This window comes from Aquarana catesbeiana, linkage group LG07 (genome assembly GCF_042186555.1).
Source record: "Aquarana catesbeiana isolate 2022-GZ linkage group LG07, ASM4218655v1, whole genome shotgun sequence".
NCBI lineage: Eukaryota > Metazoa > Chordata > Amphibia > Anura > Ranidae > Aquarana > Aquarana catesbeiana.
Window position 1 is genome coordinate 285,445,586 of NC_133330.1, and position 144,179 is coordinate 285,589,764.

Below are 144,179 nucleotides of genomic sequence, written 5' to 3' on the forward strand. Positions count from 1 at the left end.
ATAAAGTAAACCTGCTCACCCAACTGGACCAATGCGACCAGCAACAGGACCCGAAAAAATTCCCCCCCATGGCGGCAAAGGGGGATTGTAGTGACAGTCTCTGGTATAATATTGTATAAAGTAATGAATTACAATGGTTGGTGAGTGAAACCAGGTAGTGTAGCAATGTGACCGACTGGGAAGGGGATGGGGAGGGAAAGACGGAGAGGGTAAAGGGGAGGGGGGGGGAAGGAGGGAAACGGGAAGAAAGGGGGAAAGGATAAGGAGGGGGGAGAAGGAGGAGAAAGAGGTGGGGAGGGGGGAAGGGGTGGGGGGGAAACGGGGGAAGTTGACAAGAAGGAATGTAAAGGGGAAGGGAATAGGAGAGGGGGGAAAAAAGAGGGAAAAATTAAGGAAAGGAGAGTAAAAAGGGGAGGGGGGAGAGGGGAGGGAGAGGGAAAAAGGAAGGGGGGGACACACGGGTGTGAGGAAATAGGTGTGAAGGGCAGAAGGGAGGGTAATGGGGGGAGGGGGGGAGGGGAAAAGGGGGAGTTGGGGGGGGAGGAAGGGGGGAAGGGTAAGTGTGGCGGACAATGTGAAAGAAAAGCCTTAACCACCAGAGTATTATAAGTTAAACATTAAATAAACTCACCAAGCTGAAAGCATAACCATGGGATAATAATGGCATGGGCTGGATGTAGTATAGGGAGGTGCTGAGTACAGGTAAATGAAAGCACAAACAAGGTAACTCCAAACCAAACAGAAGCCACTAAAACTGTGTAGGCACAGATGACTATTCAGTCTATGGGACCCAAAGTGGCAGGTAAATCTGCAATAAAAACACAAAAATAAATCGAGAAAGTCCAAAGAGGAAAGGGGAAATTAGGGAGGGGGGAGAAGAGGGATAAAAGAACAGGGTGAAAGAGAGTGGACACTAGGGGAACCCATAACCCCCGCACTGCTCTCCGCTGGAGACATTTACCTGAAAACAGCAACCGCCCATCACAACAGCCCAGCCTGGAGAGTCACTGCTGCTCGAATCATGGTCCCACATGATGGACACTCTACGGGGGGACCCGTTAGTTGCTAGTTTGTTTTGTGGTGTATTATTTTTAATAATGAATAATTTGTATGTTTCATATGTATTAAAATCTTCACTTTTATCATATTCATATGTTATTGTATCAGTACCGAGATAGTCCACTAAACTACTTTAGGTGGTTTTATATGTTGGTCAGCATCAGCAACTGCCCGCATACTTCCACCTCCCCAATTTCACATATTAATTTGGATGATGGTACTTCTGTATCTTATTTTATGAACCAGTTCAGATCCGCGCTATAGCCAACTGCCCGTATACTTCCACCTCCCCAATTTCCACATGCTTTGTAAGTAGGAAAACCTGCAAAATCGTCAGTGTATCAAATACTGTACTGTGACCTCTCTACACCCCAGATATCCCCCAAGCACTCTGACCCCTCTACACCCTAGATATCCCCCAAGCACTCTGACCCTTCTACACCCCAGATATCCCCCCAGCACTCTGACCACTCTACATCCCAGATATCCCCCCAGCACTCTGACCCGTCCACACCCCAGATATCGCCCAAGCACTCTGACCCGTTTACATCCCAGATATCCCCCAGCACTCTGACCCCTTCACACCATAGAAATCACCCCAGCACTCTGACCCCTCTACACCCCAGATATCCCCCCAGCACTCTGACCCCTCTACACCCCAGATATCCCCCAAGCACTCTGACCCCTCTTCACCCCAGATATCCCCCAAGCACTCTGACCCCTCTACACCCCAGATATCCCCCAAGCACTCTGACCCCTCTACACCCTAGATATCCCCCAAGTACTCTGACCCCTCTACACCCTAGATATCCCCCCAGCACTCTGACTCCTCTACACCCCAGATATCCCCCAAGCACTCTGACCCGTCTACATCCCAGATATCCCCCAAGCACTCTGACCCCTCTACAACCTAGATATCCCCCAAGTACTCTGACCCCTCTACACCCTAGATATCCCCCCAGCACTCTGACTCCTCTACACCCCAGATATACCTCAGCACTCTGATCCCTCTACACCCTAGATATCCCCCCAGCACTCTGATCCCTCTACACCCTAGATATCCCCCCAGCACTCTGACCCCTCTATACCTCAGTTATCCCCCTAGCACTCTGAACCCTCTACACCCTACATATACCCCTAGCACTCTGACCCCTCTACACCCCAGATATGCCCCCAGCACTCAGATCCCTGTACACCCCAGATATCCCCCAAGCACTCTGACCCCTCTTCACCCCAGGTATCCCCCAAGCACTCTGACCCCTCTACACCTCAGATATCCCCCAAGCACTCTGACCCCTCTACACCCTAGATACTACCCAAGTACTCTGACCCCTCTACACTCTAGATATCCCCCCAGCACTCTGACTCCTCTACACCCCAGATATCCCCCAAGCACTCTGACCCGTCTACACCCCAGATATCCCCCAAACACTCTGACCCCTCTACACCCTAGATATCCCCCAAGTACTCTGACCCCTCTACACCCTAGATATCCCCCCAGCACTCTGATCCCTCTACACCCTAGATATCCCCCCAGCACTCTGACCCCTCTATACCTCAGTTATCCCCCTAGCACTCTGAACCCTTTACACCCTACATATACCCCTAGCACTCTGACCCCTCTACACCCCAGATATGCCCCCAGCACTCAGATCCCTGTACACCCCAGATATCCCCCCAGCACTCTGACCCCTCTACATCCCAGATATCCCCCCAGCACTCTGACCCCTCTACACCCCAGATATCCCCTCCACACTCTGACCCCTCTACACCCCAGATATCCCCCAAGCACTCTGACCCATCTACACCCCAGATATCCCCCAGCACTCTGACCCCTCCACACCCCAGATATCCCCCAAGCACTCTGACCCCTCTACACCATAGAAATCACCCCAGCACTCTGACCCCTCTACACCCCAGATATCCCCCCAGCACTCTGACCCCTCTACACCCCAGATATCCCCTAAGCACTCTGACCCCTCTACACCCCAGATATCCCCCAAGCACTCTGACCCCTCTACACCCCAGATATCCCCCAAGCACTCTGACCCCTCTACACCCCAGATATCCCGCCACCACTGTGACCCCTCTACACCCTAGATATCTCCCCAGCACTCTGACCCCTCTATACCCCAGTTATCCCCCTAGCACTCGGACCCCTCTACACCCTAGATATACCCCTAGCACTCTGACCCCTCTACACCCCAGATATGCCCCCAGCACTCAGACCCCTCTACACCCCAGATATCCCCCCAGCACTCTGACCCCTCTACATCCCAGATATCTCCTCCACAGTCTGACCCCTCTACACCCCAGATATCCCCCAAGCACTCTGACCCTACTACACCTTAGATATCCCCCCAGTACTCTGACCCCTCTACACCCCAGATATCCCCCAGCACTCTGACCCCTCTACACCCTAGATATCTCCTAGCACTCAGACCCCTCTACACCCCACATACCATAAGATACCCCTTGTATTGTGACCCCACTACATCCCTGATACCCCCTACACTGTGGCCTCTTTATACACCCCCTATACACCCCAGATCCCCCCCTCAGCCATTTTTCCCCCCATACACCCTTGATATCCCCCAGCACCATTATTCCATCCATGTAGTACTCCCTTTTCCAGTGGAGATGCAGTGCATGTGAACTTTTGGCTATGTGCCCACCTCCAGCACTGTGACAAGGACTCACCTATACCAATCAAGTCATGCAGGCAGAAGGAGGGGTGGAGGGAGAGCAGCCCTCCAGGCATTCCAAGTCCTTTGGTGCAAACAGTGCTGGACAGCTGGGCTCACCATGACACCATCTACAATTACACTTCCGCAGGTGGGCTCCCAGTGCTGCCAACTCAGCAGCTCTCACTCCAGCTCCTACCCCACGGCCTCTGAGTCCCGAGCATTCAAGCTGCATGGGGCTGGGTCAGAGCATCACTGGCGATCTGGCCCTGCCCCTCCCTGCTGGCTGTGAAATAGGTATCGTTCTGCACAGCACGATGCACCGCTGCCAGCCTGTCTCCCCTGTGTATCCATCACTCTCAGTGCCATTATGGGGCCCCCAATTTCTGGGCAGCGTGGGCTCAAGGAGAAGCTTCTTTGGGGAAAGTGCAGGGCCCCCCCCCCATGCAGCTGGGGCCCCTGGGCAGTGCCCAGATGTGCCCTCTCATAAAGATAGCCCTGAGTACAGGCAGCAGGTAGAGATATAGTCAGTACAGCCAAAGTATTGGTCCAGGCAGCAGGCCTGAACATGGTCCATAAAAAGTCCTGGGTCATTACAGGCAGCAAGCAGAGATATGGCCAGCACAGCCAAAGCATTGGTCCAAGCAGCAGGAAGGAACATCAAGCTTAGGGCCTCTGTCAGGAAAGAATGGGGAAAGCAGTAGAGGCTTCATCCCACTCAAATCTCTTTGAAGCTTCCAGTTTCCAGACCCTGATCTGGGAATTACAAAACCCAGAGAAAACCAAAAATTGTTTTTCTCTACTCAGAACACTATTCTGAAGCCCCTCACATATGTGAGTCCCCTGTGTTATCTTGAATCCCACCACTACAGTAGTAGGCGAAAGATCAGTTCAAGCTGCAGGCAAAAAAGATGGTTGATTAACAGGCTGAGGTCAGTGCAGATAGAAGGCACAAGCGTGGTTGATAATCCAGACGGCAGGCAGAGGCATAGTCGATAAACAGGCCAGGTTCAGTTCACATAGAAGGCAGTGACATAGTTGGTTGAGGCAGCAGGCAAATAATCAGCACAGACGTTGGAATGGGGAAATGGCAGGCTGTTAGAAATATGGGCTAATATTTTGGGAAAGCTTGATAATGTCTGAAGCATTCTCTGATGCATAGGTCTGATTGGGAGGGACATTGGGCACAATGAAATCTGGTGTCTCTCCTAACTCCTCCTCTGCCGTACACCCAACATTTTGTTTGGCGTTTTCTTCCGGTTTCTGTTGGTAATTGTGGATACATCCAGGCTTTTGAAGGGGGCTGCGTCTTCCATGAAGTTCCACTGAGGTGTCTCTCCTATCTCTCCTATCCTCCTTTGTAGCCTTGTGGTGACTAGACGTTTTGGGAAGCCCTTTCTGTTTGTTCTTATTGTACCGCAGGCCAAGGTTTTCTCATGGTACAGGTGGCAGAAAAGGGGCAAACTGGTATAATAATTGTCTAGGTATATGTGATACCCCTTTTGGAACAGTGGGAATGCCAGGTCCCAGACAATTTTTACGCTTGTTCCGATGTAGGTTGGGCACTCGAGGCTGGAGCTGGGAGTCTTCGCCTTCATACACGCAGAAAGCATGCACATATCCAGTGGCATTTCACAGAGCTTGTTGAGCTTCAGTCCATACCTGGCCCTCTTACTGGGAATGTATTGCTTGAATCCCAGCTGACCAGTGAAGTGGACAAGGGATTGGTCCACATAGATCTTCTGGTCAGGGACATAAAGTTCAGCGTATCTCTTCTAAAAAAATCAATTAGGGGGCGAATTTAATATAGTTTATCATAGTTGGGATGATATCAGGAAGGGCACAGTGAATTCAAATGCAGGAAGCGCATGATCATGTCATAACAGGACCTGGACATGACAGCTGAAAAAATTGCCATGTGATGGATGGGGTTGGTAGAGCAATAAGCATGCAATTTTTTTTTGTAGGCCCAATGTTGTTCTTAAGGCCCAAAAACAAATTAAACTCCTCCACTGTTAGACATTTTCATTCAAAAGGATGGGCATAGCATGAGTTGGGGTTGTTAACAATATACTGTCAGGCAAAAGGGTTAGTTTGGTCCACAATGCATTGCAGTAAATCTTCAAGGAAAAATACTTTTAAAAAATCAATTTTGGAAAAATTGTCAGTGTTGGCAGAGTGTGCAGGTGTGCAACCTGGCTGTGCGGTGAAAGGGGGAATTGTAGCTGACCCTGAGCTGGAAGGCAGCCATAATGGGTTTACTAAGGTATCTGGAAGATGGGTTTGGGCCCTAATTTTTTGGGTCTGGCGTGAAAATCCAGTTCTGGTACTGGGCCTTTCTTCCTGGGGTCAGCGCCGTAGGCGTTTGCCAATTGACCATTGGGGTGTATAGCGATGCTGGTGGCTGCCTTGTCTTCAGAGCATCTTCTTTTAGGATGGACTGCTTCCTCCTCCAATTCGGTCACTGATCCACTGCTTCCGACGGCTCATATTCCGAATCGGAATCGGACGGTGAGAGCTCCCCGCTGCTCTCATCAGTCATGCTTAGGATTTTATATGGCTCCTCAGTAGTAAAATATTTTTTGGACATGGTGGCTGTATGACTGGTAACACTGATGGGCTTCAGGACAGGTACACTGTTGGGCTGCACATCAGGTAGAGATGGGCTGCACAACAGGTACTGATGGGCTGCATGTCAGGCACTGATGGGCTGCATATCAGGTACTGATGGGCTTCATGACCGACAGGTACAGATTAACTGCACGAAAAGGAATAATGGGCTGCATGACAGGTACTAATGGGCTGCACAACAGGTACTGATGGGCTGCACACAACCGACAAGTACCAATGGGCTGCACAACCGACAGGTACCGATGGGCTGCACAAGCGACAGGTACTGATGGGCTGCACAACCGACAGGTACCGATGGGCTGCACAAGCGACAGGTACTGATGGGCTGCACAAGCGACAGGTACTGATGGGCTGCACAGTCGACAAGTACCGATGAGCTGCACAACCAACAGGTACTGATGGGCTGCACAACCATCAAGTACCGATGGGCTGCATAACTGACAGGTACCGATGGGCTGCACAACCGACAGGTACCAATGGGCTGCACAACCGACAGGTACCGATGGGACGCACAACCGTCGGGTACTGATGGGCTGCACAACCAAAAGGTACTGATGGGCTGCACGTCAGGTACTGATAAGCTGCATAACAGATACCGATGAGCTGCACAACCGACAGGTACTGATGGGCTGCACAACAGGTACTTTGATGGGCTGCACGACAGGTACTCAGGTACTGATTGCCGCACTGCGCTCCCCCGGAGGGATAAGAGGCCTGCCCATCATCTTCCCATTGGCCAGGCGGGAACCGGTTAAAGCAGGGTCCATAGCCCTGCATTGGTCATGATGATGCAGAGAGACAGACCACTGCCATAGCATGAGGGGGGCCCTTGCTGGAGGAGTGGAGGATCAGATTTAAAAAAAAGCATTTTTACTCTCCCCTAGTGTAAATGAGCACTTCAGCCTTGCAGTGTGGGTGCAGCCTCATTGCGAGGGATCATTTTCAAGTTTCTTAGATTTGGGTTTTAAGCTGATTTACTAAAGGAGTGGCGAATATGCACACAGTAAAATTTGTGAGGTTCTACTTCAGTTATCCAGACAAGTGCAGACAAATTGCATAAACAGAATTTAGCTTTTTGCACGATTGGTTAGTGAATATTCACACAATTCATTGCGTAAAGATTCTGGACTCCTTTAGTAAATTAGCCTCATTGTGTACAAGGCCCTATGTATACTGTCACACTAAAAATGCTGTTAATTATTCACCAGCTCTGTAAACCAAACTAGGGTTGTTATGCCACTAGAAAACTTCACTGGATAGTTCCCATGTGTTTTCACCCAGCCAAGTCCCGTAAATCCAGCCTTGTTACATCAGTTTAACTATCTTGGCTAGCCGCCATCCCCAGATATGTAGCGGCATGCACAAGCCTGAGGACTACACAGCAGGAAAAGCAAAGTGAAGCCTCAGACAGGGCTGAGTGACTCACAAGAACCTTCAGGTACCAGTGAAGAGAAGGGAGGGGATTCTGGGGAGGAGATCTACATAGGGAGAGGCAGGGGAGGCGAGCAGAGCAAACCTATGACAGCAACATGTAGAAAAAAAAAAAAAAAAACAACCTCATACTAGTTCCTGATGTATCTAAGGATGGAGCTACGGGGCAAGAAAAGTCAGCTTTGTAAATGAAGTTTATGGATCTAGCCTTCAGCAGTAAGGTAAGACGCAGCTGTTATTCTAGAAGACTAAATTTAGAGTTTGTTGTATATATTAGATGGAAGGGTTCAGTGCACAGAGGGGACCTGGAACTTTGTAGCTGTCAGTGAATAATAAGCCTTCCTAGCTACAATCTGTCTACATGTTTCCATGTGAGTGCAGCCAAGTAACATGAAAGTCTGACAGCCTTCTCTTAAAAGTTTTTAAAGGTAACTTTCTTTTGTAACTGTTGAAGGGTTGACACACACACGGATGACTTATATATTTGAGTTCCTGATTTGACTCGCCGCTACTGTACTATTTATTACAGATATTTATAAAGTGCCAACAACTTACGCAGTACTTTGATTATTGTACGTTCACATAAGTCTCTGTCCTCCCCCACATGGAAGAGAATTATACTTCCAATATATTTAGAAAAAAAAAAAAAAAAAAATATATATATATATATATATATATATATAGTAAATATATGTCACATATATAATTTTTTTTCTAAATATATTGGAAATATTTTTCTCTTCCATGTGGACCAGGGGCTTACAATCTAAGGTCCCTAAAGCCGGGTTTCACATATGTGCGAATTGGATGCGGTTTCCTTGCATCCAATTCGCATGACATGCGTGCGTGCCTGGCTCACAATAGAGCTGGCTTACACAGGTCCGGTGTGGCCGCGGTCCATATTCCAAAAGGGTCCTGTGTGTCTTTGGGACCTGTTCAGGTGCAAATTCAGGCAAAAATTCAGACCCAATTCATACCTGAACCGGTGAACAGGGATGCACCAGACCCCATGCTGGGAACCGTGGCCGCACATATGTGAACCCGGCTTTACATACATTCTAGCAGGACCGGTGCTACTACTAGGCAAACTAGGCATGCGCCTAGGGCGCAATGATGTCTAGGGCGCTGGTGTTCCTATTCTCTTCTCTCTGCGGCAAGCAACTAAGTCTCAGCATCAGCAGGCAGCCGCTGCTCCGTTCGCACATAGTGTCAGAGGTGCAGCGGCACCAGAGGACTGAGTCTGTGTCACGACTCCCGAATGAATGGAAGCAAGCAAGCATTCATTGATGGGTGCTGGTAGGCTGAATTTGATGGGCGCTGGTGAGGCTGCATTGATAGGCGCTGGTGAGGCTGCATTTGCCGGGCGCAGGATTAAAAAGGTGGGATATACATGGGCAGGACAAAGGGGGTGGAGTCAGCGGTGGAGCCAAGGGGGGCAGCAAAATGAGGTTTCGCCTAGGGTGTCAAAAAACCTTGCACCAGCCCTGCATTCTATTGTCAGTTAAACTACCAGCATGTCTTTAGAGGGTGGGAGGAAACCCCCACGAGCACAGGTAGAACATGCAAACTCTATGCAGGTAGAGTCCTGTTTGGGATTTGAAACAAAGCAGGGTGGATTTGATTTAAATCAACTTGATTTAAAGTGATATTAAAGTCTTGTTTTTTTTTTTTTCTTTAAAGATAGCAAACATGTTACAATGGTTTTGCACAGAGCAGCCCAGATCCTCCTCTTCTCTGGTCCCTCAATGGCGCTCCTGGCCACTCCCTCCTGTTGAGTGTCCCCACACCAAGCAGCTTGCTATGGGGGCACCTAAGCCAAGCCACTGCTTTGTGTGTCTATTCAGACACAGAGCCCTGCACCCCGGCTCCACCCCCTCTCTCTCCTGATTGGCTGAGTAGGGCTTCTGCACACTGAAGGTTTTTTTTATCCTAATGTATAGAATGCATTAACAATGCCTTTACAACTCCTTTAAATCATAATTTTTAAAGAGCAACTGTCACCTCTGTCCCACAGTGGCTCCTCCTCTGACCCGCTGTTGACCCAATGACAGTCCTATTCACTTTCACTTTAATGGGACGGCTGGTGATGCGGCAGTGAGACAACAAGGTGAGGGACGTGGCGGCAGCAGGTAAATGGATGCTGCTAACAGGCGCTGCCATGATGGATCTGAAATGACAGGTGCTCTTTAAATGTAAGGACTTATTCTTGCTGGTAGTTAGAATCTTTAATATTTGCAAACAAAATGAATGTTTCCTACCTAGAATAAGCTGTCATGTTGGTAAAACAGCGATATCAGAACCAATTCAATCATACAGTTTGTAGTGTACATAGTTTTGCAAAACAATGGGATAAAGGAATATTCCTGAACTTTGTTTTATCTCATGGTTACTATGAAATTGTGTGAATGCATCAATGCAGTGCATGTTATCTCAGCTTGCATAGCTTGGATTCATTGAATGAGTTTACCAAAAATGTATATATTGCAGAATATACAGCCTCATGCTACATAACTAAGCTCCATTTCATGCTGAATAAACTAAATTATTAATGTATCTTAAATAGAAAACTATCTTTGGATAGATTTGTGCTCCAAAAACATTTTATCAAAATAAATTTCATTTAAACTAAAATCAGATTTATATTTTTTTAAAAATCTGATTTTTTAGAATTTTTTTTTTTTTTTAAATCATTGATTTTTATCCACCCTGAACCAAAAATGTTAGTGCTGCAAGACAGGAATGCTAACCACTAAAGCTGGCCATAGATGGATCAAAATGTGCCTGGTTCAGCAGGAACTGGACGAATTTTGATCCATCTATAGCTATTCCCGCTAGAGAGAAGTCGATCTAAAGATCAGCCTCTCTTGATGGGGTATGTTGGAAACTTTTAATTTGACCAGCGTATGCAGCCAATCGACTGAAGTACTAATCAGTGTTTTCTAATAGCTGAGGAGTCCTGCTGTCAAAATACAAAGGCACAGTGGAGAGGATTCCTTCATCCACCCCTCAATTGTGTTGGTAGGGGAATCCGTTCAATTGCTTTTTTTTGGTTTTTTGAACAACTGGCTTTTTTGAACAAAAAAAAAAAGAGATTCATCTACAGCCAGTTTAAAGTGATACTAAAGTCTCGATTTTTTTTTTTTTTTTTGTAAAAATAACAAAAATATTATACTTACCTGCTCCGTGTAGTCGTTTTACATAGAGCAGCCCAGATTCTCCTCTTCTTGGGTCCCTCTTCAGGGCTCTTGGCCCCTCCCTCCTCTTGAGTACCCCCACAGCAAGCAGCTTGCTATGGGGGCACCCGAGCCGAGCCACAGCTCTCTGTGTCCATACAGACACGGAGCTAAGGCCTGGCCCCGCCCCCTCTCTGTCCTCACTGGCTCATTAACTTTGATTGACAGCAGGGGTAGCCAATGGCGCTTTGATTCTGTCTCAATGAGAGAGAATCCCGAACAGCCGAGTCTCTCATGCAACGATGCTGAATCGAGATGGGGCTCAGGTAAGTATTAGGGGGGTGCTGGGGGGGGGCTGCTGCACACACAGAAGAAGGCTTTTTATCTTAATGCATAGATAAATGCAAGATACAAAAAAACCTTCTGCCTTTAGAACCACTTTAAGCCTCTGTGCTGCCCCAGGTCTTATGTAATAATTCCAAACAATGAGGACTGCAGCCAGAGAAGTGAGACTCCCCAAGGGATAGACTTTGTAAAAGTGAGATATATAGTTAGTGGATGATGCGTTGCACCAACATGTGTTAATCACTCGAGGATGGGGGGGGGATTACATTCTGCCACCATACTATAACCACAAATTCGTGTGCATATGCAGTAGATAGACAGACAGACAGACAGACAGACAGACAGACAGACAGACAGACAGACAGATAGAGATAGATAGATAGATAGATAGATAGATAGATAGATAGATAGATAGATAGATAGATAGATAGATAGATAGATAGATAGATAGATAGATAGATATAGATATAGATATAGATATAATTTTCTCAGCGATCCTTGTTGACAGGTTTGAGATTTGAAGTTCCAGCTCAGGTGGAGCGATTTTATGCACATGGATGGAAGAGACAGAAAACTTTTACTGCAATCTCTGACTTCACAACAGGTGGGGAGCTGCAGGTTGCTGGATCATTTGTAAGGGGCAATTTACAAATATGTGTTGTAGCAACAAAGGTGTTACCACAATGCACATTACAAGCATTGACACATTGCGGCGCCATTCATTTTAAATGCACTGCAACATGTAACAACACATCATTATGGCAAGCATTTTGTGATATGTCCGATTTTTGGGACATTGTGGGGCATCAGTCTTCATTTGGTGCATTGATTTCAGTGGACTGCCTTGATGCGACGCATGTTCATGTGTGACGCACAAATTTAAATGGGCTCTTAATGTCTGGCCAATGTAATGCAGTAGCATGCTCTTTAATACAGGATGATAATAGAATATACATATCACGTGGCGGGAGGGAAATGTTTACACAGTAAAATCTGCAGGCGTGTCTCAAGACTTGTGCAGCACATGTACATTGAGAATTAAAGCAGTCAAACACCAGCAATAGAGGTTTTAAAAGGACTCTTTGTTAGTAGTATCTTTGCATTTTAGCATCCATATATGTTATTGTGTTTACATCTTGCTTGTACATGACTAATGGATTCGTCAACCTGGTCCTAAAACCTGCCCTAAAAGAAAGACACAGACTGAGCGACATGCATTTTAATACGGCCACAGCAGCCAATTTATTAACAATGAATAAATAACATAACACGAAAAGTACCATTCAATGATGTATTTCTAACAATGTAAACAAGGGGTCTTTGGGTGTCCATAAGGCATAATTTTACTGAAATCATCCATGTCCTCAGCCGCACCCCAACTGACTCAAGGACGTTATGACCTCACCATACTTCCATTCTCCCCCCCAGGGGACCTAGCTCCTGGGGGGTGGGTACCACTAACCAATCACGTGGGTGCGCCATACCTTAGATGGACCCCACAATTTAGCGACAATGTCAATAATCACTGACCCCCCAAGGACCCCCTGACCCGCCAAGCTGCCGTCACAAAAATCCCCACCAACATAAGTGCACACTGGGTTTTAGTTGTTTATTTTTTTTTTATTGCAAACAGAAACACAAAAATAAGACATATACACCCTAAACTTGAAACCTCAAAAAAAACTTTGACATAAGGGTGGGTGGGAGGGAAGTTTCTTCTCTGCCTAAAAATCCCAGAATGCCTGGACTTCCTGTCTGCCAACCACCCCCTACAGCAGTACCCCACACCCCTCTGGCCTGCTGCCTCCCATCAGGTAAGTCTACACGCCCCCCCCCCCCCAACTGACCTAGCTGACCCTTCCCTGACCCAGTTCCTTCCCTAGTCATGCAGACCCTTCAGCCATTTTTCTTCTCCGGGTCTCACTTTTTTTACCTAAAGTGTATGTTCAACTTAATTCATTTTTTTTGCGCAATTTACACACATTACATCATTCACCTGAATGGGCTGTCTTATGCATGTTTGTTGTACCAAAAAAGCTCATGTACCACATTTTGGGCATTTTGTCTTGCAACAATTACTGCAAAATCACACTGCGTTTGGGGTGCAATTAAAGGGGTTGTAAATCCTCTGCATTTTTCACCTTAATGTATTCTATGCATTAAGGTGAAAAACCTTCTTTAGTGCAGCAGCGCCCCCAAGCCCCCCTTATACTTACCTGAGCCCTGTAATTCCCGCAACGGGAACGAGCACACCAGCTCCAGCCTGTGTCTCGTGTCCTGATTGGATAGATTGATAGCAGTGAAGCCATTGGCTCCCGCTGCTGTCATTGGCTCCCGCTGCTGTCAATCAAATCCAATGAGGCGGGCGCTGAGGGGAGGAGGCGAATCCTGCTGTCTGTGTCAACAGACGCAGCAGCAGGACATGGGAGCGTGCCAGCATGGGTGTCCCAAAGGAGAGCGCTTCTCCGACGGGGCACTCGAGAAGAGGAGGAGCCACCAGCGCCACTGAGGGACCCCAGAAGAGGAGGATCGGGGCCACTCTGTGCAAAATTAACTGCAAAGCGGAGGTAAGTATGACATGTTTGTTTTTTATTTTTAAAAGGAACCTTTACATTACAACCCCTTTAAGAACGAATGGCATTGCAACATGTGTCGAGCATTTTGACGTTATTGTGGAGCAATTGGGAAACATGAGCAGAATCACGTCAATTCTACCTGCGATTCCAATTCGCTCAGATGTGAATAGTGCCTTACAGAAATGTACCCTCACTGGGAAAGAAGGACACATTATAGTACAAGAATTTTAGGAAAAGGGTTCAGCCCTGCCATGTTTCCAGTTACACTGACCAAGAAGAATTAAAGTATAACTAAAGGCAAAACTTTTTTTTTAGTTTTGGACAGAGTGGAGAGAGATTAGAACACCTGTCAGGCAGTGTTAATCCCGTCGACTTATGCTGTGTACACACGGGCGGACTTTTCAGCATCAAACGTCCGACGGTCTTTCCGACGGACTTTCGATGGAGTTACGACGGACTTGCGAACGACCGGACTTGCGCACATATGAACGGACTAAAGTCAGTTCAAAAGTCCTAAAGTCCATTCAAAAGTCCGGTCGTTTGAACGTGATGACGTACGACCAGACTAGAATAAGGAAGTTTATAGCCAGTAGCCAATAGCTGCCCTTGTGTCATTTTTTTGTCTGTCGGACTAGCATACAGACGAATTTATTTTTCGACCGGACTCAAGTCCGTCGGAAAGATTTGAAACATGTTCTATATCTAAAGTTCGTCTGATTTCCAACAGAAAAAGTCCGCTGGAGGTCCGATGAAGCCCACACACGATCAGATTGTCCGATGGATTTGTTCCGTCTGACCAGTCCGATCGAAAAGTCCGCCCGTGTGTACACGGCATAAAATGACTAAAACATTTTAGTCGACTAAATGAATACTATTTTAGTCTACGAAAATATGACTAAAACTAAAACAATTGAGATGACTAAAATACGACTAAAACTAAAATGCCATTTTAGTCAAAAGACTAAGACTAAAACTACATTGAAATTTGACTTCAAAATTAACACTGGTCTGTAGTGCATGTTCATACCTCAATACCTTATTAATAACATATGAGATTTTTCACTCCAGCAGTATATAATGAGTTTGGAAATTGTAGAGAAATGTTAACTAATGCATTACAATTTAATTACACCCATTCGATTTTAGACAACTAAAATATACTAGAGATTTAGTCGACTAAATATGACTAAAACTAAAACAATTGCAGAAGACTAAAATGGGACTAAAACTAAAATGCCATTTTAGTCTTAAGACTAAGACTAAAACTGAATCGAAATTTGCTGCCAAAATGAACACTGCTGTCAGGTTTTTATTGCGGCCTGTTCCCCCGTTAGGGAGAGTCACCTCTCTATTTGTCCTGTTTACCATTTAATCGAAAGTGAAAGTAAAGAAAACCCCAGATTTTGGGTTGTCCCCAGTAATGTAATACTGGGGACATTTTCCAATGGGGACACCAGTTTTGGTGACCTGGGGGTCCCCAAGGAATTCCCTTAATTTTTGGGGAATATCTGTCACTTCTTGTTTTGGCTATGGGACAGGAAGTGAAGGTAAATCTCCTCAATGGGACACATATGGCAAACAATAAACTGATACAAATTATAACCCTCCCTTACTCTATCCAAAATGAAAAGAAAAAGTTTTGCCTATAGTGCTATTTTTTTTTTTTTTAATTGTTATTTTAACTTTATCAAGGCTTTTAGTAGTGCAGGGAAAGACTGTAACCACTACCAGATTTTTAATGCTGTATGTGTCCCTGTCATAGAGTTTCTCTCACTTCCTGTCTGGTTAACCCATTGTCATAAGGACGGGAAGTAAGGTCAATCTCTTTAATGGAATCTTAAAACTAAAAATGTTTTAGCCTGACACTTCAAAATAATAAGGTAATGTTCTGTATTCATTTATGTGAAGCATGAATTCCAGTGATAGGCACACGGTAAAACTAACTAGAAGTGCAGGTACACTTACTGCCCATTGCATCATATAGCATGCACTCCGTGGTGCCTACCTATACCATCAGCTTAATTCTAGAGAACCCCAGAATCGCGAAACCCAAGAGCTCTGTGGACCTCTGTAGAATTATTGACTTCATCTAGAAAGCCAGGCCTATGGCTTGCTCCTTCCTGCACTCTCTCTTGGCCCATCACTATGATCTGTGGCCTTACTGATTAATAATGAGGCACGTGAATAGGAGGGATAAAGTACCAATTTTCTAGCTCAGGTTAGCATTTACATAATAGAGTTCACCAAGTTTTGGGATTTTTTTGGCACTGTAGAAGCTACATCTGCTATAGCATACAAGCAGTAGATAATATGAATAACAATTTGATTAGTAGTTCACATCTAGTTGGGTCTAGCCTAAATGAACATTTTAAGAAATAACTTTAAAGTAATTGCTAAACATAGCATGAATTAGCCTTCATGTCCTTTATGCTTACGGTATGTAGCCATGAGGATTTATCTGTGAACAATGGAAAATGTCCAGATTGTACCAAGTGTCAGGAAAGAATGTAAACATATCGGGTGTTGTATCTATCCAAATATTCTACAGACAAAAGGGATGCAATCTGCAAATCCTTTGATTAGATAAGATGTTTGTATATTGGTTATTAGGCACGACACATTAGGGTCCTGGAACAGAGGAAAGCTAATATTTAATCCAGGCAGTAAGTTGTACAGCTAAGTCATTCATTGCAGTAAACCTACCCTAATTTTGAGTCTTTCCAGATCCAGGAGGATCTAAAGGGTGCTTCTGGGGAACTGCAACCTCTTGTCAAACACAGAGGGCAGTTCAACGATATCCACAAAATAAAGATACTGATAATTGAAATGGATCTAGTGAGTCGGCAGTCAGCTGTACAAGGTGCATTTTATAAGACATTAGAACCAACATAAAAGCTCTTAGAATAAGTCCACCCAAAGCTATTGTTACATTTTTGGTCAGTACTAATGAGTTGAATCACTTACTATCTTCTTCCATCACTTGGAGACTTTGGGGGCAAAATTTCCAGGGCTAGATCTGTGCCACCCTTGAGCATTTAGGTGTGACCAAGGCGGCAGCTTTACGGTTAGGAGCACCCCTTACATATCCAGGCTCTGCTGCTGGTTGTGTTTCTTTGCTGTGGGAAGTTCAAACTATGGCTTCTTAGAAGACTTGAAATATTAAATGTCACATCAGGGTCTATTTACTGAATTCTCTTTCTTGTAGTACTGTATGTACTCAATTTATTAAGAAAAAAATGTAAACTAAAAAAATGCAATGTGTCATCAGTTTGCATGCCAAAACAGTTGGCCTGGTATTGCCAAAATTATAATCCTAAAGATTACCTATAATTGCGAGCTATGAGTGTCATACCATCTTACCTACTGCTGTAGCAGAGGTAGTTTCAGTTCCTCTTCTGCATTCTAATAGAAAGTAGATGAAAACAAACATGGGAACAATGAAATCCCCCATCTTAAGGGCTTTCACAGGTAGACACTAGTATAACTAAAGGCAAAACTTTTATTTTAGGTTTGGATAGAGTGCAGAGAGATTAGAACACTTGTCATTTGGTATGGCTGTCTGTGTCCTGGTTAGGGAGATTCATTCTATTTGTCCTGTTTACCATTATCCCTGAAAGTGAAAGTTAAAAAAATCCCAAATTTTGGGTTGTCCCCAGAAAAGTAATAGAGGGGAAATCTTCCAATGGAGACACTGGTTTCTGGTGACCTGGGGGTCCCCAAGAAATTCCTTTAATTTGCAGGGATTTCCTCTTACTTCCTGTTTGGCTATGGGACAGGAAGTGAAGGGAAATCTCAGCAATGGGACACAGATGGCGGAAAAAAATCTGACAGGGGTTATACCGTAACCCTCCCTTGCTCTATCCAAAATAAAAAAAAAAGTTTTGCCCATAGTTCTACTTTAATCAATTCAGCCCCGAAAGGATTTGCCCCCTCAATGACCAGGCCATTTTTTGCGATACGGCACTGCGTCGCTTTAACTGACAATTGCGCGGTCGTGTAAAGCTGTACCCAAACAAAATTGACATCCTTTTTTTTCCCACAAATAGAGCTTTCTTTTGGTTGTATTTGATCACCTATGCGGTTTTTATTTTTTGCGCAATAAACAAAAAAAGAGTGACAATTTTGAAAAAAACACATTTTTTTTACTTTGCTATAAAACATATCCAAAAAAATATATATAAATAATATAAATAATTTATTCATCAGTTTAGGCCAATATATATTCTTCTACGTATAATGACAGCTGCTGGTCGGTAAGTTGTTAAAGTGTTACTAAACCCAGGACACTGCATTTACTATATCTGGTCTCCCACAGTACACAGAACATGGAAATTTAATTATTTTAGTAAATATAAACTGCTAAATACCTTTTCTCATCTACAGTATATAGGAGTCTTGTGACTTCTATCAGTGTCTGGTTAAAGCTTGTAGGAGGAGTTTTCATTTTACTCTGACTGTTCTATGAGACTGACCCTCTGTCTGGGCAATGCTGCTTGATCCTGTGCTGATCACATGCACCCTCCCAAAAAAAAAAAAACTCTAGCAATACACACCAAACTGAGCATGTGCAGAGTGCCCCCAAGGCTATGTTCTATCAGCAGATGGATTTGGGACAGTGGAAGAAGGGGAGGATCAGAAAAAAACTGCATTAAACAGCCTTTTTTACACAATGTGGAATATTAACCACTTAGGTTCCACAGTGAGTATAACAAGCATGCTTTATTGCATACACAGATTGATTTTACTGTTGTGGGTTTTAGTAACACTTTAATCTTCTGATTAAAGTTTCGCTTAAAACAAAAAAAAAACACAATTTTCCGTCAATCTCTATCTCAGTTTTTTAGCACTTGCCGGCAAGTGTTTATGGTTGAAAGCTGATTGGATGCAATGAAATTGCCAAGTGCATGGCCAGAATAATAGAAGATTTAGATAAAGCAGGTTGTCACTTCCATGAGCCTTGACATTGGCCACTGATGAACTGCCATCATTTTACAGCAGCTACCATGGTAATGTAAAGAACTGGGTGGACATTTCCATATTACATAGTCACATTGCCCTGTTTATGGATGACAGCAGAAATTCCCATGGATCAGGCTGTGGAGGAGGTGGAGGATCCCTCTTGTTTGGATGTTATTTTCCGTGAGAGGTTCTCTCAGTATGGTCTAATCCTCCTTGTATACAATGGCTGTGTATGTGGAGGAAAAGCAGGCGTCTGTGTTTGTTTCACTAACATCTTGCATGATAAACAACTCCTGCTTCCCCTCCTCGCTAGAAAAGACACTGGAGCCATTGAACTTGCTCTCCCCTGGGTTTCTGTGAAGTCCTGTGATAACAATTTAGAGGAAAAAACTTTCACGCCCCCGCTCATTAAAGTTGAAAATTCCACTAGTCCCTAATATGGACAATCTAAGAGCGTGAGCCGAAAATAAAACCAGTTCCTTGTGCCGAGAGCTTAACCCTTAAATTGTGAAGGGAAAAAAAAAAAAAATAACGCAAACAGAGATACAAGTGTTTCTTGTTTAGGCAGAGCATAGTGGGCCTCATTTAGAAAAGTCTTCAACATGTTGCCCACAGCCACCAATCAGACTCCTCGGACCGTAATCCTTTATAGCTCTGATTTATCCCCCTTCCGGAGGGACAGGACCTTTTTCAGACCCCAATCCTTTTGTCCCTGTTTTCTCCACACCGTCTCTCTCGCTTTCAGGTTTGTTTCCTAAATATGCAAAACAAAAAAGTGTTTATATTGCACTTAAAGTGAAGTTCCACCCTATTTTTTCACTTTGGCCCCAGGCAATGCTTACCGCTATTTCATCAATGTTTGAGAATTGTTGTTTTTCTATCCAACGCTGAATTACCTTTAGGGTTCTGTAAGCGCTGCACTTCCATATTACCTCGCCACAGCGAGGTACGTCATATCCTTCTGCCAAAATCTCTCCTCTGGCCCCCCATGCAGCCGAACAGACAGAGATCGATCTGATCGGCTGCTTTCCTGGCTGCTGGTGGCCAGATAAACTAAGGGGTGGAACCGAATGTCACAAACTACTCGTCGCTCCCGGTTTCCAGGGTTACAGAGAAAGGGAAACAATGTCAGTTCCTCTTTCTTTGTACAGGGCAGCCATCGCCGCTGGCCGCATCACTCCCATCCTTGGCAATGGAACAGGAGAGCCCGGGAGAGGTGGCGGTGGGAGGGGGGTGGTACTAGGGTGACCACATTTCCAAACTGCTATTTAGGGACACCCCTCCCCTTCCCATAAATCAGGTTGTGCTGTAACGAATCACAGCACAGTTGGGACGGCGGGTGCGCGCTCTACCCTGAAGCACTAATCACTCCCCCAAAAAAGGCCACAGGCCACTCACTGACAGTACTTGTCCTGGCCCATAGGCCCGAGACCTATTTTACCTTGTTCCAACGCTGGCTCTATATTACCCTGCAGTGATTAGACACAAGAGGCGGGATTTATGATTTCTCCAATCACAAGCAGGGGGCAGAGATTGTGCCTCTCCAGACATTCCCGGGCAGGACAAGTACTGTCAGTGAGTCAAGTGGCGATGTGTCGGCCTATTTTGGGGGCATCAGATTGGCCTGGGGGGGAGGGGGTGCCTGTGTCAGTTTCATTCCGGGACACTGTATTGTCCTGGAATATAGGTGCCTGGGACCCAGGACAGACCTGAAAAATGCGGGACTGTCCCGGGACACCCTAGGTGGGACCCCCTTCCACCACCCGCAGAAGTGATCAAGTGGCTAATTAGCCACTCAGATCACTTCTGCCTGAAAGAGAATCGCCGGCTGAAAAGAATGATACTGGGATGATGCCTGTAGGTGCAGGCATCATCCCGGTATAACCTCTGAAACCCGAGGTATGTACATTGGGTGGGAAGTGGTTAATGAATTAAAAAAAAAAAAAAACAATATTTACCCAAATTTTTTTGTAAAATATGAAAGATGATGTTACGCCGAGTAAATAGATGCCTAACATGTCATGCTTTAAAATGGTGCACGCTCGTGGAATGGCGACAAACTACAGTACCTAAAAATCTCCAGATTAACTGTTTATGCCCCGTACACACAGTCGGACTTTGTTCGGACATTCCGACAACGAAATCCTAGGATTTTTTCCGACGGATGTTGGCTCAAACTTGTCTTGCATACACACAGTCACACAAAGTTGTTGGAAAATCCGATCGTTCTAAGCGCGGTGACGTAAAACACGTAGGTCGGGACTATAAACCGGGCAGTAGCCAATAGCTTTCATCTCTTTATTTATTCTGAGCATGCATGGCACTTTGTCCGTCGGATTTGTGTACACACGATCGGAATTTCCGACAACGGATTTTGTTGTCGGAAAATTTTATATCCTGCTCTCAAACTTTGTGTGTCGGAAAATCCGATGGAAAATGTGTGATGGAGCCTACACACGGTCAGAATTGCCGACAACAAGGTCCTATCACACATTTTCCATCGGAAAATCCGGCCGTGTGTACAGGGCATTAGAGTTACACAGAAGGTCTAGTGCTGGAATTATTTGTCTTGTTCTAACGTTCGCTCACATGTGTGGTATGAACACCATTTACATACATGTGTGTGACTTACATATGCGTTTGGTTCTGCGCACAAGCACGAAGGGATGGGGGCGCTTTAAATGTTTTTCTTTTTGCTTTTACTTTTTATTTTTATTTTTACACTGCCCCTTTAATTTTTTTTTACTTTTATACCTATTACAAGGAATGTAAACATCCCTTGTAATAGAAATAAGGATGACAGTTTCTCTTTATGGAGAGATTTGGGATGAAAAAGACCTCAAATCATTTCTTTACCTTCAAAAGCAAAAGATCAAAAAAAAAAAAAAGTGATCTTTTGCTTAAAAAAAATAATAATTTACTTTCAGCTTGGACTGAAAGTAATGTCATGACGTCGCTCCAGTCCTCCAAGGCCATAGAGTCGATGAAAGAGTATCTACTCTTTGATTGCCTCTGTGACCAACTGGTCACACCATCGGATCATTTCTCTGGCGAATCAGCGGAAACGGTAAGCCCAAGAAACACCGGCGAGCGGTGGGAGGGTGGAGTACATCCCCTCCCACCACTTCGGAAGGTATTCCAGCAGCTCATGAGCCGCTCAAAATGCTTTAATAGGAAAGCTAGTCGTCGGCTGCAAAAAACGATACTGGGGTTATGGCTGATATCTCAGCCATAATCCCGGTAAACCCCTTGCAAACCGCAACGTATATATTACTATTGCGGGCAGCAAATGGTTAAGGCCTGCTTTACACCTATGCAACTTGTGGTCAATGCATTTTCCAGGTGTTTTGTGTTTTTTCAAGCATGTTTTGATGCGTTTTTAATGCGTTTTTATGCATTTTTGATACCTTTCTGCTGCTTTTCTATTGAAGTCTATGGAGCCAAAAACGCAGCTTGTTGTGGGAAAAAAAAGCTCTTGACCCTTTCCAAAAAACGCACCGGTGGAAAACGCACAGGTGTGAACCTGACCCTTAGAAAACCACATTAAAAGGACTGTAATGCATTTCTGCAAAACGCACTGAAAAACGCATAGGTGTGAAACAGTTCCCAAAACGGTTACATTCAAGGCATGTTGTGAATGATGACTGTAACAGTTGTTTGTGCTCTCAACTGAACTGTCGAACCATCAAACGGCTGGTGTAATAGCTGATCACATGTGCAGAATCATGATAACTGTCGGTCAAATAGAAGGTTAAGATGGCAGCTTCCTTGGTTGTAAAGAATAGGTTTAGTTCCGCTTTATGTTGGACTCATTCAGTAAAAATCTTGTAGAATTCCATTGTTAGGTAAAAAGGTGCTACACCTTTGATATGAAATCTTCCAGATTGGGTGGCAATCTCATGTTTATGGGTGCAGACAGATGTCCGCCAAGCAGCCACCATAAGACAGGGCCACAAATCTGATCTAAGAGCCCTTGCACACTGGGGCGGTTTGCAGGCGCTATTGCGCTAATAATAGCGCCTGCAAACCGACATGAAAGTGCCGCTGCTTGTATTCCAGTGTGAAAGCCCCGAGGGCTTTCACACTGGAGCGGTGCGCTGGCAGGACGGTAAAAAAAGTCCTGCCAGCAGCATCTTCGGAGCGGTGAAGGAGCGGAGTTTATACCGCTCCTTTACCACTCCTGCCCATTGAAATCAATGGGACGGCGCGGCTATACCGCCGGCAAAGCGCCTCTGCAGAGGCGCTTTGCGGTGGTATTTAACCCTTTCTCGGCCGCTAGCGGGGGGGGGGTAAAACCTCCCCGCTAGCGGCCGAATACCGACGGTAAAACGCCGCTAATAATAGCGGCGTTTTACCGCCGACGCCGCCCCCGCCCCAGTGTGCAAGGGCTCTAATAGATATTCTTCCTCCTCTGTTTACCTGTCCTCGCCATTACCATAAATTGAACTTCAGCTGTGGCCAAATTTTCTGTCTGTGCCAAGTGCCAGAGGGCAGTGAGATGTTGCCTGCATGGCCAAGCTCACTCATACTGTATATCTATGCCCACTGGCTACTGATATCTTAGGGTGGAAATACATAGGAGGTTATTTACGAAAGGCAAATCCCCTTTGCACTACAAGTGCAATTGAAAGTGCACTTGAAATTGCAGTCGCTGTAAATCTGAGGGGTATATCTGAAAAGAGGGGAGGTTCTGCAGATTTTATCATACAATCATGTACAAGCTAAAATGCTGTTTTTTACTTTCCTTGTATGTCCCCCTCGGATGTACAGTGACTGCACTTGCAGTGCACTTGTAGTGCAAAGTGGATTTTCCTTTCGTAAATTTGAAAGTGGTGAAGCCAAAAAACATCCCTCATGATAAATAGATCATGAAAGAGTTAGCACTCGTGAGCATGGAAGGGGCTTATTACTTAGCAAAAGGATGTTCCTTCAGTATTTGTTCATTTTTCTCTACTGACAAGGGAACAGTCTATTTACATCTTGTTTGGCATTAAAGCAGAACTACACTGCATCTGAGCACCACAAGCCAAAAATGCAAAGCCACCACAGCCCATTGGCAGTTAGGAAACCCTGGTCTTCATCAAGCCTTAAGATAGGCCCTTTAGTGCATTCTGTCATGATTTTATTAACAATACCTGCTCAAGCCCTGAAGAATAGGGAGGCTAATTCTCGGAAACGTGTTGGCTGTATTTTATTCTCTTAATTATTGTTCATTATTAGTCTACAGGAATTATATAGCGCCAACAGTTTACGCAGCGCTTTACAATATAAAAGAAAGAAAGACAATATAGTTACAATACAATGAAGTACAAGAGGGTTAAGAGGGTCCTGCTCATAAGAGCTTATAATCTAAGAGGGAGGGGCAAGTGCTACAAGAGGTTGTAAATGTGGGGAATGATCTGAAGTGATAAAAGATTAGTTGAAGGCGCGAAAGACTTCCCTGAAGAGATGAGTTTTTAGGGGTCGCCTAAAGGCAGCCAGAGTAGGAGATAGCTGGACAAATTGAGGTGGAGAGTTCCAGAGGATAGGACAGACTCTGGAGAAGTCCTGGAGATGAACATGGGAGAAGGAGACAAAGGAGCTTGAGAGCAGGAGGTCTTGAGAGGAGCAGAAAGGACGCTTTGGGTGATATTTGGAGACAAGATTGGTGATGTAGCTCAGGGCAGAGTTGTGAATGGCTTTTTATGTTGTAGTTAGTATTTTGAATCCAATTCTCTGGGCATTCGAAAAGCCAGTGTACACATTGGCAGAGAGGGTTAGCAGATGGTTGGTAATGTAGAGTCTGGCAGCATCATTCATGATAGACTGAAGAGGGGATAATCTGCGGAGAGGTAGGCCTATGAGAAGGGAGTTGTAATAGTCAAGGCGAGAGATAATAAGGAAGTAAATGTGTAGCTTGGTGGTTTCATTAGTTAAAAAGGGGCAAATTTTAGAAATGTTACAGAGGTAACTTCTTCAAACATTTAACAACGGTTGGATTTGGGTCTGAAAGGACAGGTCAGAGTCTAGGATTACACTTTGTACCCTGGCGTGAGGGGAGGGATTGATAGTTGCATTATTGATTTTAATTAAAAAGTCATGGGTGGGGGGGGGGGGGTACTTTTTAGCTTGGTTTTAGGCCCCTTTTACACGGGGCAGATCAGATCAGAGGGGGGTTGCTCCATTGATTCCTGCCGAGCTGGCGGATGACAAGTCTGTTTCTGCTCACTGTGCAATGACAGACCTGTCAGAGCCCCGCTGTTCTCTATAGGAAGATCGGATGAAAACGGACAGCATGTCCGTTTTCATCCGATCCCTTTCGATCCACTGGACGGATGGTAAACGTTTCGCCATCCGTCTGTTTTCTGCGGATCTTGTCAGATCGGATGGCAGGTGCCTGTCCATACAAGTCAATGGGTGGCCCGCTCAGATCCGCCTGAAAAACGGACAGGCAGATCTTTGCGGGCCGATCGTATGAAAGGGGCCTTAGAGAGATTTAGTTTAAGAAAGTGGTGTGACATCCATGCTGATATGTCAGTAAGTAATGCAAGAGGAGACTGAAGGAGTGAAACGAGGAGTAGAGAGATATATTTGGATGTCATCAGCGTAGAGATGGTATTGGAAGCCCTGGAAGGTCATCAAGTGACCAAGGGAGGAGGTATAGATAGAGAAGAGAAGTGGTCCAAGAACAGAGCCTTGGAGGACCCCTAAGGAAAGAGGAAGTGGGGAGGAGAAAGAGTTGTAGGTAACACTGAAGGAGCACTGTGATAGGTAGGAGGAGAACCAGGATAGATAAGAATTTTAGAAGCCAAGGGAGTGGAGTTTATTGAGAAGGAGCAGATGGTCAACAGTATAAAAAGCCACAGAGAGGTCTAGTAGTAAGAGTATGGAGTAGTGGCCATTGGTTTTAGCAGTTAGTAAATCGTTAGTGAGTTTTAGTAGGGCAGTTTCTGTGGAGTGCTGTGAGCGAATACCAAACTGTAAGAGGTCAAGAAGGTTGTTTTTAGTGAAGTAGTAGACAAGACAGTTATAGAATAAGCAGTCTAAAAGCTTAGAGGTAAATTAGAGCAATGAGATGGGTCTTAAGTTGTTCAGGTTGGTGGGGTCCACTGAGGGCTTTAAGTGAGATGAACCTTTGTACCAGGTGCTCCTCTGTACACATCCAAGAATTTATAGTCTGGTGAGTGCTTCCTTTGTCAGAGAGGTAGTAGCCTACGACCAGAACAGGGACCATCCAAACTATATTTCAACCTGCTTCTTTAAAGGAAGAATCACGTTACAGTAGATCCATTGCAACCAATTTATACTTCTATTGATCCAGCCCTATCACAGACACATCAGGCATCCACTTTTCTCTGGAAAGTTTCTATTGCAAAAGTGCAATGATCATTACTCGGTCAACATGTTGAGTAATCTTTTTGTGAGATAAGTAATGTTTACAGCTCTTTGGGTGTATATATCTTGATTATTGCAAGTGAGACGGCTGTGTATGAGCTGTCCTAAAGTGGCCTGAAATTTAGAAATGTGATTATTAGGGCGTTTACCAACGTAAAAAAAAGAAAATTGCTAGTGTTTCACCACATTTAACATAGCTTATCTGGCTTTGAATCTTTGGCCTCATGCACACAGAGGGGTTGATTTACTAAAGGCCAATAGACTGTGCACCTTGGAAAGTGCAATTGCACTCTGCAAGTGCAGTTGCTCCAGAGCTTAGTAAATGAGGTAAAGCTTCACTTTGCAAAGAATACCCAATCACATGCAAGGAAAATAAAAAAAACAGCATTTTTGCTTGCACATGATTGGTTGATGAAAGTCAGCAGAGCTTTTGCTCATTTACTAAACTCTGGAACAACTGCTCTTGCAGTGTGCAACTGCACTTTCCAAAGTGCACAGTCTTTTTCCCTTTAGTAAACCAACCCCAGAGTGTTTGAGGAAAAAGGAGCTTAAAAAATGTTTCTAAAGCCACATATTGCACACGCATTTAAGAGCGTTTAAGCACTTTAAGCATGTGCATGTTTATGGATTCCATTGGCCAGAATATTAATTTATTCTGGTCATTGAAATGAATGAACGCTCAAGCGCTAAACGCGTTTAGCGGCAAGAATTTTGGTGCTAACTTGATGCTAATAAGGGAATGTCGTTCATAATGAGCATAAACTAATACATAAGAGGGAAGAAAGGAGAATGTGCATACGCTTTTACTGGGGAACAGTGGTGGCCCATCCATTAGGGGTGCAGGGGTGCCGCCCCCCCCCCCAATCCATGCGCCCAGCCCCTAATCTACATGCGGGGCGCCGAAAGCATGGATTTCAATGTGGGTTTTTTTGGTTCTTTTTAAGCACATGATTAGAGCTGGAGGCTCTAATTGGCTTTAAAAATGGGGGGCTCGGGGGCGCAGAGCACTGCATCCCCGAGCCCACCCACTTGTGACATTAGCAAATTAATATTCTCCAATGTTTTCCTGCTTCTCATCCCGGCCAATTAGGAAGCGGCTCCTGAGACCTGGGAGTCTTAGGACGGGTCTCAGGACCTGCCTCCTGTTCGGCTGGGAGGAGAAGCATCGGCCCCGGCAGCAGCCTACCCCAGATTCAGCAGTGCACCGTCACCTCGTCCTCCTCCCGGCACCTCTACTGCAGTATAAGGTAATGCCACTGAGTGTGTGGGGAGGTGGCTTTAGTGCGAGAGGATCGCCAATGTGATCAATCAAGAGCCATGGGGGGTGGCTTTAGTGCGAGAGGATTGCCGCTGTGATTGATCAACCGAGAGCCGCGCATGGAGAGGTGCTAGTGCGAGGGCCAGATCTGTTTGCCGCCCCCCAAATTTTGACCACCATCCGCCACTGCTGGGGAAATTAAAATTGAGTATATCTGTAGCATATATTTCTCAAAGTTTGTGCCAAACAGTCCACGGTTTCCAAGTTTTGCCAAAGGCTAGTAATGTGCTGGAGTGGCTAGCTAGAGCCCTCTCATAGGAATAATGCATGTGTGTAGTATGCACAGTTTCTGAAGGATTAGGAGCCAGGTATCATTTCCAGTGGCGGGTGATGGTAAGTCTTGCTGCAATGAGTTATCTATGACATTTCGATATTGGACTGGCAACAAATCAATCCCTATGTTTAAAATGGAAAGACTTGGACTAGGGTGTGTCAGAATACCTGAGATTTCAGAAATGAACCAAAAAACCTTCTTCAGAAGCTGCGGATACTTGGACATGACCAAAAAATGTGGAATAAACTGCCTATGGAACCACAATCTCTCCAACAGAGGGATGAGCAACCAGGGTATATTTTTGCTAGCTTATAGGGTGTTAAATACTATCTGACCTTAATCTTAAGTGCAAGTTCCCAGTGGTTAACGCAGTGGGTGGTTTCAGAACTGGACCGTATTGTCCGCTGCCAATGCTTCTCTTCTTATATGCCTCTAAATACCTACATGTGCATGGACACATAGGCTAACACAGTGTTTCTCAACTCCAGTCCTCAAGGCGCCCCAGCAGGTCATGTTTTCAGGATTTCCCTCAGATGAATCGGCTGTGGTAATTACTAAGGAAGTGAAACTGATCAAATCACCTGTGCAAGATAATGGAAATCCTGAAAACATGACCTGTTGTGGGGCCTTGAGGACTGGAGTTGAGAAACACTGGGCTAACATGCAGGGGCGGACTGACCATTTGGGCGCTCAGGCACTGCCCGAGGGCCCCATGCCACTAAGGGGCCCCATCATGGTTGCCAGCCTCAATAAAACCAGGGACAATATGTACAAATCTGTGTTTTTTTAAAAAAATCCCAAGATTATAGCTGCCCCGCCTCTCCAGTACCTTTTTAGTGTGTGTATGTGTATTCTGTGTGTGTATACTGTGTGTGTATATTGTGTGTATGTGTGTGTATACTGTATGTGTGTGTGTGTATACTGTGTAGCCCCATAATCTGTTGCCCGGGGGCCCCATAATCTCCTATTGCCCGGGGCCCCATGAGCTGTCAGTCCACCCCTGCTAACATGAGGTAAATTTAGAGGCAGAAAATAGAGCGCCAAACACCTTGTAAAAGTGGCATTTGTATGCCTTATGTGCATGAACCCTTTGACTGAATTCAGAGATCCTTACGTAGCAAAGACTGTGAAAGAATCTCTGTGTCTCCTAAAACAATTTTAACTGTCGCTTTTCTAGAGCATGATATCGAGAGTCTAACTGCTACGGGCAAAAGAGATCATTTTTCACATAAGGTTTTTAAAATAAACTATAGGACACTTATATATTCTCTATAATAGCAATTAACTGTTGGCCTAGAAATATTTAAAAACTGCTGTCCCTGCTTAACCACTTCAGCCCCAGAAGGATTTACCCCCTTAACCACTTGCTTACTGGGCACTTAAACCCCCCTCCTATCCAGACCAATTTTCAGCTTTCGGCGCTGATGCACTTTGAATGACAATTGCGTGGTCATACAACACTGTACCCAAATGAAATTTTTATCATTTTTTCACCACAAATAGAGCTTTCTTTTGGTGGTATTTGATCACCTCTGCGGTTTTTACTTTTTATTAAAAAAATGTAAAAAACTGATTTTTTTTTTAAAAAAAAGTTTATTTTTTTATATTTTGTTTTAAAAAATTTTAAACGGGTAATTTTTCTCCTTCATTGATGTACGCTGATGAGGCGGCAGTGATGGGCACTGATAGGCGGCAGTGATGGGCACTGATGGGTGGCAGTGATGGGCACTGATGGGTGGCAGCGATGGGCAGCACTGGCAGGTGGCACTGATTGGCACTACAGGTGGGCATTGATAGGTGGTACTTGTGGGCACTGATAGGTGGTACTTGTGGGCACTGTTAGGTGGCACTGTGGGCACTATTAGGTGGCACTGTGGGCACTATTAGGTGGAACTTTTATTGGGCACTGATGAGGCAGATGTGCCTCTTCCACTTGGGGACTGATGTCCCTCACATCCGATCCTGTGATCGGCTTTTTTTTCTACTCGCGCTGTCAGCGTGAGTAAAAAAAAAAAACGATTACCGATCTTTTGTTTACATCATGTGATTAGCTGTCATTGGCTGACAGCTGATCACATGGTAAGGGGCCGGGACCGGCCCCTTACACAGATCGGTGATCAGCCGAGTCTCAGTGACTCGGTGATCACAACGCGCCCGGCGCGCGCCCTGCAGGGCGTGCGCAGGGAGCGTGCACAGGGGAGGACGTCATATGACGTCCTCCCGGGAATGTAGGTCCGCACTGTAGCCGTCATTCGGCTATAGCGCGGATGCCAAGCGGTTAATGACCATTTTTTGCGATACGGCACTGCGTCACTTTACCTGACAATTGCGTGGTCCTGCGATGTTGTACCCAAACAAAATGTAAGTCCTTTTTTTCCCACAAATAGAGCTTTCTTTTGGTGGTATTTGATCTGTGTTTTTTTCTTTTTTTGAGCTATAAACAAAAAAGACCAACAATTTTGAAAAAAAAAACAATATTTTTTACTTTTTGCCATAATAAATATCCCCAAAAAATGTAAAAAAACAAATTTCTTCTCAGCGATATTTAGCTGGACTGTGACATTGCAGCGGACAGATTGGACACTTTTGACACTTTTTTGTGACCAGTGACATTTATACAGGGATCAGAGCTATAACAATGCACTGATTACTGTATAAATGACACTGGCAGAGAAGGGGTTAACACTAAGAGGTGATCAAGGGGTTTATTGGGTCCTTGGGAGGTGCTTCTAACTGTGGGGGGGAGTGGACTCACAGGGAGTACAGAGAGATCGCTGTTCCTGATCACTAGGAACAGACGATCACACTGTACTCCCCCATTGGGGATCTGTTTGTTTACATTGACAGATCCCTGTTCTGCCTCTCTGTGGGGCGATTGCGGGTGGCCAGCGGACATCGCGGCTGACGGCCATGCACATCGGCTTCGGCGCTGCACGTGCCCACTATAACTCTTAAATGAACCGCCGTACCGCTACGGCAATTCGTGCAATAGAGCCGACCTGCAACCATATATCAGCGGTGGCTGGTTGGCAAGTGGTTAAGAGATTCATAATTAAGACCTGTGTCAATGGCATTTTGACTTGTTGATGGAATCAGCTTGACATCAGTTTGAGACACATTCAGAATTTATTGACGGGTGCATTTGACATGCAGTTGACTACCTTCTGAGCTACAATTGACCTGATTTAAGCAGGTTTTGCATAGACTTGTGTAAGCGGGTGCAGTTAGCAAGTCTGCCACTAGGTGGCTCTGTTGCAGAATAGTGTCTGATTACAGAGAATAGTGTCATCAGGTGTTAGGCTCCTTTTACTCAGAGCTCTCCTGCAGTGATGTAATGGGTGAGTCAGTGCCCACATATAAGCCAGGTTGGGAGGTCCCCTAGTGCAGTTGGGGCATGGGAGCCAAATACCCCACATCCATGCAGATTTAGCCAGCAAGCAGAGGTCCTAGACAGGGCTGGTGGCTGGGGAGAGATAGACCTGCATCCAGAAGAGCCGGCTTTAGACAGCCGACTATAGACTTCCTGATCCTTATGGTGGTGGGTGCTAGGGCAGGATGCAAAAGGCCTTGTAGGCCAGGCTAAAAGTTCCCTGAGTGAGAATATTTTCTTGGGGGATCCTGGGAGAGGTGAACCTATGGAGGAGGCGAATTCAGAGATCCTATCTCCATGAGTACTAATGACCCAGGGCTGGAGAGAGATTTTTAGGGGAAAATGGATTACTTTAATGGCTGCATGATGATTTCACATGTGGTTACTGCAGACTGTCCACTAAAAGTGATTGACTGTGTACTGTCAAGTGACCCCCGGATAGTATGTCAGTGTAATGCCACTGTTTGTGCCATTCCTACCTTGTAGATATAAAGGTCAACACCTAAGAATGTCGTGTGGAGGCCTCGGGCGGACATAATATGGCGGTGGTTACAGTCTCAGCAAGAGGGTCACTGTTCTAGTAAGGGAGCAGAGAGGCAGGCACTTGTGCTTTTGGCGCCAACATCTAGCCAATCGCAAGCCCCTACTTTTTTATGGGAATGCATAACCCACTGGATGTGAACAAAAACCCATTAACTTTGGCCCTTAGCCAACTTGAAAAATACATATTTCCATTAAGGTCACTCGATGGTCATAAAAAAAAACTTCCATGCCATTTGAGATAAGAGCCGAGCTACATGATTTCTGCATTCTTGGCACCACAGTTCCGATGTGTAAACATTGTCAGATGTCATATGGTCACATAACTTTTCTAAATTGAATTGGAAAATAATGCTGAAAAAGTGACCAGTGGTTGCCTTGGTAAAATGCTGGGGCCGAGTGTAGGTTATTTTTTGCTCAGTTAAATATCTTTTAATGAGCTTTTGAAAATCACAAAGGCTTTTATAGCTCGCAAACACATAGTCCCTTTTGGTATTTGCCTCATTTATAAGAACTGTAAGCCTCTATAGTGTATAATTAATCATATGAGCAAAAGAGGGGGTGCCATCATCCTAATGTGACAATAGAGAAGAACTGAAGACCATCCCCAATAGTCACCAGAAAAAAAGGGTACGGAGAGTCAATTTTCACCCTTTTTTATGGTGACTTTTGGGCGTGGTCTCTACTGCCTGGTTTATAAGATTGCGTTTCCAGGTTTTGGGTAGTCATGATTGGTGCCTCTCGAGAATGTTGGCAGACTTTAGCAACCACAAAGCAAACATACGTATGTGGGTAACTATGTTCCTTAATAATTTTCAACACGTAGTAAGATTAGATATGAGCAATGGGAAATTCATCACCGAGTGTCAATCACAATGAGTAATGGACTTCCTGATTCTTATCTGTATTCTCGTATATCTCCGCTTTGCAGCTGTCATTCAGTTACACTGGTCTATGTGTAAAAACAGCTGTGATGTACAAAAAAATAGCAAACATCTGCTGAGATGGCCACGCATCAAATGTTAACAGTTTTTAAAGCCATTATACATCCATGTGCTGCAAAAGTCACAAAGGGTTAGCTGTGCGAAGTAATACATCTATATTATCTCATGTCTAATATTCTACTTTACACATTCTCATGTACTTAAAGACAAGGATATTTTGATGAGGACATTGACAAGGATATTAAAAAGGATTGTAGTTTTCATTTCAAAATTTGGAAAACGATTCTGGTTCCAGTAGTTTCCAACAAGTAGCATTACTAGTATTCTAATGCCTCTAATGTCTCCACTGAGCGGATCAGTTCGGGTTGGTTCGGTACGGTACGCTATTTTAAGTGATTCCATTATGAAAGCGGCCCATACAACCGAACCATACCGCACCATTCCTGGTCCTGCTTCAGATGTGGGGCCATAGAAAATGGTACAGTATGGTTAGGGCGGAGCTACTGGCATCACACGATACATTCCACTGATTGACGGACAGAAAAAACGTCAATGTTCACGTCAAAGGCATTTTTTCTAAACCCCGTATGGCCCCTGGCGGTCTGACTTGCAGTGGAAACGCTCACCTGAATAGGCAGGACCATTCCAACCCTTCCAAACTGTACCGACCCAAACCGTTCAGCTCAGTGGAAAGGAGGCATAAAAGACCTGGAACATCCCCGGACACCTTGATTTAACTGTTGCAGGGCTAGTATCATGCTACATCAGAAAGTGACTGTTTCTTGTCCCCCCCCCCCCCTTATCTTCTCTCTCCCTTATGGTTCCTCTTTGCTGTCTGCCCCCTTTGGTCTTTTCCCTTTATTTCCTGCATTCTCATATAATTTGTGCTCTATTTGCTGACAGAGGTCCCTGGTCAGAGAAGCAGGGCATTTAAAATTGTCTAGCAATGCAATTACTGCCAACATGCTTTATATTGGATATTCCTAATTAAGTCCTTAAATTGTTTTTGGCTTAAATTTGGTGCTAAGACTAACGTAATTTGTTTTCGTTATAACTGTACTGGTATTAAGCAGTCATAACTTTAATTTCATATATGTGATGCCATGGCTGGGATTAAAGTCAAATGTATCATCATTCCCAATAAATGAGAAACAATTTAAAAGCAGACAGGCTGTATGATGTTATAAAAGGATTTTGTGTAATACAATAAGCTATAATGTATTGTACTTCAATGCCCGCACATTTTAGCCCTGCGGCATTTTTTGCATCATTAAGCAACACACACTGACGAGAAGATGGGAGTAAAACAAGCTCCATTATTGGTGTCAGTGGCAGTAATAGTAACCTCCAACACCAGTCTCAGTGGCCACAATCAAAACCCCTAACGGTGTCAGTCGATAAAATAATAACCCACAGCATCAAAATAATATCCCCCAGCATTCATGCCAGAGATCACAATAATATACTCCACATTGTAGTCAGTGACCATTATAATGTCCACCATTAGTGTCACTGGCAACTCTATTAAACCCCCTGCACTGGTGCTAAATTGCAGTGCTATTTACAATGCCCCTATTGGTGGTCAGTGGCAGTATTTTCTAATCCTTCCCCTGAACCCCACTGCGGATTAGTGGCAGTGGCAGTGAAATGTAACACCCAAGCACTGATCACATGCTCCTGTGCTCCTTTAAAAAAAGCTTTTATGAGAACAAATAAACAAGAGAAAAAAGAATGAGGGCAGGGAAAGCTTCTTCAGATTGAGTCTGAGACTTTGCTATTACTGCAGGATGGAGATTACTTGGCCTGGCAGTACAGTCTTTTTTTCAGTGCTAGACGCTGCCACTCTGATGCCCAACAAGTGGTGGACCCAGCCTAGCACATGGCAGGCTGCACACAGAGAGCAGGCCTCATGTTGGGCACTTAAGCCCCGTACACACGATTGGATTTTCCGACGGGAAATGGATGTCAGGCTGTTGGCGGAAAATCCAACCAAGTGTATGCTCCATCGGACATTTGTTGTCGGACTTTCCGCCAACAAATGTTGGCTAGCTTGTCTTCAAATTTTCCGCCACAAAATGTGTGTTGTCGGATTTTTCAATCGTGTGTACACAAGTCCGTCGGACAAAAGTCAAAAATACAAACACGCATGCTCGAAAGCAAGGACGAGCCAGAAGCGGTCGGTCTTGTAAACTAGCGTTCGAAATGGAGAATTAACATTTGTGAAGTGGCAAATTATGAAATCTCCAAATGCAGCGCACAATTCTCTTCTTCTTTAATGGGATAATAATGAAGCTGCTTTTCTGGTGATACTGATGGAGTTTTTGCAAACCAATTTTCTAAGGCTTTTTTTTTTTTGAGTGATATCAAGAATAATATTATTATGTTTTGTTTTTTTATTTGTGCAAGTTACCACAACACCATTATCCTGTAGTTTATAAGATCAAAGATACAATTATGTTGGTGTCCCTTGTCAATTTTACATCGTATTTTTTTAAATGTAACTGCCTAGCCCCAAACTGTCATTTGAAGTAAAACACATAGCCAGGTATTATTCTTCACATTTTTTTTTTATTGTGCATTAACAAAAAAAAACAAAAAAAACATGCTGCCAATGGAACTTAACCAAAAAGTGCATTCTATGCATCCAAAAATATAGAAAATATACCAAATCAAATCATTATTCAACCAAAAAAATGTCAAAGCAATAACTCCAAGGCCAATAATAAATAACACGTTATCTCCTCCGATTCCACAACCTGTCTGGTTGACGAATGGCCGTTCAGAAACGAACTGAAAAGCATGAAATGAAATACGCAAAATGAAAAACGCGAAAAGAAAAGCGCGAATCAAAACTCACCAAATTTCTACTAACACAAAATCAGCAGAAGGTTGCCCAAAGGGTGGCACTAAAGAGCTGAAAATCCACGTTCGTAATTGTTGACCAACATTTGTGTGACCGTGTGTATGCAAGACAAGTTTGAGCCAACACCCTTCGGATAAAATTCCACGGTTTTGTTGGCGGAAAGTCCGATCGTGTGTACGAGGCATAAGGGTCTACAGAGCCATACAAGATCATACTTTGGATGATTGTGACAATAACAACAAAATAACCCAGAGAAACTCAAGAGAAGAACCTGGAGCATGTATCTTAGGTGACAGGGGTTAGCAATGCCCCTATGTCAGTCGACAAGGGACTTACTCCTCAAATCCATACTTTCCTGTTTCAGAGACCCAACAGAAAATGAGAGGAAATCACTCCAAAGTAAAGAAAATTTCCCCTCACCTCCTAGTTCAGTAACAACTTGTTGGATTTCTCATCACTTTCTGTTGACAATGGTCACCAAGATGAACAGAGAGGCAAATCTCTCTGGGATTTTAACCCTTCCCCACATGTTGCAAAATTAAAGTGGAACTTAACTCTCACAATCAACATTGATTGTTTTTATTCCTCATGCTGCTAGCTTTAGTAAATTGTTAGGAAGGTATATCATATTTATGTAGCGCAACCCCTAAGGAGCCACAGATAAACTTGGATCCCTCACTTCTAGACACTCAGGCACTCCAGAATCAGAGAACAGTTTCTGACTTTGTTTTTGTTATTTATCAGGGGTTAATAACTTGTATAGGGACGGGGCGTCATGGAATGCCCACTTGAAAACTTCAGCAACAACTTCGGGACATCTTCCTATATACAGTCTATATACAGTCTCCTTTACACTCCTCCTGTACATGCTAGCGTGGTGGCTCCAGCTAAATCGCTTTTAGTAGATCTGACAAGCTCAGTCAGATTTAGGCCAGGTTCACATATATGCAAATTGGATGCAGGATTCCCCACATCCAATTGGCATGACAGAAGAATGTGACTGGCTCTCAGTTGAGCCGGTTCACACAGCCCCGGATCGGCCACAGTCCGCATTGATGAATGGTCCTGTACGTCTTCTGGTCCGATTCAGGTGCGAATTCAGGGATAAATTCGGACCTGATTCACTCTTTAATTGGTGAACAGAGACGCATCGGACTTCGTGCTGTGAGCCGTGGCCGTAGCATATGTGAATGGAGCCTGAAACAATGGCCCTTTACAGGCAGGAACTCGTAGCCCCTTGTCATATAGCAAAATACAGTGATCAGCTCGTACTTCTCCCATGGTTACTGATCCCTGCACCACCTCAGGCACTGCGAACCCGCCTGGCAGCAGCTGCCCCTTTCCATAGCCCTCCAGGCTAACACTCCACACCAGTCATCCAGACTAACTCTTAGGAGATCTCCTGGGGAAGGTTGAAGACTTTAGCCCACAGCTGTCTTCAGGGAAAACTGGCTACATATGGAAGTCTTCCCCCTTGTAAGCCCCCAACAGTACTGATCTACTCATGCTGTCCTCTCCTGCTCCCGTACCTTCAGGAATGGCTTCCTCCCTTTCGTTATGGCAGGATCCTTCCAGCACCTGAGCCCCGGCCTAAGGCAGGACACCCCCCTAACTAGGGGGTACCCCTGAGGGCCACTGACAGTCTCCTCAGCACTGTGTCACTATCTTCCACCCGATTGCCCCTACTGGCATGGCCCATGACTATTTATGAAGTAAGCTCTGCCCCCTGCCAGCCAACTACTGGGAATTGGCTGAGGCCTCATAAATACTCAAGACAGCTCCTCCTCACCTCCACCCACTAATTCTAGAAGATTCTACAACCTTCCAGACCAGGGAGAGGCACCAGAGAAGCTGTCAGGATGAATCATCCAGCCCTGAGTCACTGAACCCTAACCCAGATTCCACAGCTCAGGCTCATCCCTGAGCTAACTAAAATTTACCTATACCAGCAAAACCTACTTCTAGCACACACTAGAAGGTGCTACATTTACTTGTTTTAAACTTGTTTTATATTTCTTCAGTTACTTCCTGGTTTCTTGCCTAGGCAAATGATGTCATACATCCCAGGAGTCTTCAGGAGGGGAGAAGAGGAGGAGAGATTTTCTGAGCCAAGCACACTCTCCTGCATGCATGCTTGAGCTAAGGGCAGATGGATTTCAGGAAGATAGCCATGGCCAGAAATGCTAGGGGGGTTTCAAAGTAATTTCTCAACAAAATAAAGCATGGAGACATAGATGGATGAGGGAGTTCTCTTTGAATATTAAACATGAATTAAATAGTGTTTTTGGTTTGTGGTGCTCAGGAGCAGCGAACATCCGCTTAAACAAAAAAAAAGTTTTGGCTACCAATACACCTAAAAATGTGTAAGCCTGATCTCAACATCCAAGTACCATGTTTAGACTGGCAACTATTGTGTCTGCTAAAGAGGGTGTTGTATCTAAAAACATTTTTAAGCTTGTTTCATGCTCATATGGGCTCATATAAACTTCCATCCAGCCCTGTTGATTCTGACTAGTGCAGGATTGGCAATAGTAGTTTAATACTTAATGCTTATTGAGACATCCTGAATTTTTGACATACACAAAAATGTGGACTGATGTGTTTTATTTATGCCAGAGATCGTTTTATTGCCCCTTATTGCCCCATACTGTGGCTGGAAACAGAAATTTTCCTAACTTGGCTGTAAATGATACCAACAGCTTAAAAACATGAGTTTTATAAAGGCTGATGGGATACTTTTATTTTTGCAAGTTTGGCAGCCAAATGCAATCAGCAGAAATAAAAGCCTATATTTCAAACCATCTATGCACCATAAAGACTTGCAATCACAGGTCTGGCTTAGGTAGCTAGGTAAACTGGTGTTTCTCTAAAAATATTAATACAATTAGTCATTGACCAATACTGAGAGCCCCTCTACTCATTCCCCTGCTCAGCGTTACATGTAATTGGCTCATAAACTTCCCAAGCACACACATTTCACTCCTGCTGTGCTCTAAACCCAACTTCTCTGCCAACTCCTAATTCCTGCAATAACAATGACTATTTCTGCATCAGCCACACACAGAAGTGCCAAAGTACCTTTCCTACGCTATGCGGCATGACTTCTTCCATTGTAAACGTCCACACATTCATCCTTGCCAATAAAAACATCACCCTACCCTAATGCATATCATCCTTATATAAACCCAGATAAGAATTTTCAATATGCCTAGTATTGTGTTTCTCAGGACTTTCCTAAACTTTCAAACCATTGATCAGAACTAGGACAGTGCAGCAATGCAAATTTCAATGTAATGCAATATTTCAGCAGTTAGTTAAGGTTGTGTATGTAAAATAAAAAAAATAAAAAATGATGTTGCTCAACCATCTCCAGAATTAATAAATGGATCTACACAGCCCACTGTAAATATTAAAATGACAGAATTTATTAATATCAAAAAGGCAAGTAATGGAAAACTACATGTAAACACATATAACACAAGACATATTCAGCCTAAAATCATGGCCTCCTCATGGTTGTATAGTGAGACCAAATCTCAATGTGTGTGAATGACGGAAGTGCCTCTGATTTCACACAGCTCCTATGTGGGAGTAACTTTGTAGAGAGTTCACCCTGTGTGCTGGCAAGATTTCCTGTAGGGGGAATGAGATATTTGAATATTCCTCAGGATGAAATGGACTGAGATCAAGTCCCAAAATGAAAGTGCACCTGCAGCATAGACAATGGAAATAACCCAGTATTGAGCTCAATGCGACAAAGGCTGGTGATCGTGGTCTGGAGGAGGTTTCATTTGTCCGGAACAAGAAGTATATAACACAGATTGCATAGATTCACATATTTTGTTGTAAGAGACATTTTCTGTCCTAGACTCCCTCTCTCTCACTATGGTGTCCGTTTATGAAGCAGTGATCAGCGGTGATTCCAAGGATCGCCGCTGATCACAGTCCATAAACAGTTTATGAAACAGTGATAATCGGGGGAGAACATGTTTGAACTTGTTCTCCCGCCGATTATCTCTACACACGGAGAATCCTCATTGAATGACACAGAAAGGGCCAGTTTATGAAGCGGTGATCTCACCGCTTCACTGGTGATCTGAGTCAGAATTCACACTCCCAGGTTCACCAGCTCAGAGGTGGTGAATCGGGGAGTGAAGAGGAAATCTGGGGGGATCTGAGGGGGAAGGAGGAAGATTTTTAACTTCCTTATGCCTCGTTCAGACCCCCCAACACTGTAAGCATGTCCCCCTGTCATATTTATGTGTATACATATATATACATATATACATATAATGTGTATATGTATATATATATAATGTAAGTGTATATACATGTATATATAATGTGTGTGTGTATACATATGTATATAATGTAGGGGGACTCATTATTTTATTAACAGTAATTCACGCCGTCTGTCCGTGTATTGAGCGGTGATAATTTATCACTGCTTAATAAACTGACATCTCTGTATTTCTGGTGCTGTAATCTCGTAAAGTCTCACGAGATTCCAGTATCAGGAGCCGTTCTCCACTGTTGAAAGCGTTTGTAGATCTCTTCACTCCTCCAAAGGTGAAGCGATCTACAAAGCTTCATAAACAGGCACACAGAGGAGAAAGATCTCCACTGTGAATGCCGGAGAACGAAGCAGTGAATAGATTTCACTGCTTCATAAACGGACACCTATATCTTTAAACCACAGTCTGTGTATGAGCTAGGAGCTACCAATAGGAATCTCATGGAACCCTTGAATCTGTAATCCAAGATACTCCTGCAAGTGCAAAGTCAATACGTAAGAAGTACTTATCCAATCCAGAGGTGCTTCATCACTATATACTCTCTCATCACAGGATATCCCATGTGTAAAGTCCTCAGGGTGAAATGGTAAGGTCACAATGTCCGAAGTGGTCAAAAAGGTCGCCTGACTGGTTTCAACAGACTTAGCAGGCTGCTTTAGAGGCTTGATCGGGAATAATCTCTTACAACTTTTTGCAAGGGCCTTTCTGTATATACAGGGAGCTAATCTGGTATTTATCTTGGAGTTCTGAGAACTCTACTGCAGAAATCTGGTGATCAGAAACATGGATAACTATCAGTTTCATCAACAAGATTCAGTCAGGTTGATAATGTTTTTTAACCAAGGGTTTAACTACATACATAGCAGCCCAATCACCTGTTACAGGACCAAGGGGGATAAGGAAGGGACCCCATTTATGTCTAAAAAAGGTACTTAAAAATAATTGACTCTGCGCTATTTTCATCAATTTATCATTCTATGTGGAAAAATTGCTCTACATGCTAGCTCAGGGGCTAAAACGCTTTTATGACTTTTCCGCCAAAGCCAGTTTGCCCTAGCTTGAGCTTCAGCACAACAGTAGCTTATGAGGAGGAAGCTGAGTCTCTGAAAAGCCATGCAAATTCTTGCGGGCTATAAAGTGGCCCATTCAGGACAAGTAATTATAGCCTGTTCAGTTACAGTGGCAAAAAGGTGTAAAAAGAGCTACATTATGGGGTTCATGCATTCAGTGTGTGCTAATGTTTTGTCTGGCTACATACAGTTGGATCACCTTAAGGCTCCAAGCACACTACTGTTTTTTTTAAGCTTAAAAAAATGCTGGAAAAATTACTAAATAAAAAACGCTGGTAATAGCTTTTTGTAGTAACGTTTTAGCAGCGTTTTAGGAGCGTTTAGGAGCATTACCATTTTATTCGCATTTTTGCAGTAGAAGAAAAAATATATAGCTCAAAAAACGCCAAGAATGTTGGGTAGCAAGAGGTCTGCTCTTTGCCTTTGGACCAATGTGGACCATACCATGAACTCCATTTTGCCACTTTGTTAACAAATGGGAGAGATACACACAGGGTCAAATATTCCCTCCCTTGTTTTGCAGAAAAGTCCATGATTTGCAATGTCACACAAAAATATTCCAAATTTAAAAAAATCTTTGCATTCATTAAAGAAACCAATATTACAAACAATCCTAAATATGACACATAACTTGTATTTTTGGGCCATGTGAGGCCACATTTATGCTGGATCAACCATGTGACCCAAGTTATGCCTCGGTTTAGACATGGTGATTTAAAGATTTATCTACATGCAACCAAAAACTGTATATAAGCTCTGGACATCAGACACCCTTACAGAACTTTGAACTATGCAGGGAACAGTAAAACTGGTTACACAGAGTCAACATAGATGGTGGCTGTAGTCAATATGCTACCAATTCCGTGCTGCATGGTCAATATCCAAGCAGATAGGAACTCTTTCATTTCCAAGCTAGGCTTGCAGCATGTGAATGAGATGTGTTGCACATTATTGGTGTTAATGTACATTGATTCTGATGCAGAATGTCATACTGTACAAGATTACTATTAAAGTATAACTAAAGGCATTTTTTCAGTTTTGGATAGAGTGGAGAAGGACTAGAATACCTGTCAGATTTTAATTCTTTTGGAATGAGGCTTTGCTCCTAAACTGTTTGGTGAGGGTACTGTACATATTTAGTGTGTGTCTAACTTTGTTTTTTTTCAGGAACAATTGGATCTCCTATCAAGCTGTTAGGCTTTTCAGCTAGATAGATAGTGGGACTTGTAACAGTTCTAAATGTGATTTCTTTTACGGATGTAAAGGTGTTGTTCTATAAATGTTAAAACTGTAATATTTTTATACTGTCTTTTCTTCCCCTTCATCCAAGTTTAAGTTCAAATACCTACTCTCAGGCTTGGGAGTTATTTTGACAGACGTTCAGGACAACGTCTTTTGTAGTGGGGTGAGTATGTAGCGCTGGTAGATTTTCAATCTACTGCATATAGGTAAATTTAGTGGGTTATCTGTTCAGACATAGTCAGATTTGCCTCTGTTCCAGCTTGGCTGAGTTGCATGTAGTTTCACACTGTGCCTGTGGGTGTCGTTGTCACCATGGGTCGGTGTTGGAAAGGCAACATGTTGAAGCGTATGAGTGCTCCTCTGTCCCGGAGATAACTCGGTGGAGGTGGTCCTCCGAGTTGCATTCTGGGAGAGGGTATTTATGGGACAGACGCCATGTTTTAGGGTTCGTTTTTGTTCCACCTGCTGGCCCTCCTAGCCATCAGGTATGTGTTAGGATTACTACCTCGTGGTCCTCCGACCGGGAGGCCCACATTGCTGCAGCGTGTGGGTGGGCCCAGAAGCCTGTCTGGGGCCTACCACAGCGGCAAGGGAATGGTCCTGGGCTGTCTGTCCTACGGGAAGAAGCTGGACAACTGAGAAGATCCCAGGGAAGGATCATGCAGAGTGCTGGTCTGGAGAGGGGCCTGGTGACTCAGTTGGAGGACGTATCCTAAAGTAATCCTACCGCATAGTACTGCCGGGTCGGCTTAAAGGTTCTAGTGCTGTGTTGGCTATTCATTGTAAACCATTACATCCTGTGGCAGAGGATCGTACGGGTTTCTATTCTAATCAAGTCTGTGGCAGAGACTTTTGTTCGTGCTGCGTACTGGCTGCTAGGTTAGTGAGAGAAACCTATCCAGGCGGGCAAAGATTCAGCTCTAAAAAGAGAGTACATTCATCTACAAGATTCCAATTCCTAATACTACACTAAGAAAAGGTATTTGAACTTCCCTGCAACTCTTCTTCTACCTCTTTCCTGCTACTTCCTTCAGTTGCTTTTATTAAAGCATTGGAAAACTATACTCAAGTGTCCAGTGCCTACATTGTCTGGTATTAAACTCAACGGGACCCTAGACGGTTCCGGTGAAATTGAGGTAACGAAGGTGACGGTAACAGCCCGCTTTACACCAGCAGCTCCACCGAGAGTAATTGCTACAACTGTCTAGAACAGCCACTAGCAAAAATCACATAAAATCCCAGAGCAGGAACCAGCCAAGATTCGAACCGTCTATGGCTGGCTTTAGTGAAAGAAAAGCCTAAATTTTAGGTTGTTGCCAGAACAGGAATAGAGAGGAAACCTTCCAATAGGGATGCTAGTTCTGATAACAACCAGGGTTCCACTCACTTTGGAGGGAATTCCTCTAACTTCTTGCTTTGGCTATGGAACAGAAAGAGAAGGGAAATCTAATGGGACACTTCTTAGAAGAGAGAAACTCGTCATTACAGTACAAGGCAGCAATACAGTCTTTTTCTATTTTCAACGGAATGTATAGACTGTATGTTCTGAGTTATTGTTGCAGTGTTTGCTATAGAGTTTTTTTCAATATGGTGGACACATTTCCTACAAGCTTTGTTTTTAATACTCTTCTTTATGCACAAAAGCCCAACTCCATGGTTGGTATCTCCCCACCACCACCATTGGTGCACCCTTAAAATCTGGGCTTCATTCAGCCCTGAAGACTAATTGTGCTGGATCTGGAGTGAGTCTGTGGCAGAGAGCATCAGTGATAGAGTATTGAGCTGATTTTAACTAGCAGTGAGGACTGACATTTTTATATGTTTGACAGTTGCGGCCGCCCATGCAAGACGTAGGGGTGCCACCCCCCTAATCCATGCGTCCGGCCCCTAATCTACATGCAGGGTGCCGGACACATGGATTCCAATGTTTTTTTTTTTTTTTTTTTTTAGAAGCACCTGATTAGAGCCAGAGGCTCTAATTGGCTTCAAAAAGGGTGGGCTCGGGACGCAGAGCACCAGCCGCCACTGCCTTTTGTTGAAGCTAAACCTTGGTTATAATCTAGAGATTTGCAGATTAGCCACTAGATCAAGATTTCAGTGACTCAGTGCAATTATCCTGTCTCTCTGAGAATAATAGGATAACAGCCACAGAGAAAATATCCTGTTTTGTAAAAGTTAGCTGACTTAAAGACTTGTACTTGTAGAAGATGAAGTAAGGCACAACCATTTTGCAGCAACGTCTCCATGGCTTCCCAGTTTACATATTTAATGGAAAATTGTACATACTTTTTAAAACATAAACAGACAATAACTTGATTATGTCAATTTGATCTTTTTATCCTATATTTTACATACCAACATCAACATAATGTACATACACTGGATTTAGTTTCTAAGGGAAAGCAAAACTTGGTGTAAGATAAAAATTTCAATAATTCTACTCTGACAGGAATAGAATAGGACATAGTTCATACAAGCTGCCACTATTATTTATTTATTCTTTTTTTGGTAAATTGTTTTAAATAGAAGACTTAGAGGAAATACATCAATCATAAGACACAATATAAAACAGTGCAACGTTATGTCAAGATGAGATACAGGATGCCAATCAGTACCCTTATCGGAACTGTTCCAAGACAAGCGAAACGAAATTTGGTGTCCTGCCTTTTATACACTAGGAGTTACTAGTTTCGTATTCCTAATGCCGCGTACACACAAGCGGACTTTCCGGCAGACTTGGTCCGGTGGACCAGACTCCGTCGGACAATTTGATCGTGTGTGGGCTCCAGCTGACTTTTTTCCCCAAAAGTCCGACGGACCTAGAAATAAAACATGTTTCAAATCTTTCCGACGGACTCGAGTCCGGTCGAAAAATCTGCTCGTTTGTATGCTAGTCTAAAACCGACGCTAGGGCAGCTATTGGCTACTGGCTATCAACTTCCTCATTTTAGTCCAGTCGTATGTCATCACGTACGAATCCGTCGGACTTTGATGTGATCGTGTGTAGGCAAGTCCGTTCGTTGGGAAAGTCCGTCGGAAGTCCGTCGGATAGACCATCGGACCACTCCGGTCGAAAAGTCCTCTCGTGTGTACGCGGCATTAGTCTACCGGAGAGGGAAACCAAGTTCTTGGTCATTTATAACCACAACTTTCAATGGGTCATACATGTGCTTATCTGCTACCACAGGCCTGTTCTTGAAATGATTGTCTAGTGTCAGATTGTCTGCAAACTTGGTTCAGTACTATATATTATGTGTAGTGTAATAAATATATGTATATAATGCCTTTAGTAAAAAATGGTGCAAATCAAATAATACTGAGAATTCAAGAGTCAGCCTGTGCAATATATCAGATAGTAGATCTATAATAGATCTATAACCTAACACCATGACATGTAGTTTGTTAACCACTTGCTGACCGATGCATGCCGATATACGTCGGCACAATGGCAGCGGTGGGCAAATGGGTGTACCTGTACGTCCCCCTTCAATTGGCGGGGCTAGCAGGCACGCGCCCGCTGCGAACAGCGCGGCTGTGCCCACGGGCCTCGTGCACTCGATGTCCGCCGGTGTCCCAGCGATCGTGTAACGGAGCCGCAGAATGGGGAGATACCTATGTAAACAAGGCATTTCCCCCTTCTGCCTAGTGACATGACAGGGATCTACTGCTCCCTGTCATTGGGAGCTGTGATCGCTGTCATATCAGTGGTAGCCCATCCCCCCCACAGTTAGAATCACTCCCTAGAACAACCCCAGTCAGTTCCATCCCCCCTACAGTTAGAACACATCTAGGGAACACAGTTAACCCCTTGATCGCCCCCTAGTGCTTAACCCCTTCCCTGCCAGTGTCATTTACACAGTAATCAGTGCATTTTTATAGCACTGATCGCTGTATAAATGACAATGATCCCAAACTAGTGTCAAGCGTGTCCGATGTGTCCGCCATAATGTCGCAGTCACGATAAAAATCGCAGATCGCCGCCATTACTAATAAAAAAAAAAACTAATAAAAATGCCATAAAACTATTCCCTATATTGTAGATGCTATAACTTTTGCGCAAACCAATCAATATATACTTATTGCGATTTTTTTTTTACCAAAAATATGTAGAAGAATACATATCGGCCTAAACTGAGGAAAAAAATAGTTTTTTTAAATATTTTTGGGGGATATTTATTATAGCAAAAAGTAAAAAATATTGCTTTTTTTTCAAACTTTTTTTCTTTATAGCGCAAAAAATAAAAACCGCAGAGGTGATCAAATACCACCAAAAGAAAGCTCTATTTGTGGGGAAAAAAAGGACGTTAATTTTGTTTGTGTGTAACGTTGCACGGCCACGCAATTGTTAGTTAAATTGACGCAGTTCCAAATCGCAAAAAGTGCTCTGGTCAGGAAGGGGGTAAAATCTTCCGGGGCTGAACTGGTTAAAGCGCTATTTATCATAAATAACTATCATATTTTTTTTTATTTTTTCTTATTTCGACTTTTTACATCTCAATGTAAATTCTTTCAGACACTTCCTGTCCATGTGCTCCTGCTTTACTTCTGGCTGTAAACTATTGTTCTGGATGATTGTGCGCTGTCTGTACAATGCGTGTTGTCATAGTCACTTGTAGCTTCCCCTCAAGGGCTCATGTGACAAGGAGACAAAACATGGATACAATTGTGAGACAGTTGTCATCCTATATCTAGAAGTGCCTGAATAAAGACCTTCATGGCTGGGTTACCAGGTGTTCTTTTAATTATTACTACAGATTTTAAAAGATTGGAAACAACATTTAAAATTATATTAAAGAGGAACTGCAGTCTGCTCACATAATTTGTAATAAAAACATCTTTGCCATTCTGAAGCTTCTCTCTAACCACTTTGCATATTATTTTATATACTGTGATTCTGTACTTGCCAAATATGCCACAGAAATCTCCCTCCACTGAGTCTGGCTGCAACCATTTTAACTGTGCTTCAGCTGCCTGTTCACTTCCTGGATTTACACAGAGGCACACCTCCAATCTGCAGCTCTCGTTGGCCCTCTTATGACTCTCCCCCTCCCTTTCTGGCAAACTCTCAGGAGAGTGAGAGAGAGAGCTGTGCATGATGTCATAAGCCTAGGCTTTTTTCCAGACAAGAAACAAAAAGTAGGCTGTATAAGGTATTTACTGGCAGAAAAAAAAAGTTTTACTATACAAAGTTAAAACAGAAGGGCAGAAGATTTAATAGATGGAAAGTTGAAAATATGACTGAATTTCCGCTTTAACACGTAAAAGTTCTATGGAATATTAGTGATTAGATTTAGTTCTACTTTAAAGCGTAACTCCATTTTTGTTGAGAAAAAAGCATGCCCTTCTGGATGATCTATATACATTACAAGGATTTTAACAAACTTTGTTGCAGATTCCAACCTTTTGTTATTCTGAAGAAATCCCTGTGTGTTCCCAGTGTACAGTGAGTCTAATGGGAGTGGTTTTATAATTATCAATCAGATGCAGCACCTGCAAGGCTCTAATGAGGATAGCTGCTGGGCCTGCATCCCTTTAAACAAAATTTCCTATTGGAAGTATCTCACCAAAAATTACATTTTTTTTTGCAGGGAACGCCTGAAATCTGACTTGTATCTTAAAGCAAACTTCTGGGAAAATTGCTGAGCCAATCACACCAGCGAGAAATGATGTTTCTGGGGGGCGTTCTGTACACATTCTGTGTATAGAACACCTCCAGGTCAGCATATTGCATTGCATTTTCAGAAAATTACAGAGCTGCAGATTGAAAAGGAAAGATCATTTTTAATAACATTCAATTACAATATGACTTGTGTCACAATTGTATACGCTATATTATTTTTTCTTTGTTTTCTATATTTTTTCCCCACGAAAGTGGAATTACCCTTTAAGTAGACAAGGACATTGGTCTCCAATGCCTTATAACTTTTCGATTCAGGAAAATTGGACACAGGGTTTAGAAATATATTCCATATTCCTAGATTTTAAAAATGTGACACGCCTTCAAAGTCATCTTGGTTGTTCTTGCAGCACTTACTATATGAGTAACTAGGGCACTAACTATTTTTCAGTTTTACTGAGCACAGAATGTGGGAAAGCCACAATGAGTAAATTGGAAATATTTTATACAGTCATGCATTATAGCATTTCAATAAGTAACATAATGAGCAACATAACACACTCATCATGCAGTTGAAAAGTTCACTTACATGACTAACTTTGGTATCTTCTGGGTGACTTTTCAACATTAATACTGACAAGGACAACCTCAGCTAATACCCTTAGGTATTACAAGCCCGTCACATTAACTTTGCTCAGTCATGCAATAATTTATCCCCTTTTAACAAGTCACAGCCAGCACAGATGAGTTTCTTACCTGGTTTCCCTGGTTGGGACATTTTTTTTTCCACCATGAAGACTCTGAGATGGTAGGTTGAGTGCGGCAATTTGGGCACAAATTAGTTTGAATGCTAAAAAAACACAAAATGGACTAAAAAATAAATAGTATTAGGAGCTGTTCAATGCGCTGCTGCGCTGTAAAGGGAGTGACGCTGATGTCATAGTGACACTGCAGCAGGTTGTGATGCAATGTACTACTTTGCTACATGTGCTGAAAAAGAAGTTGTGCATGTCCTACTCTTTTTTTTTAATGCACAACACAATGGTGTGAATTGAATTCATGGGACTCAAGGCAAATTGCCTTGTCTATGTGTTGGGACTGATCTGTGAATGAGCCCTATAATGTAAAGGAACCCTTCGCATGTTTATACCCCTACACCTAAAGATAACCAACATCAATCCTTACTTGGGATGTAATCTTAAAGCGGGGGTTCACCCACACCGCCAAAAAAAAAAAAAATATTAAAAGCCAGCAGCTACAAATACTGCAGCTGCTGACTTTTAATACATTGCCACTTACCTGTCCCAGGGTCCAGCGATGTCGGCAGGGGACGCCGAGAACCCGCTCGGTTCTCGGCAGCTGCCGCCGCCATCCTAGGTGAGGGAATCAGGAAGTGAAGCGTTGCGGCTTCACTTCCCGGTTCCCTACTGCGCATGTGCGAGTCGCGCTGCGCGTCCCTGGTGGTCCCCGCTCTCTGCTGGGAGCTGTGTGTTCCCAGCAGACAGCGCGGTCGGGACAGGAAGAAGCATAGACTCCCATGGGAGTCTATGCCGGAAGTAGGTGCAAATACCTGTCTTTGACAGGTATCTGCACCCCCCTCCCCCCTGAAAGGTGCCAAATGTGACACCGGAGGGGGGGAGGGTTCCGAAAAGCGGAAGTTCCATTTTTGTGTGGAACTCCGCTTTAAGCCTAATTACTTTAATGTAGAAATGAGAGCAAAACTTTTTTTTTCATTTTGGATATAGTAAGGGAGGGTTATAAAGCAGTCACCATTGGAAGATTTCCCATATATTCCTGTTCTGATCACCACTAAAATTTGGGATTTTCTTTCACTTTCATATTGACTTTCAGTGATAATGGTCACCAAGGCAAATAACGAGGGTGAATCTCCCTAGCGGAGACAAAGACGTGAATAAAATCTTGACAGGTGTTCTAATCCCTCTCCACTTTCTATCTAAAACTAAAAAAAAGATTTTGCCTTCAGTTATACTTTACACTTATTATACACCAGTGACGGCCGTTCCATAAGGGACGCAGGGGCACCGCCCCCGTAATCCATGCGCCCGGCCCTTAATCTACATACAGGGCCCTGGACACATGGATTTTAATGGGGTTTTTTTTTTCTTGAAGCATGTAATTAGAGCCTGAGGCTTAAAAAAGGGTGGGCTGGGGTGTAGTGCACTGCGCCCTGAGCCCTCCCAGTTGTGTGACAAAAACTAATTGATATTCGTTATTGTCTTCCTGCTTCTCCTCCTAGCCAATCAGGAAGCGGGTCTTAAGGCCTGATTAGCCGAGAGGAGAAGTGAACGTATTGGCCAGGAGCAGAGGGGGAGGCACCAAGGAAGACACAGGAGGAAGCCGCCGAAGCTGCCTGAGGCCTGGATGGGGTAAGTGAGGGGCTGATGAGTGGACGGACGGACGATCGACCAAGTGACAGGGGGGGCTTTCACCAAAACTAGTGTCTCCATTGGAATTTTTCCCCTTTATTCCTGTTCTGGGAATTGTCTCCCATTTTTACTCTGGGTAATAATGGTAAACAGGAAAAACAGAGGGTGACCCTCCCCAAAAAAAGGCAAAGACCGCAATAAAAACGGGACAGGTGTTCTAATTCTTCTCCCCTCTATTCAAATCAAAAAAAAAAATTTGCATTTAGAGCTTTGTGGTGTATGTTAACCATCGTGTGTAGCATTGTACCCTAAATTCAAGTGCAAAGGCCGTGTCGGTGCTGCTCCAAAATTCCTCATCCGTGTGCTCAGGTCCTTCAAATTGCTACTTGTACCTGGAGCATCTAAGCAGGTTTCATAGGCACTACCTGAGTTGCCTTGACATGCAGGCAGCCACAGACTACAGCTCCCATGAGCACTAGCATCTTCGAGATGAGTGGAGTGTACTGTGATCAAATAGGTACATGTAGATGGGGCTGTAGATTTCCGTCTGACAGAGCTGCTCATCATTGCAATGCAACAGTATCCACATCATCAACCCATAGAAGAAAGTTATTTACTAATAACGTTACTAATAAAGTTACTAATAACATTCTACCAAACAAATGACAGGGAACCATGTGCATGCATACATATTGTAGTTTTGCTACAAAATTTTAAACACATACACATTTTTCCTAATTTCAAGTTATACCCCCCCTTGATGCCTGATGTATGACGCCACCAACATGTTAAAAAATAACCAGTATAAAAATACTTGTTTCTCTCCTCTCCATTTGGACAAAGTGACTACAAACCCATTCATATATATAATTTGGTAACCACAGATAGGCCACAAACAAAGAAGGATAAACTATAAATAGGCAGCCTCTCACCTCTGGATATAATAGTATTCTTTACAGTTTGCCCAATTAAATAAAGTGTCTTTGACTGCTTCAACCCCGGAAGATTTTACCCCCTTCCTGACCAGAGCACTTTTTGCGATTCTGCACTGCGTCGTTTTAACTGACAATTGCGCGGTCATGCGAAGTTGCACCCAAACAAAATTTACATCCTTTTTTCCCACAAATAGAGCTTATTTTTGGTGGTATTTAATCACCTCTGTGTTTTTTCCTTTTTGCGCTATAAACAAAAAAAGAGCAACAATTTTGAAAAAAAAAGTAATATTTTTTACTTTTTGCTATAATAAATATCCCCCAAAAATATATATATATAAAAAAATGTTTTTCCTCAGTTTAGGCCAATATGTATTCTTCTACATATTTTTGGTAAAAAAAAATCGCAATAAGCGTATGTTGATTGGCTTGAGCAAAAGTTATAGCGTCTATAAAATAGGGGATAGTTTTATGGCATTTTTATTATTCATTGTTTTTATTAGTAATGGCGGCGATCTGCGATTTTTATTGAGACTGCAACATTATGGCGGACACATCAGACACTTTTGACACTATTTTAGGACCATTGTCATTCATACAGCGATCAGTGCTATAAAAATGCACTGATTACTGTGTAAATGACACTGGCAGTGAAGGGGTTAACCACTAGGGGGTGATCAAGGGGTTAAGTGTGTCCTAGGGAGTGATTCTAACTGTGGGGGGGGGTCGGCTTCCAGTCACATGACAGTGATCACTGCTCCCGATGACAGGGAGCAGTGATCTCTGTCATGTCTCAAGGCAGAACGGGGAAATGCCTTGTTTACATAGGCACTTCCCCGTTCTGCGGCTCTGTGACACAATCGCCGGGAGACCATCGGACATCGAGTCCGCGGGACCCGCGGGCACGGCCTGCTATCCCCGCCTCTTAAAGGGGATGGACAGGTACACCCATTTGCCCACCGCTGCCATTGTGTCAACGTATATTGGCGTGCAGCGGTCGGCAAGTGGTTAAAAGAATGAATAGTTTTAATTTACCTGTTTATTTGTTGTGTTTAGTTCTGCAAAAACATAAAGAATATAGATTTTTTTTGTAATCAGTTATTTAGTGAATTGGTGAAATCTTATATATAAATAGCTAATATTTACTATATGCAGCTAGTAGGTTGCAAGGTCCAATCAAGAACAGGGAAATCCTCCATGTTACTCTACAGCTGTTCTCTGGAAAAGTGGAGAAACCAGATTATGTACGTTAGATAGATTTTCGAATGAACGTTCATACGAACATAACAAATAATATTCAGTAGAATGAAAAACCAATATCATTTAAAAGTACTTCAAAAAGCACTTGCTTTAACATACAGTTTTGGAGTGAATGGACTTTCCAAAGCAAAAACCATCATGGAGATTTACTAAAACTGGAGTACTCAGAATCTGGTGCAGATGTACGTGGTAGCCAATCAGCTTCTAACTTCAGCTTGTTCAATTAAAGCGTAACTCCACTTTTGTTGAGAAAAAAACATTCCCCTCTGGGTGATCTATGTGCATTGCAGGGATTTTAACAACCTTTGTTGCAGATTCCTACCTTTTGTTATTCTGAAGAAATCTCTGTGTTTCTCTGTGCCTCTGTACTGAGTGGGTCTAATGGGAGTGGTTTCATAATTAACTGTCAGGTGTGCAGCTGCAGAGCACTAATGAAGAAAGCTGCTGGGCCTGCATCCCTTTAGACGAAGTTCTATTAAAAGTATCTCTCCAAAAATGACACTTTTGTTGCTGGGCATGACTGAAGTCTGACTTGTATCTTAGGGCAGACTTCTGGGAAAATCGGTGAGCCAATCACACAAGCAGGAAATGATGTTTCTGGGGGTGGTCAGTACACATTCTGTATACAGAACAACTCCAGGTAGCCATATTGCATTGCATTCTCAGAAATTACAGCAGCTGCAGATTGAAAAGGAAAGTTAATTTTTAATAACGTTCAATTACAATATGATTAGTGTCACAATTATATGCACTATATTATTATTTCTTTATTTGCTATTTTTTCCCCATGAAAGTGGAGTTACCCTTTATGCTTTGACAATAAAACCTGAAAGCTGATTGGTTTCTGTGCAGATTTGCACCAAATTTCGCCCTCTCCAGTTTTAGTCAATTCTCCCCATGCTCACTGTTAGAAATGTGTTCATTCCTTCCTGCTCCTTTGAGTTTTCTCATCACTGCAGTTGAAAATGATATAACGCCACTAACAATTAGAAACCAAACTAACATTCTGAAAATGAACATTTTCAAAAATTCAACATGTTATTAACCGCTAGCCAACCAGCTGCCGCAGTATAATACTGCGGCAGGTCGGCACAGCTGCGCAAATCTCCGTATCTATACGTCGCTCCTTCAAAGACATCATAGCAGGCGCGTGCGCGCCCGCTGCGAGTTCCTGGATCCGATGCATGTGCCAGTCGGGCGTGATGTCCGCCGGGCACCCGCGACCACTTGTGACAGAACGGGTATCCCGGAAACCCCAGTTCTCTCAGGGGAGAGGAGACCAATCGTGTGTTCCTACTAAGTAGGAACACCGATCGGTCTCCTCCCCCAGTCAGTCCCATCCCCCTACAGTTAGAACACACCTAGGAAACACAGTTAACCCCTTGATCGCCCCCTAGTGTTAACCCCTTCCCTGCCAGTGACATTTATACAGTAATCAGTGGCTATTTTTAGCTCTGATCGCTGTATAAATGTCAGTGGTCCCAAATTAGTGTCAAAACTGTCCGATCTGCCCGCCGCAATGTTGCAGATCACCGCCATTACTAGTAAAAAAAAAAATGTCAATAAAAATGCCATAAATATATCCCCTATTTTGTAGATGCTATAACTTTTGCGCTAACCAATCAATATACACTTATTGCGTTTTTTTTTACCACAAATATAATGGCCTAAACTGTTGAAGAAATTCATTTTTTTGTTTACAGCAAAAAAAAAAATAAAAACCGAAGAGGTGATCAAATACCACCAAAAGAAAGCTCTATTTGTGGGGAAAAAAGGACATCAATTTTTCTGGGTACGGTGTCGCACGACCGCGCAATTGTCAGTTAAAGCGCCGTATCGCAAAAAATGGCCTGGTCAGGAAGGGGGCAAATCCTTCCGGGGTTGAAGTGGTTAAAATGTCCAGCATGCATTACAAACTAAGGCAGCCCATAGAAGAGTCAGTTTTTTTTTCATTCAACCAGCAGATTGAAAAAAATAAATAAAAATTGGACACCCCAAGTGTGTGGATGGAGGGAATTCTTCCTGCTGAGCAATTGTATTCTGATTGTGGGGAGACTTTTCTGCCATTTTAATATACTGATCAGCATTGCAGTCTATAGCCTGCAGCGCTGATCGAGCGGGGAAAATCCAACAGGGCGTATGTGCAGAAGTTGAACAGTAGATTGCCATCTGTACAGCCTCCCTGCCCATACATAAATTGAAAATCGCCTGCTTCCTGCTGAGCCGGACGAATATGTATGGCTGGCTTAATGAACATTTTATACACCCAATTAAAAAATAACAGGAAACACCAGTTTAAAAATAAACGTAAAAAATTAAATACCACCTGCCAAAAATCTTTAACAGAACAGTGAACCAAAGTCACACCCACTCAGGGTTAGAGCAAACGTCTGTTGTTGGAGTCAGTTAAATGTGTCCTTCCTGATACCATTATCACAGCACTACCTTGAAATCCACAATAACTAAGATTAGGTTGAACAAAGAAAGTCTAAACCATTACACACCAAAACAAACAACATAGTAGAAGTGCAGTAAAAAAAAAAAAAAAAAAAAAAGTCCACTTTCTTCATCAGTTTCTTTTTTAGCAATAGCTGATGTTGCCAAGAATATAAACTTGCTTTGATCCTACACAATATAATTTGGTTTCAGTGCAGAGTATCATATGTCATTACGTCTGGACACTCCTGGACCTGCTATGCAGCTGCAGTAAAATTACAGTGACCTTGCAGCTGGTCTAGAATCTCCTCCATATCAGACTGCCATTCCAAGGAAGAAAACAAGATAGAAAAGCAATCTCAGTATTTTGCCTTAGGACTCGTTCACGCCACGGGGTTGATTTAATAAAGGCAAATAGACTGTGCACTTTGCAGTTACATCAGAGCTTAGTAAATTTGCAGAAGCTCTGCTGACTTCCTTCATCCAATCATGTAATCAATGATGTAATCAGCAAGCAGAAATGCTGTTTTTTTAATTTCCCTTGCATGTAATGGGGTATTCTATGCAAGGTCAAGCTTTACCTCATTTACTAAGCTTTGGAGCAACTGCAAAGTGCAGAGTCTATTTGCCTTTAGTAAATCAACCCCTATGTCTGTTGAACTATGTAGAGCTGCAGAGATCAATGCAGGCTCAACGCAAGGACACATAGGTGTTGATTTACTAAAGGCAAATTGACTGTGTGCACTTTGCAAAGAGCAGTTGCTTCAAAGCCTAGTAAAAGAGCAGAAGCTCTGCTGACTTCCATCATCCAATCATGTGCAAGCATTATTATTAGGGATGCACCAATACCATTTTTTTTTTACAATGAGTACTCGGCGATACCATTACTGATACCTACTGCAACTGTTTTGTTTTAACTTCAGCTGTCAGCAATGGTACAAAGCATTGAAAAGTTATTTACAAATGAAATAAATAGATTTTTTTTTTTTAATTTAGTGCTTTTTCAATGTGAAATGTGTAAATATATGTTAATATATACGTGTAAAAATATTCACTAACAAAGCAAACAAAAAAAAGGTTTAATTGTTTATCGTTTATAAAATAGACGTGAACAAAAGAAAAAAAGCAGGAAAATAATAATTAAATGGAGGAGAATAGGGAGTCAATTAAGGCTGATTAGAGTAAATTAAGGGTTATTAAGAGGTTAAACAGAGGAACATTTGTTCATCCATTGATCTGCAGATAAAGAAACAGAAATATACAAAAAGAAACAGTGCTTCTTTTTATTTAAGTGTTTCAGGGCTGAGCAATGTTGGTAATAAACATTGCCGGCTGCTTTTTTTTTTTTTTTGACAGCTCTAATTACCAGACTCACTGACAGCTGAAAGAGCTGAGCCTGAAAGTATCGGTTTCAGGTATCGTTGCATTTGCACAAGTACCGATACCGATACAGATATTAGTATTGGTGCAACCCTAATTATTATATTTATTTAAATTTTCCTTGCACATGATTGGGTACAGGCATACCCCACTTTTAAGTACACAATGGGGTTTATTTACTAAAGCTGGAAAGTGCAAAATCAGGCTCACTGCTGCATAGAAACCAATGAGCTTCTAACCCCAGCTTGTTTAACCCTTTCATGACTAAGCCTATTTTTGAAATTTGGTGTTTACAAGTTAAAATCCATATTTTTTGCTAGAAAATTACTTAGAACCCCCAAACATTATATATATTTTTTTAGCAAAGAATCTAGAGAATAAAATGACGATTGTTGCAATATTTTTTATCACACGGTATTTGTGCAGCGGTGTTTTAAACGCAAATTTTTGGAAAAGTGACACTTTCATGAATTTTAAAAAATCCAAACAGTAAAGTTACCCCAATTTTTTTGTATAATGTGAAAGATGATGTTACGCCGAGTAAATAGATACCAAACATGTCACCCTTTATAATTGCACGCACTCGTGGAATGGCGACGAACTACGGTACCTTTGAATTTCCATAGGCGACGCTTTAAAAAAATTTTACGGTTACCAGGTTTGAGCTACAGAGGAGGTCTAGAGCTAGAATTATTGCTCTCGCTCTGACGATCGCGGCGATACCTCACATGTGTGGTTTGAACACCGTTTACATATGCGGGCGCGACTTCCGTATGCGTTTTCTTCGCTGCGCGAGCTCGCGGGGACAGGGGCACTTTAAAAAATTTTTTTTTTTTTTTTTTTATTTAATTTATTTATTTTTGTACTTTATAAATTGTGTTTAAATTTTTTTTTTTTTTTTTTTACTTTTATTGCTGTCACAAGCAATGTAAACATCCCTTGTGACAGTAATAGGTGGTGACAGGTACTCTTTATGGAGGGATCGGGGGTCTAAAAGACCCCCCATCCCTCCTTTACACTTCAAAGTATTCAGATCGCCGAAAACGGCGATTCTGAATACTGTGTACTTTTTTAAATTCGGCGCCATTGGCAGCCGAGTAAACGGGAAGTGACGTCATGACGTCGCTTCCGCATTTACAAGGAGAAGGCTGGAACGAAGCCGCTCGCAGCTTCGTTCCAGTCCGCCCCCAGCCGCCGAAGGCAGCGGACCGGACACCGGGCCTCCCGATCGCACGGGAGGCCCGGTAACAGCGGCGGGAGGCGGCGGGAGGGGGGGGATGTCCCCTCCCGCTCCTCCGGTATAACAACCGAGCGGCTTTTAGCCGCATCGATTGTTATATTCGGGTAGCCGATCGCCCGCTGAAAACAACGGTACCGGGATGATGCCTGCAGCTGCGGGCATCATCCCGGTATAACCCCGGAAAGCCGAGGACGCATATATGCGTTCGGTCGGCGGGAAGGGGTTAATTAAGCTTTGGTAATAAAACCTGGAAGCTCATTGGTTTCTATGCAGAAGTGAGCCTGATTTTGCACTTCCCAGCTTTAGTAAATAAACCCCATTGTGTACTTAAAAGTGGGGTATGCCTGTATTCTTTGCAGAGCAAAGCTTTGCCTCATTTACAAAACTCTGGAGCAATTGCAAAGTGCACAGTCTATTTGCTTTTAATAAATCAACCCCATAGAGAACAATTGCACACCTTCCAAATTTTTAAAATGGGAATGAGGGATACCTATTAGCAAAAGTATGCAGTCATAGGACACTCCCCCTTCCACGCTCCCTTACAGGGGAATTATACAAAAAGATTGATTGGTTAAATCCACAAGTGCATTTTTTATCACTACTATTTCTTTATACTGGCTTTTGAAATTTACAAATGCAGCAATTTAGAAATTGGATGAAAGATTTAGCACTGAGAAAATCTGGAAGAGAAGAGATGGTAGGATGTTCTTGAGTTTGATATGGGAATCGATATATATATTTATTTATTTTTTATATAAATTCATGACAGTTTAGCTGAACTCTGGGCAAAAAGATAGTTTCCCCTTGCAGTGGGGCTGTGCCTGCACTACAAGTGTCAGGCTGGCCATACACGATTCAAATCTGGACGGGCCCGGGATTTGACCGTTAATGGGCAGGCTGAATGTACCAAGTTGATCAATTGATTAACTTGAGTACAACCAGCCTGCTGGGTTCTCTTACGATTATCGCTAACAGCTGCTATAGCCGCTAGTGATAATCACTGTCCTCTCCTGGCGGGGACGGCTTCGCCCACCCGCCCCTGCCAGGAGAAGACAATTGCTGAGGGAGGACAGACCATATTGGCCCCATAGTGAATCTTGGGGGCTTCAGTAACCAAAACTGCAGTGTTTATCCTCATGACACATCACAGGAAGCACCTCCATAGTTAACAGAGGACATAATTAAAATTAGACTTGAGAAACTTAACATTAATAAATCACCGGGACCAGATGGCTTGCATCCGAGGGTACTTAAGTCAAGTGATTGCCAGACCGTTGTTCCTAATTTTTACAGTCTACTGACTGGAATAGTACCAGCTGATTGGAGAAAAGCCAATGTAGCGCCAATATTTAAAAAGGGCCCAAAATACATCCCTGGGAATTACAGACCAGTTAGCCTAACATCAATAGTATGTAAACTCTTGGAGGGGATGATAAGGGACTATATACAGATTTTATACAAGATTTTAGTAATAAGAACGGTATCATTAGCAGTAATCAGCATGGATTCATGAAGAATCGTTCTTGCCAAACCAATCTACTAACCTTCTATGAGGAGGTGAGTTGCCATCTAGATAAAGGAATGCCCGTAGACGTGGTGTATCTGGATTTTGCAAAAGCATTTGACACAGTTCCCCATAAACGTTTAATGTACAAAGTAAGGTCTGTTGGCATGGACCATAGGGTGAGTACATGGATTGAAAACTGGCTACAAGGACGAGTTCAGAGGGTAGTGATAAATGGGGAGTACTCAGGATGGTCAGGGGTGGGTAGTGGGGTCCCCCAGGGTTCTGTGCTGGGACCAATCCTATTTAATTTGTTCATAAACGACCTGGAGGATGGGATAAACAGTTCAATCTCTGTATTTGCGGACGATACTAAGCTAAGCAGGGCAATAACTTCTCCGCAGGATGTGGAAACCTTGCAAAAAGACCTGAACAAATTAATGGGATGGGCGACTACATGGCAAATGAGGTTCAATGTAGGAAAATGTAAAATAATGCATTTGGGTGGCAAAAATATGAATGCAATCTATACACTGGGGGGAGAACCTCTGGGAGAATCTAGGATGGAAAAGGACCTGGGGGTCCTAGTAGATAGGCTCAGCAATGGCAAGCGATGCCAAGCTGCTGCTAACAAAGCAAACAGAATATTGGCATGCATTATAAAGGGGATCAACTCCAGAGATAAAACAATAATTCTCCCGCTCTACAAGACTCTGGTCCGGCCGCACCTGGAGTATGCTGTCCAGTTCTGGGCACCAGTCCTCAGGAAGAATGTACTGGAAATGGAATGAGTACAAAAAGGGCAACAAAGCTAATAAAGGGTCTGGAGGATCTTAGTTATGAGAAAAGGTTGCAAGCACTGAACTTATTCTCTCTGGAGAAGAGACGCTTGAGAGGGGATATGATTTCAATATACAAATACCGTACTGGTGACCCCACAATAGGGATAAAACTTTTTTGCAGCAGAGGGTTTAACAAGACTCGCGGCCACTCATTAACCTTAAACTACTTAGAGTGTTCTTTACTGTAAGAGCGGCAAGGATGTGGAATTCCCTTCCACAGGCGGTGGTCTCAGCGGGGAGCATCGATAGCTTCAAGAAACTATTAGATAAGCACCTGAATGACCGCAACATACAGGGATATATAATGTAATACTGACATATGATCACACACATAGGTTGGACTTGATGGACTTGTGTCTTTTTCCAACCTCACCTACTATATAACTATGTAACTGATTCCCCTGTCAACACGGTCTGTGTTGATGGCGGAATCGTGCAAATTTCTTTCCTGCAACCTTGATTGCTTGTTTTTCTCTAGGGAAGAGATGAAGGGAGATATACTGTACTTACCCAATGCTCCGATCCTCTCCCTGCAGGTCCAGCACCCCCGTACTCTAGCAGCTTTGAGCGGTGGACTGTTCCCAACATCATCATGCCCAGAGCAGGCTCTATAGACCTGTTCTGGAAGTGAGGTCGCCAGGAACAGTCTACTGCTGGATCATAGGGGAGCACCCTTTGCTTGTGGAGCGGAGGATCGGGTGAGTATAAGGTCCCCCCCCCCTGAACAAAACAATCACCTAAACTTTGCAGTGTGGGGAGGGCACAGTCCCAGTGCAAGGGAAAACTTTTTTTTTTTTTTTTTGTCTGGAGTTGGGCATTAGAACAGACATTCAGGAGGTGGCGGAATCACAGCTTGAATGCCTGACAGCAGCCGCACTCTGAAAAGCGATTTATCACAGATCAATTTTCAGAGCACGGACTAGTGTGCACCTAGCTTAACGGTAACAAAATATATTTGGTGTTGTGTATTGTTATTCATTTAGCAAAAATGCAATATTTCATAGCAACAACTGTTTGGACTTCGTGTAGATAGGTGTTGAAATGATATTGAAGTGAGAACATACATAATACATCCCTGGAAATAGTTTTAGAGTGTAACTTCATCTTTGGGGAATAAAGAGTTACGTGAATCCCGAGCTGCCATGTGCAAATCCTGAAATGTACTTATTTCCCTTTTATGGAGTGTTTTTGCAGTTCTCAGCCTGGTACTTTCTTTTGCAGCTTCAACATAAAAAATGGTATCGCTGCATTGGAATCTGTGTGCCAACAAACCTCCCTGGGGTCTCAGTGGAGCCATCGGACCTGATTTACTCCAGAGTGAAGTGAAATAAATATAGAGCAGATATATTAGCAGACATTCACACAGCAGCTTATCTGTGGTCAGGGGTGGCTTCCGGCAAAAAATCAGCAGATTGTAGCTGGCGGTTGTAAAAGCTGCTTGAACACACTGGGTGCAAACAGTTGTAGCTGTCAATGGCGGCTGTTAGATTTGTACTTTTGTACAAATGAATGGCCAGCACCTCTGCTGCTCATCTAAGCAGTTCCATGCCAATAGAGCTACCGATTGACACTGGAGGTGACCTGCATGTCGATGTTTCATAGCAAATCGGACAGTTTGTATGCGATTGTAAAACACAGTGTTGCTGCATCCAGAGGGGGTATTCAGCCACCTCTGAAAGCAGCAAACCATTCGTTACTAAACTGCTATATGAATGTAAGGGGGGGGGGGGGGCCTTCTGGAGCGGCCAGATTTACTAATTAGCCAGCAGGGCTTTATATTCTACAGAACTAGTATATTCAAATCAATTGTACCATGTTTTCACAAACTAATTATCTCAGATCTGTGCCATTTCTGGACACTTTTTACTAAATTCTGCCAGAGAACTATAGAAGGATGAGGTGCAGGGATGGTAAGAGGAGTCAGAAGGCTCTTTAGAGTTCACAAAACATGAAATAATCTCTCCTTTCTCTATGGGTGATCTGTACGATTGAACAGTAGTTCGGCATATAACGCAGGCCCCCATAGGTGTGCGCAGGCCTATTGCATTTGGGTGTGTACCCCAAAGCTCGAACATACGTGTGTGTGTGCATGTGTATATATACATACCTCTCAACTGTCCCTGATTTCGAGGGACTGTCCCTCATTTGGAACAAAGTTCCTCTGTCCCTCTTTCCTCCTCATTTGTCCCTGATTTTGGTCTGATCTATATATTTGTATATAAAATGCATTACTTGTCTATCAAAATGTGTTTCCCAGTGCTAAACCTTTCATCCAATTTTTAAATAGCTGCATTTGTAAATTCCAAAAGCCAATATAAAGGAATACTAGTGGTAAAAAAGCACTTCTGTGTTTAACCAATCATTATTTTTTTTTGTACAATTCTACTTTAAGGGGGGGCGTGGCAGGGTGTGTTTGTCCTATGCCTACGTACTTTTGCTAATAGGTGTCCCTTATTCCCATCTCAGAAAATATGGGAGGTATATATATATATATATATATATATATATATATATATATATAGCAATAACTCTCGGTGGAGCTGCTGGTTTAAGCGGGTCTGTTGCCTTCATTCTGCTTCCCTCTGTTTCACCGGCACTGGGTCTAGGGTTCCGTTGAGTTTACCTCTGGACAATACAAGCACCAACACTGGAGTACGTTTTCAATGCTTTATTAAACACTTGACTTAGGAAATAGCAGGAAAGAGATGAAAGCGAAACTGCAGAAGAAATTCAAACATCTTCCTTATGGGTTCTTTTAACAAATGTTCAGGTAGAATTCAGATATTGTATGGAATGCGCTCCCCTCGTGGGACACACTCCTTGCTCATCTGGATAGGCCTCTCTCACCAGCCTAGCAGCCAGCACGCAGCACGAATCAAAGTCTCTGCCACAGACTTGCTTACGAACAAAAGCCGTACGATCCTCTTCCACAGGATGTATCAGATTTTCTGTAATGAATGTCAGTCACAGTGCATGAACCTTTAAACCAACCCGGCAACACTATGCTGTATAGTTACTTTCGGATACGTCCTCCAACCGAGTCACCAGGCCCCTCTATAGACCAGCATGCTGCGTGATCCCTCCAAGACGGGTCCTCCCCTGGGATCTCCTCGGTTGTCCAGCTTCGCCACACAGGACTGACAACTTAGGACCATTCCTCGGTCGCGGTGGTAGGCCCCAGACAAGCCTCTGGACCCACCCCTGCGCCGTAGTATCATGGGCCTCCGGAACGGAGGACCACGAGGTAGCTCCTTAAAGCATACTTGTCGGCCAGGAGGACCAGCAGGTGGCTGAAAAACGAACCCTAAAACATGGCGTCTGTCCCATAAATACCCTCACCCAGAATGCAACTCGGAGGACCACCTCCACCGAGTTGTCTCCGGGACAGAAGAGCATCCATATGCTTCAACACGTTGCCTTTCCAATACTAACCAGTGATAACAGCGACACCCACCGGTCAGCATGGAAACACACACAACGTCAGCCAAGCTGGAACAGAGGCAAACTTAACCTTCCTAACGAACAAGTTACTAAATTTACCTAACGTGCGGTAGGAAAGAGGGACTTTGTTCTAAATCAGGGACAGTTGGAAGCCATGGGTGAGAGTAGAGCAGTAGACGTGTCAGTAGGGAAGATGTTGGTGTGTCAGTAGATGCTGTCAGTCAGTAGGGCAGTGGAATTTGTCAGTAGGGCAGCAGGGTGAATTGGCACTGCATGGGGTGATTAGGCACACCCGGCACACACTGTGCACACGCCTATGGCAGGCCCTCTGCTGCCTCCAAAAGTGAATTCTAAACACAAGAAGCAGAGCTTATACAAAGATAATGCCATTATTTAGGGGTGTCTGGGTCAGCTTGACGTTTAAGCAAAACCCTATATGTGAGTTCATGTCTTTCTTCTACATTCTACAAACAAATATATTCCATGGCTTCTTTTTTTTTTTTTTTTTTTTTTTTTTAATAGTGAATGCTCAAGGCAGTATGTGAAATATTTTTAAGACAAAGATGACAGCTGCTCAATAGTCAGCGATAATTACAACTTTAAAATAACTGTTCCTCGACAATAGGACGAATGTGCATGCATATTCCATTTTTCAGTTAAATTGGTATCTACAGCTTATTACTGGTTACTATGTAGGTATTATAATAAACCTTGCTAGTAGTTTCCTAAGTATATAGGAAAAAAAGATTACTGTTCTCCCTCATAATATGGTTTTAATGCTTTTTTCTGCTGTTGCAATTCCTATAATTCTGAATGCCATTACATGCTTGAAAGGTGTGTGTGCGTGGGGTGAGGGGTATAATATGCTCAGTTAGTATTTGTGCTTTATGCTCAAGAAAGCATAAAATTGAGTAAAAAATAACCTTTTATGTTTTTTGCAATCTTGGGCTAGGACGCACACATCCAGAAGTGACTATATGCTGCCTAATGGAATAAATGGTTGACAATCTCTCCATCCAGTTGGCAGAGCAGGACTCATCTTGCATGAATTCTATGTGATATGCTGACTTGTCAAGTACCACTGTCTGTGAGTATATGATATTACTATGTAGTAACGTTTTGAAGATATCGCAGTGCATTTTCTATTTGTTCTGTAGTGTGTTGCAGTAAGTGGCAGTAAAATACAGATCGGTCCCGTGTTACCACAACACACATTAACTCAAGGTCCTATTTGCATTGCATTATAATGCTGTTCGCTTAGAATGTAAATGCACTTGTAAAGTAGCAGCCAATTCACTTGAAGAATGGTGCAAAACAACACAAATAGTTTGCCTCGGTGTGCTGAGTTGCTGAAATAAATGGTCTGCCTTAAAGAGGATCTCCAGTCTACCCCAGAAAAATTAAAAGTCAGCAGCTACAAATACTGTAGCTGCTGACATAAGGACACTTACCTGTCCAGCAATCCAGCATTGTCCTTACCCGAGCCAATTCTTCAATCTGCTTCGGGTCCAGGCGCTGGCATCTTAAGCAAGAGAAACCGCCAGTGAAGCCCCGTGGCTTCACAGCCAGATCTCATTGCTCATACGTGAACCATGCATTATAAATGGTCCCTCAGTCTTCTGGGACCTGTGATGTCTCCCAGAAGGCTGCAAAAGAAGGAGGGGGGAACGAACTTTCGCTCAGATTGCAGCGGCTATCTGAGCGAAAGTGGGAACGGGTACCTGTTAAAACCAGGTACCTGCTCCCCCAACTCCCCAAAAAACTTCCAATAATTAAACACTTCAGCCCAGGAAGATTTGGCAGCTCAATGATCAGAGCACTTTTTACAATTTGGCACTGCGCTGCTTTAACCAGTAATTGCGCGGTCATACAATGCTGTACCAAATTTGGGTCCTTTTTTTTCCCACAAATAGAGCTTTCTTTTGATGGTATTTGATTGCCTCTGCGATTTTTATTTTTTGCGATATAAATGGGAAAAGACTGAAAATTTCGAGAGAAAAAAAAAAGATATTTTCTACTTTTTGTTATAAAAAAAATCCAATAAACTCAATTTTAGTCATACATTTAGGCCAAAATGTATTCAGCCACATGTCTTTGGTTGGTAAAAAAAAATGTCAATAAGTGTTTATGACTGCCTATCTCATTTCTTCAGGTGCTAAAATGGCAGGGCAGTACAACACCCCCCCCCCCCCAATGACCCCATTTTGGAAAGTAGGCACCCTAAGGAAATTGCTGAGATGCATGCTGAGCCCATTGAATATTTTATTTTTTTGTCACAAGTGATTGAAATATGACAAAAATAAAAAGAAATTACACAAAGTTGTCACTAAATTATATATTGCTCACACGTGCCATGGTTATATGTGGAATTACACCCCAAAATACATTCTGCTGCTTCTCCTGAGTACGTGGATAAAACATGTGTGAGACTTTTTGGGAGCCTAGCCGCGTACAGGACCCCGAAAACCAAGCACCGCCTTCAGGTTTTCTAAGGGCGTACATTTTTTATTTCACTCCTCACTACCTATCACAGTTATCAAGGCCATAAAATGCCAAGATAGCACAACCCCCCCAAATGACCCCATTTTGGAAAGTGAGCACCCCAAGCTATTTGCTGAGATGCATGTTGAGTCCATTGAATATTTTATATTTTGCCACAAGTTGCGGGAAAATGACAAACCTTTATTTTTATTTGCACAAAGTTACCACTAAATGCTATATTGCTCTGTTGCACATATTCCCATGGCATGTGTGAGCAATATATCATTTAGTGACAACTTTGTCTAAAAAAAATAAAATTTAAAAATTTAAAAAAATTAAATTTTCCCGAAACTTGTGGAAAAATATCAAATATACCATGGACACAACATGCCTCTCAGCAAATAGCTTGAAGTGTCTACTTTCCAAAATGGGGTAATTTGTGGGGGTTTTGTGCTATCTTGACATTTCATGACCTCCGAAACTGTGATAGGTAGTGAGAAAGTGAAATCACCATTTTATGGCCTTAGAAACCCTGAAGGCGGTGATTGGTTTTCGGGGTCCTGTACGCGGCTAGGCTCCCAAAAAGTCTCACATATGTGGTATCCCCGTACTCAGGAGAAGCAGCTAAATGTATTTTGGTGTGAAATTCCACATATAACCATGGCATGTTTGAGCAATATATCATTTAGTGACAGCTTTGTGCAAACAAATTTTAATTGTAAATTAAATGTAATTTTACCGAAATTCGTGGCAAAATATAAAATATTCCATGGACTCAACATGCCTATCAGCAAATAGCTTGGGGTGTCTACTTTCCAAAAAGGGGTCATTTTTGAACTGTTCTGGCATTTTATGCACAACATTAGAAGCTTGTGCCACATATCACCCACCAAAAAAACTGTTAGCGTTCGCAGGGATCAGGCCTAACTCTGCGAATGCTGCAGTTATGTGTTTTGTAAGTGACAGTAATCGATTGATACTGCACTTGGGTGGGCTGGGCTGGGCTGGGCTTGACGGAGGGGCTAAACACAGGTGCTAACAGGTATCTGGGCTGATCCCGCAAACACTGCATTTGGGAACCCTAAACTGCTGGTCTGAAGTACAGATCTGATCAGATCAGATATTGATCTGTTCAGACATTATACTACTAAAGGAGGTGTATGGTGCGTGCGTGGGTGTTAGCGCTACTGGCACCAATCTGGCGCTGCCTGGGGGCGACGCAGACCCTAATTGACGCTGAAACCTAACTGATATCACCCGCCGGGTGATCAGGGGGTTATATACGGCGGGTGCCCTGGCGCTAAAAAGAAATAACTAGCTAACCAGCGTCACCCGTGACACTTAATATGGTGATCACTTGTGACAGGGGGTGATCAAGGGGTTAAACCTTTATTAGGGGGGTTGGGGGGTCCCTAGACCTATCTGGGGCTACAACTAAGTACCCTAATGCTGATTAGTGTCACAAATGACACCAGTACAGTAATAAAAAAAAAATATGAACACTGCACTGGGTGACACAGTGACTTGAAGGGGTTAACTGGGGGGGGAGAGGCGATTCGGGGTGATCGGGGGGTGAAATATGTGCCTATGTGTACTGTGTCAGTGTAGTGTTGGTGCAACTCACTTTTGGATGTCTTCTCTCCTCTCTCTGGAACGGAAAAGAGTTCCATGAGGGGAGATGACATCACTTCCCCTGTCTGTGTTTACACTTACACAGGCAGGAGAGGATTTCATTCGCCAGGACCGATCAGCAGGTCCAGGCCAGAAATCATTGGCCTGGGCCTGGAGACTGATCGGTTCTGAAGCAAAACCGATCGGCGCGGCCGCGGTAAGGTAACGTTGATTTGCCCAGCCGAGCCAACCTGCCACAGTAAAACTGCGGCGGCTGGTCTGGAAGTGGTTAAAGGGGGGGGGGGGGTACAAATAAGAGGAATTTCCCCTTTTGGGTGAAGTTCCGCTGTAACTGAAGATAGAAGCTGATTGGCTACCAATTCACAGCTGCACCAGGTTTTGAGTGCACCGGTTTTAGTAAATCTCCGTCACTGCATAGTGTGCATGGGCCCATTATTTTGCTATGTTCCCATAAGGGATATTTCCTCTCACTTCCTGAGCAAATGTCAGACAGAACAATAAATGAGCGTACATCTCTTTCATTGAGACATACCTGAACATCACATCTAGATGAGCTTATTAGACTTCCCATTTTAACACAACGGACATTATTATGGAGTTTCCCCCCTCCCCATTGGGACTTTCACAGCCTTCACCCTTCTGGGAAGGTTTTCCACAGGATTGTGGAGTGTGCCTGTGAAAATTTGTGCCCATTCAGTGAAAATAGCATTTGTAAGGTCAGGTTTCGATGTTGGATGAGAAGACCTGGCTTGCAATTGGCATGCCAATTCATCCTAAGAGTTTAGCAGGGTTTAGGACAGGGCTCCGTGTAGGTCACTTGAGTTCATACCAAACCCCTCAAACCATGTCTTTATGGACTTGAATTTGTATACAGGGACACAGTCATGCTGGAACAGGAAAGGGTCTTTCCTGAACTGTTGGCACAAGGTTGGTAGAGCACAATTGTCTAAAATGTCTTTATTGTGGCAATAATAGTACTGAACACAATGATTTGGAGGGGTGTCCACAAACCTTTGGTCACTCACATAGGGTAGGTTTGATTTTGAGTTGTTCAAAAACTTTTGCCAATATTCAGGGCTTCCCAAAAGTCTCCATACATAGGAAAAATTAACAAACTCATATAATATTTAATATTTTTTTTATATTTATATACTTGCATAACAACATATATCTTAGAATGTGTTCATATTTTGTAAAAATTTTTATTGAATATTTTGTAACTAAGACCGGCCATACACGGTTCAAATCTCGGGCCAGTTCAGCAGGAATAACACAAACTCCGTCCATTCCCACCTGTCAGAACGGTGATCTGCCTTATTTACATAGGCAGATCACAGTTCTGTCTCTCTACCTGACAATCAGAGGTTGCCGGCAGATATCGAATACCCGACACCCACCCATCTGCTTCCACTGTGTGTAATCACAGCGCTCACAGTGGAAGTGCGAAATCATGTATATATACATGATTCGGCGCACAGCTGCCGCCCTGTAGCCCTAAAACTGCTATAGGGCGGTCGGCGATCAGTTAAAATATGACAACGTTGTCAAGACACATACATAGGATATCTGGACCACTTACAGCTCATTGAACGCTAACCCAGGTTCCTTGTTTTTGGGTGACTCTGTTGCATTGCAGGGTCCTTTGGATTCAACCTTACATGTGTTTTGCTGGGAGAGAGAGAATCCTATGACACTGCCTGTGCTGACATGACCAGGCAGCAAAGGAAGGCTGCTGGGCATGCATGCACGTAACATGACCCTATCAATTTTGGGACATGCAGTCCCAAGGCGGGGAGTCAAGGTGGACTAGTATGCAGTGCATCACACACCCGACTGCAAGTTTGTACAGGAACCCAAAGGTTGCAGCGGTGAAGATAATAATTAGAACATTTTTTTTTTTTAAATAAATGTTTCTCGCCTTCTGTTGTAGTGTTCCATACAGATTAAATACTCTTCAAGAATACTAAACTTTAGTACTACTTTAAACTTTAGCAGGTTGCTCACCGCTGACTCAGACACGACACGGTAGAGATGTGAAGTATACACAGCCACACTATTGCCCCCCCCCCCCCATGTGATAGTAAATACCAATGTGGTGAGGTTCCAGTACTGAAGGCAGATGTAAAAACCACATTCCAGGGCAGGGCTGGGGCTGTGAATCAGGCTCCTGCTATTTACCAGTTGACTGCACTGCTGGCTACACAATGTTCTCTGTGAACTGGTAACTGTGACATAGTTTCTTTTTCTCTTTTTTTTTTTTTTGCATAATCTAGCTTGTTTAAATCTGCTTTCCTCTCCCTCGGCCTTCACTCCCATGTGTTGGCTGAGAGCAAGCGTCACAAGTTGGGAAACTCTCTAAACTCCTTCACAGCTGTCAAGTTTTAGAGGAGCTCTTTCAATTGCTTCCCATTCAGCTATGTCCTTAATAACACCATGAAGGGAAACAGAAATGTCTAAATGTTTAGATTTATAAAGCTTAACCAGCGTAATGAGCGTTTCCCAGAAAAGGAAAATGACAGTCAGGCTATTCTTCATTTTGTATGATTCTGACCCGATAAAGGATCTCATGACTCTATTATGTTTTGTTTATACTGCAAACATTTCAAAGTAGGCCAGCCATTTTTTTAAATAGTGAAAAATAGTTGTGACCTCTGTTAAATGTAATTGCTTGCTTGCTTGTTTCCACCAGCTGCTGTGTCAAGTGCTTGCAATACAGCGTTTAAATAACTGTTTGGACTCCATACCAGTGGATACTGTATTTTTACGATCTAAACTCATCGGAAATCCTAAATTTTATTGGTTGGCACAGGAACAAATGACGGGAAACCTGTTTTGGTCAGGTGACAACTGTCTTTGAAGGGATTTCCCCTCATTTTCTAGAGATGTCTTTCCTGTTGTATGTGTCCACGCTAGGATCTAAATCAAATTTGAATGTGAATTGGATTTATTTATGATAAACCTCAATTAATTAGTGTAGATAACATGCTGTATGAGCGGCTGCTGCTCTACTAAGGCTGTATAACCTCTTATATTTAAAAGAACCGATCGCTCGGTTCTTAGAGATCCCTGAGCAGAGAGCTGGTGACTGTCAGTTCTATATTAATATTATCATTACATATTAAAAGTTCTGTATTAATACCCTTGCCCCTTCTAGAGGTAGAACATAGGTACCATATGTAAATCAGTATTGCTGCACCATCTAGTGCAGCCTTTCTTAACCTTTTCAGCACAGAGGAACCCTTTCTGGTGACTATATCTACAATTCATGGTACAATAGTGTGATGGTCAGTAGGAAGAATGCTCCTTACACTTGTGGACATTGGGAAGAATGAGCTCCTTACATATAGCTAAAAAGATCAATGGTGTTATTGGGAACTTATCTGAAAGGCAGAAATTGCTCATTGCTCAAGGAACCATTAGAAACCTCTGGAGGAACCCTAGATCTCCATGGAACCCTGGTTGAGAAACCCTGATCTAGTGGATCTCTGGTGGTTCTAAGAAATGGAGAGTGTAGGAACCACTACACTAAGAGGTAGTGTGCGAATAAATAAATGATCAAACTGCACTATGCGAAGCCTATTTTCTTCTTCTTGATATATGTGGCATATTATCCTTACCCGGTGGGTGTGCATTCCGGTGGTCCGCTTCCCTTTCCGCGGAAGATATATTTCTGCTCCATATGCTCATTATGACTACCTGTGATGGGGGTGTCATGTATGTTTGGTGAGTAGGATGTTTGCCTAGGGACTGGTGGAAGAAGACACATTTTGTTTTTCACATCTTATAGTGCAGATGATTTATGAAGACACCACTTATTCACTGCATTGGAGATATCTGATGGCGGTGTATGAACATTACACATAGACATTCATACTTTTTCACTGTATTATGTTATATATTGGTTTGTTTATGTTCACATGTATTTAATGGTTTAATAGAGAGCTCGGTACAGGCATACCCCACTTTTAAGTACACAATGGGGTTTATTAACTAAAGCTGGAAAGTGCAAAATCAGGCTCACTTCTGCATAGAAGCCAATTGTTGCTCTATTTTGGGGAAAAAAAAGGACATAAATTTTGTTTGGGTGTAATGTCGCACGACTGCGCAATTTTCAGTTAAAGCGATGCAGTGCCGTAGCGCCAAAAGTGCTCTGGTCAGGAAGGGAGTAAATCCTTCTGGGGCTGAAGTGGTTAATTATTGTTTTTTGTATGTATTAGGCCATTGAGCCTCACTACGGACTGCTCCATGTTATTTTCATTTTTTATTATAAACAAGTTTTTCTAGAGTGCGCAGGTAGAGGGCCATTGTCTCTTATCCCCTTTTCTTCCAACTTCCACTTCCTGTTCGCGGCCATCTTAGGTGTATGATGGCAGCCAGTAGGGGGGGGGGGGGGGGAGAACATGCCAGCTGATTGTCATTGGTGACGTCATATCCGGCCAGTGAAATGCATGCCAGTGCGATACTTCCCTGCCGGCGACTTCTGCTTGTAAATTTCATGTAAGAAGTGAGTGTAATGTATTTTAATGGTTTTTAACCAAATAAATGGAATTACATTATGTGGATTCCGATTGTCTTCTTCACATATGCATCATTGTAAAGATGTACAGATCTAAAATACATAGCCATTTGAACCGATGTGGAGGACTACAAATCCCAGCAAAACACCAGGATAACTAAATAAAGCTCATATGACTCATATATACTATTAAGTGACCACGGAAGTGGGTGAGTGAGTGGGATGACTGGCTGGGAGCACTGCAAAAAATTACACTCATGTCAAAAAAAAATCTTTCCTGTTGTGTCTCAGGACAGGAAGAAAAGAGAAATCTCCCAAAATAAACAAACCAAAAAAAACAATTGAAGTAATCAGAGGTAGCTCATACCTAACACATGATGACAGTGGTCCGATTTATACCTTTCTACTTAAATCAGGTGATGATCGTATGTTCATGAGACAGCATGTGAAAGCAGGCCAAATACACAAAGAGTAAAGCTGGATACACAAGGACCAAAACAAGGGCAGTTCAGGGACTGGCCCAATTTCGATCTGTGTCTGGCCCTCGGTGTTCCTCGCTGTCAAAATACAAGGGTTGATTTACGAAAAACTGGGGAGTGCAAAATCTAGAGCATCTGTGCATGATAGCCAATCGGCTTCTATCTTCAGCTTGTTCAATTAAACTTTGAACAAAAAAAAAAAAATTGGAAGCTGATTGGTTTGTATGCAGAGCTGCATCAGATTCATCAGATTCATTCAGTTTCATACCTGGTGATGCTCTGCCAGGCCTCTACTGCATCTGTCTTCAGTTCTGGCTTGTTCTTGGGGCATTTTCCCTTCAGTTTTGTCTTCAGCAAGTGAAATGCATGCTCAATCGGATTCAGGTCAGGTGATTGACTTGGCCATTGCATAACATTCCACTTCTTTCCCTTAAAAAACTTGTTGGTGTATGCTTTGGGTCATTGTCCATCTGCACTGTGAAGCGCCGTCCAATGAGTTCTGAAGCATTTTGCTGAATAAGAGCAGATAATATTGCCCAAAAAACTTCAGAATTCATCCTGCTGCTTTTGGCAGCAGTCACATCATCAATAAATACAAGACGACCAGTTCCATTGGCAGCCATACATGCCCACGCCATGACACTACCACCACCATGCTTCACTGATGAGGTGGTATGCTTTGGATTATGAGTAGTTCCTTTCCTTCTCCATACTCTTCTCTTCACATCACTCTGGTACAAGTTGATCTTGGTCTCATCTGTCCATAGGATGTTGTTCCAGAACTGTGAAGGCTTTTTTAGATGTTGTTTGGCAAACTCTAATCTGGCCTTCCAGTTTTTGAGGCTCACCAATAGTTTACATCTTGTGGTGAACCCTCTGTATTCGCTCTGGTGAAGTCTTCACTTGATTGTTGACTTTGACACACATACACCTACCTCCTGGAGAGTGTTCTTGATCTGGCCAATGGTTGTGAAGGGTGTTTTCTTCACCAGGGAAAGAATTCTTCAGTCATCCACCACTGTTGTTTTCTGTGGTCTCTTGGGTCTTTTGGTGTTGCTGAGCTCACCAGTGCGTTCTTTCTTTTTAAGGATGTTCCAAACAGTTGATTTGGCCACACCTAAAGTTTTTGCTATCTCTCTGATGGGTTTGGTTTGTTTTTTCAGCCTAATGATGGCTTGCTTCACTGAGTGACAGCTCTTTGGATCTCATATTGAGAGTTGACAGCAACAGATTCCAAATGCAAATAGCACACTTGAAATGAACCCTGGACCTTTTATCTGCTCCTTGTAAATGGGATAATGAGGGAATAACACACACCTGGCCATGGAACAGCTGAGCAGCCAATTGTCCCATTACTTTTGGTCCCTTAAAAAGTGGGAGACACATATACAAACTGTTGTAATTCCTATACCGTTCACCTGATTTGGATGTAAATACCCTCAAATTAAAGCTGAAAGTCTGCAGTTAAAGCATGTCTTGTTCGTTTCATTTCAAATCCATTGTGGTGGTGTATAGAGCCAAAAAGATTAGAATTGTGTTGATGTCCCAATATTTATGGACCTGACTGTACAAACTCATTTAGCCTGTTAGTGAATCCAGCTAAATACAGTACTCCTTTTATTGAAGACCAGTACAGTTCACATTTGTAGATAAAAAAAGGCAGAAAACAGTACAATTCTCTACATCTGATATCATCTAACTTGCCCTTCTAATTTCTGTCTCCTTTAAATTAAAAAGGAATTGATACAAGATATTTGCAGTGTGCTGTGTACACCTTTCAGTTCTCTAATTGCAGTCTATCCTTATCCACAGATCTCTAGATTAATAACAAGACCTCTAGTTTGACTTGTTTTACATTGATCCCATAAAATAACTATTTCAATCGAACAGCAATTAAAATACACAGACGTGGCAATTATTTGTGACCAGCTAATGTTGAGTATTGGCATTCTGCAAAATTCATTGAATGCCGCAGCATTTCATTAATAAACCCTGTTATCCACTGCCTAAAGTGAAATGGCTTCAAAACTTTTAGCTTATTAGTGCTGTATGCCATTCAAGACAAGTTTAATGTACTGGTTTTATTACTTTAGGCAAATAAGATTCGCTACTCAAATGTCTGTAGCAATTAGACACCCATATTGTACACTGAACTAAGCTCCGTTTTATATTGTTAGTGTAGCAATATGGACTACAATTGCAACGAACAGCTATTCCCTGTCCTGTCTGCATATCGTATTGTCCCTCTAGTGCCCAGCGTCACTAGACTGACATATTTGTGAGCCCAACCAAAGGGATTGTGGGACTAGTAGTTCCATCAGATGGCTTTTCATTTGCATGACTGTACAACCGGACTACATATCCCAGGGATCCTTGCTATCACCAGAGAGATTGCTGGGAAGAGCTATAAAAGAGACCAGAGATCCGCCCCACGGCTCTCCTCATCCCGGGCCTCATGCATGAAGGATCTCTCCGTATGAGGGAAGTGAAGTTGCGGCCTACCACGTGGTCTACAGCTGAGAAGGGGTCCAGTTGTGTTGCCTGCTGTTCATCGGACATATGATCAGCACCACCTCTACAGTGCAGCAACCCACGCTTCGTGCTCTGCAACAGATGATCATCACAAGCGGGTCCGCAGCCAGGACGTCCATCCGGGATTCGCAAGCTGGAAGGCATCGAATCGGTCTGGTCGTTAGTGAGAGGGCCACAGCCCATCTTTGCAAACCTTTCCTTTGTTGTTTCACTGGGACACTGTGCACAGCTTTACTTTGGAAACACTTCCCTGCACCTCTATTTGAACACCGTACATAAGCATATTTAGCTACAGTCATCACCAGATATACTACCACTCTGTTACTACACCTTGTTGGATACAACTAATGGCCGGCCTGGGTTTCTCTTTCTAGAAGTATTGTCAGAATTGATACTTAACCTCTGCTTATCCTTTCAGGTTATGTTCAAGTGGTACTCCATTGTACAAATGTGTATATAATAATCTGTTGTGGCCAACTGTCTTAACTGGCATTTCATTAAGGAGTCACTCAACTGGGTTTGCGCTGTTATCCCAAGCTCAGCTGAACCATTACCTCCTTTGTGCAACCATATCTTAACTGAAGTATTCCAGTAAATGTTAACAGAATATAAACGTATTCAGTGTTGTATTATTACTTAAAGGTGTTGCAATGATGTCTGAACCCAAAGTGTCAGGTGGGTTGGAAGGTTCACATGGTCATGGCGATGCAGATGAGCAAGTAAATCCAAGCAGTCCACAAGGGGGCCATGCTACATTTGGGGGCTCGTCCGGGAAGCCATCTGCAGCGGGCCCTAGCCAACCTTGACAAGAGCCACAATCTGCGTGGGCAGGAATCAGGGAGCTAAACTGGAGAGAAGCACTGTTCTAGATATCTCTGGGATTGAGCACACCGAGGGAGAGATTAGAAAGTGGGTAAGAGCTCTGGCCCCAGGGCACCAGGCCTACATTGTAGACGCGGAAGCTGAATACGACTTGGATCAAGTCTGGGTGCTACTGGAGTGGCAAAAAGAGATACCTGTGTGTTTCTAGAGGGAAGAGATACGCCTAGCCAAAGGAGTAATTGTTAGAGTGATCCTGATCAAAGTGGGGGGAGAGCCTGCTGAGCAACAGCCCCCATCAAGGGCTTAGGAAAAGGGCCCAGTATAGGTAAGAGCCGACACCCAAGGGGCCAATGTCCCTCCTCTCTCTTTTTACAGGGATATGAGCCGGCTAGTCAATAGTTTGAATAGTGAAGAATGGTGCTGGAAATGCCAACCAGAACTATCGGAGACTCAGATTTTTCTCAGGACAGTTACCTACTCCTGTAGGGGAAGATGGGCTTAAAACCTGTATGAGTCAAGCTCTGCAGGCCATGGAAGAATTGAGTGTTCCAGAGGCTGTGAAATGACAACGGCTCAGTGAGAGTCTTTGAGGCCTGGCAGCTGATGTGATTCGTAATCTGAGGGTGGGAAAGAAAACTTGTGTTGCCATGGACTACATAGATGTCCTGTATGCTGTATTTGGAAGAGTTGAAACTGTCGCAGATCTGAAGTACAAATTCAACCACACCCACCAGAACGGGGAGAGTCTGTCTGAGTACATATCTCGAGTAGACAGAATGCTGCATCAAATTATCTTCAAGAGGGGTATTGATCTCAAAGATGCTGACCAAGCTTGTCTAGACCGGGTTCTGCATGTGGCTAGGCCAAATCACCAGATTGTATTAAATTTGTTACTAAAGAGAACCAAAGTGGTGCCTACATACCCTGAACTGATAAGAAGAAGAGGCTTTATTAGAAGAGAAAAGCTAAAAAAACAGGGAGGTGGGTCATATTGCTGGAAATAGGGAGAAGGTGGTGGCCCGAGCTGTTCACGCGGAGATGAGTTTCTCAGATGAGGACAGTGGAACTGAGTCTGAACCGGTAGGGCTGGCCATTCCTGATGCTAATAAGCCAGCAGGTGAACTTGGGCCAACCGAACTAATGGCTCAGGTAGTTCAAGCCCAAACTCAGATGTATCATGCCTTGATGCGGCTAATGGAGACCCAAGAGAAAGTCCAAGAACAAGGGACTCGCCAAGGGGAGCCAAGATTTCTCCAAGGATGAGAGAAGAGATGTTATGGATGTGGGGAGGTTGGACACTTTTGGGCCGAGTGTCCCAAGGCCGGTATCAGCCCTCAATTACTCACGGATGTTCTGAAATCCTTACAGGAACTACTCCTCCCAAAACTGGTGGGAAACTTCAGGGGACCTCAGTGAAGGAGCTGGTTGAGAGTCCTGAAGGAAAACTGAGCTCCAAAGCAAAGGCTAATGACAGTCCTCCTTCTCCTGGAAACAAGGACCGCCCCCCCAGCAGAACTGCACCCAATCTCTTCCCCATCACAAAAGTTGACGAGCGCAGCTACAGCAAAGTTAGAGAACCAAACAATGTTTCCCATCTTTCACAATGTGTGGGGGCACAGTGCCTCCCCCTCAGTGCAGGTGCGGTGTGGGGAACTCAGAAATTGGAATGCATTAGTGTCCCACCCACACTTTCCTGCGCTGCTGATGGGGAGGGAGTCAAATGCCGGCAAAAGAGGCTTTGAGTGCCGCTGGTGGCACCAGTGTCGGGGGTTACCTACGCCTGTGCTAAATGCTGTGGTGGTAAGTGCAGGAATCTTCTTTGTTACCTGCCAAATTATTTGTATTTTTGGCCAGCTAGCCAGTCTTTCAAACAGCACATCTGGGTTGGTGACCTAATTTTTCCCTGTATTTAATGCAGTGTAGGACATTCCCAGATTCAGTTAAAATGAAAAGTCAAGTATTTATAATAATTTAAACTGTTACTAAACCCAGGACCCTGCATTCACTACATCTGGACTCTCACGCTACACAGAACATGATAATACAATTATTTTAGTAAATATAAACTGCTAAATACTTTTCTCATCAGCAGTATATAGCAGTCTTATAACTTATATCAGTGTCTGGTTATAGCTTGTGGGAAGAGTTTTCATCCTCCTCTGACTGCCCTATGAGACTGCAGGACCCCTGACCCTCTGTCTGGATAGTGCTGATCACATGCACCCTCCCAGGAGAAAAAAAACTCTTTAGCAATACACACCAAACTGAGCATGTGCAGAGTGCCCCCAAGGCTCTGTACTATCAGGTGATAAATTGGGGACTGGGGAAAAAGGGGAGGATCAGAGGAGACAAAATCAAACAGCCTTTTTGCACAATGCGCAGGATTAATCCCTTAGGTTCCACGGTGAGTACAACAAGCATGCTTTACTGCATATACAGAGTGATTATACTGTTGTGGGTTTAGTAACACTTCAAAGCCCAACTCCGGACAATTTGTTTCTTAACTGGAAAAGACCCCCAGAAGGTGTTAAAGTGGTTCTAAAGGCAGAAGTTTTTTTTGTTAACTTAACCACTTCAGTCCCGGAAGAATTTATCCCCTTCCTGACCAGAGCACTGTTTGCAATTCGGCACTGCGTCGCTTTAACTGACAATTGCGCGGTCGTGCGACGTTGTACCCAAACAAAACTGACGTCCTTTTTTTCCCACAAATAGAGCTTTCTTTTAGTGGTAATTGATCGCCTCTGCGGTTTTAATTTTTTTGCGCTATAAACAAAAAATGAGAAACAATTTTGAAAAAAATACATTATTTTTTACTTTTTGCTATAAAAAATATCCCCCAAAAATACATAAAAAAAACTATTTTTTTCCTCAGTTTAGGCTGATATGTATTCTTCTACATATTTTTGGTAAAAAAAAATCACAATAAGTGTATATTGATTGGTTTGTGCAAAAGTTATAGCGTCTACAAAATAGGGGATAGATTTATAGCATTTTTATTATTATTTTTTTTTTTTACTAGTAATTGCGGCGATCTGCGATTTTTATCGTGACTGCGACATTATGGCGGACACATCGGACAATTTTGACACATTTTTGGAACCACTGGCATAATACAGCAATCAGTGCGATTAAAAATGCATTGATTACTGTAAAAATGTCACTGGCAGTGAAGGGGTTAACACTAGGGGGCGGTGAAGGGGTTAACTGTGTTCCCTGGGAGGTGATTCTAACTGAAGGGCGAGGGGACTAACTAGAGGAAGTGATGGATCGTGGTTCCTAGCTAATAGGAACACACAATCTGTCACTCCTGTCAGAACAGAACAGGGACGTGTGTGTTTACACACACTCGCCCCTGTTCTGTGTCTCCAGCTCACGATCGCTCGTGGCCGGGGGCCATCGTGACCGTTGGCCACGAGCATCGACACCCCCGCTGTGCAGCACGCGCCTGCTATCCGGACCCCGCGAGCCAACGTACAGTTTTGTGGTTTCGCGCAGTGGAGCCAAACTACCACAGTAAAACTGCGGCGGCTGGTCCGGAAGCGGTTAATGAATTCTATGCATCTAGTACACAATCTCAGTTCAGCTCTCTCTCTCCTCAACAGCTCAGACACAGTATTGGGAGCCTTTGGCCAGTAAGGAGGGAGCTGGAAGCAGGGCCGAGCTCAGTGTGTCTTATGGCCACCTCAGGAGAAAGCATGTGCGAGTGCCCCCACAGAAAGTGGCAGGGGGAGGGGCAAGGAGTGCCAGCAGGGGACCCAAGAAGAGGAGGATTGGGGCTGCTCTGTGCATAACCATTACACAGAGCAGGTAGTCATAACAGGTTTGTTATCTTTTTTAAATAGAAAGTGAGCCTTTAGAATCACTTTAAGAATAAAAAGTGGCTAAGGCTGCAATAATCATGTTTAATCCGAAACATTCCACTGCAGTACATCTTTATCACCACAAGATGTCCCCAGTCTTCCATATTAACTGATGCCCAGTGTCACTCACCCCAGAGGACTGAGGAGATACTGTGAGTACAAGGTATCATGGAACCTTCCCTGATGGGGCATCACCACAGCATACTTTATACCCAATTTAATGGTGCATTAGTACATTTTTTTTTACAGAAAGCCATAGTATACTTGTAAGAGCTCATCATCACTCCACAAATGATTATCATTCAGCCAGAATACCAAGCATATTTGCTAATCACATAGAATTTTATGCTTAAACAAGAGAAGCATTTGTCTATATAAACATATTGAAGTACTTTACAGAATATAAACAGCATATTACTGGCAGAACAGCTACATAGGGACATCTTGGCAAACACGAAACCCACTCGGTGGATTCTAACAACGGGCCGGGTATGTATATTACTCAACTACGGTGACTTATGACTCAAACCAGTGGCCGTTCCCTGCCATGGAATGTCATAGCTGTATAATGCTCCTATTATTGCTGAATGAAAATTGTCCCTGGAAATATCTGGTCCTCAAGGCATCATTTTTTTTTTTTTTTTATCGTTTCCAAGCAACAGCACAGTAAAATGACCTAAAGCAGAACTTTACAATTTTTTTTAAACGTTCTTTATATGTACTTTCCCCTTCATGCAATTATTGACAATTTTTTTATTTCTAAAGGGGGGGGAGGGGGGTTGTGGAGCGCAGCCTCTAACACATCTGGGTGAACTGCGAGCGCAATGCTCTGCGCTCCGAGTCCACCTTTTTTGAAGCCTAATCCGGTGCTTCAAAAAACCACCCCGCTGCTGTAATTCAGACCCCCCCGGCGTCTGAAAAGGGTCCGGATGCCTGAATAGGGGATGGCAGCGGCGGCCATGGATAGAACCATGCAGTGCATGAATCTATCCATTAGTCATATAGGGGGGCAGCATGATGGAGGGGGTGGCGCCCGTGCACCCTTAATGGACGGGCCACCCCTGGTTCATGAACTACGCTAAAGTCTCTGCAACTTTAAGTGGTGTATATATGAATGGTTATCATTGGAAAACATGGGGTACGACTTGTCATGCATCTTTGATGTCCAAAGTTGCATGACAAGTCGCCAAGTGTGAATGGAGCCTAAAAGTACACCAGTTATAACAAAAGTAGAAGAATGTTAGTTGCCTGACTGTCTAATTTTTTAATGCTATTGCTTTTGTGGGTGTCAGAAAGCCTTAATTGTATTCTTGTCCCCGGGAAGTGACTCAGCATTGAGGGCAAAGCCTAAGTCTTGATTGGACAGCAAAGGATTAGCAGTGCACTGATGAGCTCACCCTTCTGCTTACTCTGCTCTCCGCTTCTGTCAACAAGTACACTGCAGCAAGGACTAATCGGTTGCTTTTGCTCTCTTTCCCAGTCTTATTGCTGCACAAAAGGTGATTACAATAGGCTGATATCAAGAAAGATTCAGGAACAAATACTAATTTGATGAAAAAAATGCATTTTATCATTATTCACTGAACCCATCACTGATTAATTAATGTTTTTAAATTTGTGCGTGTAGTTCAATGTTTAAATGCAATTATGTCATCCTAGTTAGTTATGGCATTCACAGATACAGAAACTAGTTCCCATTTTACATAAGCAAGAACTGAGAAGTGGGTGGTTGCCAATCTTAGCACAAACAGGATGTGTCATGTTCTCAGACCCTGATCAGCGGGAGGGCAGGTCTAAACAGGAAGCATGCTACTTAATAAAACGTGTGCCACTTTGTTTTTTCTGTACTTTATAAAGCAGTACAAGATTCTTAGTGCTAGGCTGCAGTATTCTGGATTATCTATAAAGTCAGTGCAATAACCAGTGTTCTTTAATCATAGTATGCCATAAACAGCAGACCACAATTTTTTTCATGCCGGGGACCCTTTAGCATTTCCACTGAAGTAATATGGTATCACACTCATTTTCTGTTCGTGGATATATCTTTTTGTTAAAGCTAAACTCCACGTACAAAAACTTTTTACCCTTATAGTGACTTCCCACCTTATTGCAACGGTTATCTACTTGTTTCGTCTCCGACATCATCGGCACATGCGCACTGAAGCAACAGCACGTTCCTGCCGTTGCTTCAGCTAGTGTGTCAATACTAGCGGGTAGTGACGTCGAGGTAACTCCAGGAGCGATGTCGCAGCCTGAAGCTGTGTACTGGGACCGCTGCGGGGGCTTCGATCTAAGGTGAGTAAAAAACCTGCAAGACAAAGGCATAATGAGCTAGTATGCATAGCTGGCTGGCTTTTAACAATAGGACACTTACCTGTCCTGGAGTCCCGCGATGTTGGCACCGCAGCTGATGTTTCCATCAGCTGTCGGGTGCTGCCGCCACCATTGCTGATAAGGGAACCCGGCAGTATAGTCTTACGGCTTCGTGCCGGGAACCCTACTGCGCATGCTTGAGGCCCCGCTCCTCTCTCCTACTGGCCCAGCGACAGGGGGAGGAGAAGGGGGCCCCGGGATCATGTCACGGACCACAGCCTGGACTCCCGGAAGTGGGAACATACCTGTCAAAGACAAATGAGCGGAAGTTCCACTTTTGGGTGGAACTCCGCTTTAACTCTTTTATTAGAAATAAATGTTGAATCCAATGCAATTTTACTTCAGCTAATTGCAGTACAGAGGATGTTTTTCCAGTCCTTTAAAATGCAAGCAGACAATGGCTTTCCTAAGCCCCGTCACTGTGAAGTACTAACACTGACTGATTCCCCCTTTGGGGGAATCCAGAATGGAAAATGATCTGAGGGTTCTAGTAGATCTCAGGTTTAGCAATGGCATGCAATGCCAAGCTGCAGCAGCTTGTAAAGCAATCAGCTTATTAGCATGCATTAAGAAGGGGATTTCTCCAAGAGACAAAACTATAATTTTACCACTTTACAAAACTCTGTCCCAGTTACATCTTGAGTATGCCGTCCAGTTCTGGTCACCAATCCTCAGGAAGGATGTGCTGGAACTGGAGAGAGTCCAGAGATAGACAACAGAGTTAATAAAGGGACTGAAATAAAAAGAAAAACTGCGCTGCAGAGCAAAAAAGGTCAAAGGTAAAAGCTGCACACAAAATACACCAATATCTGTGTATACCATGAAAAATAAAATAAAATAAAAAATAAAAAAACGCTATTAATATCATTGTACTTCACATGTACACATTTTTTGTTTCTTCTTTTTATTTGAGTTTTTATGTTTTGCACTTATATATTTTTACCACTCATGGAGTCATTTACTTGCTCTCAGTAGATTGTGGTTTTTACTACCACCCACATGTATTCACATCTATGTGTGTATTTTCATATAATTAGCGCACTTTATTTATTTTTTAATAAAGGGACTGGACTGGAAGACCTCAGTTATGAGGAGTGGCTACAAGTAACATATTCTCCCTAGAAAAGAGACACTTGAGAGGAGACATGACATTGATATACAGATAACTCAGTGGTGATTCTAGCATAGGGAAAAAATTATTACGTTTCAGGGAGCCTATGAAGGCACGGGGCTACTTAAAATTGGAGGGGAAGCAGTTTAACCTTAAGCTGCATAGGAGGTTCTCTCAGAGTAGTAAGGATGTGGAACTCTCTTCCACAATTTGTGGTGTCAGCAGGAAGTGTCAATAGTTAAAAAAAAAAACTCTTAGATGGGCATTTTATTGAACGCAATATAAGGGATATGGGAATTGGTATTGACATAAATACACACATACCCCTACACCCACACAAGTTGAACTAAATGAACTTTATTGTGTCTTTATTCGGCTTTACCAACTATGTAATCATTTAACTTTAAATTATGTAACATGGAAGAAATGGGAAGGGAATGGTCAGGACTGAACTAACTAGCATTAAACAGGAAGGGAAGACAGAGGGAGAAACCAAACTAGAATAGTAAACATGCTGTTGTGGCCCAAAACTGCCACTAGAGGTCAGCATACTACAAAACAAAAAAAAACCTAATACAGAACAATAAAACACAGAAAAATGACATACAAGTGGGGCAGAACAACCTTTATAGCATTGTTCTAGGGTGGGGAAGTGCAACTCACAATTTCAGGACCCAGATGGGATCCCTTAAATATATATTTATTTATGGGGGGGGGGGGCACTCTCAAATAAACCTTTATTTTAATGTGATTTAATGGGAACTGGCTGTTTTGGGGGGATCCATATAAATGGTATATGCAGGGCTGTCTTTATTATTGTATGGACCCTTGGACATTTTCTTGTGGGCCCCCCATGCCACTTCGCTCTCCACCCCAACATCCCGAAAAAACAAACACACACATAGACTTCAAATTGGTTCTAAAGGCTGAAGTCTTTTTACCTTCATGCATTCTTTGCATGAAGGTAAAAAACCTTCAGTATGCAGCTCCCTCCTCAGCCCACCTAATATTTAACCAAGTCCGATCTCAATCCAGCAATGTGCATGAGAGAGGCTGCTTTCTTGGGCCTCTGCCTCCTGATTGGCAGGAGCTGCTTCATGGACGTCCTCCCACTTGTGTGAGCCTTGCCAGTTATCGGCTCTCCTGTCCTCACAAGTCCGCTGACATCGGCCACTCCATAGAGAGCAATGGATGGTCCAATCCGATCGGGTCTGCCTGAAAAACTGACCGGCGGACCTGATCAAGACTGCCAATGTAAAACCAGCTTAAGGCAGGAGTTTCCAAATGTTTTAGTGTTTAGTTCCAGGGCCTTTGATGAATGTCTGTTGTTCATGGTCTCTCAAAATAACATATGTTTATTTAATCCCATAGGATGAAGTCAAACCTTTTCATAAAGCAGTTGGATTATTAGATACGACTGTATTTCCATTGACCACATTATAATGGATATCCAAAGCTTGAACTCTTCCCTCAGTACACCATTGAGTACATCAGACTACCAAGAACCTGCCACTCCCGCCATGAATCAAATAACTGCTTTCTTCGAGAACATCTACACAATGTTACAAAATAAACACGAAGAGGGACTCTACAACAGTATCTGCCTGGGAGTGCTGCTTGCCCTGCCATTGCTCGTTCTGTTCATTTCTAGTATTATCTGCTGTCACTATTGCTGTTGTCGGACCAAAAAAACCAACACGCTTAAACCCCTTCCAAGCAAGAAGAAAAAGAAGAAGAATGAAGAGGAGGACTTATGGATCCCAAGCCCCCAAGCCAAGTCCATCATGCTGGAGAAGGTTCCTTCTTTTAATGTATAGCAATGGGACTGTGGACATTAAACCATTGGACAGATTATTTTTGATAAGCACAGAATGGCTGTTACAGCTTAGCAATAAAATATCAATAAGTGTTATGGCATTTGATGCAGAATACATACTGTAGCTCTACTGTTTATCCTTAGGTCAATCTGTGGATATGGCTACTCAAAGCATTCCACATACGGTATATCAATGTGAACCATCAGTGTGTCCATGTCTTTCTCTAATAAACTGTAGACAAGCTCTTTATATAAGCATGAAGTGGGAGTGCCTCATAAATCTGGATGGAGTGTCATCATTCACCTATGATCCAGAGTCTGTGTTATCAGCCATCCTACTAAGCCATTTTTTTTTCATAAATCATCATCACTCCCAAATGTTAGTCTCTTGACCCAAATATCTCCACCACATTAAAGGCTAAGTTTATCTTTTTTGTTCTCTATATACCATTAACCACTTAGCGACCGCCCTATAGCAGTTTTACTGCTACAGGGCGGCAGCTGTGTGCAGAATCACGTATATATAGGTGATCCTGCACTTCCGGGTGGGGGCGCAAAAGCGCACCACTGGAGGCTCGCTCCCGCTGTGATTACACACATTGGGAGCCGATCGGCGGTTATCGTTGACTAGACGTCCCCTGGCACGCGCTGATCATCAGCCAGGAGGGAAGACATGGATCCTTTGTCTCTGCAAAGTAGGGACTAGGATCCATGTCTTCCCCTAATAAAGCACCACACACAGTGTAGTAAAACACTGGTTAGGCACACAGTTAACCCTTTGATCGCCCCTGATGTTAACCCCTTCCCAGCCAGGGTTAGTATAGTGACAGTGTATATTTTTAGCACTGATCACAGTATTACTCAGTCACTGGTTCCCAAAAAGTGTCAGTTAGCATCAGTTGCCGCCATATCACAGCCCCGCTATAAGTCGCTGATCCCTGCCATTACTAGTAAAAAATAAAAAAAATGAAAATATTCCATAGTTTGAAGATGCTATAACTTTTGTGCAAACAATATATATTATTGTTATTATTATTATATATATAATATATATTATTGGGATTTTTTAACCAAAAATATGTAGCAGAATACATATTGGCCTAAACTGATGAAGACATTTGATTTTTTTTTCTATTTTTTTATTGGATATTTTTTATAGCAGAAAGTAAAACATTTTGTTTTTTTTGTTTTTTTTTCAAAATTGGGAGTCTTTTTTTGTTTATAGCGCAAAAATAAAAAAAAAAAAAACGCAGAGGTGATCAAATACCACTAGTAATAGTCAGTTAAGGTAATGCAGAAAATTACCTGGTCATGAAGAGGGATTATTCTTCTGGAGGTCAAGTGGTTATTCTATCTCATCTGCAGAAAAATAAAAGCTTTCTTTGGTTTTTAGAACAAGGCCTTACCTTAGCCCCTGCTGAGTTTATAGAAAACTTCATGACTTCCTGGTATGAAGATTTGGGACATGAGAGCCAGTAAGACACAGGAAGCAGTTTACCAGCTGAACTTATTAGCACACACACACCCTTCACCCATCAAGTAGGTTTGCATGGCATCTCTCCAAGCGTGCATTTGCCTAGCTTGTCAATGTAGGCTGCCACAGCTGCTTTGTTTTGCACAGCATCCCCAGCGTCTCTGCAGAAAGGCCTGAGCCGCATGCTAAACTCTCTGGGGCCACATGCCAGACATCCCTGATCAGGGACGTGCAGTTAGGGGAGGCAGGTGAGGCAGAGACCTGCCACCTATAGTTCTGGAGATCCAAGGCTTCTTGCGCAGAATGTCAGAAGCTAAATACAGAGCAGCCAGTTTAAATACAAGCTGGCAGCAGACTGAGAGGTTGAGCTCACAGTGCCTCTCACTTCTTGTCAGAAGCACTGAGCTTAATGGACAGCTTGGAGCCTTGGACCAATGGTAAAGCACCATTGGTCCAAGCTGTCCAATAAAAATGCTGCAGTGGAAGCACGCCTCTCACTGCAGTGTCATAGAAGGGGACATGTGTCTAAAAGACACATGCTCCCTTCCAGCCCAGCCCTTTTAACTAGAAGGAAAAAGCATGGGTTTATGTGTATAATGCCGCGTACACACGGTCGGACTTTTCGTCTACAAAAGTCCAACGGACGCTGACGGACTAAAGCTGGCTGGTAATCCGATCGTGTGTGGGCTTCTCCGGACTTTCAACTGACTTTTTTAGCCTCAAATCCGACGGACTTTAGATTTGAAACATGCTTCAAATCTTTACGTCGTAAGTACGACGGACCCCGAAATCCGCTCGTCTGTGTGCTAGTCCGACGGACAAAAACCCATGCTAGGGCAGCTATTGGCTACTGGCTATGAACTTCCTTATTTTAGTCCGGTGTACGTCATCACGTACGAATCCGTCGGACTTTTGTGTGGTCGTGTGTAGGCAAGTCCGTTCGTTAGAAAGTCTGCTGCAAGTCCGCCGAAAGTCCGCAGGAAGTCTGTCGGACAGGCTGTCGGACTTTTGTAGACGAAAAGTCCGACCGTGTGTACGCGGCATAAGATTTACTCACAATCTCATGTTTTCTCACACAGAGAAAGAGGGAGAATGAGAATCTGCTGCCTGCTGAAAATGTACTGTTATAATCAAGCTAAATCATATAATATTATGCTATATGTTATAAGATAATAATTTATTATTTATATATTTACTGTGAAATTACTGGTTTGAAGTTATAACTTCAAACTTCAGTAATTTGCCCGTTAAGCCATCTTGCTTGAGTACAGTTTTTGAAAATATAGTAAATTACCTTAAAAACAATATATAATAATTATTTGTATATTACGTACTTATGGTAATTAACCCCTTGCCCCCCAGGCCAATTCTGACACTTCTCTCCTACATGTAAAAATAATATTTTTTTTGCTAGAAAATTACTCAGAACCCCCAAACATTATATTCATTTTTTTTTTTTTTTTTTTATATTCTTTTTTTAGCAGACACCCTAGGGGAAAAAAATGGTGGTTGTTGGAACTTTTTATGTTGCACGGTATTTGCGCAGAAATTTTTCAAATGCGTTTTTTTCGGAATAAATCATGAATATTAAAAAAAAAAAAAAACACTAAAGTTAGCCTGATTTTTTATATAATGTGAAAGATAATGTTACGCCAAGTAAATAGATACCTAACATGTCACACTTTGCACACTTGTGGAATGGCGCCAAACTTCAGAACTTTAAAATCTTCATAGGCAACACTTTAACATTTTTTACAGGTTACATGTTTAGAGTTACAGAGGGCGACTAGTGCTAGAATTATTGTTCTCGCTCTAACGATCATGGCCTATGTAACCTGTGTGTATCTGGCTCTGATACTAACCAGTGCCTCACCAGCCACTGACCTCACCGCATGCCCCTGCCCCTGATGTAGTGCAAGGGCCTGCGTGTTTGGATACAGAGAGAATAATTAGATAGATGGGTCCTCCTATTCATTTTGGTAAATCTAAAGGAAATTATACAGAGATTGTACAATCAGATTGTATAGTGTATGGCCATAAAAGGTGAACTTTGCCTTTAAGCTTCAGAACTGTTTCTTTTGTAAGTCTCATGTCAAAAATTACTTTGAAATCCCATTCTAGCCAAAACATGTCAAACAGAACATCACAACCAGGGGAATCTCTTTATTAGAGATATTGAAAGTAATTACTGTATCCAAAGTATCTACTCTATCCAAAATAAAAACTTTGACCTGGGCCTTTTAGCCCAGGATCTCCAAACTTTCTAAACAAAGGGCCATATTACTGTTCTTTAGGCTCCATGCACACTGGAGCTCCTAAACTGACGTTTTTGGGAGTTTGGGCGTTTTTTTTAACAGCCCATAAACTCCCCTCTATGTTATCCTATGTGACCATGCACACATGGACGTTTTTTGATGTTTATCAGCAGTGGAGTTTATGGGCTGTTTTCTGAATGCCATAAAATTGCGTGCAGGAGTCGTTTTTCTGACCACAAAAAATGTCAAATGCTCATAAGCGCTTATAAACGCTCAAAAGCACTAATGCGGAAAAAAGCAGAAAACCGCTTTTGCAAAAATGGTAAAAAAAGCTGAAAGACTCACTGCAAAGCTACTGCCGTTTTTATAATGTTATTTTAACGTCCAGTGTGCATGGAGCCTTAGACTTTAGGGGGGCTGGACTGTGGCCAGTGGAAGTGGGAGCCCCAGCGGGATTAAACAATGTTGCAGGCTTAAAAGTCAGTGGGAGCAAGAAAATGACAGCCTGGCCTGTGGTTAGTAGGAGCAGAAACCATGGCAGTTGTAGTGTCAGTGAGAGGAACAGTGCCATATAGGTGGCAGTGGAAGGTATAGTGCCTCATAGTTGGTGTCATTGGAAGGAATAGTGCCCCATTGTTGGTCTCAGAGGAAGGAATAGTGCCCCATACTTGGTGTCAGTGAAAGGAATAGTGCCCCATTGTTTAGTTGGTGTTAGTGGAAGGAATAGCGTCACACTGTTGGTTTCAATGGAAGGAATAGCATCCCATTGTTGGTGTCAGTGGAAGGAATAGTCCCCCATTGTTGGTATCAGTGAAAGGAATAGTGCCCCATTGTTTAGTTGGTGCCAGTGGAAGGAATGGTGCCCCATTGTTGGTGTCAGTGGGAGGAATTGTGCCCCATTGTTGGTATCAGTGAAAAGAATAGTGCCCCATTGTTTAGTTGGTGCCAGTGGAAGGAATGGTGCCCCACTGTTGGTGTCAGTGGGAGGAATTGTGCCCCATTGTTGGTGTCAGTGGAAGAAACAGTGCCCCATTGTTGGTGTGAGTTAAAGGAATACTGCTTCATTATTTAGTTGGTGTCAGTGGAAGGAATGGATCCCCATGGTTTGTGTCAGTGGAAGGTATAGCGCCCCATAGTTGGTGTTAGTTGGAGGAATAGCCCCCCATGATTGGTGTCAGTGGGAGAAATAGTGCCCCAGTGGCCTGATAAAGGCAAGCAAAAGGCAGTATCTTGCCTGCAGGTCACAGATGGAGGACCACTGTTTGAGACTTTAGCCTTATGTTAGAGTTTAGCTCAAAATTGTTGTTTACAATATTTTAGGACTGGGCTCACACCTATGTGTTTTAATGCACATCCGTCTCCATTGAAATTAATAAAAATGTATTGCTTCACATGTGTTGACACATTACCTAAAACACATGTGAATGCAGCCAAACATGTAATAGTAGAAGAACATAATAAGAAAGAGTATTGCCTTCCTGACAAATGCTGCAAAATGTATTTTAAACATTAGTACAAAAGAAAAGTAAAACATTTTTCTATAGTATAGAACAAACGTGTAATATATTGCATCTTAGCAGCCCTAAGATGTGCTTTTTTTAGGCTTTTTTAATTTGTATTCACCTGGTGATCCTGCCAGTAACCCACTGAATGTATGGAAGAGCAGTCTTGTCTCCTAAAGACAAGAAGTTAGGACTAGAGAACACCTTTTTCCTCTTCTCTTCCCCATAAGGTGTGTGTGTGTGTGTGGGGGGGGGGGGGTTCTGTAGTCCACAGAGAGAACTGGGAGCAATGCTGACTGCAGCAGAGGCAGAAAGCATGGGACTATATCAGCTCACTGGGTTTCTGGCAGAATCAACAGGTATTTTTTTTACACTTATCAAACAGTGATAACAAAATGTTTTTATTTGTATATTTAAAAGACCAAATGGAAGCAAAAAAGATAAGTTCCTGGTTAGGGTTAACAATAACTTTAACCCAAACTTTGATGAAATGTTACTGCTATAAGTACTGCTATATAAAATATAATTATTTCTTTGTTGCACATTTGTTGGCTGAAGTTTATTATTTAGGTGCCAGTAAGTGCGTGAAAATGATTCTAAGGGCTCATCCACATGTGTGGATATACTGCCATCCCTCTGAAAATCCATCCTGTCGCCTCCTCGCCACCTGCTTTAACCCTTAGGCTCCGTTCACACCTGAACGATCCGCCATGATTCTGCACGTGATTCAAAATCATGGCAAATCACAGGACGTTTGTGCAATGCCATTACTTCTTAATAGCACCCCAATTGTGGCGTGATCGTGATACGATTGTCGCACAATAAATCGCGCTGCAATTGCGCTACAATCGCAGCAAATTACAACATGTGACGCTTGTTGCTCAAAAAGGAGCAGGAGCTTCCTTTAGACGACAGCGTCACGCGTTGCCATTTGCCGCGATTGCAGAGCAATTTATAGCGGCAAAATTGCGCCGCAATTGGGGTGCCATTAAGCACAAGTGTCCTGCGATATGCCGCGATTTTGATTTGCGGGCAGAATCGCAGCGATTCCACCCCCAATTCGAACCGCTCAGGTGTGAATGAAGTCTGATAGTGTTTATAAAGACTCAATGTTGAGTGTGCAAAAGCCCCCCTATTACTTACCTGAGCCCAATCCCAATCTTCCTCCAGCGATGTGCACAGGAGCTTCGGTTCTCCAGGGACTCACCCTCCTCATAGGCTTAGGCTGAGTTCACACTATGTGCGGCCGCGGGGCACAGCAGGGGGTCCGGCACGTTCCCATTCACCGTTTCAGGTCTGGATTTTTGGCTGAATTCGGACCTGAAACAGAGCCAAAGAATCACAGGACTCTTCTGCTGTGTGCTCCACGGCCACCCTGGAGATGTGTGAACCAGCTCCTTTGAGAGCCGGTCACTCTCCTGTCATGCGAATTGGATACGGGGAAACCCTCATCCAATTCGCAATAGTGTGAACCCAGCCTAAGACAGCAATGGGAGCCATTGGCTGTCAATCACAACCAGTGAGCCAATGAGGAGAGAGAGGGGGCAGGGCCGAGCTGCAGCTTGGGAACAAGCCTGCTTGGGTGCATCCATTGCAAGCTGCTTGCTCTGGTGGCACTCGGCAGGCAGGAGGGGCCAGGAGCACCGGCAAGGGACCCGAGAAGAGGAGGATCGAGGCTGCTCTGTGAAAAACCACTGCACAGAGAAGGTAAGTATAACATGTTTTTTATTTTAAAAAAAGAAAGAAAATGACTTTAATATCACTTTAAAATGCTGAATCACCATGCCACAACAATGTGCATAGCATTGGCGAAGGGTACTGCTTGCCAAATGCCACATGCCATTGAACTTTTGCTTTGTGACTGTTGCATGGGCATGGTCCTGAGCAGGTGCATTGCTTTGTGTAGGTGGACGGTTGGGGGACAGTAAAACTGCTACCACCTCCCAACCACCTACCTAATGCAGCCACTTAGGGCTGTACCCATGCCAAGGCTGCAATGCTTTACAGCAAAAGATAAATGGCATGTTGCATATGGCAAGCAGTACCATGTCAAACCTGACCTATTCAAGTGCAGCATTTTGACGGTTAAAACATGATATGCCTCTACACCTAGGGTTGCCACCTTTTCTTCATGCCAAATCTGAACACTTTAGCGACCTGGGACACCCCACAGCCTGGTCTGAATAATGTGTCCAGGTTTCAGTCCTCCTGAAACCTGAACACATGATTCAAAACCCGGACTGTCCGGGTGAATCCCGGACAGGCGGCAACCCTATCTACACCGCCTGTCAAACGCCCACTGAAATACGATCCATGGTTGATCATTTTGCAGAGGACATTTGACAGGTGAAAAGGAGGCATACTTTTAGGGGCAAAGGAGCACCTAAAATATCTAGAGCTAAGGAGGGCCCCCTTTTCACATTTCAGAAAGTTGGAAAACATAAGCGGAGCTTTTAGAGCAGATGTTCAGAAGGATGTCACCCGTACTCTAGATCGTCCTCTTCTAATGTGGTCACAGATAACCCCTGACCTGACCCCTGTTCCTACACCACCCCTTGCACATAGTTTGGGAAAGTCACACACCCCGGCTGGCAGACCATTTTGTATAGTGAGGCACAGTGGTGTAGTGGGTAGCACTCTCTCCTAGCAGTAAAAAGGGTCGCTGGTTCAAATCCCAACCATGAATCTACCTGCCTAGAGTTTTGTATGTTCTTCCTGTGCCTCCCACACTCCAAAGACATGCTGGTAGGTTAATTGGCTTCTGTCCAAAAAATTGGCCCAGTATATGAATGTGAGTTACATAGTTACATAGTTACATAGTAGGTGAGGTTGAAAAAAGACACAAGTCCATCAAGTCCAATCTATGTGTGTGATTATGTGTCAGTATTACATTACATATCCCTGTATAATGCGGTCATTCAGGTGGTTATCTAATAGTTTCTTGAAGCTATCAATGCTCCCCGCTGAGACCACCGCCTGTGGAAGGGAATTCCACATCCTTACCGCTCTTACAGTAAAGAACCCTCTACGTAGTTTAAGGTTAAACCTCTTTTCTTCTAATTGTAATGAGTGGCCACGAGTCTTATTAAACTCTCTTCTGCGAAAAAGTTTTATCCCTATTGTGGGGTCACCAGTACAGTATTTGTAAATTGAAATCATATCCCCTCTCAAGCGTCTCTTCTCCAGAGAGAATAAGTTCAGTGCTTGCAACCTTTCCTCATAACTAAGATCCTCCAGACCCTTTATTAGCTTTGTTGCCCTTTTTTGTACTCGCTCCATTTCCAGTACGTCCCTCCTGAGGACTGGTGCCCAGAACTGGACAGCATACTCCAGGTGCGGCCGGACCAGAGTCTTGTAGAGCGGGAGAATTATCGTTTTATCTCTGCAGTTGATCCCCCTTTTAATGCATGCCAATATTCTGTTTGCTTTATTAGCAGCAGCTTGGCATTGCATGCCATTGCTGAGCCTATCATCCACTGGGACTCCCAGGTCCTTTTCCATCCTAGATTCCCCCAGAGACATTTTTCTACATTGAACCTCATTTGCCATGTAGTCGCCCACCCCATTAATTTGTTCAGGTCTTTTTGCAAGATTTCCACATCCTGCAGAGAAGTTATTGCCCTGCTTAGCTTAGTATTGTCTGCAAATACAGAGATTGAACTGTTTATCCCATCCTCCAGGTCGTTTATGAACAAATTAAATAGGATTGGTCCCAGCACAGAACCCTGGGGAACCCCACTACCCACCCCTGACCATTCTGAGTACTCCCCATTTATCACCACCCTCTGAACACGCCCTTGTAGCCAGTTTTCAATCCATGTACTCACCCTATGGTCCATGCCAACGCACCTTATTTTGTACAGTAAACGTTTATGGGGAACTGTGTCAAATGCTTTTGCAAAATCCAGATACACCACGTCTACGGGCCTTCCTTTATCTAGATGGCAACTCACCTCCTCATAGAAGGTTAATAGATTGGTTTGGCAAGAACGATTCTTCATGAATCCATGCTGATTACTGCTAATGAAATCATTCTTATTACTAAAATCTTGTATATAGTCCCTTATCATCCCCTCCAAGAGTTTACATACTATTGATGTTAGGCTAACTGGTCTGTAATTCCCAGGGATGTTTTTTGGGCCCTTTTTAAATATTGGTGCTACATTGGCTTTTCTCCAATCAGCTGGTACCATTCCAGTCAATAGACTGTCTGTAAATATTAGGAACAACGGTCTGGCAATCACCTGACTGAGTTCCCTAAGTACCCTCGGATGCAAGCCATCTGGTCCCGGTGATTTATTAACGTTAAGTTTCTCAAGTCTAATTTTAATTCCGTCCTCTGTTAACCATGTAGGTGCTTCCTGTGATGTGTCATGAGGATAAACACTGCAGTTTTGGTTACTGAAGCCCCCCGATTCACTTGTGAAGACTGAGGAGAAGAATAAATTCAATACCTTTGCCATCTCCCCATCCTTTGTAACCAGATGTCCTTCCTCATTCTTTATGGGGCCAATATGGTCTGTCCTCCCTTTTTTACTGTTTACATACTTAAAGAATTTCTTGGGATTTCTTTTGCTCTCCTCCGCTATGTGTCTTTCATGTTCTATCTTAGCCATCCTAATTGCACCCTTACATTTCTTATTGCATTCTTTATAAATTCTGAATGCTGAATGTATTTTTTGAAGGCCTTCTCCTTTGCTTTTATATGCATTTTTACATTGGAGTTAAGCCATCCAGGATGTTTGTTCGCTCTTTTAAATTTATTACCCAATGGGATACATTGGCTAATGCCCTTATTTAATATGCTCTTAAAGCAAACCCATCTCTCCTCCGTATTCTTTGTTCCTAATATTTTATCCCAATTTATGCCTTTTAGCAAGGTTTGTAGTTTAGGGAAGTTGGCTCTTTTGAAATTCAGTGTCTTTGTGTTCCCTTCATGTTTCCTATTTGTGTGATTTATACTGAAACTAATTGACCTGTGATCGCTGTTACCTAAATTGCCCCGTATTACCACATCTGTTATCAGGTCTGTATTGTTGGTAATCAGTAGATCTAGTAATGTTTTATTTCTAGTTGGTGCGTCTACCATCTGACCCATAAAATTGTCCTGCAAGACACTAAGGAACTGGCGAGCCTTAAATGAATGCGCAGTTCCCTCCGCCCAGTCTATGTCTGGATAATTAAAATCCCCCATTATGATAACACTTCCCATCCTTGCTGCTAATCCAATTTGTGATAGGAGATCCGTCTCCACTTCCTCCCTCAGGTTTGGGGGCCTATAGCATACTCCCAGTATTATTTTCCCCTTAGCTTCATCCCTTTGGAGCTCTACCCATAAAGATTCCACCTCCTCCCTAGCCCCCTCAGTGATGTCATCTCTCACACTCACTTGTACATTATTCTTGATATATAGGCATACCCCTCCCCCTTTTTTACCTTCTCTATCCTTGCGGTATAGGGTATACCCTTGAATGTTTGCCAGCCAATCATGAGAGCTGTTGAACCAGGTCTCTGAAATTCCCACAAAATCCAAATCCTCCTTGTACAACAGTATCTCTAGTTCACCCATCTTGTCCGCCATGCTCCTGGCATTGGTGAACATGCCACATAGTTTAGACTGGTCGCATATTGTCCTCGTATTGGGTGTTTCAAGATTGCAACTAGGACTTGCTACTATACTCACCTTGTGTTTTTGTGCTTTGGTTAACCTACCACTAATGCCCCCAATACTACCCTCTGGAATATCTTCCGCGCTGGCTATCACTGTCTCTGGACCCTCCCCCCCATCGCCTAGTTTAAAAACCCCTCTAACTTTTTGGCCATCTTCATTCCCAGCAGATCTGCACCCTCCTCATTTAGGTGCAGTCCGTCCCTTCTATAGTACCGGTTACCGACTGAGAAGTCAGCCCAGTCCTCCAGGAACCCAAACCCCTCCTTACTATACCAGCTCTTCAGCCACTTGTTTACTTCCCTAATCTCCCTCTGCCTTTCTGGTGTGGCTCGATGTACCTACACTACCTTGGAGGTCCTTTTCCTCAATTTAGCTCCTAAGTCCCTAAAATCGTTCTTTAGGACACTCCATCTGCCTCTGACTTTGTCATTGGTGCCAACGTGCACCATGACAGCCGGGTCTTCCCCAGCCCCTCCCAGTAATCTGTCCACAAGATCCGTGATGTGCCGAACCCGAGCACCCGGTAGACAACATACTGTTCGGCGCTTCAGGTCTTGGTTACAGATTGCCCTCTCTGTCCTTCTAAGAATTGAGTCCCCTACCACCAGAATCTGTCTTTCCTTTCCCTTTGCTGCCCCCCCCACTCTCACTGGAGGAGTTCTTCCCCTGGCAGCTAGGAGAGTCCCTCATCTCCAGCAGTGCTGGTCCCTGACTGGTTTCACCAATGTCACTCAATGGAGCGTACTTATTGGGATGCTCCAGTCCTGGAACGGCCTCTCTGGCACTTCCCCCTCTACCCCTCCTGACTGTCACCCATCTACTCTTTGCTAGTGCCTGCACCTCTTTGTCTCCACCCGCCTCTGTGCTGGCCCCTGCCGGCACCTGCCATGTACGTTCCTGGCTCACCTTTAGTATGGAGGGACTTCTCAGTGCTGACAGTTGCTTCCCCAGATTCAGAACCTGGGCTTCCAGGGAAACAATGTGCTTACATTTTGCACAGCAGTATTCGCCCTCGATCAGATGATCAAGGAACGCATACATGCGGCAAGATGTACAAAGAGCCGCCTCTCCACACCCGCCGGGCATCGTACCTATTAAATTTAGTGAGGATTGGGGATTTTACCCTGTCCAAATTACCTAACAGCTAGCTTCCTGGCACTAATACTCAAGACAATACACAGGTACACAACAAGACAATACACAGGTACACGACAATACACAGGTACACAATACACAGTACTAACGATCCACACACACTACTCAGACAACACTCAGAGTGAGTGAGTGAGTTGGGGACCTTGGATTGTGGACTCCTTGAGGGTAGGGACCGATGTGAGTGTGCGATGTATGTGTGGAGCGCTGCGTAAATTGACAGCGCTATATGGGCATCTTAAATAAGTAATAATAATAGATGAACATCTTAATGAGACACAATGTACAGGGATAGGGTCAATTGTAGACACACACTCACTCAGGATGGACTGGCGTCTTTATTCAACCTTACTAACTATGTAACTATTATACTGTATGGAGATTGGGACTGCATTGCACACATCATAACTACATAATTGCAGCATTAATAGCAGTAACAAGTAGACACCTGAACTACCCCCCACACCAAATGTGATTTACATTTCTTTTACAAATAATACCCTCTTTGCACAAGGAATATTTATCTTTGATTAAATTGGAAAGACGTAAAAAGAAAACCTTTGAAATGCATTCTTATTGTTACTGCACAGATAATAAAATATTAATGGCGCTGTAGTATATATTTACCGCACACTCACACACCTTCAAAATGACACCAAGCTATTATTGAGCAGTACAGCATCCCATTCATCTGTATTCCCAATGCTTTCCCCAGTCCCAAAATACATTATTAATGCACACGTTGCCAGGGCATGCATAGTCTTGTGGTTTGACAGAAACTGTTAAGACGCACATTAAATATTCCTACATTGGCGAAAGAAATTATCTGATAACAGTGCAAGAAGCAGCTAATTGTCACAAACCTTTAGGCTTGCCCATACAAACGGAAGGCAGCAGGTTTGCATTCATGCCCCCCCTTCTGAGCATCACATACTCAGCTTTCCTTCATTCCCCTATAATGCTGTTTGACAATAGTAAGATAAAAAAAATATATGGTACTGCAGCATGTGTGGGAGCCTGGGGATCACCCCCCTTTGTGGTGCTTGGGCATTTGCCACTCAGGCATAACGCTTATACATGGGGGACAAGAGAGTCCGCATCGGACTGATGCTGCATTCACCTAGGTAAGCATGATGGCGGAAAAACCCCAAACCCATACTTCTCTTTTAACCACTTAAGCCTACAGTGGGGACGGAAAGTATTCAGACCCCCTTAAATTTTTCACTCTTTGTTATATTGCAGCCATTTGCTAAAATCTTTTTAAGTTTATTTTTTTCCTCATTAATGTACACACAGCACCCCATATTGACAGAAAAACACAGAATTGTTGACATTTTTTCAGATTTATTAAAAAAGAAAAACTGAAATATCACATGGTCCTAGGTATTCAGACCCTTTGCTGTGACACTCATATATTTAACTCCGGTGCTGTCCATTTCTTCTGATCATCCTTGAGATGGTTCTACACCTTCATTTGAGTCCAGCTGTGTTTGATTATACTGATTGGACTTGATTAGGAAAGCCACACATCTGTCTATATAAGACCTTACAGCTCACAGTGCATGTCAGAGCAAATGAGAATCATGAGGTCAAAGGAACTGCCTGAAGAGCTCAGAGACAGAATTGTGGCAAGGCACAGATCTGGCCAAGGTTACAAAAAAATTTCTGCTGCACTTAAGGTTCCTAAGAGCACAGTGGCCTCCATAATCCTTAAATGGAAGACGTTTGGGACGACCAGAACCCTTCCTAGAGCTGGCTGCCCGGCCAAACTGAGCTATCAGAAGAGAAGATCCTTGGTGAGAGAGGTAAAGAAGAACCCAAAGATCACTGTGGCTGAGCTCCAGAGATGAAGTCGGGAGATGGGAGAAAGTTGTAGAAAGTCAACCATCAACTTTTTGGCCTTAATTCTAAGCGGTATGTGTGGAGAAATCCAGGCACTGCTCATCACCTGTCCTATACAGTCCCAAAAGTGAAGCATGGTGGTGGTAGCATTATGCTGTGGGGGTGTTTTTCAGCTGCAGGGACAGGACGACTGGTTGCAATCAAGGGAAAGATTAATGCAGCCAAGTACAGGGATATCCTGGACGAAAACCTTCTCCAGAGTGCTCAGGAACTCAGACTGGGCCGGAGGTTTACCTTCCAACAAGACAATGGCCCTAAGTACACAGCTAAAATAATGAAGGAGTGGCTTCACAACAACTCCATGACTGTTCTTGAATGGCCCAGCCAGAGCCCTGACTTAAACCCAATTGAGCATCTCTGGAGAGACCTAAAAATGGCTGTCCACCAACGTTTACCATCCAACCTGACAGAACTGGAGAGGATCTGCAAGGAGGAATGGCAGAGGATCCCCAAATCCAGGTGTGAAAAACTTGTTGCATCTTTCCCAAAAAGACTCATTGCTGTATTAGATCAAAAGGGTGCTTCTACTAAATACTGAGCAAAGGGTCTGAATACTTAGGACCATGTGATCTTTCAGTTTTTCTTTTTTAATAAATCAAAAATGTCAACAATTCTGTGTTTTTCTGTCAATATGGGGTGCTGTGTGTACATTAATGAAGAAAAAAATGAACTTAAATGATTTTAGCAAATGGCTGCAATATAACAAAGAGTAAAAAATTTAAGGGGGTCTGAATACTTTCCGTCCCCGCTGTATATTTTACACTTGGTGTTTACAAGTTAAAATATTTTTTTTTTCTAGAAGATTACTAAGAACCCCCAAACATTATATATATTTTTTTCAGACACCCTAGAGAATTAAATGGTGGTTCTTGCAACACTTTATGTCACACCGTATTTGCGCAGCGTTCTTACAAACGCAATTTAAAAAAAAAATAAAATACACTTTTTTGAATTAAAAAATAAGAAAACAGTAAAGGTAGCCCATTTTTTTTTTTATATTTCAAAAGATAATGTTACGCCGAGTAAAATGATACCCAACATGTCATGCTTCAAAATTGCGTCCGCTCGTGAAATGGCGACAAACTTTGACAGTTAAAAATCTCCACGGGCGCCGTTTAAAAATTTCTACAGGTTACCAGCTTTGAGTTACAGAGAAGTTAATTCGCTATAATTATTGCTCTCGCTCTAACGATCACAGCGATACCTCACATGTGTAGTTTGAACACCATTTACATATTCGGGCGCAGCTTACACGTAGGGACGGGGCATTTAAAAAAAAAAAAAAAGTCTTAATCATTTTACTTTTTATTTTTTATTTTTACACTATCCTTTTAAAAAAACATTTTTGGATCACTTTTAATCCAATTACAAGGAATGTAAACATCCCTTGTAATAGAAAAAAGCATGGCCGGACCTCTTTAACGTGAGATCTGGGGTTTAAAAAGACTTCAGATCATGCATTTACACTTTAATGCAATAAAACATAAAAATAAATAATGTCTTTTTTTTTCAATTAAAAAAAAAAAAATTGTCCCTTTAAGGCAGAAGTGACATTTGACGTCGCTCCTGTCATCCAATGGAACATCATTCCCTCACTCGACTTCTTGCCTCTCAGGCCTCGCCATGGTCGACCAAAGACATTGAATGAACGCGCTCAGCGTCAAATCCAGACGTTGTCTTTGTGAAATAGATGTATGAGTGCTGCCAGCCAGGTCCATCTTGATAACATCATGGGCCCCTGGGCAAAGTAATGCTATGGGGCCCCTACTAGCCTGCCCAATTTACGCACCTCACACCTGTACGCTTGCAGCCCCTCTCACACGTGTATATATGACACACACACATACACAGACACAAATACACATGTACACAGACACACACATACACAGACACACACACACATGTACACAGGCGTACACAGACACACACATGTACACAGACACACACACATGTACACAGGCGTACACAGACACACACACATGTACACAGACACACACACACACATGTACACAGGCATACACAGACACACACACATGTACACACACACAAACATGTACACAGGAACACACACACATGTACATAGGCATACACAGACACACACACACACATGTACAGGGGCACACACATGCATGTACACAGGCACACGCACACACATGTACACAGGCGTACACCAACACACACACATGTACATAGGCATACACAGACACACACACACATGTACAGGGGCACACACATGCATGTACACAGGCACACGCACACACATGTACACAGGCGTACACCAACACACACACATGTACACAGGCACGCACACACACATGTACACAGGCACACACACACATATACACAGGTGTACACAGACACACACACACACATGCACACAGACACACACACATGTACACAGACACACACACATGTACACAGACACACATACTTGTACATAGACACACACATGTACATAGACACACACATGTACACAGACACACACATGTACACACCACACACACACACACACCCTTACTTGTAGAACAGCCCTTACTTGTTAGGTGGTGTTCCTTGTCCCACTCCCAGCTCTTGTGCAGAACACGCGAGGGGTGCACATGCAGAATTTACCAGAGGGGGCAGCAAAGAGCCCGATGTCAGCTCAATGACTCTCACACACATTTCAAAATCCAGCACAGCCACAGAGCTATCCTGCACCCACCCTTGCCTTCTCCCATTTCCGCCCGACAACCGGGCCCTTCTAGACGCCCTTAGTGTATGGGCTCTGTACCCCCCTGATGGCGGCCCTGCCCGCCAGACTGCCTGTGCCCGCTAAGCCTGACTCCCTTGCCCCACTGCTTCTTTGTCTGGCTCTGATGGGGCCCCAGGTAACCCTGGGGCCCCTGGGCAGTGCCCAGGGGTGCCCGCTAGTAAGACAGCCCTGCTGCCAGCATTGCTGCAGAGGTTGAAGGGGTGGGGGGTCAGCCTGTCAGTGCTCAGACCATACGCCACACACTGCATTAAATTGGTCTGCATGGCTGTTGTCCCAGAAGGAAGCCTCTTATAAAGATGATGCACAAGAAAGCCCGCAAACAGTTTGCTGAAGACAAGCAGACTAAGGACATGGATTACTGGAACCATGTCCTATGGTCTGATGAGACCAAGATTAACTTATTTGGTTCAGATGATGTCAAGCTTGTGTGGCAGCAACCAGGTGAGGAGTACAAAGACAAGTATGTCTTGCCTACAGTCAAGCATAGTGATGGGAGTGTCATGGTCTGGGGCTGCACGGCACTGGGGAGCTACAGTTCATTGAGGGAACCATGAATGCCAACATGTACTGTAACATACTGAAGCAGAGTATGATCCTCTCCCTTGGGAGACTGGGCTGCAGGGCTGTATTCCAACATGATAACGATCCCAAACACACCTCCAAGATGACCACTGCCTTGCTAAAGAAGCTGAGGGTAAAGGTGATTGACTGACCAAGCATGTCTCCAGACCCTAACCCTATTGAGCATCTATGGGGCATCCTCAAATGGAAGGTGGAGGAGCACAAGGTCTCTAACATCCACCAGCTCCGTGATGTTGTCATGGAGGAGTGGAAGAGGACTCCAGTGGCAACCTGTGAAGCTCTGGTGAACTCCATGTCCAAGAGGGTTAAGGCAGTGCTGGAAAATAATGGTGGCCACACAAAATATTGACACTTTGGGCCCAAGCTGGACATTTTCACTTAGAGGTGTACTCACTTTTGTTGACAGCGGTTTAGACATTATTGGTTGTGTGTTGAGTAAAAAACAAACAACCAGAGCTTACAGACTTTAACGGTACCAGAGAAGGACTAAACTACATTGAGTTCACATAAAAGGTATTTTATTACAAAAACAATTACATATAAAAGAGAATATAGAGCTCATGCTCTTCAAAACATCATATGATTATTGGATAGGCTAGTACATATATACTCCACAAATTGTTTCTTTGTTAAGCTGGTCAGGAGGTCGACGCGTTTCACAAACAGCTTCTTCAGAACCTCAATTACTTGACCACAAAGAAACTAGATCTATCTATGAAACAAAATTCACAGTAATTAATTATATAATATACAAAATATACATCATGTACATTTTGTATATTATTTAAATAATTACTGTGAATTTTGTTTCATAGCTAGGGCTAGTTTCTTTGTTAATTATATAATATACAAAGTATACATCATGATGTATACTTTGTATATTATATAATTAAGCGGAGGCTGAAATAGTGCTCTCTGAACGCCTGGATATTGCTGCTCTACATCCCTCTAAAAAGTGATCCACAGCAGATCGTTTTTCAGATAGGAGGTAGAGACTGCCAAACATGTAAACAAGGCCTTATCTATAGTCATCTTTGGTATGACATTCACATATTTACAAGTTTGTTCTTTTGTATCTGTGTAAAGCTAGCCATACACAGCTCAAATTTCATCCGATTCCTTCTGAATCAATGTCAGACAAATCTTGAGCTGTGGGTGGCTGACACTGTTTGGTTGAGATTTTTCCCTCTTGATTTCTAAATCGGCTTTTGTGAAGATGAGTGGAAAATTCTCAACCAACCAGTGTCTGGGTTCTATCAGATGCCATCTCTGTTTGGGTAGTCAGGCAGCCATGGGTGCCGTGGCTGTCTGAATGTCATAGCCAGAAGGTAAGATTCCTTCATCAATGCTGTTCAGCAAAGAGAGAGAAATAAACTGATTTCTCTCATTTACCCTTCCAGGTAGAACAATTGAAATCCACACGTGTACGGCTTACATTATTGTATTAAATGTAGAGATATGTAAACTATCCATTAGAGGGATCTTCCAGTGCAACCACAATGAATAATTCAGTGTTAAAATAACATGTCAAACATGTCATGAACAAAATAAGAAAAAAAGGGAACAAAATAGAAAATAAATATACAGAGTAGCTCTTCACAACAACATACAGGTAATATACACTCACCGGCCACTTTATTAGGTTAGGTACACCTGTTCAATTGCTTGGTAACACAAATTGCTTCTCAGCCAATCACATGGTAGTAACTCAATGCATTTAGGTATCTAGACGTGGTGAAGACGACCTGCTGAAGTTCAAACCAAGCATCAGAATAGGGAAGAAAGGGGATTACAAGTGACTTTGAACGTGGCATGGTTGTTAGAGCCAGACGGGCTGGTCTGAGTATTTAAAAACTGATGATCTGCTGGGATTTTCACACACAACTATCTCTAGGGGTTTACAGAGAATGGTCCAAAAAAGAGAAAATATCCAGTGAGTGGCAGTTGTATGGATGAAAATGCCTCACTATTGTCAGAGGTCAGAGGAGAATGGGCAGAGTGGTTGGAGATAATAGAAAGGCAACAGTAACTCAAATAATCACGTGTTACAAAGTTTGCAGAATACCATCTCTGAATGCACAACGCATCGAACCTTGAAGCAGATGGCCTACAGCAGCAGAAGACCACACCGGGTGCCACTCATATCAGAACAGGAATCTGAGACTACAATTTGCACAGGCTCACCAAAATTAGACAATTGAAGATCGGAAAAACGTTGTCTGGTCTGATGATCCTCGATTTCAGCTGCGACATTCAGATGGTAGGTTCAGAATTCACTTTCATGTAAACAACATGAAAGCATGGATCCATCCTGCCTTGTATCAACGATTCAGGCTGGCGGTGGTGTAATGGTGTGGGGGGGGGGGGATATTTTCTTGGCACACTTTGGGCCCCTTAGTAACAATTGAGCATTATTTAAACACCAAGGCCTACCTGAGTATTGTTACTGACCATGTCCATCCCTTTATGACTACAGTGTACCCATCTTCTGATGGCTCCTTCCAGCAGGATAATGCTCCATGTCACAAAGCTCCAATCATCTCACCACTGGTTTCTTGAACATGACAATGAGATCACTGTACTCCAATGGCCTCCACAGTCACCAGATCTCAATCCAATAGAGCACCTTTGGGATGTGGTGGAAAGGGAGATTAGCATCATGGATGTGCAACCAACAAATCTGCAGCAACTGCGTGATGCTATCATGTCACTATGGACCAAAATCTCTGAGGAATGTTTCTAACACCATGTTGAATCTATGCCATGAAGAATTAAGGCATTTCTGGTGGCAAAATGGGGTCCAACCCGGTACTAGCAAGATGTACCTAATAAAGTGGGTGAGTTTAAATTAACCACTTGTCGACCAGCCACTGTATATATACGGCGGCAGGTCAGCTCTATTGCGCGAACCGCCGTATCCGTACGGCGGTCCGTGCATCTCACACTGTGGGCGCACGTGCGCTTCAGGAGTGTACCCGTGGGTCCCGCAGACTTGATGTCCGCTGACGACCCGCGATCGCAGTACACAGAGACAGAACGGGGATCTGTCTATGTAAACAAGGCGGAGCCCTGTTCTGACAGGGGACATGATGGAGATCTGCCGTTCCCAGTGATCGGAAACAGCGATCTCTGTGGTGTCCCAGTGAGCCCATCCCCCACACAGTTAGAACATACCCAGGGAACACAGTTAACCCCCTTGATCGCCCCCTAGTGTTAACCCCTTCCCTGCCAGTGTCATTTATACATTGATCAGTGCATTTTTTTTTTTTTTTTTAGCACTGGTCCCCAAAAAGTGTCACTTAGGGTCAGATTTATTTGCCGCAATGTCACAGTCCTGCTAAAAATTGCAGATCGCTGCCATTACCAGTAAAAACATGAAAAAAAATACAAGTCTATAAATCTTTCCCATAGTCTGTAGATACAATAACGTTTGCGCAAACCAATCAATATACGCTTTTTTTTGTTTTTTTGTTTTTTACTAAAAATATGTAGAAGAATATATATTGGTCTAAACTGATGAATAAATTTGTATTATAGCAGAAAGTAAAAAATATTGGTTCTTTTTCAAAATTGTCTGTCTTTTTTTTTTTTTACAGAGCAAAAAAATAAAATCCACAGAGGTGATGAAATACCACCAAAAGAAAGCTCTATTGTGGGAAAAAAGGACATCAATTTTGTTTGGTTACAACATCACATTATCAGTTAAAGCGACGCAGTGCCGTATCGCAAAAAAATGGCCTGGTCATCAAGGGGGTAAAACCTCCTGGGGCTGAAATGGTTAATGACCATACAACAGGAGAAGAGAACAATGACAGTCCACAAAAGGGTTAATAGAAACTTTGTAAAAAAAATGTTTTCAATGGAGAAACTTCTCCTAACAACAAATTCAGTGTTGTCAGAGTGTTTTATGCTGATTTCTGGTTGGTCGTCATTGATGGCATTATTAACTTTCATTGGTTACTGTGGGTCAACTTGCATAATTTGCACAAGTTCTGGTTGGTTGTTTTAAGTTTTTATGCCTCGTTGTTCTTTGCACTTGTTTGGATGTTTGATTGATCGCTGTGAGTCGCTGGACATTATCGCTCCAGTGCTCTTTATATACAAATAATTTCAGCAATGCACAGCAGATGTATTCAATTTGATTCATCAGTAAATCCGCACAAAGCACTTTATGTTCATCGCTAGTAATTCAGTTCTGCAGTTCGGTGCTTCTTGTCCACAGGGGAGACAACAACGCCAGTGCTATTAATATTCTTGTGAAATACAGGTGATTCAATCAGCACCACTCCAACCAAGATATCCTGGAGCTACTGCTGTACTCTGAGGACTACCTTGAGAAGATGCTTATACATCTAAGAGTTTAATTTTTATTGTTTTTACTTTGTACATAGGCAATGTTATTGCACTGAATTTGCACCAATGCCGAGTGCGTTGTTTAAATGGGAACTCATGAAAATAAAATGATTTTTTTTACAAAAATGTAAAATATTTATAAAAATTTTTTTGGCAATTCTAATATGTGTTGTAATCCTTTTTTTTATATAATTTTATAATAATTTCCCATTATTTTCTGTACACCAGCTGAAACCTGATATTATGCTCACAGCAGGAGTGCCTGCACTGACTGTTGAAATGAAAGAGGAGGCAGAAAGCAGGGATAGTTAAAGCTAGACTAGAGGTTTTTGCATTACTGCATAGTATGCATATACTGAAGGGCATGTGTGATAGCTGAATACGACTGCAGTAGTTCAGTGCTACTAAAGTGAAAGCAGACATCTCCTAGGTCCCGTGAGTGGTTTCCCTTCAGCATGTAGGCAGGTGCAGTCTACTTTCTCCACTGCAGGTGGCGCTCTACTGCAGCAGCATAGCAGGGGGAGAGGAAGTCAAGAGGAATATGATTCCTCTATGGTTTCTAGAGTCACTGGGAAAGCTATCCGATTGGATGTTGCCACCCCATGTGACTCTAGAAGCCATCTTGGGACAGGCAAAGCCTATTTAATGCTGAACTCCAGCTTCTTGTTACACTTTACATAGTTCACTTAACCACTTCAATACAGGGCACTTACACCCCCTTCCTGCCCAGGCCATTTTTCAGCTTTCAGCGCTGTCACACTTTGAATGACAATTGCGTGGTCTGGCTACCCTGTACCATGTGAAATTTTCATCATTTTCTTCACACAAATAGAGCTTTCTTTTGGTGGTATTTAATCACTCCTGTTTTTTTTATTTTTTTTCCTAAAAAAAAAAAAAAAGTTTGAAAAAAAAAAGTGTTTCATAGTTTCTGTCAGTAAATTTTGTAAATAAGTAATTTTTCTCCTTCACTGATGGGCGCTGATGAGGCAGCACTGATAGGAGCTGATGAGGTGGCACTTATGGGCACTGATTAGGTGGCACTGATGAGGGTGCACGAATATGCCGCACTTATGGGCACTGATAGGTGGCACTGATGAGCACTGATAGGCGGCACTAATGGGTGGCATTGATGGGCAGCAGCAGTGATGAGCCCTGATGGGCACCAGTGATGGGCAGCACTGATAGCCAGCACTGACTGGCATCACTGATGTCCACTGATTGCTGGCACTTGCGGGCACTGATTGGTGCCAATTGTGGGCACTGGTTGGCACTGATTGCTGGCAGTGGTGGGCATACATTGCTGTCATTGCTGGCACTTAATTGTAATCAGGGCACTGATTATCAGTGCCCTGATTACATCCCTAAATGTCCTCTGTCAGGAGATGCCACTGATCAGCTCTCATCTCCTCACACTCTGTCAGTGTGAGGCGAGGAGCGCCGATTACTGGCAACTCCGTGTTTACATGTGACCGGCTATGATTGGACACAGCCAAGCACATTGTTAAAGAGCCGCGAACGCGGCTCTTTACACAGATCAGGGTTGCGCCGTGTCCAAGCAATACGCCGCGGCCGTGGTCGCCGCGCTGCGCGCCCCCAGGGACACACGAGAGTGGTCGTTCTGGAGGGCCGTCATATGACGTCCACCCAGAAAGAGAGCTGCACCGCACAGCCGTCATTTGACAGCCAGCGGGCGGGAAGAGGTTGAAGAGGAATTCCAGGTATGGATATATTATAGATAGTCACAATGGTCAAGCCTGGGCCACTATAGTAACTATGCATATACCATATCTGAAAGCTGGAAATGACTGAAGTAGACACCGCTGAGTTGCACTGCTGCAGTCGGAACAAAGGAGGTTGACTAATTGGCATGGGCACCATTCAGAGAGCCGTGTGCATTTTCTAAATGAATGCAAAGCGAGAAGGAAAACGTGATATCACCTCCCAACCTTTCCACCTTTCAATCAGAGATCACTTTGTATTCATTCAGAAGGTGTTAAGTATTCTCTGAGTGGTGCCTGTGCTGAGCGGTCGACTTCCAGCTGCTTGGTGCAGGACCCAGAACTTCACTTGGTATTCATTTCATTGACCAATGGTTGGAAGCTTGAAGATCTCTGAAGATTCCTTATTATTGCAGACAAGGCATAAAGTTACAGGTACGTTTACACTGCATCTGAGCACTACAAACCAAAAAATGCTATTTAATTCATTTTTAAAACTCAAAGCAAACTCACCCGTCCATCCATGTCTCCATGATTTATTTTGCTGAGAAATCACTTTGATAAACACCCCCTAGCATTTTTGGACATGGCCATCTTAAGTGAGGGCAGATGATCCATGTAGCATTTACTTCTTGGAATCCATCTGCCCTTAGCTCAGGCATCTAAGGCAGTGCTTCTCAACCTTTTTTGAGTTGGGGCACCCTGGAAAAGTATTTTTAGTCTTGTTGCAGAACGCAGGCAAAAATTGCACTAATTCCTGACACACATACACACACGTATACAGACACATACAGACACATGTACACACACACATACAGACATATGTACACACACACACATACACATACACACACAGACACATGTATACACACACACAGACACATACAGACACATGTACACACACCTACAGACACATGTTCACACGCACACATACACACACATACAGACACATGTACACACACATACAGACACATGTTCACACGCACACATACACACACATACAGACACAAGTACACATACACACACACACACGTACACAGAAACACACAGACACATGTACACACACACACACACACATACAGACACATGTACACACACATTCACACATACAGACACATGTGCACACACATACAGACACATGTACACACACACATACAGACATATGTACACACACATACACATGTACACACACACACATACACAAACAGACACATGTAAACACACACATACACATACAGACACATGTACACACACACACAGACACATGTATACACACACATAGACACATGCAGACACATGTTCACACATACACATACACACACATACAGACACAAGTACACATACACACACACACATACAGACACATGTGCACACATACACATACACACACATACACACACACACACATACAGACACATGTGCACACACACACACACATGTACACAGAAACACACAGACACATGTACACACACACACACATACAGACACATGTACACACACACAGACACATGTACACACACACACACACATACTTTGTTAAGTGTTTTCAACCAAGCTCCATGTTGATGTACAGTTCGGCTGGGGTTCGGGAGCTTGGTCTCATCTGAAAGTCTTTCTCTACCAGTATCCTGTGGTACTCCTGAGGACTTTTGGCAGCACCCCGGTTGAGAAAGGTTGCTCCAGTGTGTTCTGGGTATGAGGCGGGAAATCTTGGCTCAAACCGGAAACACAGCGCGGTATTCTGTATGTTGCCTCAGCTACATACAGTTTATACAGCACATCAAGTGGTCTAACATGTCAGTGAGGGGCATAGGTCATTTGGCCAGTTTGCCCCAAACGAATTATGTAAAGTGTAGCAAAAGCTGGAGTCTAGCTTTAAATTAGAACCATAGGCAAAACTTTTTTTTTTTTTTGGATAGAGCAAAAGAGGGTTATAACCCCTGTCAGATTTTTTTTTTACACCATCTGTGCCCCATACCCGAACAGGAGGTGAAAGAAGATCCCTGCAAATTAGGGGAATCCCTTGGGGACCCCCAGGTCACAAAAACTAGTGCCCCCATTGGAGGATTTCCTCTCTATTACTTTTCTGAGGATAGCACAAAATTTACTTTGACTTTCAATGATAATGGTAAACAGAACAAATATAGAGGATGAATCTGCCTAACAGGGGCACAGACAGCAACAAAAACTGACAAGGGTTCTAATCCCTCTCCACTCCATCCAAAACTAAAAAAATAAAAAAAAATAAAAGTTTTGCGTTTAGTTATAATTTAAAACGAGGGAGGTCAAGTCAAGCCCTTCAGTGAGAAACTGAAACCAGAATCAGAGGGGCACACATCGGAGCCCAATAAAGGTATTGTGTTGCTGTTAGGCTTTTTAACCGCTTCCCGACCGCCTCATGCACATATACTGCAGCAGAAGGGCACGTACAGGCAGATTAACGTACCTGTACATTGCCCTTTAAGAGCACGACGGGAGCTCCGTGACCGGGATTGCGGGTCCCACGGACTATATGTCCGCGGGGATACCCGCGATCGTCTCAAGGTGAGGAAGAACGGGGAGATGCTAATGTAAACAAGCATCTCCCCGTTCTGCCTAATGACACTGTCACTGATCACAGCTCCCTGTAATCAGGAGCGGTGATCAGTGATGTGTCACACACAGCCCCTCCCCTCCACAGTTAGAATCACTCCCTAGGACACACTTAACCCCTACAGCGCCACCTAGTGGTTAACCCCTTCACTGCCAGTCACATTTTTACAGTAATCAATGCAATTTTTTGCATTGATCGCTGTATTAATGCCAATGGTCCCAAAAATGTGTCAAAATTGTCTGTGTCCGCCATAAGGTCGCAGTCACGATAAAAATCGCTGATTACCGCCATTACTAGTAAAAAAAAAAATTATCAATAAAAATGCCATAAAACTATAACTTTTTATGAAGACGCTATAACTTTTGCGCAAACCAATAACAATAAACACTGATTGTGATTTTTTTTCACCAAAAAAATGTAGAAGAATACGTATCAGCCTAAACTGAGGAAAAAAATGTTTTTTAATATATTTTTTGGTGATATTTATTATAGCAAAACGTAAAAAATAATGCGTTTTTTTCTAAATTGTCTCTATTTTTTGTTTATAGCGCAAAAAATAAAAACTGCAGTGGTGATCAAATACCATCAAAAGAAAGCTCTATTTGTGGGAAAAAAAGGACATCAATTTTGTTTGGGAGCCACGTCGCACGACTGCGTAATTGTCAGTTAAAGCGACGCTCTGGTCAGGAAGGGGGTAAATTCTTCCGGGGCTGAAGTGGTTAAAGGTCTGAAATGAGGGATTTGTTTCAAATATAAACATTTCAATAAGGAACTTACAGAACATTAATAACCAATAGAAATATATATCATTTAAAGTCACTGCATCTTTCCTTTCTACACCATAGATGAGAAAAATTGCTGCTTTTTGAAAAATGTCGGGTTGTTGATGGAAAGCCATGCACAAAAATCTCCTAATTCACGGTTCACTTGCTGTCTATAGCACACATAACACTTCCTCTACCTTTCCATGGTGGAAAGAAGTAATACTGTGTATTTTTTTTTATTTTTTTTACTGGTAAACAAGGGTTTTAATCAACACCAAGTAATCAAGTTCAATGAGGCGGGAGATTTTATTATAAGGCGCCTGATTTTAAGATTATATTGGCCTACATGCAGTGAGACGTTCAAGGTAAAGCCACATACAAGAAACAGGATGCACATTTTTTAAAGGTTAAAACAAATTTATTTTCTTAACAAGTAGCGCGGATGCTGATTTCACACCTCATATCTTCTGAGAGCAATACAGCCTACTCAAGGTGAAATCTTAGATTTAATGAGCAGCAGAATAAATTTTAACTGTAGAAAAAAAAAAAAAAAAATATATATATATATATATATATATATATATATATATATATATATATATATATATGATTTTTTTTTTTCCTAACAAGCTGGATGAATTATGAATTACTGCTTTAATCAACTGCTCGTTATTACAAGGTCTTTGGGCACCCTAGATACTAAATTGCATTTTTTTAAATTAATCTCTTACGCAACCCCCACAGTAACTGAATAATAATGACATTTGTAAAATCAATAGCATGTATGCACTCCACTCTCTTCATTTATATTGGAAGCCATCAAGAATGCATTATCATTGAGCGATTCTGCATAAAACTGTACAGTACTGCTGCGCTCAGCCGGTATCAGAGTTCCTCATGCTAATTTAGACGTGGAATTTGGATTTTTAATGCAGCCTGGGAGTTTGGAACTGACACTGGGGAATCCAATGGGAAAAGCAACTTTTATCTCAAAACCTTTTTCATTCCTTGTCAACTGACTGCAATTGCTTGCGGTGGCGGCTGAACGCAGAATGCCAGGCACGCTGTTAAATGAAACCTACACACAATGACTATAATAAGGCATTGCAGTAAAACTCCATGTAAACAGCTAAAAATGAAGTTGAAATACAAACACGTGTACTGTTATTTGTGCTAAAGGATTTGCAATTTTGCACCATTGTGTCATATTGGAGCCAGCATGTCAGTCTAGTCTCCACAACGCACAGCCACAGCCGAGCCCATTTTACACACCCTGACCCAGGGGAAAAGACCAGTGGAGGACTACACCGTTGAATTCCGGAAATGGTCTGGGGACACCAACTAGAATGAGGCCGCCCTTAAATACCAGTACCGCCAGGGTCTATCAGAAAACCTAAAGGATGAATTAGCTTGGGTGGATACTCCTTCTTCCCTGGAAGAGTTGATACAACTAGCTGTTAAGCTTGACAGACGCTTGCGTGAACGTCGCTCTGAACACTTCCAGTCCTCACGACCTACCTGGATGTTACCTCGTATTCCTCCTGTTCCGGCACCCTCTGCAGTACCTTCCTCTTCCTCAGACAACGAACCCATGCAGTTGGGATTGGTACGCTCTCCGCTCACCCCTGATTAAAGACTCCGCCGGCGTCAAGCCAACCTTTGCCTTTATTGTGGGGAAGCCGGTCATTTCCTACGCAACTGCCCTGTGAGACCCAGTAAGTGCCACCCACAGTATACTATGAACTTTCAAGTTACCGGCTCTACCCAATCTCACTTTGTCCTTCCGGTCTTATTACAGGTGGCGGGAGAGGAGGCTCAGCTGCTGGCCATCATTGACTCCGGAGCATGCAGTTGTTTCCTAGATGCATCCCTGGCTCGCACCTTGCATATTCCCCTCCAAGACAAAAGACAACCCCTACGGATACATCTAGCTGATGGATCCCTACCATGTTCAGGATTTGTTACTCAAGAAACCAAACCTATTCTCACTTCCACAGACTCTGGCCATCAAGAATTTCTTTGCTTTGATGTTATCAGCTCACCCATGTTCCCTGTTATCTTGGGTTTTCCTTGGTTACAAGCTCATGACCCTCAAATCAGTTGGTCTAAGAAAGACATTCTCTTTTCATCTACATACTGTTCTCAACACTGCTCCGTACCTACCACCCGTACACCGGCTTCCTGCTTGGCCATACAGCCAATACCAGACAATCTTCAGCATGTCCCTGCAGTATACCATGAATTTCTGGACATCTTCGATAAAAAAAAGGCCGACAGCTTACCACCTCATCGCTCCTATGATTGCCCCATTGATCTTCTCCCTGGGTCCGAGATTCCTTTTGGTCGCATATTCCCACTGTCGGAGACTGAGTTGGAAGCTCTTCGTTCCTATATTGATGAAAACCTGGAAAAGAAATTCATCCGTCCTTCCTCTTCTCCAGCTGTTGAAAAAAAAGATGGATCTTTGATGCCTTGTGTGGACTATAGAGAACTTAATAAGATCACTGTTAAGAACCGATACCCGCTCCCTCTCATCTCTGAACTATTCCAGCACTTCAGAAGTATTTACCAAACTAGATCTACGGGGAACATACAATCTTGTTCGAATACGTGATGGGGATGAGTGGAAAACGGCCTTCAGATCCAGGTTTGGGCACTTTGAATATCTAGTGATGCCTTTTGGACTCTGTAATGCCCCGGCCACGTTCCAACACCTAGTCAACGTCATCTTCCGTGAGTACCTAGATAACTTTGTAATTGTATATCTTGATGATATTTTGTTTTTCTCCACCTCAATAGAAGTACACCGCACCCATGTAAGAAAGGTACTCTCAGTTCTCAGGTAGCATGGTCTATTCCTAAAGGGGGAGAAATGCGAGTTTGAAAAAAAAACATCCAGTTCCTTGGGTTCATCATCTCCACGGAAGGGGTCGCAATGGACCCACAAAAGGTTAAAACCATCCAGGAGTGGCCAGCTACTTCTGACAAAAAGGGAATCCAGAGGTTTGTTGGCTTTGCCAATTTTTACCGCAGGTTCATTAGAGGATTCTCTTCAATTATCTCTCCCATTACTCGACTCACCCGCCAGCAAGTCAAGTTTCAATGGCCCCAGGAAGCCTTTGATAAGTTGAAAGGTCTTTTTACATCAGCTCCCATACTACAACACCCTGATCCAGCCTTATCATATGTACTGGAAGTAGATGCCTCCGAATCAGCGACAGGTGCAATCTTGTCCCAGCGGAGTGGTCCAAAGGCCCTTCTTCATCCAGTTGCCTTTGCCTCTCATAAGTTAAGCCCACCTGAAAGGAACTATGACGTTGGTGACCGGGAGCTACTGGCTATAAAATTCGCCCTGGAGGAGTGGAGGTACTTGCAGGAGGGTGCTTCTCAACCCATAATGATTTTTACTGATCATAGGAACCTGGAGTATCTCCAAACGGCCAAGCGACTCCGACCTCGACAAGCTGATGGGCTTTATTCTTCTCCAGGTTCAATTTCCACATCTCCTACCGACCCGGTTCAAAGAACGGAAAAGCGGATGCACTCTCCCGAATGTTTCCAGAAGTCAATGAGGCAACTGAGTCTGGGACCATCTTATCTCCACATAACTTCCTTCTTATCCAATCTGATCTCGAAACTGCCATCAAAGAGGCATCCAGCCAATGCACAGAACCTGAAGTACCCTCCTTAAGGAAGAGGGATGGCCTACTGTGGGCCAAAATTAAGTGTTTGTTCCCCTTCCAGTAAGACTTCAAGTATTACAGAGCTTCCATGACCATAAGCTGGCAGGGCACTTTGGAATCCAGAAAACCTCTGAATTGGTTCATCGCTCCTACTGGTGGCCGGGTTGGAGTCAGGACTGTAAAAACTATGTCTAATCCTGTACTACGTGTCAACGTAACAAAGGGTCAAACATTAAGGCCTGGGGGCTCCTGAGACCTTTGCCTATCCCTGAACGTCCATGGAAAGAGATCTCTATGGACTTCATTGTGGACCTTCCTCCCTCTGAAAAATTTACTACTATCTTAGTGGTGGTTGACTGCCTCTCAAAGATGGCGCACTTCCTGCCCATGATGGGCACCCCTTCTGCCCTAGCTACAGCAAATATTTTTATCAAAGAAATCGTGAGGCTTCATGGTGTTCCCCACAACATTGTATCAGATAGAGGAATCCAATTTACCTCAAAGTTCTGGAAGGATCTCTGCAAATCCTTTGAAATAAAGACCTCCCTCTCCTCAGCATATCACCCGCAAAGCAACGGTCAAACAGAAAGGACGAATCAAACCCTGGAACAATATCTCCGTTGCTTTTGCTCATGTTCTCAAGATAACTGGTCCACTCTCCTTCCTTGTGCAGAATTTGCTTACAACAATTCCACTCATTCCGCCATTACCCAACAGTGGCGGCCCGTCCATAGGGGGCGCCTGGGCGCCGCCCCCCCTCCAGGCAGCAAAAAAAAAAAAAAAAAAAAAGTCAAAAAAAAAAAAAAAAAAAAATTTTTTTTAATACTGGCCCTTTAAAAAAAAAAAAAAAAGGAAAAAAAAGGTCCTTAAGTGCACTGTGTTCGGACGCCGGATACAGTGCGACGCCGGACACAGTGCACTTATAGGAAGCGCCACGTCTATGCAATCACGAGATTGCAGACGTGGCGCTGCATTTGCGGGCGTTTAGCCCGCCTTGGGGCGTTTTCTGAAGCGCCGAGTAGCTTCCGCTCGGCCATAGCAATACATACTACAGGCGCCGGGCGGAAGCTACTTGGCACTTCAGATTTGATTGACATCTGCCCTGAGGCAGATGTCACTTCCTGGTTCTCTCTCTCATTGCGCCCGAGAGAGGAAGCAGGAAGAATGCTGGTGCCAGTGTGAGGAGGAGGACACCGCAGGAGACTGAAGGTAAGTACCGCTGTGTGGAGAATCGGGGGGACACCTGCTGAGGGGGGGGGCTCTGATGGGGACAACTGCTGTGGGGGGCTCTGATGGGGACAACTGCTGTGGGGGGCTCTGATGGGGACAACTGCTGTGGGGGGGTTCTGATGGTGACACCCTCCTGTGGGGGGGTTCTGATGGGGACACCTGCTGTTGGGGGACTCTGATGGGGACACCTGCTGTTGGGGGACTCTGATGGGGACACCTGCTGTTGGGGGACTCTGATGGGGACACCTGCTGTTGGGGGACTCTGATGGGGACACCTGCTGTGGGGGACTCTGATGGGGACACCTGCTGTTGGGGGCTCTGATGGGGGACACCTGCTGTTGGGGGCTCTGATGGGGGACACCTGCTGTTGGGGGCTCTGATGGGGGACACCTGCTGTGGGGGGCTCTGATGGGGGACACCTGCTGTGGGGGACTCTGATGGGGGACACCTGCTGTGGGGGGCTCTGATGGGGGACACCTGCTGTGGGGGACTCTGATGGGGACACCTGCTGTGGGGGGACTCTGATGGGGACACCTGCTGTGGGGGACTCTGATGGGGACACCTGCTGTGGGGGGACTCTGATGGGGACACCTGCTGTGGGGGGACTCTGATGGGGACACCTGCTGTGGGGGGACTCTGATGGGGACACCTGCTGTGGGGGGACTCTGATGGGGACACCTGCTGTGGGGGGACTCTGATGGGGACACCTGCTGTGGGGGGACTCTGATGGGGACACCTGCTGTGGGGGGACTCTGATGGGGACACCTGCTGTGGGGGGACTCTGATGGGGGACACCTGCTGTGGGGGGACTTTGATGGGGGACACCTGCTGTGGGTGGGACTCTGATGGGGGACACCTGCTGTGGGTGGGACTCTGATGGGGGACACCTGGTGTGGGGGGGACTCTGATGGGGGACACCTGCTGTGGGGGGCTTTGATAGGGGACACCTGCTGTGGGGGGCTCTGGTGGGGGGCTCTGATGGGGGACACCTGCTGTGGGGGGCTCTGATGGGCGACTCCTGTTTTGGGGGGACTCTGATGGGGACACCTGCTGTGGGGGGACTCTGATTGAGACACCTGCTGTGGGGGACACCTGCTGTGGGGGGCTCTGATGGGGGACACCTGCTGTGGGGGGACTCTGATGGGGGACACCTGCTGTGGGGGGGACTCTGATGGGGGACACCTGCTGTGGGGGGGACTCTGATGGGGGACACCTGCTGTGGGGAGCTTTGATAGGGGACACCTGCTGTGGGGGGCTCTGGTGGGGGGCTCTGATGGGGGACACCTGCTGTGGGGGACTCTGATGGGCGACTCCTGTTTTGGGGGGACTCTGATGGGGACACCTGCTGTGGGGGGACTCTGATTGAGACACCTGCTGTGGGGGGCTCTGATGGGGGACACCTGCTGTGGGGGGACTCTGATGGGGGACACCTGCTGTGGGGGGCTTTGATAGGGGACACCTGCTGTGGGGGGCTCTGATGGGGGACACCTGCTGTGGGGGGACTCTGATGGGGGACACCTGCTGTGGGGGGCTTTGATAGGGGACACCTGCTGTGGGGGGCTCTGATGGGGAACACCTGCTGTGGGGGGCTCTGATGGGGAACACCTGCTGTGGGGGGCTCTGATGGGGGACACCTGCTGTGGGGGGCTTTGATGGGGGACACCTGCTGTGGGGGGCTTTGATGGGGGATACCTGCTGTGGGGGGCTTTGATAGGGGACACCTGCTGTGGGGGGCTTTGATAGGGGACACCTGCTGTGGGGGGCTTTGATAGGGGACACCTGCTGTGGGGGGCTTTGATAGGGGACACCTGCTGTGGGGGGCTTTGATAGGGGACACCTGCTGTGGGGGGACTCTGATGGAGACACCTGCTGTGGGGGGGACTCTGATGGGGGACACCTGCTGTGGGGGGGACTCTGATGGGGAACACCTGCTGTGGGGGGCTTTGATAGGGGACACCTGCTGTGGGGGGCTCTGGTGGGGGGCTCTGATGGGGGACACCTGCTGTGGGGGGCTCTGATGGGCGACTCCTGTTTTGGGGGGACTCTGATGGGGACACCTGCTGTGGGGGGACTCTGATTGAGACACCTGCTGTGGGGGGCTCTGATGGGGGACACCTGCTGTGGGGGGACTCTGATGGGGGACACCTGCTGTGGGGGGCTTTGATAGGGGACACCTGCTGTGGGGGGCTCTGATGGGGGACACCTGCTGTGGGGGGCTTTGATGGGGGACACCTGCTGTGGGGGGCTTTGATAGGGGACACCTGCTGTGGGGGGCTCTGGTGGGGGGCTCTGATGGAGACACCTGCTGTGGGGGGACTCTGATGGGGACACCTGCTGTGGGGGGACTCTGATGGGGACACCTGCTGTGGGGGGACTCTGATGGGGACACCTGCTGTGGGGGGACTCTGATGGGGACACCCTGCTGTGGGGGACACCTGCTGTGGGGGGCTCTGATGGGGACACATGCTGTGGGGGGACTCTGATGGGGACACCTGCTGTGGGGGGATTCTGATGGAGACACCCTGCTGTGGGGGACACCTGCTGTGGGGGGCTCTGATGGGGACACATGCTGTGGGGGGACACTGATGGCAACTCTGATGTAAGGGGACAGAGGCTGCATTTTGGGGGGGGGGGACAGAGGCTGCATTTGATGTGACAGAGGCTGCATTTGATGTGACACAGGCTGCATGTAAGAAGGGACTGCTGGGGACACCTGATGGCATCTGGTGACAGGCGACGTGGCTAGTGACACACTCGGGGCTCCCACTGATTCTGCATTATGGTGAATTGAACGATTTCATTTTATATTACAATGTAATAATAGTAATAATGAGCTTCAATCATCCTGACACCATAACAACCATGGTGCCGGGATGATTGAAGCGCTAACACCAGGTGTTTGGAGTATCTTTATCTGCTGTTTGTTAAACTTTGTAGAATACACATTTCTTTTGTTGTGTAGGATCTAGGCCTGCTGTCCCTCTCTCCCTCGCCCTCTCCCTCCATCCCTCGTTCATCTCAGACGCTAACCACACCACCTTAGAGCCACGCCCACTATTTCGCTGAAACCACGCCCATTTCCATCAAGTGGGAGGGGTCAAAAAGGAAGGGCGGGGTCTGGCGCCCCCCCATCCTAAAACTTCACCAGCCGCCACTGTTACCCAAACCTCTTTTTGGGCTAATTATGGTTTTTATCCCTCCTTTTTGCCAGATTCCATTCCTGAAGTATCAACCCCTGCAGTGCAAGATCGGATAAATTTTATCCAACCCAATTTTTTGCAGATCCAGGAAACCATGAAGAAGGCTCAAAACAGTTACGAGAAGTACTATAACAGAGGGAGAAGGCCTAATCCAAGTTTCAAGATTGGGGACAAAGTATGGCTATCTGCTATTAATCTCAGATTGCCCTGTCCATCCCGCAAACTAGGTCCAAGGTTCATTGGCCCTTTTGAAATTAAGAAGGTGGTGAACCCTGTGGCTTTCGAATTAGCCCTTCCTGACACTTATAAAATACATCCGGTTTTCCACGCATCTATATTGAAGCCAGTGGTCCCCAGCCCTTTTTCTGGAAGAACGGAACCACCACCTCCTCCAATTGAAATTGAAGGTGAAATGGAGTACGAAGTAGAATCTATAATGGACTGTAGGAAAAGGGGGGGGACAGATCCAGTATCTTGTTAAATGGAAAGGATACCCCCCCCCAGAAGATAACTCCTGGGAACCTTCCAGCAACTTACACGCCCCTCGTTTAATACAAAATTTCCACAGGAGACAACCAGCAATCTTGCCCAGGTTGGGCATCCTGAGGCTGCCCCTGGGGGGGGGGGCACTGTCAGAGGAACAACAGAATCAGAGCCTGTCAGTATCGGCGCATCCCTGCGCGCCTGCATGGTAGAGTTGCTCATCAACACGTACGGGTACACGATCGGCGGGTACGAGCGTGTGACCCGAACGGGTTAGCACACGAACACGTGCGCGCACAGCGGGACGTCTCCTTGGCGGGCCTAGTGCTTGTGCTTGTTGCTGGTTTGTCTTCTCAGCTCCCAGTGTTCCCATTTACTCTCTGCATACCTGTTCCTGCCTATAGTGACCCAGATCGTTTGACTACTCTTATCTTCTCTCCAGTGTTTGACCCTCGGCTCGATTAAGGACTCTTCTGCTTATCCTCTCTCCAGTGTTTGACCCTCGGCTTGATTCAGGACTTTGCTATTATGATTATCCAGTGTTTGACCCTCGGCTTGATTCAGGACTTTGCTATTACGATCCGGTGTTTGACCCTTGGCCTGTTTAAAGGACTTGTTCTTGCTTAACCCTGTGTTTTACCCTCAGCTACTTCAGTGGATCCTTCTCCAGTTCCTGTTTCCAGGTCAAGGTGTTTGAGCCCCTGCCAGGCTTCTCATCGGTCCAGCAACCAGACCATTCTACACGGGTTCTGCGCATCTAAGATACCTTCGTGACCTGCACACCTGCTGGCAACCCGTGCCTCTCCGTGCCTGATACCCTCTGTGCCACCTTCAGGGGTATCACGCACCTAGTTGCTAGGGAAGCCGCTCTCAGCATTCCGGCCTTGGTGAGTACCTGACACGAAGCCTCTTTTGCTGGCACTCGACTCCCTTCCCATCAGCAGAGCAGGGCAGGGAAGTGTCAGTGAGACACTAATGCATTCCAATTTCAGAATTCCCCACGCCGCACCTGCAGTGAGGGGAGGCACTGCGCCCCCACACATTGTAAAGGATGGGAAACATTGTTTGGTTCTCTAACTTTGCTGTAGCTGCGATCATCAGCTTTTGTGATGGGGAAGAGATTGGGTGCAGTTCTACTGGGGGGGACTGTCATTGGCAACTGCTAAAACCAATCACAGTCTTGCTAGCCCCACCCACCATCTGGAGGAAGATGACTCGCTTGGTTGCCGCTACCAATCTCAGAAAGAAGGGATTTCACTGTCATTGAGAAAATCACAATCCGGCGACAGCTTGTGGAATTATTGTTGAGCTTCTGGGAACTTTGTTGAAAATATCCCTGAACCTTTGCGTCACTTACTACTGAACCCGGCACTCTGTGTCCCTTTAAGCCACAGCCAGTATTCAGCGTAATGAAAATCACACCCAACTTTTCCTCAGCTTCGGGGGCCCAACTTATGATCCTGCACACAGGCCCACTGCTTTCAAAAAATGCCCCTGACCTAAGCTCATCATTGCGCATCCATTCCAGATGCTTGTATGTGACATCACATACATCCCATACATCCCATACATCACATACAGTGAAGTCCATAAATATTGGAACATTGACACAATTCTAATCTTTTTGTCTCTATACACCACCACAATGGATTTGAAATGAAGCGAACAAGATGTGCTTTAACTGCAGACTTTTAGCTTTAATTTGAGGGTATTTACATCCAAATCAGGTGAACGGTGTAGGAATTATAACAGTTTGCATATGTGCCTCCCACTTTTTAAGGGACCAAAAGTAATGGAACAGATTAACAATCATCCATCAAACTTTCACTTTTTAATACTTGGTTGCAAACCCTTTGCAGTCAATTACAGCCTGAAGTCTGGAACGCATAGACATCACCAGACGCTGGGTTTCATCCCTGGTGATGCTCTGCCAGGCCTCTACTGCAACTGTCTTCAGTTCCTGCTTGTTCTTGGGGCATTTTCCCTTCAGTTTTGTCTTCAGCAAGTGAAATGCATGTTCAATCGGATTCAAGTCTGACTGTACATCCCATACATCCCATACATCACATACATCACATACATCCCATACATCATATACATCACATTGCAGCATGTGGGCACTATGCGAGAGGTGGATCAGCAGGATGAGTGTACCAGGACAGGAAGATGTGTCTCATCTCTGCTTCTTTTCACCACTCTGCATATCACACATATCATAGATGAGAAGAGGGTACAGCGGTGGAGCAGATGAGAAGGAGGGTACAGTGGTGGAAAAAATGAGTAGAAGGGTTTCAGAGGTGGGACAGAAGAGCAGGAGGTACAGCTGTGGGGCACATGTGCAGGAAGGTACAGTGGTGGAAAAGATGAGAAGGGGCTTCAGCAGTGGGACAGAAGAGCAGGGGGGTACAGTGATAGGGCAGATGAGAAGGGGGTTACAGTGGTGGGACAGATGAGCAGGGAGGTTCAGTGTTGGGGCAGATGAGAAGGGGGTTCAGTGGTGGGACAGAAAAGCAGGGGGGGTAGAGCAGTGGGGCAGATGTGAAAGGAAATGTATTGGTGGGACAGATGAGCAGGGGGAACACAGGTGGGGTAGAAGAGCAGGGAGTACAGAGGTGAGACACATGTGCAGGAGGTACATTGGTGGGGCAGATGAGAAAACGGGTTACAGTGGTGAGGCAGATGAGCAGATGGGTTCAGTGTTAGGACAGATGAGAAGGTGATTCAGTAGTGAGACAGAAGAGCATGGGGATATGTAGGTGGAGCAGATGTGCAGGGAGGTGCATTGGTGGGGCAGATGAGAAAGGGGGTTACAGTGGTTGGGCAGAAGAGCAGGGTGGTACAGTGGTGGGGCAGATGTGCAGGGGGTTACATACCTCCCAACCAGTGGCGGCTGGTGAAGTTTTAGGATGGGGGGGCACCAGACCCCGCCCTTCCTTTTTGACCCCTCCCACTTGGTGAAAATTGGAGTGGTTTCAGCAAAATAGTGGGCGTGGCTCTAAGGTGGTGTGGTTAGCATCTGAGATGAATGAGGGATAGAGGGAGAGAGGGATGGAGGGACAGCAGGCCCAGATCCTACACAACAATAGAAATATGTGTATTCTAGAAAGTTTAACAATCAGCAGATAAAGATATTCCAAACACCTGGTGTTAGCACTTCAATCATCCCGGCACCATGGTTGTTATGGTGTCAGGATAATTGAAGCGCATTAATTCTATTATTACATTGTAATATAAAATGAAATCATTCAACTCACCATAATGCAGAATCAGTGGGAGTGTCACTAGCCACGTCGCCTGCCACCAGATGCCATCAGGTGTCCCCAGTGGAGTCCGTCCTTACATGCAGCCTGTGTCCCATAAAATGCAGCCTGTGTCACACAAAATGCAGCCTGTGTCCCACCAAATGCAGCCTGTGTCCCACCAAATGCAGCCTGTGTCCCACAAAATACAGCCAGCCTGTGTCCCCCAAATGCAGTCTGTGTCTTACCAAATGCAGCCTGTGTCTCACCAAATGCAGCCTGTGTCTCACCAAATGCAGCCTGTGTCTCACCAAATGCAGACTGTGTCTCACCAAATGTAGCCTGTGTCCACCAAATGCAGCCTGTGTCCACCAAATGCAGCCTTGCCTGTGTCCACCAAATGCAGCCTTGCCTGTGTCCACCAAATGCAGCCTTGCCTGTGTCCCCCAATGCAGCCTTGCCTGTGTCCCCCAATGCAGCCTTGCCTGTGTCCCCCAATGCAGCCTTGCCTGTGTCTCCCAATGCAGCCTTGCATGTGTCCCACAATGCAGCCTTGCATGTGTCCCCCAATGCAGCCTTGCCTGTGTCCCCCAATGCAGCATTGCCTGTGTCCCACAATGCAGCCTTGCCTGTGTCTCCAATGCAGCCTTGCATGTGTCCCCCAATGCAGCCTTGCCTGTGTCCCCCAATGCAGCCTTGCCTGTGTCCCCCAAAGCAGCCTTGCATGTGTCCCCCAATGCAGCCTTGCATGTGTCCCCCCATGCAGCCTTGCCTGTGTCCCCCAATGCAGCCTTGCCTGTGTCCCCCAATGCAGCCTTGCATGTGTCCCCCAATGCAGCCCCCCCACCCCTGTTCTCCACGGGAGCACAGAGGTAGTGTACTACTTACCTTGCCTTTGTCCTCTCCAGCGGTGTCTTCTTCATACTTCCTGTTTCCTTTCTCCCAGGCGCAATGGGAGAATGAGAACAGGAAGTGACATCAAACTGAGATGTCAATCTAACCGCCCGGCCGTAGTAACATATACTACTATCGCCGGGCGGAAGCTAATTGGCGCTTCGGAAAGCGCCGCAAGGCGGGCTCAACGCCCGCAAATGCAGTGCCACGTCTGCAATCTCGTGATTGCATAGATGTGGCGCTTCCCCTTAGTGCAATGTGTCCGGCGTCCGCACACAGTGCACTAAAGGACCTTTTATTGTTTTGTTTTGTTTTTTTTTAAAGGGCCAATATTAAAATTTTTTTTTTTGACATTTTTTTTATTTGTTGGGACTGCCTGGAGGGGGGGCAGCATCCATGCGCCCCCTATGGACGGGCCGCCACTGCTCCCAACTTTTTGAGATAGGAGCGAGGGACACCTATTAGCAAAAGTATGTAGGCATAGGACACAGCAACCGCTACGGCCCCTTAAAGCAGAATTAAAAAATGATTAGTTAAACCCACAAGTGTTTTTTTTACCATTACTATTCCTTTATACTGGCTTTTGAGATTTACAAATGCAGCAATTTAGAAATTGAATGAAAGTTTTAGCACTGGGTAACACTTTTTGAAAGATAAAAAGTGCATTTATATACAACTATATAGATCAGACCAAAATGAGGGACAAATGAGGAGGAAAGAGGGACAGAGGGACTTTGTTCCGAATAAGGGACAGTCCCTCAAAATCAGGGACAGTTGGGAGCTATGGGGTACAGTGGTGAAACAGATGTGCAGGGGGGAGAGTGATCTGAGGTGTGAAGGTGCAGGAATTGGGGCCGATCTGAGGCGTGAGAGTTCAGGATGTTAATTTCCCACTACTCAGGTAGTTTACAGCATTTACTTTATAAAAAATCCTTTTAATGATTCAGAGTGTGAAGTTGACATTTTTTTGTTATAAAATCGGCACGCTCACTTTCTGTGAAAATATTTTTCGGCACACTGTGCTCAAAAGGTTGCCTACCCCTGGTCTAGGAAGCTCATACTGATCTTAGATATTGCCTGAATGAAGATGGCACTGTCTTTGTATAAAGGAAAGCAGATGAAGACAATGTCAGGGGAGTACTGTGATGACTCAAACAGATAATAAATATCTGTAAGTGTAAGGCTCTATTCCCACAATGTGTTTTTTAAAGCTTTTTGCAGAAACGCAGGACATTATTTTTAACATGGATTCCTATGAAACGTTTACATCAATGCATTTTTTCGCCTCTGCATTTTTGGAAAGGGTCAGGGACTTTTTAAAATGCAAAACGGTGCTTTTTTTGCTTTTTTGGTTCAATAGACTTCAATGGAGAAGCAGAAGAAAAGCATGTAGTGTGTTTTTGCCGCGATTTTGCTACGATTTGCGTTTTTTAATCTGCCCAACAACAAATTTGCCAGAAAAAAAAATTCCTCTCAGAAAATCCCTGAATAAAAATCCGAGGATAGGGTGTATAGTAAGTGCACACATTTGCTCACTTTTGCAATTGTGCAAAAATTCTTCTAGCCTTTCTTGGGTTCTATTTCATGCATGTATGCGCATATACACATGTAAAATACTGTCCAGCAATGCAGACATTTGTGGGGTTTTTTTTTACTGATCTATACATAGCACACGTGTATCTACAGGCCCATTAAAAACAGTGGGCTACATTTAGATAAGTAAAAAATAAAAAAGTCTGAATGCCTAAAAACATGGCTTATTGCAAGAGCCTGCCTGAGTGGATAAACAAAATCATTGAAAACTTTAGGTAGGTCTACATATTACATAATTTTGGTCAGATTGTATTGTGTGGTTAGCCTTATGCCACATACACACGACCGGACTTTCTGTTAGAATAGACTCCGACGGTCTTTCCGACGGAGTTCCGCTGAAACGGACTTGCCTACACACGAACACACCAAAGTCTGATCGTTTAGAACGCGATGACGTACGACGGGGCTAGAAAAAGGAAGTTCAATAGCCAGTAGCCAGTAGCTGCCCTTGCGTCGTCTTTGGTCAGTCGGAATAGCATACAGACGAGCGGTTTTCCCTATAGGAACTAATTCTGTCGGAAAGATTTGAAACATGGTCTATTTCTAGGTCCATCAGAATTTTAGAAAGAAAAAGTCCAATGAAGCCCACACACGATCTGAATGTCCGACGGAATGATTCCGTCTGACCTTTTCTGCCGGAAAGTCCGATCGTGTGTGTGCGGCATTAGGCTGGGTTCACACCATTGCGAATTGGATGCAATATCCCCGCATTCAATTCGCAATAGCGGGAGATTATGACTGGCTCTCTATGGAGTCGGTTCACATATCTCCAATGCGGCTCTGGTGCGAATTTGCACAGGAGCCCTGTGCGTCTTTTGGTTCGTTTCAGGTCCAAATTCAGCCCAAAATTTTGGGCTGAAATCGGACCTGAAACGGTGAACCAGGACACACAGGACGCATCGGCATCCAGTGTGAACCGAGCCTGAGACTGACCCATTGCTTAGCATGCATGCATACTTAACATGATACCCCATTCACACTTGTGCGACTTGTGGTGTGACTTTGGACATCGAAAGCTCATGACAAGTCGTACCCCATGTTTTCCAAAAATAACCATTTATATGTAGCACCCTCTATTGTGTGCTACTAGAGTGAGAGTAGGAAAAACATACTCTGACTCACGTCTAGCCTGTGAGTCTGTAATTGGGTCAGGGTTACTAGAGGTTAGGCAGGCATGACTCATACAGGCAGCTCTCTGTTGCATCCGCCTGGATCTAGAAAGTTGGAGAACTTTCAAGATCTAGATGCTAGTGGGCAGAGGTGAGGAGGAGCTGCTCTGCATATTTATGGGCCCTTGGCCAATCCCCAGGAGTGGGCCTGGCAGGGGACTAAGGAGCCCATAAATAGGAATGAGGCATGCTGGGACAGGGGAGTCAGTGGAAGATGGAGAAGTAGTGCTGAGGGGAGTCTGTCAGTAGCCCTTGAGGGACCCCTGCCGGGTGTGGGAGGTTTTAACTCGGGCTGGACTCTTCTCTCTTTGCTGATCTGATCACCATTAGTCCTCTGGAACCAAGAGCAAAAGATGACAAATACTGATATATGTGGGACCGATGTCAAATTTGGAGCAGCGGCTGTGTCCGTGTCAGCCACTGCTCCCATAAGACATGAATGGGACTGCCTGCGCATACATGCACAGAAAACCTGTGCATTCAGTGTGGGCAAATACGGCCCTTGCACAGATGTACGCTTAAGTCTGTCCGCTGTGAATGAGGCCTTAGTCACCTCCTTGCTCATGTTTTCTGTAAAACTTCTAAATTCCCTACTCTACAACTGTTTAAGCCACCACATCATTGTTAACTGTTCTCGACAACTTTCAGTCTGGCACCAGCCTGCAACACCCCACAGAAACTGCCTTTGTAAACCCACCAATGACTTGCTAGCTGCTAAAATACTGACCACTACACTGTACTCATACTCTTAGATTTTTCTGCTGCAATTGACACAGTTGACCACCCGCTCTTCCTGCAAAAACTCCACTCGGCATTGCTCTTTCCTGGTTCTCACCTACCTATTTCAGTGCACCTTCAGTGTCACCTACAATTCTATCTGCTCTTCTCTTCTTCCTCTCTCTGTAGGAGTCCCCCAAGGCTCTGTCCACCAAGCCCTTTCTATCCTCTACACATCCTACCTGGGTCATTTGATAGCCTCCCATGTTTTCCAATGCCACCTCTATGCCGATGACATAGACATCTATCTTTTAACTCCTCTGCTCACCTCATGGTGGTCACACCACTTCATCAAGCTCAGTTTGAACTCATAATGGTTCCTCCCTCTTGCATCCACTCCTCAACTATTCCATTGAGATCAACAGCACCGCAAATAATCACTCCCCATAGGCCAGGGTTTAAGGTGTAATTCTCGTCTCTGACCTCTCCTTCTAGCCCCACTTCCAATCACTGTCCAAATCTTGCCACCTTCATCTCTGCAACATTTCCAAAATTCTTGCCCTTTATAAGAACTGACAAAACAAAGCTTCTATTTCACTCTTTTTTTTTTAATCTTTTGTCTTGACTATTGCAACTTCCTCTACCCAGGCTATCCCTTTTCAGTCTATCATGAATGCTGCTGCCAGACTCATCAATCTATTAAACTGCTTGGTTAAGCTGACCATAGATGAGTCTGGTTTTTTTTTTGTTCAACCAGCCGGTTGAATGAAAAAAACTGACCCGATTCCCCCATCCACACATTCAGGTCCTCCCTGCTGAGCTATTGTATTCTGACAGCAGGGTGACTTCCCTGCCATCAGACTACACCAATCAGCGTTGCAGGCTATAGTCTGCAGTGCTGATTGAGGGGTGAAATCCTGACAGGGTGGTTGTACAGAAGTTGATTGGTGGATCGACTTCTGTTCAAACAAAGGGGCCATATGCGGATCAAAATTTGGGTGATCCCTGTTGAACTGGCTGAATTTTGCTCCATTTATGGCCAACTTAAGTGCCCATCAACCCTCTCTGCTGATCCCTCCACTGACTTCCACTCACCCAACATATGAAATTCAACATACAAACCACAACATACAAAGCCATTCACATTTTTTTTTTTGTGAGCATATATACATAGGGATTAAAGCGCCATTAATCAGGTTAAATAATGTTAGAACTCACAGTAAATATCTGGTAGCAAATCAGGGCCGCTGGAGGAGATGTCCCCAAGCTGACATCACTTCCTCCCTATACCTACGGGGTCCCGGAACTTCTCCTCCAGCCCTGTGAGCACCTCTAGTGGCCCTGATTTGCTCCCGGAAATGTACTGTGAGTTCCAACATTGTTTATCCTGACTAGATGGCGCTTTAAGTCCTTTGTATACACACACACAGGAGCAGTGGGCGAAATCGAATGCGATTCGTACAGGAATCGGACTGCATTCCTGTTTAAATCACATGCGATTCTTTGCAGTGCGATTTGTGCATTTTTTTTTTTTAATTGACGCAGATCACACCGCAAAGTATCGATACTCGTACTCGCCAATAAAAAAAACGGTATAGGTGCAACCCTCAAAGTAATAGTATGGGAATTGGAACAGCTAATCTGTAAGTAGGCTTGTTGAAGACAGGGGGAGTTGCTTGAGAATTGATCTTTTTCTTGGTAACAAATTAACAAATATCCTGCAGTAAAGTCACATTTACTGTCATCCATGTGTGATTCCTGGAAAAGGCAGTACAGGCTGTTCCAGTCCCTTTAGCCAAGGACAGAGCTTAGCCTGGCTGTCTGAGCTAAGTAAGCATCACATATCTACAAAGAGGATAAGTAGGAGATTTGATTTAACAAAAAAATGGTGCTTCACTATGAAGGGTCTGTGACAGGCTAAACACACAATTTTGGTGAGTGTCAAAATAATACAAAAAGTAATCTGGAAATATACAGGAGCCTGGTGAATCGTTCAAAGGAAAAATATCATTATTTTTAGCAAGAATACAGTATATTTCTAATAATACTAAACTGTAAAGCCATCTATGATTTTTTTGTACACTATTCTTTCTGTATTATGTATAGAGATTTTTAGATCAGCCGTTAGCTTTAGCTCAGTGCAGCCACCGCTTCCCATCTCCCAAGAATGGCGTCTGCTGCGCATGGAGATCAGCATCAAAACACACTGCTGGGGGGCTGCAGGATAAACCAGAATTTTAGTTAAACTCTTAACCACTTAAGAACCGAGCCTCTTTTTGAGATGTGTTGTTTACAAGTAAAAAACATTTTTTTTTTGCTAGAAAATTACTTAGAACCCCCAAACATTATATTTTTTTTTCTAACACCCTAGAGAATAAAATGGCGGTCATTGTAATACTTTCTGTCACACCGTATTTGCGCAGCGGTCTTACAAGCGCACTTTTTTTGGAAAAAATACATTTTTTGGAATTAAAAAATAAGACAACAGTAAAGATAGCCCAATTTTTTTTTATATTGTGAAAGATAATGTTACGCTGAGCAAATTAATACCCAACATGTCATGATTCAAAATTGCACCCGCTCGTGGAATGGTGACAAACTTTTACCCTTAAAAATATCCATAGGCGATGTTTAAAAAATCCTACAGGTTGCATGTTTTGAGTTACAGAGGAGGTCTAGGGTTAGAATTATTGCTCTCGCTCTACCCATCCCAGCGATACCTCATATGTGTGGTTTGAACACCGTTTTCATATGCGGGCGCTACTCACGTATGCGCTCGCTTCTGCGCGGGAGCTTGGCGGGACGGGCACGATTAAAACATTTTTTTTCTTATTTATTTTACCTTTTATTTTTACATTGTTTAAAAAAAAAAAACTGTGTCACTTTTATTCCTATTACAAGGAATGTAAACACCCCTTGTAATAGCAAAAAGCATAACAGGACCTCTTAAATATGACATCTGGGGTCAAAAAGACCTCAGATCCCAAATTTACACTAAAATGCAATAAAAAAAAAAAAAATGGCCCTTTAAGAGCTATGGGTGGAAGTGACGTTTTGACGTCGCTTCTGCCCTGCAATGTTATGGAGATGGGTGGGGGCCATCTTCCCCTCACTCGTCTCTATGCCACAGAGGAGAAAGGATCTGATCGCCTCCGCCTTACCGACGGCACCGGTAAGCTGCGGAGGGCACCGGAGCGCGGTGGGAGGGGGGGCCTCTCCTGCCGCCGATAACAGTGATCTCGCGGCGAATCCGCCGCATAAACCACTCTTATCAAAAAGCAGACCGCCGACCGAAGAAGAGGATACCAGGGTTATGGAAGCTAGCTACTGCTAAAACAACAATATTCCTCTTCAAACTTAGGATGTATATCGGCGTGCGGCGGTCCGTAAGTGGTTAAGGACCAGCCGCCGCAGTGGTACTGTTGTACTGCAGCAATGTGGCTGCTTCCCGCGAATCTCCGTCATTGTAAGTTGGCTCGTACACAGCGATTTGTGGGCGCGCGCGCGCCGCCGGTTGCACGTGCCCACTGGCCACCTGCAATCATTCCCCGCAGTGACAGAATGGGGATCTGCCTGTGTAAACAAGACAAACCGTTCTGACAGAGGAGATCACACAGATCCTGTCTTTCTGCTAAACAGGAAGACGGATCTGTGTGTTTTCCCCAGGCAGCCCATCCCCCATACAGTTACTAAACACAGTGAGGGAACACATTTAACCCCTTGATCGCCCCTGATGTTAACCCTTTCCCTGCCAGTGTCATTAGTACAATACCAGTGCATATTTTTAGCACTGATCACTGTAATATTGTCACTGGTTCCCAAAAAAGTGTCAAAAATGTCAGTTAGGTGTCCGATCTGTCCGCCGCAATGTCGCAGTCCCGCTAAAAATCACTGAGCACCGCCATTACTAGTAATAAGAATAAATAAATAATAAAAAATGTCATAAATCTATTCCCTATTTTGTAGACGCGATAACTTTTGCGCAAACCAATCAATATACGCTTATTGCGATTTTTTTTTTTTTTTTTTTTACCAAAAATATGTAGAAAAATACATATTGGCCTAAACTGATGAAGAAATTCGTTTTTTTTACATTTTTGGGGGGGGGATATGTATTATAGCAAAAAGTAAAAAATATTGTTCTTTTTAAATTGTCGCAAAGGTGATCATATACCACCAAAAGAAAGCTCTATTTGTGGGGAAAAAAAGGACATCAATTTTGTTTGGGTACAGTGTCGCACGACAGCGCAATTGTCAGTTAAATTGACGCAGTGCCGTATCGCAAAAAATGGCCTGGTCATTAAGGGGGTAAAGTGGTTGTACATCTCGGACATGAAATATGAACAAAGCATATCCCTCTATAGTGTGTGCTTGTCCCAATCCAGAGCACTAATAGTCATTTCTGTCTGCTGACTCTTTCCTGTCCTATTGGCATAAATCACTTGTGACAAGTTTTCCTGACACCAAGAAAAAAAAAAGAGCCAGGGGAGGGAGCTCCAGCACACAACCTGTGATTGACAGCCCATCACTGTATGTGAAGAGGCCGTGTTCCTTTCTTCCAATCAGCTCTCAGAGCTCTCCTCACTGAGCTCTGCAGTGTGCAATTTCAGGTTCTGTCCTCCTACTTATCATGTTGGATGGTCTGTGAAATCTGGGAATTACAGGGTATTGATGACATCACAATGCTCTTTGGAATGGATGGTGTGGTAATCACAAGAGTGTGAGGACTGTACGCCGGCGTGTGTGCATATTCTGGAAATATTGCATGCGATATACAATATGATTTACTGTAAGCACCTTATTAAGTGAGTGTGCATCTGTAAGTTTTTGTATGTTGAATTAAACAAATGTAACTGCTTCAGCGTCGGAAGATTTGGCTGCTCAATGACCAGGCCAATTTTTTGCGATTCGGTACTGAGTCGGTTTAACAGACAATTGCGCGGTCGTGCGACGCTGTACCCAAACAAAATTGACGTCCTTTTTTTCCCACAAATAGAGCTTTCTTTTGGTGGTATTTGATCATCTCTGCAGTTTTTATTTATTGCACTATAAACAAAAGAAGAGCGACAATTTTGAAAAAAACACAATCTTTTACTTTTTGCTATAATAAATAGCCCAGATTTTTTATCAAAAAAACAAATTTTTTCCTCAGTTTAGGCTGATATTTATTCTTCTACATATTTTTGGTAAAAAAATTTGCAATAAGCGTATATTGATTGGTTTTCGCAAAAGTTATAGCGTCTATAAAATAGGGGATAGACTTATGGCATTTTTATTATTATTATTTTTCTTTCTACTAGTAATGGCGGTGATCTGCACTTTTTATCGGGACTGAGACATTATGGCGGACACATCGGACACTTTTGACACATTTTTGAAACCACTGACAATTATACAGCGATCAGTGCTATAAAAATGCACTGATTACTGTGTAAATGTCACTGGCAGGGAAGGAGATCAAGGGGTTGGGACTGTATAGGAGGAGAGAGAGATCGTGTTCATACATAGTATGAACGCACGATCTGTCTCCTCTCCCCTGAAAGAATCGGGATCTGTGTGTTTACATACACAGATCCCGGTTCTCGCTCTGTCACGAGCGATCGCGGGAGTCCGGCGGTCATCGCGCCCACCGGGCACTCGCATCAGCTCCGGGCACACAACGGCGACGAGCTGGTGCCCATAGTGGCCAAAAGGCAAAGCGACATAAGGTAACGTCGTTTCGCCCAGCCATGCCATGCTGCCGCAGCTGGTCGGCAAGCATCTAAAGGATAATGCACTATGTAAGGCGCTCTTTTTCCCTTTTCCATGCACTAATGTATGGAGACTATCATGGCTGATGCAGCAGATTAAGAAGCAGTGAATGGTATCTAAAGCTGGGGAGCAAGTTCCAGCCCTCTGAGAGGGACAAATCTCACATAGACTATATAAATAGTGTTGTCCTATCCCTCAGGTGAGAGCACATCTGGTGGAGGGATCACAGGTCTGCTGGTGGGAGTTATTGGGTGTTCCGCACAAAAAAAAAAAAAAAATGTAAAAGCCAGCAGCTATACATACTGCTGGCTTTTAACAATAGCACACTTACCTGTCTTGGAGTCCAGCGATGTCGGCACCGCAGCTGATGTTTCCATCAGCTGTCGGGTGCTGCCGCCGCCATTGCGGGTAAGGGTACCCAGCAGTGTAACCTTACGGCTACGCCAGGAACCTTACTGAGCATGCGCGAGGCTCCTCTCTCCTACTGGCCCAGTGGCAGGGAGAGGAGGAGGGGGGAAGAGGGAGCCCCGGGGTCATGTCAAAGACAGGTATCTTGTCCCCCCTCCCCCCAGAAAAGTGCCAATTGTGGCACCGGAGGGGGAGAGGAGACAAATGAGTGGAAGTTCCACTTTTGGGTGGAACTCCACTTTAAGAAGTTGCTCTTTAAAGAGACGTTACTTTTATTTTTTTAATAAATTTTTTAACTTTTGAAAATGTTTAAATATTTGCTTTCATAGTATTTACACACTTGGATTGCACTGTTGGACTCTATATTTTATGGACTTAAGCATCAATTGTTTTTTTTGGGAATAGTATATACTTTGGATATTTTGCACAGACATATGTTGATTAATAGCGAAGCGCTGCATGTTTTTGAATTGTTTTGAGCAGAGCACATACTGATGAGAGTGTGGTGTGTGAGCTAATCACTACAATTGTAGCGCCTACCCCGATTTTCCGGGAGCCTGATGGTGATTAGCAGAGATAGGGAGGGCTGACATAATTCCTCAGGGTGCAGGGTACTGGGCATGGTGGGTAATGAACAAGAAAAAGAAGTTGGGCGCCAGTCACTTTTATGCTTAAACAAGAGAGAAGTTTATTTTTCAAACAGGATAAATGTAATCGGGGATAGGGCACAGGACACCCTTAGTAGCGATCAGCAACAGGCAGGTTGGCAGACTCCTTAGACAAAAATAGGTGAGATAAGGTAGACAGCTATACAGGAAAAATTGCTTTTTAAGCTGAACCAGCACATCTGTATTTTGTAGGATAGGCTGCCTCCTCTAGTAACTGAATTTTACTCACAGTGTCATACACAGATTCCGTTGGATGAGTTCACTCTTGAAGTACTCCCAGCCACTCCATAGCCTCCAGCTCATGAAGTGTCACCTCTGGTGCTGCCTTAGAACTCCATCCCTCTCAGGATCGTTCCTGGATCTTTAGCTGGCTTTTCTCAACAGAAACTTGAACGTCCGGATAGGCCTAGCAGCCAGGAGACCACCTGGATAGGATAGGCTTCAGGCCTAGCAGCCAGGAACAGTTCCACACACATCCACCCAGGCCTCAGCCCTGGGTGGGAAGACTAAGATCACCTGACTTCTTCCCGATAAGTAGCTTCTCCCAGCATTCATAGCAGCGAATCTGATTGGCTTAGAAAAGTATGTTTATCCATAGCCTGAACTCACTGTAGCTCATCACACAAAGGTCAAAGGCAACAGCACCACCTACTGACAAAAGGGAGAATCCACAGCTAAACAGGATTAGGACAGAAGCCATTTGACCACTAAACACTACAAATTAGCCAGGCTGGCTACCACCCAGCATAACTAAATTTACCTGTAGCCCTATTCTGGGATGAGGGTGCTACACAATCGTTCATGGTAGTTTCATAGTTGCTTACAAGGCTTTATTCTTTTGTTTGGTGACATACAATAAATAGAAAAATCAGTTTACTGCAGCAGATCAGGCAGTGATTGTGATTGGTTGCCAGAGGTTACAGCATATCATTACTGCTCACTGATTGGTTGCTAGAGGTTACAGCACATCATTTCTGCTTGCTGATTGGCTGCTAGAGGTTACTACACATCATTACTGCTCGCTGATTGGCTGCTAGAGATTACTGCACACCTTTACTGTTCACTGGTTGCTAGAGGTTACTGCACATCATTACTGCTCGCTGATTGGCTGCTAGAGATTACTGCACATCTTTACTGTTCACTGATTGGTTGCTAGAGGTTACTGCACATCATTACCGCTCACTAATTGGTTGCTAGATGTTACTGTATATCATTATTGCTCACTGATTGGTTGCTAGAAGTTAATAAACATCATTACTTTTCACTGATTGGTTGCTAGAGGTTAACATGGCAATCTCTCTATGGATCCTGGACTGAACATGGTAGCCTCCCAATGGAGAGGCCCAGAGACTGGAGATTGCAGTCTTTCTATGGAGGCTCTTCATAGAAAGACTGCTACCTCCAGTCCAGGGGCCCCTCCATAGGGAGACTTCCACCTACAGTTCAGGGACAGGGGGCCCCTCCGTAGAAAGACTGCTACCTCCAGTCTAGGGGCACCTCCTATTGTAGGGTGACATTAGAATGAAAAGCCCCTAAGATAGTAAATCAGTGCACAGTGCAGTGACAGTAGTGCAGAAACCCCCCAGCAGTGTACAGGTTAAGGTGACCTCTTTGTGTGTGCCCTGTATGTGGTCTCACCTGAGTGGACTCAGTTGAGCCTGGTCTGGCTCTCCCCTCCCCCACAGCGGGCAGGAGCCAGTCAGGCCTATCAGTTTGGCCACAGGGTGGCATGTGGCGCTTGCTGTGTAGTGAAGGGATTGAACACTGTCACAGGGGGGCCTTGGGGAGGGGGGACGAGGAAGCAAATGGCCCCAGACTCCCAGCATGTGGCGACACAGCAGCAGCAGTGCCCCCAGTGGAAGTGAAGCTGTACGGGAAGAGGAAAATGGCAGATTACTCTGTCATGACAGGGCTGCAGCCAGAACTAGAGGAGGCAATTGTGGTCGCCTGCCCCTTCCATGGCCGGTGCCGGCAAGCCTGGACAACAAGGGCAACCGGTGGCCGTGGCTGTGCCCTAGGTGGCAGTGCACCCAGTTCATCTAGCGGTAGGGCCGGCCCTGATCTCATCCCATGTTTTTCAATGACAACCATTCAAATATGTTCAACTTAAATGTGCAGCAACTTTAAATAGGTTCCTGCACTACTTTGGTCTGACTTTCATGTGACTTGAATGTCATAGACTCCAATGTAAACCCTCAAAAGTCGCAAGAAAGTCACTCCTGGATGTTAAAAATGCAACAGTTATGCAACAGTTGCCCATTATCATTGGTCAAAGCCAAAGTCGCACCCATCCAAAGATGCATCGAAGTTGCAATCCAAAGTTGCCCGACTTTGGAGTAGCACAAGTGTGAATGGAGCCTTATGCCCTGTACACACGGTCGGACATTGATCGGACATTCCGACAACAAAATCCATGGATTTTTTCCGAAAGATGTTGGCTCAAACTTGTCTTGCATACACACGGTCACACAAAGTTGTCGGAAAATCCGATCGTTCTAAACGCAGTGACGTAAAACACGTATGTCAGGGCAGTAGCCAATAGCTTTCGTCTGTTAATTTATTCTGAGCATGCGTGGCACTTTGTGGGTCGGATTTGTGTACACACGATAGGAATTTCCGACAACGGATTTTGTTGTCGGAAAATTTTATAGCAAGCTCTCAAACTTTGTGTGTTGGAAATTCCGATGGAAAATGTGTGATGGAGCCCACACACGGTCGGAATTTCCGACAACAAGGTCCTATCACACATTTTCCGTCGGAAAATCCGACCGTGTGTACAGGGCATAACAGTAATGAACTGGTGTAAAAATTAACATTTTCTTTAACAAAATATATTATGAAGAAGCGGGCGGCCTGCCACACCCTATGGGCCCATTCACACCAATACTGTAGCAGATCAATGCTAGTGCATTGCAACACTGCACAACGCACATTCATGCACTACTGCTCGTTGTAGGTGCAGTGCACTAGCAAAATTGCTGTCTGTCCAATTTTTGGTCACTCAAATGTCCCTAACCTCCATTGTCTTTTTACAAACAAATCTGGTCCTGTGTGCTGGGACTTGTTGTTCCAATTTAGTTGCATGTTGCCAAATCCTACAGATATGTTATTTTTCCCCTGCCCAGCTCCAAAGCTTGTAAACCTGCAAAAGTTTTGCTTATCAGGACAAAAATAAAGTGAATCAATTCTTCAGGGAAAAAAAAACTTAGAGCCATAGCTATTAGTGAAGCTATAGAAACCAAATGTTTAAGAGGCACTAGGGATTCCAAAAGTAATTTATGAATTAAGAAAGCATTTTAGTGAAGCTGTAAGATAGCTTTTATGTTAAAGAGTATCTATAAAAATAAATATTTGACTGTAGTGTTTAGAGGACAGAAGTATATCCATAAAATTTTACTGGCTCAATTATCAGAGCTCAAAGAATGAATGTTATTTTCATCTGTTGCTGCTGCTAATATCGTGTGTTTGAGCAGACGAAGACTGTCTCCAGGATTCCTTCATTTCTGCCAAGTGCTCATCACAAAGTGTGAATTATTCATAATTGTGCTTACATCACTTAGTCACAAAGTTTGGTAGAATAGTTAACCATCATGATTTTATTTAGTCATTTTCTCACTTTTCTGCACCAACTGTATTTTTTTACGAAAAATCTAACGGTCCATGACAGATGATAGACGTGATGTAAAAGGGAAAAGATTTAACTTAAAGTGTTACTAAACCCACAGCAGTAAAATCAGTCTGTATATGTAGTAAAGCATGCTTGTTATATGCACTGTGGAACTTAAGGGGTTAATCCTCTGCATGTAAAAAGCTGTTTGATCTTGTCTTCTCTGATCTTCCCCTTCTTCCACTGTCCCCAATCCATCTCCTGATAGTACAGAGCCTTTGGAGTCACTCTGCACATGCTCAGTTGGTGTGTATTGCTAGAGAGTTTTTATTTTTCTTGGGAGGGTGCATGTGATCCAGACAGAGAGTCAGGGGTCCTGCAGCCTCATAGGACATTCAGAGTAAAATGAAAATTCCTCCTACAGGCTTTAACCAGACACTGATAGAAGTCACAAAACTGCTATATACTGCTGATGAGAAAAGGTATTTAGCAGTTTATATTTCCTGAGGCTGGGTTCACACTTAAATCGGATGTGGCTCACAGCAGGGGTCTGGTGCGTCCCTGTTCTCCATTTCATGGACAAATCACGCCAGAATTTTTGCCTAAATTCGGACCTAAAACTAAGCTAAAGACGCACAGGACCCCTGTGCAATCCTCTCTGCGGCCGCCATGGAGATGTGTGGCACACTCTTCTGTTATACGATTTGGATTCGGAAAAATTTGCCAGCTCCATATAATATATTTGATGTTATGTCTGACCATCTATAGTGCATATGTGATTTTATATACTTATCGGCTTTTTGTTTGCCCTTTCTCCTTTTTGTGTATGTTTGTCTTTTATATTTGAATAAACACTTTTTTTAATTGATATATTTGTATATTCAATCACCAGGGAACTACCATTTAATGCCCAGTCATTCCACTTACTTCTATTTACAACATTAACCACTTGCCGACCAGCCGCCACCCCCCCTGCACGAATCGCCATAGCTGTACGACCGGCGCTTTAAGGGGAATAGGGGGCACGTGACATAGGAGCTACTGCGCAATCCCGGCGACCACGATGTCTGCCGGGCACCCGCGACCGCTTCTGACAGAGACAGAATGGACATCTGACAATGTAAACAGAAAGATCTCCGTTCTGTCAGGAGTAAGGAGGCAAATCTGTTATTCCTATTGCTTAGGAAAAGTGATATGCCTCCTCCTCCAGGCAGTCCCATCCCCCCACAGTTAGAAACATTCCCTAGGGAACACATTTAACCCCTTGATCGCCCCCTAGTTTTAACCCCATTCCCTGCCAGTGACATTTACACAGTAATCAGTGCATTCTTATATCGCTGATCGCTGTATAAATGTCAGTGGTCCCAAAAAAGTGTCAAACGTGTCCGATCTGTCCGCCGCCATTACTAGTAAAAAAAAAATGCCTTAAATCTATCCCCTATTTTGTAGACACTATAACTTTTGCGCAAACCAATCAATATTTGCTTATTGCCAAAATTATGTAAAAAGAATACACATCGGCCTAAACTGATGAAGAAATTTTTATTTTTTTATTTTTTTTGGATATGTTTTATAGCAGAAAGTAAAAAATATAGTTTTTTTTTCTGTTTTTTCAAAATTGTCGCTCTTTTTTTGTTTTATAGCGTAAAAAATAAAAACCGCAGAGGTGATCAAATATCACCAAAAGAAAGCTCTATTTGTGGGGAAAAAAAAGGACATGTCTGTTTGGGTACAACTTCACGCGACTGCGCAATTGACAGTTAAAGCGACGCCTGACCAGGCCAAAAAATGGCCTGGTCAGGAAGTGGGTAAATCCTTCAGGGGCTGAAGTGGAAATAAGAGTTGCCATAAACCCAATACGGTTGATTTACTAAAACTGAAGAGTGCAAAATCGGGCGCAGCTCTGCATAGAAGCCAATCAGCTTCCAGGTTGTATTGTCAAAGCTTAATTAAACAAGCTGAAGTTAGAAGCTGATTGGCTACCATGCACAGCTACACCAGATTTTGCACTCTCCAGTTTTAGTAAATCAACAGTTATGGTTCTCAAAGTCATTGTGACCATAATAATTACATACTGATCAGACTGAATGTCCATCAGGCCTAACTATAGGAAGAACAGCAAAGGTATAAAACAGAAAGTTTGAATAAGTGCTTAAAGTGACTGTAATGCCGCGTACACACGGTCGGACTTTTCGTCTACAAAAGTCCAACGGACGCCGACGGACTAAAGCTGGCTGGTAATCCGATCGTGTGTGGGCTTCTCCGGACTTTCAACTGACTTTTTTAGCCTCAAATCCGACGGACTTTAGATTTGAAACATGCTTCAAATCTTTACGTCGTAACTACGACGGACCCCGAAATCCGCTCGTCTGTGTCCTAGTCCGACGGACAAAAACCCACGCTAGGGCAGCTATTGGCTACTGGCTATGAACTTCCTTATTTTAGTCCGGTGTACGTCATCACGTACGAATCCGTCAGACTTTTGTGTGGTCGTGTGTAGGCAAGTCCGTTCGTTTAGAAAGTCTGCTGCAAGTCCGCCGAAAGTCCGCCGGAAGTCTGTCGGACAGGCTGTCGGACTTTTGTAGACGAAAAGTCCGACCGTGTGTACGCGGCATAAAGGCCTTTTTCCTTGTCAAAATATTTTATTATATATTTTAGTATGGAAATGACATTGTACAAGTAACATATAATAGTGATAATACAGTCTTGTAGAAGATGGTTAATTATATTTACATAAGTAATCAAATATTATATCCTTAGAGATAATATATTAACATCAAGAACAAATTAAAATGTTATTGATAGTACATAAGATTTGTTCAAGATATTATATATTATTATAATAGTAATAGACATTTATAACAATCTTGACAATATCAAAGAGACTGTTGATTGGAAAATATGAAAATAAAAAATAAAAAATATATAAATTAAACGTAAAGGCCTTTTTAAATAACAAACATCAAACATGTCATACTTACCTCCACTGTGCAGCTCATTTTGCACAGAGTGGCCCTGAACCTCGTCTTCTGCGGCTCTTGCGGCTCCTCCCCACATCTGATAACCCCCTCGGAAAAGCGCTTCCCCGAGGAGGTTACCTTGCGGGCGCGCTCCCGAATCCAGCATTTGCTTCTATAGACACAGAATGGCGGACTCGGCCCCGCCCCCAGCGCCCGCATGATTGGATTTGATTGCTATCAATCTATCCAATCAAGAGCCAGGAGCACGTGGAGAGAAAGACAGCGCGTCCCCGCCGACTGAATGAAGGGGTTCAGGTAAGTAAAACGGGGGGGCTGGGGGGCCGGTGACTGCCAGGTGTTTTTTCACCTTAATGCGTAGGATGCATTAAGGTGAAAAAACACGAACCTTTACAACCCCTTTAATGGCTGCTCAGAAATAGGCAAATTAGAGTAAATCAGAGCAGAGCCATATATTTAAAATGAGATTGCAAAATGTAATATAATTAAACCCCAGAACACATGATAATAAATAAAATAAATAATGCAAGAAATAAATATATGTTTTAGTAATTTTACTTCACAGAGGGAAATAATAGGAAAGTAGAGGAATCATTGGCACTGACAGAAATTACATAGGTGGTAAATTAATATACAGCAATTGCTGACACAGGGGGTAGGGAGAGCAGTAATGAACAATAATGTTGAAATAAACAAGCAGAGAGCAATGACATTAGTAAGGTAATGCAAGGACCATACCAATGTATCATGATGAAGAGTTTAAAATCCAAACTTCAGTAAACACTGGTAGAATCAAGAAGTAACAAAATACAAATCCGTATTAAAGTAAAATCTTTATAAAAGAGACATAGCGGCTATCTGCCAACCTCCCTCTGATAAATGCTAGATACTTGGTTGTTTCATTTTGTTTTTGTTTTCTATAAAGTGGTGATTGAAGTACTAGAACCCCTGCTTGGTTTTTATTGCTTTGTAGTGTAAAGGAAATTTGTAAGTTCTGTATATAATTGTATTCTATTTTGTATGTATTGCACTCTGCCCTCACTGTGCACACGGCACTAATAATGTTTTCATTACATGTTTGCATTCTTTCGAGTCCTGATTAGAATTAGTCTGCCTATGTTACGCCCCTTGTCACCATAAACGTACAATTGTAATATTAATGTGATACCTACGTAATCATGTGTATAAAAACCTTCAATTACTTTATAATAAAGCAGAACAGTTATTTGGAAAGATGCGGAATGTGTCTTTTGTGTCTGTTCCCTACTGTAGTAGTTATTATTATTTTGGAACCACTAATCAATATAAGGAGAGAAGTTGCCTATCTATAAATTTCCATGTCAGTAGGGTTATGTTAGAGAGACTTTGCTTCACATACTGTCACAGTACCAAGCAGAAAACAAGGTAAAAACCTGCAACAGAGCTCAGCAACTTAAAGTGGAGCTCCATTCAAAAGGGGAAGCTCTGCTTGTCTAGCCTCGGCTCCCCCTCTTGCTGCCACATTTGGCACCTTTTGGGGGGAGTGGGTACCTGGTCCACAGCGAACTTAGCCAGAAGTTAGCCCCCCTCTTTCGCCCACAGCTGGTCCATTCACAAAGCACAGCGCGTTTCACGCATGCGCAGTAGGAAACTGGCTGTGAAGCCTACAAGGCTTCACTGCCAGTTTCCCTTAGTCAAGATGATGGCGCCAGCACCTGAGAGCCGATTGAAAAATCAGCTCGGTGAGGACACTGCTGGATTCCTGGACAGGTAAGTGCCCTAATATTAAAAGTCAGCAGCTACAATATTTGACTTTTCTTAATTACTAGACGACCTGTTTCTGCACTTGCTTGCTGTGGTGTTGGAATAGGTTGGAGAGTTTAGAATTTACACCTTAGAATTTGAGTTCTCTCTTGTTACCTGTGCTTGGTTTGGGCGTATTTTATGCAAGATAAGATACAGATCACTATAAGCCCTCATCAAAATTTTGCTATGTAGTCCCAAATTCTGTAGTTTTGCCCCTGAAGCCAGCAGAAAGAAGTTAGGATCTTAGTGGATTTCTGGCAGGATCACTAGGCATTTTACTGTTCTAAGAGCATTATAACAGGGATAAAGACATAGGGAAGTGTGCATTTATTGCAAAGATGTACTGCATATGTTTTTTTTTTTTTTTTACAATTTTACCTATACATACTGTTATTTTTTTTCAGCTTTGAACCTTTTATTTATTGGCCAAATTATTCAAGAACCAGTCCCAGTAGAATGTGAACAGCCACGGTACTATCGTTACTTACGTTCATTCTGACATAAGTATTTTGGGAGGTTACTCTCTATTTTTGGCCTTTTCCGACACCGCAATTTTTCCTTCTACATTTCTATGCAAACAGAAGCCTACAGGGAGCCAATGACCAATGTTTGCAAGTAGACAGGGCAGAAGTCCAAAGCACATTTGATGTTCCCTGGAAGATTCAGTATAAGACTTGGTTATGCCTGGGAAGGGTTCAGAGATGCAGCAATACTTCAAACACAATGACTTCTGGAAGCTACTGCTAGGAAATTGGGCAATAATCATGTTATGGCATTTTAAAAGGGAAAAAGCTGTTCTCAAATCACTTGAGACCTGACCGATACTTCGGAATATTGTTTGTGACAGCTCTAAAGAATGTAAAAAAATAACTAGTATGAAAAATCAACATGTACCGGAAACAACACATTGCAGGGAAGGCTGGAAATACATCATACTTCTATGTGAGATTTAGAAAGGGTAGTAAAATAATATGAAATTTGCCAAGAGATTTGCATGGTACTGTCAGTTTAGTGCAATAATGTCTTGTTGAATCATTTGAAAATTTGGGAGTCAATCCCCATTATTAAAATTTTCAAACTTTAACAAGAGCATAAAAATATATTGGTCCTGTTGCTAAAGTATTATGTGTGTAGCATGGCACTGTGCTTTATTTTCCAAATTTATTCAAATCTTTAATTAAAGCCACAAAGGGCTTTATCCAATTGATGATCTGAATGTATCATACATTTATATTATTATATTATGT

General features: G+C 43.8%; 1 protein-coding gene across 3 annotated transcripts; it reads left to right on the forward strand.

The window, feature by feature from the left end:
• Window positions 1–7,646: 7,646 nt before the first annotated feature.
• On the forward strand, window positions 7,647–90,584 carry KIAA0040 (KIAA0040 ortholog). Of its 3 annotated transcripts, none has more exons than XM_073593416.1 (3): window positions 7,647–8,026; window positions 64,140–64,274; window positions 84,365–90,584. In XM_073593416.1, exon 3 carries the CDS (start codon window positions 84,436–84,438, stop codon window positions 84,808–84,810), a length of 375 nt encoding a protein of 124 aa, XP_073449517.1. In that variant the 5' UTR covers window positions 7,647–8,026; window positions 64,140–64,274; window positions 84,365–84,435; the 3' UTR covers window positions 84,811–90,584. The 3 variants fall into 3 exon arrangements, with proteins under 3 accessions (XP_073449517.1, XP_073449519.1, XP_073449518.1); XM_073593417.1 differs by lacking the exon at window positions 7,647–8,026 and adding an exon at window positions 11,223–11,304; XM_073593418.1 differs by lacking the exon at window positions 64,140–64,274.
• Window positions 90,585–144,179: the final 53,595 nt, after the last annotated feature.

Excerpts from the sequence above, each read along its gene's own strand:
- KIAA0040 (XM_073593416.1), top strand. The coding sequence starts at position 84,436 with ATGGATATCCAAAGCTTGAACTCTTCCCTCAGTACACCATTGAGTACA.